This window comes from Sander vitreus, chromosome 2 (genome assembly GCF_031162955.1).
Source record: "Sander vitreus isolate 19-12246 chromosome 2, sanVit1, whole genome shotgun sequence".
Classification (NCBI taxonomy): domain Eukaryota; kingdom Metazoa; phylum Chordata; class Actinopteri; order Perciformes; family Percidae; genus Sander; species Sander vitreus.
In genome coordinates this window covers 34,522,720-34,635,008 of record NC_135856.1, presented here as the reverse complement: position 1 = coordinate 34,635,008, position 112,289 = coordinate 34,522,720, and the positions used below count along the sequence as shown (strand labels likewise).

The window sequence follows — 112,289 nt, the reverse complement described above, 5'->3', positions numbered from 1 at the left end:
AGGCTATTTTGCAGAGGCACGTGGCTCCGTGCGGTGCATAGTGCCGCCCAAGACGATTGTGATTGGTTTAAAGAAATGCCAAAAAACCAGAGCAGAGCAGCAGAATGCTGTGTGGACTAGCCAGACCTTCCTTCGCAGCGCTGTGGAGGAGGGTCTGGCTATGCAAAACTAGATTTATATCTGTCAGTCTTTAGACAGTTTTTACTCACAGCATTAAAAAAATTATGAGGCAGCATTAACCTCCTTGATTTAATTTTGTTAATTTACAAGCACAAACTAAAAATGAAGTGCAAGCAAAATGACACATTGTAATAAACATAATTGTCTTAGAAACAAGCAGACAGTATAAAATAAACTATAATAATAACTGAGCAGGTAACGTTAGCCTGTCAGTGTGCTAAACCAAGGCATGAATGTAAATATACTGTGTAAATTAATGTGTCTAAACAGAGTGGGCAGGTGGTGGGGGCAATTGTTGTGTGTGTGTGAATATAACGGGATGCCTCATCTGCTGTGATATAGTTCAGTATTTCTCAAAGAGTGTCCTCATGGTTGTCCGTGGGTAGAAACATATCATGTTTTTAATTTAAAATTCAAACAGTGTTTCAGACACTTTGTGGCTCGTGGTGACTGCTCTGTGCGCGTGCTGCTGTTTTATACGCACAGGCGCCACTCTTTGCCTCTCCCTATGTTTTGTTTCACGCTCGCAGCTGCCTGTACAACTCTCCATTGTTGAATTGGTGCGCAAATAATAATATCTGTGCATGCCAAATTATACAATTTGCTCGTGAGGGTGTTTTATCACGCTCGGGAGATATGACATAAACCTGATGCCATAGGTTTGTATATATGTCATTCATGGCAACATTTTATTTTTTATGGCTGTTGACAGTATTTTCTACATTTTTGGAGTGATAAAAAGAAATATCCAAAATCCCCTCTGTAGGATCCTTTGACTCCAACTGTCAACAAAATGAAATAAGAAGTTTGAACCTGGTTTATCCAAAGTTCAGATTTCTGTTCTAGAAATGTATGCATTAGCGCATATTTAACAAGATAATGCCTAATTTGCATATTTAAACATCAAATTTCAGGAAACTTGTAATACAACAAATATTTTTCTTAATGTCAGTAATCCACTGGGGAAGTTTCGCGGCTGTTAGTTTATCCCCCCCCCCCCATTCACCTGCAGTATCTGCCCTTGCTCCATTCATCTTTCAGCTAAGGAAGAAATAATGTGAAAGGAAGCTTAAGCATTCTGACAAAAGTCACCTCTCTATTGGACTATGTTTATATGTATATGTTAATGCAATAGTAGGCCTATAGTTGTGTAGTTGTTATTGGACAAGAGGTTTTGTGTATCGTGCATCATCCTATTTTATTATTCTTATATCCTATATATGAATTATGTCACTCTGCGCCACCTTAGGGGCAAACTGAGAGTTGAGAGCTGGCAGCCTTCAAGCAGGCCTGTTGTGTGATATCAGGTCAAATCAATAGTTCGCCTATATAAAAATGATACCGAATAGTATTTTATGTGTTAGTCCTCCAGAAGGCTATGCATTTATCATGATAACATATACGGCCTACTGCTAGTCTAATTTTGCTTGGTTGTCGGCTGCTCTCGGTTCTTCCTCGTGCCTCATCGGTATTCCTGGGCAACCCTCGGCGCGCGCCCCCAGTCTAGCAGCAGCAGCAGCAGCAGCAGCGGCCGCGGCACGCGCATCTTCGGGGAGAGGAAAGGGCATCTGCAGAGCTCGAGACGCTTCTGAGGAAGAGCGGGAATGACGCCATGAGCTCGCGCCGTGTGTGATGGAGGAAACGTTTTGGTAGTTGGCGCTGCCGTGGCTGATGTGGCGTCGCGTGAGGAGCCTCAACACCACCATGAAGCTGCTGTTTGTGCTCACGCTCTTGTGGCGCGAGGCGCTGTGCGGATCTCCGAGCGTCCAAATCGGTAGGGTTGTCTTTTCTGTCGTCACCCCTCCGTTCTCATGTTCACCTCTCCCATTCAAGCTAACAGTGAGAATGGTCTGTCTAAACCATTCTCACTGTTAGCTTGTCTCCTTCAACCATTCATCGCTCCCTGTCTTCCTCCCACTAAAGCGGGCCTGTTTCACTCTGTCCGCTTTCACTAACATGAGGCCTCCTGACGGCACGGCACGGCACGGCTACTGCAGTGTTCTAATTATGTCAACATTTTCATCTTTTATATTATGTAGGCCTATGTGCTTATTTGCGCGTGCATCTAACCACCAGTGCAGCGTGTGGTGCATGTGCGCGCGCACGCATATGTGCACGTCTGTATGTCTTTAAGGTGTTACCTGGCACACAGTCAGGTAGGCTACATCCAAAAGAAATACAATCCAGCACTTCAGACGTTTCCTCCATTCCCTTGCCTATATACAGCGCCCCCTGAGACAATCAGAGTGGAATTTTCAGCCACATGCTATCTATCATATATTTAAATATGAATGGGATAGAAGTAGACATACAGTTAACCTACTTAAAGGAGCAGTGTGTAGGATTTAGGCAGAAATGGAATATAATCAGGGTGCCATATATGAAAAAAGAGGGGGGGGTTAATTCTTGCAAAACATGCAAGAATTAACCTGACATCGTCATACTCAGATTCTAGTCAGAATGTGAGTCTGAAACCGCTCCAATGGGCTGTGATTATGGGACGTGTTTCAACCAAACCAGGAAGAAAAAATTCCTCTGCACTCATTGGATAGACATACAACCAATCAGAGCAACAGAACTCAACTCAACTGTTAACAGATGAGACCGTGTTTCGTCTCCATAGCAACCACTCACAATGCACTTCCGTCCTAACTCCCGACTTTTAGACTTTTTTTAAGCTGGATATATCATTTGCTCATTGTGTAAATATGAATGTGGATAACGTTAGTGATAGTGAGATGATTGCTACAGTTGCATTTCTAGAGATGAATCGGCGAAAACACGTTTTATTTCTCTGATTCGCGGCTTTGTTCTAGTGCCGCTGGGCGCTCCCTCTCTTCAGTCTCTCCACTTGGGTTTAGGGAAAGAACACTGGGAAAGGCTTTAGTAACATTAAAAAACTACAAAACACGACGGTGACCAACGTCACACGCTTAAGAAAACAAATGGTTGGGTTTAGGAAAAGAACATTGGGGAATGCATTATTAAAAGCAGTTGATAAATGCCACACGTGGGACACGATCCCAGCTCTCCTGGGTGAAAGTCCTGTGTTTTACCCATCTAGGGTAGAACCACTGCTTTCGGGCGTGGAGCTCTCAGCCTCCCGCTGGATCTGGGGATGGATGGATGGATGGGATGGATGGATGGGATGGATGGGATGGATGGGATGGATGGATGGATGGATGGATGGATGGCTTTATTAATCCCGTCGTTTGTGGTGTACTTCTAGTCTCAGTCTAAATAAAAAGGTTGAGGATTGATCCTATAATCATTTGGATGATGTTTCATTTATGTTAAATATTACTTTGAATGATTTTAACTACTACTAATTTCATTTCACATTCATTAAAGAAGGGCTTCGATTGTATGCATTATTATTCATCATTTATATAAATCTGGGAGGATGGTGAAAACAATTTGTTATGGACTGGGACCCACTCAGTTTCCCCAGGACTCACTTAAATGACCAGCTGAGGGTCCCGGGGACTCAGTACATTGAAAACCTATCAACATCACTGCTCTCTGTGATGCAACTGTATCCATAGATAGTACTGCTGCTGTTGTTGTGCTTGACCAGCTGGGTGATTTCATATGTCCAGGTGAAGTGATCACAGATGTGGACGCCCAGGAATTTAAAGCTGCTGACCCTATCCACCTCAGATTCACATATGTGTGTTGATAGTGTGTTGAGCATGGGGCCAAGGTAGAGCTGGGCAATATATCGATATTATATCAATATCATGATATGACACTAGATATCGTCTTAGATTTTGGATATCATAATATCGTATTATGGCTTAAGTGTTGTCTTTTCCTGGTTTTAAAGGCTGCATTACAGTAAAATGATGTCATTTTCTGAATTTTCTGTTGTAACTGTTCTATTATTTGCCTTTACCCATTTAGTCATTAAATCCACATTACTGATGATTATTTATCAAAAATCTCAACACTACAATATCGTTGCAGTATCGATATCGAGGTATTTGGTCAAAAATATCGTGATATTTGATTTTCTCCATATCGCCCAGCCCTAGGCCAAGGACACATCCTTGTGGGATGCCAGTGTTCATCGAGACATTGTTTGAGGTTAGATTTCCAATCCTGTTAGAGAGGAACAAGGGGGAGTTCCAGGTAAACTTGTGAAAGCCATAAATGTAGATGTAACTTTACAGTGAAGCCAGAGGCTACTGTGGTCGAGCCGTCAGTGTGTACCATGGTGTGTGTGTGCATGGAGATGAGGTGCTTGCTTTTTTTCTTCAGCATTTAGCGGCAGACTAAAACCCTTGTAGGTGTGTACAGTAGGGGGGTCGTGAATGAACAGTAACGTTACCTAAGTGAAACAGCGTGTAGTACCTTTTCAGCAACAGTTTGCTTTATTTGCAATCGTTTCTGAAAAGCATCATATATCTTACAATTACATTCCAGGATATACAACCCAGTCTCACGGCAGATCGTGAAATGCTCACGTAATTTAATCTATTGATTCATGTACACAGGCGTTTTTTTTTAAACTAATGTATTTCAACTAGTGCTGTCAGTTAAACGCGTTATTAACGGCGTTAACGCAAACCTCCTGTATGACACGGAGAAAGCAGCCCAACTGGAACTGCTGCAATGTGCAGCAAACGCTGTCTCATTAACCGGTGATCACTCGATGTCAGTGAGTAATCAAAATTATTTAGAAGTTACTGCACACTATATTGACTATGTATATCAGCATACGGTTTTAGGACTATGTTGTTTGTATAGTTTTTTTGACCGTTTTTGTCATTTGGGACATTGTCCACCCCCTTTTCTGTCCAGGAGAATTATTACATTCCTTATTAGAAAAACGTAAAGGCAATAATGACAGATTCACACATTTTTCTTTTGTTTACAGTAAATAAATAATAAACTATTACCAATCTTAAAGTCAAGTTCATAAAGTAACTTTCTTTGCATTCATTTGATTCCCAATTAAGATACACTGGTAAGAATGGCTTTCCATTGTTAATATGTACTTAAAAGCAGTTCTGAAATGCAAAATAATAGAATTTTATTCATGTGATAAAACATGCAATTAATCGTGATTAACTATAGAAATTTGGCGATTAATCGCGATTAAAAAAATGTATCATTTGACAGCCCTAATTTCAACGGGAAGCGTCTTCCGTGATCACAGCATGGTTCTTTCTGCCAGTCGGGCTGCAGCAGAGAAGCTGTAGCTATATAGCTTTGCAATTATTGGTATTTTTAGCCCTATAATCACTGTTTTAATCAACATTTATTCACCAGATCTGTGGTTTATATGCATTTCTTTTAATGTTATTATTTCGGTCTTATTGCCAGGGAAGCTGGATTGCGTTGTTGTTTATTGATATTTTTAAAACTATAACGCTACATCTATCAACATTTATTTAGATGTTATCATGGTATTCATTTCTTTATTTTAATAATATTATTTCAGTCTTATTACCGGTGAAATATTACAGTTAGTAGAGGTCCTGGGTAAGATATGTATGTGCTTCATTTAGCAGAGAATATCTCAACTGTTATAGACTAATATGACCCCATTGAACAACGTGGGATGTGTGCCAAAATCTCTACCCAGGACGAAAGTCCTAAAAATGACCACCACCAAAATAAAATAAAATATGTAAATGAGGCAATATCTCATTAAAAATGCGTACACATAAATGATATATTGCCTAATTTGCATATTTTAAGACAAAGTGTAATACAAAAAGTATTTCTCTTAATATGAAGATTAAACTGGTAGACATGAATGAGGGTATCTATAAAGGGAAGAAAAAGTCCCATTCACCTGTAGTGTGATAATAGTGTCACATGTTGTGGTCATTTTTAGGACTTTCGTCCTGGGTAGAGATTTTGGCACACATCCCACGTTGTTCAATGGGGTCATGTTAGTCTATAACAGTTGAGATATTATCTGCTAAATGAAGCACATACATATCTTACCCAGGACCTAGACTAAGTATGCTGTAAGACAGAACATTACGATATGGGCCGAGCTGGGCGCATTCAAAGCCGATATCCCACAATGCAATGCAGGCATTCATATCAGAGAATCGGACAGCGATCACCGGGTCTTTAACGACAGTATCGCTTCAATGTACATATTTAATCACTGGTTTTGTCACCAGCAACTCAGTTGCTCAGTTTTGTTCCAGTAATTTATGCACCGTAATAATGTTTAAAAAAATCAGCGGAATACTCCGGAAGTGACGTAGTAATTACTGCTCGGAGGATAGGAAAGATAAAAATAACAATATACATAATATTGATGTTTTTGTCTAAAGTTGTATTTGATGATTTAAACATTAAAGATAACAATAATAATAAAATACAGTTTCATGTATTTGTCTCGTACTGTTTGCTCGGTCGGCTGGCAGGCGGTGGCAGACAGAGTCGAACAAGTCCACCCAGTATACTTGGAAGTATACTAGCTTTGTAACGCGTCTCTAGTGGGAGTTGTAATTTTAAAAATGTATTGGTATATTTCTGATAAGTAGAAGTTGGCAGTGTAGAAGTTTGGACACACCCTGGTGTCATCAGAATTTAAAAATCTAATCGTTAAATAGGTGAAAATAGCTTATTACCATATTTGACAGTGCTTAAAGTGGGTAAACTTTGATGACCAAATCTACATGACAGCTGAGGTCCAGAGCTTTCTATAACAGCTGGTCCTATGTGCGTAGCACCTTCTCTTGCTAAATGACAAACCTTCAAACATGTACTGGGTTCAAGGTTCAGAGGTCAATTTTTCAAAGCAGGAGTAGGATCGACTGATATGGATTTTTTAGTGCCGATGCTGATACCAATTTTACCGGCCGATAAATCTGTCGATCACTAAGCAGGAGTAATGTATCCTCTTTAGACTGACATTTGTTACTCTCCAGGTTGAGACCTTTCCAAGGATGTGTTTGCTATAGTCCTACGACAAAGTTTTAATTTTTACTCATCATGGAGACCACTTTACAGGAGATAGCCTCCTTTATTGTCCCCAGAGGGATATTTCCCTTGAGTTCAAACACTTAACATATTGTTTTATCATACAGCTGACATAAATAACGAATAGTCCCTAAGACTGTTCGTTATTTGTTTCAGGAGCCACCGGAGGAGTTTTGGGATCTTTAATCAAAAAAGACCTGACCCTCCCTTCACCAGCAATACATTTTTGATGACCCTCCAAAATCATATAGGAAAAAGGGGTGACCCTCCCCAACAATGTATTGATGCATTCTGTATTGGTTTGCACTTGGCAAAGATATACAGATAACCATTGTTTTTTTACAGCCATGACTTACGTGATCAAATCTCTGCATTCTCATCTTACGCATTACACTCCACTGTTATGGTGTGGTGGCGATTTCAGTAAATTTACTCACTAACATAGTTGTGGAAACAGATAAGCATGGAAACTAAATGCACACTTCCGGCATTACTGCATTACTTCAAATACTAAGTTACTCATCTAGTAAACTAGTATTCGCATGAAATAAAACAATAAAACATTGAGACCATTCAACAAAGGACACTGGGAAATAAATTCAACACTGGTTGCTATGGACTCGTCACTAGGCTTCCTCAGTCATTGTATATTTTAGCATAGGTAAGCTTGCCGAAGCTGAACATTATCCAAAAAGTGTCAATTTGGGGACTTGCATGCTACCACTCCTTCCTTCTCAAATGCCTTGAAAAGGCTGTCGTTTGCACAATTTCACAAATAATCACCGGGACCGAAAGGATATTTGAATCGGGTATGGCTGCAGCCTGGAGACATCCCGTCTCATGCATGCCCTCCGGGCTGGTGCAGTCAGCTTCGACTTTTCAAATTAAAAGCTTGCGTCTGGCATGTTTTCGTACGGTGTTTTGGATGTTTTTGAACTAAACAGTACGGCAATCATGCTACTGAATAAAATTATTTTTTCAGCAGATGTCTTAGTTACAACACGATGGAGCTAGCAAAGCAATTTTGTGTTTATATATGCGAGCGGGATTTATTCAGTTTGGGAAATCCCACGGTCTCTAAAGCTACAGCTCAAATTGTCTGGCTGACTAAACAGGGAGGGACCCATCTGCTAGCAATAGGGGCCGAGACTGAGAGAGCTACATGGAGCTACATGGATAAATATGCACCAAACAAGCCACTTTGAAATTTTACTGTTCTCATGAATACAAAAGTTGGGTGTCCCTCCCCCCTAGACTAAAAAAAATTGGATGACCCTCCCATCAACAAAGAATAAAAAGACATAACCCTCCCCTATTTTCCTCCGGTGGTCCATTCTATAAATATCGAACGGTCCCTTACAATACAAAACAACATAAACAAAGTGAAATGTAGCCAGACTGAAGCACATCACACAGCCACAATCTATTGCTCATCTTTCACAAACAGTGACAAGAGCAACCTATACACAACCCTATATTTAATTGAGGTAGGTCCAAATTAGGCCTATAATTTAGAAATATTTAGTTTACATTGGGGTATTCTATATCTTCTGCCAGAGGATAAGAGCTCATACTTGGCATGGAGAATAAAGACAGATCAGACCATATTCTCTGTGCTTGCCTGGAGAGACTGGTTTCTATTCCTCTCCACAACCTTCATGACAGTTACCTGACAAGCAAGCTTTAAATGAGACATTTTTAGATATCCATGCTTTCTGACATATGAATATGCTCTGTAATGCAGCCTTGTATAACATAAACCCTCTGATTCACCGTGAGTCTGCTCTAAATGATAACACACACTTTCAACACGGGCCTTCCAGTCAAAGGTGTTGTCAATATGAACACCAAGGTGCCTATAGGAGCAGAGCCGATTGATTGGTTCATCATTTATGACCTCTTATAACCTCTGACCCATGTCACGACCCTTTCCTCAGTTTGTGAAATGTTGAATGAGATTGATGGCATGGCACACAGGTCTCTGCAGAATATGCAAAAGTACTTATGTCTGTGTGCAGTAGGCTGAGGTAGAAGTGTGCCAAAAATGCCAAAACACATGTTGTATATGTACTCATACCCATACAAAGCTATATACATCTTACTCTGTGAACAAAAACCTCGGCAACAATCTGCTTATCCTTTTAATTTCCTGAAAATGTTTTCTTAAAATAGTCCCTTCTTAATTTTGAAAAGGTAGTCTCAGTAAAGGCTACAAAGGTTAGGATGGCTACAAGCTGTAAACACGGTGATTGATTATGAGGATCATCTTCTGAATATAATAATTAATGTTAGGCCTACCATAAGTAGTTATCATCATGTCAAAACAGATGCAAATTTGTCAAACAAGCCATTAGGCTGTATTTCTCAACACTCAACTGTAGGTTTTTTATAAAGCATTTTTCTGTGACAAGGCAAATTAAAGTGCTAAACATAAAACACTTTTCTTTCATTATTGGTATTTTTATTGTATAAATTCTCTTTCACAGACGCCGAGTGGTTATTACTACGTCACTTCCGGAGGATTCCGCTGATGTTTTTTAAACATTACGGTGCATCATTTACTGGAACAACACTGAGCAACATGTTGTTGCTGGTGACAAAACCACTGATTAAATATGTACATTGAAGCGATACTGTCGTTAAAGACCCGCTGATCGCTGTCCGATTCTCTGATATGAATGCCTATGTGGGATATCGGCTTTGAATGCGCCCAGCTCGTCCCATATCGTAGTGTTCTGTCTTACAGCATACTGTAATATTTACCCGGTAATAAGACCGAAATAATATTATTAAAATACAGAAATGAATACCATGATAACCTCTAAATAAATGTTGATAGATGTAGCATTATAGTTTTTAAAATATCAGTAAACAACAAGGCAATCCAGCTTCCCTGGTAATAAGACCGAAATAAGCAGCGCACTGCCGTGAGTCTATGAACAAGGCAACTGTCTGTGGTCTGTCACGTCTGTTACAACAGACTCGGTAGTAAACATGCTTACCAGCTGTCAGATTCGAGGTTTTGTGTTTTTAGCTGAGCTAGACCAGAGAATATTTGGTTAAAACCGATCGTGATGAACCGTGATAATGTTTTGCCCTCATTGTTCTCTGTGAGGTATGCAGGAAGTGACGTAATGTATTGTTTCATGTGGAGAGAGCACTGTGACACACTCCATTTAAAAAATACGAGCTTATTCTTTTAAAGACGTTGCCTGTCAGCAAGTTTATGTTCTGCTTGTTCAATAGGTGTTTAATAAATTGCTCGTACTGTCTCCCTTACTGGCAGATTTTTTATTACTCATGGATAACGAGCGAGTCATCATCAACTCGAGTAAAATATAATATGTATTGTGTGTTCGTCCCTTTCCTGTTTGAACATAAGAATGCCCATGTGCACAATGCTGAGTCCATAAAGAAATGTTTTTTCAAGTTTGGTGGGAAAAATTCCACTGGCCATCCCAGAGTCCTGACTTCAACCCCATCCAACATGTTGGGATGAACTGAAATGCCGACTGCGAGCCAGACCTTATAACTTAGACCTCACTAATGCTCTTGTGGCTGAATGGGAACCAATCTCTGCAGCCAGGTTCCAAAATCTGAAGGAAAGCCTGAAACCAGAAGAGCAGAGTCTGTTGTAGCAGCAAACCGATGTTGCAATCACAATAAAGCTGTCAAAAATGGCTGCTGTGTTCAGCTGTTCATAGACTTTTGGCCATGTATGTGATGTGTTACATAAAACATTATTAATAGTTTTCAGAATATATACCTCTTTTGTTGCAAAAGAGTAAAGAAGTATTAGGGATGGAACTGTAAAAATCGGAACTGTTCGGTTCATTTTAGCCTCGCAGATTTCAGTTAAAAAGGCTTGTGCAGAAAGAAAAAAACTTTAAATAGTTATTGAGGGGAAAAGCCTTGTGTCATAGTGAAACCTCAGTCTGCACAGATGAGGTGTGGAGTGCAGCTGTCAGTCAGTCTCAGTCTGCTGTACGAGAGCATTACAGATGTACTGTTACCTGACTACTACGAGACACAGTGGTGGATAAAGTGGCTACTGTGTGAAAGCCCTGCGCAACACGTGTAGCTTTAGGCTAGTGGCAATACTTCCAGTATGATGGCACATTTACAGAGACATCATGTCAGTGTGTCCGTTGACAGACAAGGAGGAGATAGTCGGGAAGGAAACAGCAACTCTTCTCCCCACAGCGTTTAAATAGCCTCTCCATGCAGATTCAGACAGGACAATCCAATCCAGAACTAAAGCATTGGGCGGATTTATATTTATAGGATTTTTTTTAGCAGTGGGGACAGGTCTGTCTGAACAACAACCCCCCCCCCCAGAAAAATGTTTAGTGATTACCTGACAATATATTTACTATCATTACATCTATGACTACATCTATAGACTATTCCCAATTTATATTATATTACACGGACTCACTTTAAATTCACGCACCGTTTTAATGTTTCCAGATATTTGATATCAGGACGATGAGTTGACAGAACTGACAAGGTTGAACGTTGTTCAATTAGAACGGACCCACTGCGATGACGTTTTTGGTGGAGCTGTTCATCTAATAGTCGACTCGGGAGAAAGCAAACGTTTTGACAATAAACTACATTAACACAACAGTATGTGGAGTTAAACTGCACGAGCCCAATAACCTCTGAATAGTTCTACTTGTTGTTAAATTGCAATGTGAGCAGCAGCCAGAATTATGTCGGCAAGATAATTTAAAAGGCAACCACGACTACACTGTGTGTCTGCCCTATTTCTGATGCTGTGGAGGCAGACATTTTGCCATGGCGGGCCGCCACTACAAAATCAACATAGAGGAACACTGGGGTGGTTTATTATGAAGGAAGTAGGGCTGCACGATTAATCTAATCGCAATCACGATGTCTGTGCGATTACATAACAGTTTAGCATTTTAAGTAAACAAAAAGGTGTACTGTGTGCATGACACTCCAGTCTCTTTGTGTACTGCAGTCTCCACATTGTAACAGCCTTCACTTTACTGACAGTATTAACAACAGATAAAGCCAGTGTGTCTTAAAGCTACATTGTGTAAGATTTTTTCCCATCTAGCGGTGAAATTGTATATGACAACCAACTGAATATTACTTTCTAGCCCCTCCCATTCCGAGCGCATTTTAACTTCTACGGTGGCGTATTATTCCAAGAAGTACGACTTTGTCTGTGAGTGTGTTCCTTCCAGTGTAATAATAGTTTTACATTATTTTGGTACCATTTCATTGCTAACATCAACTATCAGGTTCCCAAACATATGCAAGCTAATGTTAGTAAAGTATCAGTGCTATTGTTATTCTATATATTGTACAAGATTAATAGTGTAAGGCAATGTTTACAGCGTAGGAGAGAAGCAACGGAGGTTTGTGTTTTTAATATATTTCTCTGAGCAGTATGAAACTGTAATTAGTAGTCCATCGTTTACACACAGCTGTTCTAGCTGTAGCTAGTCTGTGTTACAACTGCATGACATGAGTTGTCTGCCAGGGAAATCACGACACATATCATTACACTTATGTTACAAGGTAAACAATCCTTTTTCATCGTTGACGCGAGGAAAAGTATCCTAGACGTTCAGACATTCAGTGTAAGAGTACAGCTTGTTTGCTAAGAGTCGGGATAGATACCAACCTTTCGTGAACTTGTGAATTTCGCCAGCCGTCTTCTCTCCTTTGTGGAGACAGACTCTGTGTGCACCGTGGGCTCGATGGTGTTTTAAGCCTCCAACGTTGCCTTCCAGGCAACTAGCCCTCACCTTAACATAGGTAAACATAACCATTGCCACGCTGCCTGGAAGGCGACGTTGGGGGCTAAAAACACCAAACACCGCACGGTGGGAGGAGCTGTGTGTGTGTGTGTGTGTGTGTGTGTGTGTGTGTGTGTGTGTGTGTGTGTGTGTGTGTGTGTGTGTGTGTGTGTGTGTGCGTGCGTGCGAGACACAAGTGACAGAGAGACGGAGGAGAGCAGGGAAAGGAAATGCAGCCGAACGTGTTTTAAATAGCGTTTAAAAAAATAAATTAATAACGAAACGCAATGTGCGGCGGCCGGTGTTGATAGTGCGGTGCACCGCCACACATTAGTCTATGTGTGGTAAACACTGCGCTCGTATGTATTCTGAATGATTCTGAATGGCAGATTATATGCGTACGAGAATACTTTGATTAGTTGGTGGAAGTAATTACACATGAGGGGTTTTTGCTAAGAATCAACTCAAAAAATTACACAGTAGAGCTTTAAGTAAATTGGTGTTTTATTGTTCACTGTTATCTCACTTTACATCCTCTTTGCTGTCTCTTTTTCCTCTTGCTTTTCCCTCACACAGTTGCTACGCTAAGTCTGTCTCCCTCCTTGCTCGACCAATCACTCACTGACATCACGCACTCAATGCAGCTGCCATTTTCATTCTTTGTCCTTTTTTCCACGAGCATCTGATCACATGTTGGAGTTCAGCATAGCATATCATAACTGGAGTACCTCTTTGTAGAAAAAAAATCCATTTTCATTTATAGTTTTGCTGTCATAGCCTTGTTTCAGTCTTTGAATCCATTGGAGGTGGTGAAGGTGCTTTCCTCCAATTTACAGTCATCATTTTATCACTTTTTTCTTTTCCAATGAAATTCCTTCCATAGATTACAGATGATACCTTTATGACAGTTCATACGTTTCGTCCCACTTCCTGTCCTCAATGATCACATTTAGTTCTAGCTCCCTTTGTGTTATCTGACATGTTGGCTGTTGACATCCTGCACTGTAAAATCCGATTAGTTAACCTTACTTAAAAAAAGCATGCAAACCGATTGCACTTAAAAAACTAAGTACAGTGGAATAGGTATTGCGTGTTGTATTAACAAATCCCTGTTTAGTATAGTATACTTACTCTTGAGTTTAAGTAACTAAAAACAATTTGTGCGGTGTACTTGACAATTTACTTTAGATGTACTCCTGACTTAGTATAGACTACTCAGAATTTCAAACAACTAAGTAATGTAATGTGAACTTTACTTTGTGTGTACTCTAAACACAATTATTTAAGTTGGGCTAACTAATGTGACAATTTCTGCAACTTAGAATTTCTCATTTTTAGTTACTTGAAGAGTGATTCTGATTTACTTGTTAAAACAATGCAAACCGATTGCCTTGAAAAGACCAAGTAACGGTTACTTGTGTGAATTAAGTACTTCAAACATTCATTTAAAAAAAAAAAAATTTCATTTTGGTTTTTATTGATTTTTCACATTTTGTACACGTACACCCCATATATCAATATGCAATGGCAATACAAAAAACAAACAAACTAGAAAACAAAAACAAAATACAGTCCTGTTGGGAGTTGCATTCCTTCTTGTTCATTCATTAGTTCTCTCAGTTTTGTCCTCTGTAACTAATGTTCTTTCAATAGTTTTTGTCGCTGTTCAAGGAAAGAATGTCCATTTCAGCCATTTGTTCTCCATCTGTGTTTCTTGCAATCTTAAGCGATGTGTCAATTTTTCCATTACATAGATTTCCTCTATTATCTCCATCCATTGTTCCTGAGTCGGAGGATCCACTCTACCCCATTTCCTTGTGATAGCTTTTTTACCAGCTATTATCAGTAATTCTACCAGGTACCTATCCCCTGCATGTACATTTTCCTCTGTGAGATTAAACAAATAGAGTACCTTACAACACAGGAATCTCATATCCCAACACCTCTTGTAAAGTTTTATGTACCGTCCTCCAAAACAGTTGTACCTTATCACATTTCCAAAATGCATGCGCACGATCTGAGCTTGATGCTCCACATTCTCTCCAGCATGATAGATTCACACTCAAATATTTACTCTTGACCTTGGGCCTGATAAAGAATCTGACCAAATTTTTCCAAGAGAACTCCCTCCATATCCGCGAATTGGTGGATGTTTGATGCATTTTCCACATATTTAGCCAATCTTTGTCCGAGATTTCTATGTTGAACTCAGACTCCCACTTTTCTTTTATATAATTAGTTGTATTCTTGTTTATTGTCAATTTTTGGTACAGTACTGATATCATTCTAATTTTAGTGTCCTTGTAAATACTAATTATTGTTTGTATCACACCATTCACTTGCGTGGAGGGATTCACCTTGATTTCTTTCCTGCAATAATCTCTTAGTTGTAAGTACCTATAGAATTCATGTTTACCCAGATCATATTTGACTCATGTTCTGAAAACTCTCTAGCCCCCCCATCTTTCTCTAGAGTGCACCATGCCATAATTCCCTTAATTCCCCACTGTTTGAATCCCTTGTCATAACTGACAGGTTTGAAATTACTGTCAGATGCAACCCACTTTAACAAATGTATGTCCTTATTTATCCCATGATTTTTGATTATTCTATACCATAATTCCAGAGTGAACAATGTAATTGAGTCGATTTTATTTTTAATTTAAGTTTCTTTATCTCCGATCACATTCTGAATTGGGTATCCTCCAAACTCCTTCTCCATTTCTTTCCACTTTGCTGTGTAATCTGGTTTACACCAGCAGAGTAAATATCTCAGCTGGGCTGCAAAGTAGTATTCTTTCAGTCTTGGTAGACCCATTCCCCCTCTGTCTTTTGGCAGCTGGAGAATTTCAAACTTAATTCTAGGTTTTTTACCTGCCCAGATAAACCTTGATATTATTTTGTTCCAGGTCACAAACTGGGTTTGAGGGACCTCTACTGGTAGAGAGTGAAATAAATAGAGGAGCCTAGGTAGCACATTCATTTTGATTATTTCAATTCTCGAGTTAAAATCTAGCAGCACAGTAGCCCATCTTCTAATGTCTTTTTGTATCTCTTGACTTATTTTGTCATAATTTTCTTTATATAGTTTAGACAATCCTTTAGTGATGGAGACCCCCAGATATTTTCTTTTCTTTAGGTTCCAATCAAGATGATATGAATCCATCATCAGCAAAAAGTCCTATTTTGTGTTCTGTTCCGTTCACCATTACTCCCTCCAGTTCTTTGTTCTGACAAACTGCTTGCGCCAACGGTTCTACGAAAAGAGCGAACAAAGTGGGTGACAGGCAACAACCTTGTCTGGTAGACCTTTGCAAGTTGATTCTATCAGTCAGACTTCCATTTATTTTAATTTTGGCGGTGGGCTGTTGATATAGAGTCTTTATGGATTGTACTGATTCACTGTTAAATCCAAATCGTTCTAGCACTTGATACAAAAATCTTCAATTCACACAGTCGAATGCTTTCGCCGCGTCGATGCTTACTAATATAATGCTTTGTTTTTTCTGTTGTGCTTCGTCTACGATATGCAAAGTTATTCTGATATTGTCCTGCGTTGGCCTTCCGCTTATAAATCCAGTTTGATCTTCCTCTATAATTTCTGTTATGAAAGTATTCAATCGTTTTGAAATTATTGTTGTGTATATTTTATAGTCCACGTTTAGCAACGAGATTGGTCTGTAATTTCCACAGTGCTCTTTGTCTCTTCCTTGTTTGTGGATGACTGTAATGATTGCTTCAGTTCAGGATGGAGGTATTTTATTGTTTTGGAGTGTCCAATTAAAAGAAGCCAAGAGTAGTGGTGTGAGCTCATCTTTAAACATTTTATACCACTCTACGGGGTATCCATCACTGCCCGGAGATTTATTATTTTTTAATGTACTTATTGCATCATTTACCTCTTCCATTGTAATATCAGCCGTTAGCCTATCATTTTGAATATTACCGATCGATGGCAGGTCCAATGAATTTAGAAACACTCTCATTTCCTCTTCATCCGCAGAGTCTGGCTGTGTACAGTGGGGCAAAAAAGTATTTAGTCAGCCACCAATTGTGCAAGTTCTCCCACTTAAAAAGATGAGAGAGGCCTGTAATTTTCATCATAGGTACACTTCAACTATGAGAGACAAAATGAGAAAAAAAATCCAGAAAATAACATTGTAGGATTTTTAATGAATTTATTTGCAAATTATGGTGGAAAATAAGTATTTGGTCAATAACAAAAGTTGATCTCAATACTTTGTTATATACCCTTTGTTGGCAATGACAGAGGTCAAACGTTTTCTGTAAGTCTTCACAAGGTTTTCACACACTGTTGCTGGTATTTTGGCCCATTCCTCCATGCAGATCTCCTCTAGAGCAGTGATGTTTTGGGGCTGTCGCTGGGCAACACAGACTTTCAACTCCCTCCAAAGATTTTCTATGGGGTTGAGATCTGGAGACTGGTCCCCCCGTGTGGTTCTGGGATTTTTGCTCACCGTTCTTGTGATCATTTTGACCCCACGGGGTGAGATCTTGCGTGGAGCCCCGGATCGAGGGAGATTATTAGTGGTCTTGTATGTCTTCCATTTTCTTATAATTGTTCCCACAGTTGATTTCTTCACACCAAGCTGCTTACCTATTGCACATTCAGTCTTCCCAGCCTGGTGCAGGTCTACAATTTTGTTTCTGGTGTCCTTTGACAGCTCTTTGGTCTTGGCCATAGTGGAGTTTGGAGTGTGACTGTTTGAGGTTGTGGACAGGTGTCTTTTATACTGATAACAAGTACAAACAGGTGCCATTAATACAGGTAATGAGTGGAGGACAGAGGAGCCTCTTAAAGAAGAAGTTACAGGTATGTGAGAGCCAGAAATCTTGCTTGTTTGTAGGTGACCAAATACTTATTTTCCTGAGGAATTTGCAAATAAATTCATTAAAAATCCTACAATGTGATTTTCTGGATTTTTTTTTCTCATTTTGTCTCTCATAGTTGAAGTGTACCTATGATGAAAATTACAGGCCTCTCTCATCTTTTTAAGTGGGAGAACTTGCACAATTGGTGGCTGACTAAATACTTTTTTGCCCCACTGTATATCAGCCACTGGGTTCATCAGCAAGTTACATTTGGAGGCTGCAGGTATATTGTCATTGATACATGTGTGAGATCGGTTGCCATAGTCATTATTGTACACTAACTGGATGTCACTTGTACTTATCAGCAGGTTGATTCTGTCAGCAGTTTGGTCTTTAAACTTTATTGTTATTACAAAAGTAAAGCAGTTGTTCAGGATTATGTTAAATAAAAGGTCAGGGTTGGAATTTTCTTTCCACAAATGACAAATTTATGTCCTTTTATAAAGCCAAATACATTGGCTGCCAATTATTACTGGAAGAACAATTTTGGTACCGATGTATATGGGCAGATCGGCAAACATTCAGTCCAACAGAGTCCGTTGTTCACACCCCTTGTTGTTGCTTTCACTCTGTACTTTTGAAGAATGTTTTTATTTTTATATTTTATGGCAGTGTAATAAGCGTGTGTGCGCGTTCTGTGAGAAGAGATATTCTGTGGTTGGCGCTAATACCTTGACATTGATCATTTTAGTCTGAATGTTGTCTTCAAGTGGTACTGATCACTTATAATAATGACTATGAATCTCCTCGAAACCAATTAGTATCTCTATCAGCTGTCTAAGGTGCAGATTCGACTGTGTTTTCCCACTAAACATCTCTGTACCAGATACACTCATAAAATCAAGTATATTTCCCAAAAATTCATACTCCTATAAATAATCCGGTAAAAAAAAGTTAACAATAAAATTACTTGTCAGCCAAGTCAAGAATTCAAAATAGTGAAATCCTGTGCCAAAATTTGATTGATTGAAATAACAAGGTTTATCTTAGCCAAGCACACCATAATAATAAAATACAATCAGAATAAAATTACAAATGTCAAGGTGATGCATACTTTTTACCAGATTCAAAGTTTTCAGTTTTAAGACTTTGATTTTAACATTGTAAACTAAATAACAATGGTTGAGGTTCAAGGAATAAACCTGTTTCAACTATAATGTGGTTGTGTGTTAAATATTTCTATTTTATGATACTTTATACTTCTTCTCTGGTACATATATGTGACAAGTGTATAGTGAGTTGGCAGAACAGAGTTAACATATAGGTGAGCGTTTGGTGTTTGAGATGGTTATTCTTCAGAATAATGATGGTTCAGATGGTTATTCTTCAGAATAACCATCTCAATGTGTAATTGATTACTGTAAATGGAATAAGGTAAAATGAATGTTTGAGAGAGGACTTCCGGGAACATGGCGGAGAGTATAGACGCCTAGTTAACGAGCTCTCCCAAGGCGGTTTAAAAAATTCACAAATAAATGTAACTCGACAGATGAAAGCAAGACATGTGTGGAAGAAACAAACGAGGAAGCCGGAAAAACATTGAAAAGCCAAACAAAGCTGAAAAACAACTCGTAATGGAAGAAATCTCCGAGAGCGTTGCTAGCGCTACTAGAGCAGCTAGCGCTGCTAGAGCTAGCGAACACGAGGAAGGTGCAGCGAAGAAAACTGATGGCCAAGGCCTGGCAGAGACGCTCCGGGCTGGACTCGCCACAATCAGTAACGACATAAGAGAGCTTAAACAAGAGTTATGACAAGAGCTAATTACACTCAAATGCGAACTGAAACAAGAGGTGAAGGAAGAAATCAGTAGCCTCCGACAGGAAATTGACCGCAAGCTAAACGAGACAAAAAACGAACTACAGACACAAAAGACTGACATAGCGGAGCTGGAAGAGTGGACAGCGGACGCGAAGGATGCACTGGAGATGTGGGAGCAGACAAACCGGTTGAGAGAGAAAGTGACGGATCTTGAAGGGAGAGCAAGGAGAAACAATATCCGAATTTTTGGCATACCATAGGACACGGAAGGGAACTCCGCTGCCAAATACCTGGAACAACTGCTAAAAGCTGAACTCCAGCTGCCTGAGGGGACTAATCTTCAGATCCAAAGAGCACACAGAGCCCTCGCCCCAAAACCGGGACCGGGTGCCGCTCCCAGGTCAATCGTGGCCAACTTCCTACAGTTTGAGATGAAAGAAACGGTCTTGAAGAAGGCATGGTAGAAGAAGTTACAGGTGGGCGGAAAACAAGTTTTCTTTGACCATGATTAACCCACTGAAATCGTTCAGAAATGGAAGACATATGTGGGCATCAAGAAAGTGTTACAGGAAAAAGGCATACTTTTCCAGACACCGCTCACAAAAATTCGGATTCACTGGAACAACGGTGTGAGGACGTATGGGAGTGCCAGAGAAGCTGCACAAGACATGGAGGAAAGAGGCTACACTGTGGTTATGCCAGGCAAAGACACCGAACATGCGGCGGGCGGGAGGGCGCCAGGAGTATCGGAGCGGCAGCGAGTGACGGTTGCAACGCACCGAGCGAGACAAAAACTACAAGGTTTTCAATGGAGATCTTAAAGAGGCTTTGATGGGAAAAAAGCAAAAAGTGGACTTGAGACAATACAGGAATGGACAAAGACAAACAACACAATTAGACAGAAGAAAAGAGATGATGAAAGGGCTTAAGCGCAGCAAACACTATCTGTAGATTATTGAATGGGACTTTGTCCACATCTTGGATTAAAGTGACTGATTCAGAAAAAAGGATCCACAGTGGGATTGTCTGATCAGGTTTCCTTTTCTTTATTTATATTTAAAGTTAATAAGAACCGACTGGGAGTGGTCAGGTTATTTGAGTTGGACTTATCTAGACACTATGGAGCACCGTGAGTCGGGCTCAGTTTTAGGTCTAGGAAGGGGCCCTTTCTTAGAGATGAGGACCTCCCCTTCACCCACCAACGGGGATTTGGGGAGGAAGGAGCGACCCCCCCACCTTTTGAAGTTGTCTTTCCGGATTTCTATTATGTTAACAACTGTTTATGAGTGTGTAGTTCAGAACTGTTTGGGAGTGCACTTTCTGGGAGTAGTATATCACAATGTCAAAATAATGTCGCTGAATGGTTTGAACATACCAAAAAAAAGAGAGGGTTATGACAAAACTGAAGAAGGAAAAAGCACAAATTATATTTTTACAGGAGACCCATTTAACACAGTCAGAACATGATACACTGAAAAGATATGGCTACAGGAATCTATATTACAGTTCATACAAAGGGGGATACAGAAGAGGGGTCGTAACTTTAATATCAAACATGATTCAATTTGATTGTGAGAAGGAGCTCAAAGATGGGGAGGGGAGATATGTTATAGTAAAGGGTAGATTAGAAAATGAACCAATAACATTGGTAAATATATATGCACCCCCGGAGAGCGATACAAAATTCTTCAAAGCCTTGTTTGATGTCATAGCTGTTGAAGCAGAGGGAATCTTAACTTGTGGGGGGGATTTGAATGTTATTATGAATCATAATATGGACACAACGAGCCTCAAAAGGAATAAAGGGCAGTTAACGAAATTAGTGAACATATCACTGGAGGAGATGGTAGACATATGGAGAAACCTACATCCTCTGGATAATGATTTTACACATTATTCAGCTGCACATAAAGTTCATTCACGGATAGATTACTTCCTGGTGTATCAGAGTGACAGCTTCAGAGTGAAGGAATGTGAGATCGGGGCTGCAGATGTGTCAGACCACAACCCTCTCTACCTGAAAATTAACATAAACAACAGGAAAAGACACACAGTATGGAGACTCAATGTAGGAATTTTGAATAATGAACAAAGAAGAGAAAGTAAAAGCAGAAATAAAAAGATATATTGAGGAAAATAACAATGGAGAGGTGGATCCGACAATATTGTGGGATGCCATGAAGGCTGTCATTAGGGGAAAACTGATAGCTGAAGCAGCACACGTAAAAAGAGTTAAATTGGAGGCATACAAAAAATATACAGATAATCTGAGGGAATCGGAACAGGAATATCAGAATACAAATGATACAAAAACTTATCAACAGATCAAGATATTGAAAACAAAGACAAATGACTTTCTATTGGAAGAAGTTGAAAAAAATAAGTTTCTCAAACATAACTACTATGAAGCAGGCTCGAAGGCTACTAAATTGCTAGCGAAACGAATACAAAAACAACAAGTGCTAAGCAACATATGTAAAATCAGAGATCCAAATACAAATGAGTATATAATACAACCCAGAGGCGATAGAGGAAATATTCTGGAGATACTATGAGGAACTATATACAGTGGGGCAAAAAAGTATTTAGTTAGCCACCAACTGTGCAAGTTCTCCCGCTTAAAAAGATGAGAGAGGCCTGTAATTTTCATCATAGGTACACTTCAACTATGAGAGACAAAATGAGAAGAAAAAAAATCCCGAAAATCATATTGTAGGATTTTTAATGAATTTATTTGCAAATTCCTTGGGAAAATAAGTATTTGGTCACCTACAAACAAGCAAGATTTCTGGCTCTCACAGACCTGTAACTTCTTCTTTAAGAGGCTCCTCTGTCCTCCACTCGTTACCTGTATTAATGGCACCTGTTTGAACTTGTTATCAGTATAAAAGACACCTGTCCACAACCTCAAACAGTCACACTCCAAACTCCACTATGGCCAAGACCAAAGAGCTGTCAAAGGACACCAGAAACAAAATTGTAGACCTGCACCAGGCTGGGAAGACTGAATGTGCAATAGGTAAGCAGCTTGGTGTGAAGAAATCAACTGTGGGAACAATTATAAGAAAATGGAAGACATACAAGACCACTAATAATCTCCCTCGATCCAGGGCTCCACGCAAGATCTCACCCCATGGGGTCAAAATGATCACAAGAACGGTGAGCAAAAATCCCAGAACCACACGGGGGGACCTAGTGAATGACCTGCAGAGAGCTGGGACCAAAGTAACAAAGGCTACCATCAGTAACACACTACGCCGCCAGGGACTCAAATCCTGCAGTGCCAGACGTGTCCCCCTGCTTAAGCCAGTACATGTCCAGGCTCGTCTGGAGTTTGCTAGAGAGCATTTGGATGATCCAGAAGAGGATTGGGAGAATGTCATATGGTCAGATGAAACCAAATAGAACTTTTTGGTAAAAACTCAACTCGTCGTGTTTGGAGGGGAAAAAATGCTGAGTTGCATCCAAAGAACACCATACCTACTATGAAGCATGGGGGTGGAAACATCATGCTTTGGGGCTGTTTTTCTGCAACGGGACCAGGACGACAGATCCGTGTAAAGGAAAGAATGAATGGGGCCATGTATCGTGAGATTTTTGAGTGAAAACCTCCTTCCATCAGCAAGGGCATTGAAGATGAAACGTGGCTGGGTCTTTCAGCATGACAATGATCCCAAACACATCGCCCGGGCAACGAAGGAGTGGCTTCGTAAGAAGCATTTCAAGGTCCTGGAGTGGCCTAGCCAGTCTCCAGATCTCAACCCCATAGACAATCTTTGGAGGGAGTTGAAAGTCCGTGTTGCCCAGCGACAGCCCCAAAACATCACTGCTCTAGAGGAGATCTGCATGGAGGAATGGGCCAAAATACCAGCAACTGTGTGTGAAAACCTTGTGAAGACTTACAGAAAACGTTTGACCTCTGTCATTGCCAACAAAGGGTAGATAACAAAGTATTGAGATCAACTTTTGTTATTGACCAAATACTTATTTTCCACCATAATTTGCAAATAAATTAAAAATCCTACAATGTGATTTTCTGGATTTTTTTTCTCATTTTGTCTCTCATAGTTGAAGTGTACCTATGATGAAAATTACAGGCCTCTCTCATCTTTTTAAGTGGGAGAACTTGCACAATTGGTGGCTGACTAAATACTTTTTTGCCCCACTGTATATCAGCCACTGGGTTCATCAGCAAGTTACATTTGGAGGCTGCAGGTATATTGTCATTGATACATGTGTGAGATCGGTTGCCATAGTCATTATTGTACACTAACTGGATGTCACTTGTACTTATCAGCAGGTTGATTCTGTCAGCAGTTTGGTCTTTAAACTTTATTGTTATTACAAAAGTAAAGCAGTTGTTCAGGATTATGTTAAATAAAAGGTCAGGGTTGGAATTTTCTTTCCACAAATGAAAAATGTATGTCCTTTTATCAGCAGGAAACCGATGGAGTGCCTTCTCCAGGTAGGGAATGAGTCCTTACCCCAAGTGAAGGAGTTCAAGTACCTTGGGGTCTTGTTCGCGAGTGAGGGGACAATGGAGCGGGGAGATTGGTCGGAGAATCGGCACAGCAGGTGCGGTATTACATTCAATTTATCGCACTCGTTGATGACGAAAGAGAGCTGAGCCAGAAGGCAAAGCTCTCAATCTACCGGTCAGTTTTTGTTCCTACCCTCACCTATGGTCATGAAGGCTGGGTCATGACCGAAAGAACAAGATCCAGGGTACAAGCGGCCGAAATGGGTTTCCTCAGGAGGGTAGCTGGCGTCTCCCTTAGAGATAGGGTGAGAAGCTCAGTTATCCGTGAGGAGCTCGGAGTAGAGCCGCTGCTCCGTTTGCGTCGAAAGGAGCCAGTTGAGGTGGTTCGGGCATCTGGTAAGGATGCCCCCTGGGCGCCTCCCCTAGGGAGGTGTTCCAGGCACGTCCCAGCTGGGAGGAGGCCTCGGGGAGACCCAGGACTAGGTGGAGGGATTATATCTCTAACCTGGCCTGGGAACGCTCGGATCCCCCAGTCGGAGCTGGTTAATGTGGCCCGGGAAAGGGAAGTTTGGGGGTCCCCTGCTGGAGCTGCTACCCCGCGACCCGACCCCGGATAAGCGGATGAAGATGGATGGATGGATGGATGTCCTTTTATAAAGCCAAATACATTGGCTGCCAATTATTACTGGAAGAACAATTTTGGTACCGATGCATATGGGCAGATCGGCAAACATTCAGTCCAACAGAGTCCGTTGTTCACACCCCTTGTTGTTGCTTTCACTCTGTACTTTTGAAGAATGTTTTTATTTTTATATTTTATGGCAGTGTAATAAGCGTGTGTGCGCGTTCTGGTTCTGTGAGAAGAGATATTCTGTGGTTGGCGCTAATACCTTGACATTGATCATTTTAGTCTGAATGTTGTCTTCAAGTGGTACTGATCACTTTATAATAATGACTATGAATCTCCTCGAAACCAATTAGTATCTCTATCAGCTGTCTAAGGTGCAGATTCGACTGTGTTTTCCCGCTAAACATCTCTGTACCGGATACACTCATAAAATCAAGAGAACTTGCACAATTGGTGGCTGACTAAATATTTTTTTGCCCCACTGTAAAACAATATGAAAGGAGTGCCTTTATTTGGTTAACAATTAAAAGCAACTGGACCCACTTTTATAAACAAATAAGATTGTATGCCAAATGTCACTCTTGATTTTTACCATTCTAACTCAACAGGAAATTTTTAAGAGTTTGAAGTTTGGGTGGGAGTTGGTTCTCTCCCAGGCGAAGCATCACTCATTGAATGAAGTTAAATGTGTTTTTCATGGCTTTAGGGTAGTCCAAGTGTCGTGCCTAGGACAACCCAAACAAGAGGCAAAGTGCTTGAGGTAGGTTCTGGAGATTGTCCATTACAATACCTCCTTCAAGAACGATGGCAGTAGACACTGTGTAAAGATGGAGAGGATTTGGAGAGAGAGGCACATCTTCACTGATGACAGTCAGCAACCCAACAAATACCTGGGCCCAGGCCTCATCACTGTCAGAATCCTGTATACAACCAAACACAAACATTACAACAGGTAAATGTTGATTGGCATTATGAATTGTCATCAAGTCATCTGTCCTGCCAACACTTCCCTCCAGCCTGTTTTTATTAAGTTTTCACTTTACACCCAGCTTACAGACATCCACTAAATAACATGAATGAAATTAAGCTCTGATGTCTGTCCATATATAAAATGTATTCAGATGTTATTGCTGTTACAGCTAGTACATGTGAGGGAGGGAAATGTTCTACCTCTTGTGCAGAACGCACAATTGCAGCATGGAAAATGGGCTTAGCATTGTTGCACTCAGCAGTGCAACCCTGTGACATGGACTACAAATGGAGTTGGTTGAATGGCTGCTTCATCGTTTGTTTAGGGTTTTTGTTGTTTTATCTCTTTTTTATCACCCTGCTGGCATACACTGAACTGTCACAGTTAGCATGCAGCCGATCTTTGTTCTGAACTCAGTGATATACAGTATGTGCTCTTTTAAGATATGAGAACTTACAAAGGAGGTGTTGTAGAAGTTACTGGGGTCACCACCAAGCAGAACAGGGATGCCTTGGAGAACAAGGGTACGCACCGCTGTCACATCTGGTTTCTAGAAGTGGATAGAACAAATAAAGTTCAAGATTAGGCAACATTCAAAAGTTACACTTCAAACCCATTTTTGAAAAGCGCATATGAAAAAGGTGTCACCATGTATGCTTAACAGTGCAGAGAACAGTTGCCAATTGGAGTAGTTATTTGAAGATCTAATCCACAGCAAAACCTAAGTCTGTAGTCGACTGACCCTTGAGTCAATTTACTGCACAATCTCGCCAGTTTCTTTCCAACACTTCCTTTCTTCGCTGGACTTGAAGATTGTGACAAAGCGTGTTGTGTAGCGGTCAACAGCACCAAAAAAGCAATTCTCCAGGTTTGTCGTGGCTATCCTGTTGAACTCAGCAAACACCTACAAGACAGAAAAAAATGTGAGTGAGTAGACTGGCTTGAGCCAGTGTGAACATTTTGGAAAACCTTTGGTTACCAGTCCTAAAACCTAAATGCACACTTTATCATAGGAGAATACAAAAAAAGCATAGCAATATCAGTACGTACTTGTCTCTCTGTAAAAAGAGCTGGCCAGCACTCCTTCAGGGTTTTCACTGGAGGTTCAGCCCCCACAATCTCACGTCTCCGCAGTGGGAAGGTCTGGTCCATCTTAGATGCAATGACAGTTCCACTGGGGTTCTGTTTTTTCATTTCTTCAACCAGGAGCTTTCTTTCAACCTCTAGTCTATCTTCATTCTGCCCCTCAGGGAGTCTGGTAAGTAATTGACCTCAAACCGTTTTGGTCTTTTGAGGCCTTTTGATGCCATTTCTGGGGCGCCTTTTTTCCCACGATTTATAGCAACTTCTGTATGTAACGCTTTAGTGTCACATACACATTGCCTTTCACTCAATAGGAAGATAAGGGGGAAACCTTAAGTGGAAATTATAGGTGTAAGTTGTAAGTGTGTGTGTATCTGTATATAATATCCTACAAAATATTGTCTACTTTATCTCACCTCCAGTGTACTGAGGCTCACTGACAAAGCAGCTGTGAAGAGCCATCAAGGCAGTTGCCACAAGCACTTCTGTAAAAGACAAATAATGTCTTAGTTAAAAGAAAGTTCCACTTAAAGTGATGTGATTTGTAGATTAAAGACACATATGTGCATACTTTACAAGCATTACAGGAGAATGCTTGTTTTCCAATATAAATATAAGTCCTTATAGATATATCCTCTTATATGAATATTTGAAGATTCAGATTGAGTCATAAAAACAATTCGAAATATTAATAGTATAAACAATCCTGACTTAAGTATAATTACAGCAATATTAGCAACTGCATTTACATAAAGAAATAACGGGAGAGCCGGGACGTTGAAACACTTTTCAGATATACGTCATTTTAAAAGAAAACGTTACAGACAAAAATAATTTGTTGTTGTCATCAACAACTCGTGTGTCTTCTATCAATACCAGGTGCTATCTTGTGTCTGATGGAAGAAACACATCGATATACATTTTAATTGTTAATGTTTTTCTTGTTTTTATTTAAAATGCTTGACAGGGTCCTTCTTAATATGCAATTGCAAACATAAATGTCCTTTTTCTCAATAAAAAATTATAACTTTTGCCAACCGTCATCATGTATTCTCCACGTTTTTGGCTTTGCAATCGATTAAAACAGAAACTAGCGGTAAAGTAACTCCTAATTGTCCGACCAATGTGGCTGCAAACTGTGTGTAGCTTACAAATTGCCTTGTTTTGTGTTTTCTCTACACACTTGATGCGGCAAATTTAATTTGTAACTTGGAATTTCTGTGTTGTTAATACCCAACATTCGACCAAAATACATCCACTGTGTCAACTCAGGGAAAACAAAAAATTACTGTAGCTAGCTAGATTTAAAATGTGAGCGTTTTCACTTTAAGTTAAAATGGATTTTCAGGTGAATCCTGAGATGGTGGTGGAAAGCCACCAAAAACATGCCTGAACATGTGCTCTGCCTGTTAGCTTGTTAATGTTTAGCTAACATATGATAGCTTATGTTGAGGCAGTAGACAGAAACACAAATTCACTCACAAATATTAACCTAACTTGCTTGAAAACTTACCTTATTATTCCACAAGCGATGAAATCTCCAGCAAATGTGTCGGCACAGTCCGATTGGCACCACTATGGTCCTGAGCAGGAGACTGAACTTGGTGGCTTCTACTGCGCATGCTCCCACCCAGCCCTGATTGCTCTTCGGATGAGTTCCAAATAGTCGCTCTAAGCAAGTTAAGATAACTTTAAACAAAGTTATATTCACTCAAAACAATAAGTAAATAGCTTTTTTCACCATGCAATTAACCGTTACTTTGTAAAACCAATTAAGAAGCACATATTATTGATACCTAACTACAGCTAACTCATTTATGCAAGTTATGACAGCTATTGGAATTCACAGTGTGTAAATGTGTGAAATGGGATTAATAGTTGGCAAATGTTTTTCAATCACCATTACAAAGTATTGTTTCAACCTTATCCCACTCTATATGGCTTTGGATGTATGCCTTATTTAAAAGTATCGAAACAGATCCTTCGAGGCTAGTGCGAACTGGTTTTTGTTATTCGGAAAAATATTTTTATTCACTGCCCTCAAAGAGCTGGCTGATCATGCTCAGGCCATTACGTCCCCACCGTTTGAATCCACTGTCCCACAATGATGGGAGGAAGTCTATGTTGCCAGCAACTGGCATAGCTCGTGATAGAGAAAGCACTCATACCCGCAAAGTGTCTAATCCATATATTCTTTATTTTAAGCTTTTTCCAGACATTTAAGAAAAGTAGGATTGACAAACCAATCCCCTGTACTAAATTATGTTCTGTTTGGACCCAATCTGTCTCTTGGTAATTATACTGTAGATCCATAGCGTCACAGCAGTAAGCTGAGTTGCCCAATAATAAGGTTTCAGATTCGAGAGAGGGAGATGTCCCCTGTCCAACACTTTTAGTCTTTCTCTAGGTCTTTTATTTTGCCAAACAAACTTGGATATACGTTTATCTAACCAGTCCCTCCAGGATTTCGAGGCCTTTTTTATAGATTGTTGCGGCCCAAAATGCCTGATTTTGCGTGAGCTTTTGTAAAAAATTGCGATAAAAGTTGCGATGTCTTTTGTATGTTTGTTGCGGGAAGACAGTGAAAGTTGCAAAAAAAGTTGCGATTTTATTTTTTGTATAGTTTATTTTAAAAATAAAAAGGAAACTTGTTTTGGGGACAATAAAATTACTCTAGGCTGAGTTTTCCTAGTAACCTTACCAAAAAGGCTCAGGATGCTGCAAATGTTGGTATAATATGTAAATGGAAAGACAAAAAATAATCATTTATTTTTGAATCAAATACGAACATATCTGTCAGTGGCTTGTTGATCTTTACATTGTTAATTTCCTAACCTGGCCTGGAACACACATTCGGTTTGATAAAGTACTTATTGGACTTTAACTTACAATAACGAGAGTAACTGTCCTCAATTTAGGTCATTGTGTTGTCTCATCTCTGGTTTTTCCTGCATCCACCGTGTGTGATTGTGTGTGTGTGCGCGTCCGTAGCGGGGGGAACTGTATGAGCAGCAGCCCCGCCCACTGCAGAGAGCCGACAGGATTGAAACAGCAGCCGCTGACTTTAGAGTGAAAAAACATTACAGCGTACATTCATGTTAAAATGTATACAGGTTGGCAGGGCGGTCATTTGGCAGTCGCTGTCATTTTGTTGGTAAATGTGACATGTTCGAGTTTCGTCTTCATATCGCAAACAAGCTCTCTCTCACTCCTGCTTGGCCAGTGGCACTCAGAGTCACATTATACTGACGTAAACTCTGGCACGTGGGACTGCTGGGATTGGTTGAATTCGCGGGAAACTCCGGTTATTTGTCAAATTTGCGGAAAAGTTGCGGTGATTGGTCAAAATTGCGAGTCACACCAAAGTCGCAGTGATTGGTTGGATTGGCGTGATCGCGTCATTGCGAAATCCTGGAGGGATTGTCTAACAGAGTAAAAGTAGACATGGACACCCATACAGGCAAGGACTGAAATAAATACAAAAGCCTAGGCAGCACATTTATTTCCACTGCTTCTATTCTACAAAGTTGGGAAATTGGGAGAACATCCCATCTTGTCTTCTTAACAATTTGTTGTAGTTTGATTTAAATAGTTGTGTGGGGCTAGGTGTGAGTGTATCTAAATCGCTGCTGAGTGTCAAAAGAACACTATGTCATTCAGTTGTGAGGGCCATGTTCCAGATAGCATCATTGCCTCAGATTTCCCCTCAGTAACTTTGAAAACCTACAGTAGTCTTTTAATAACGATTTGACAATGAAAACATTTAACATTTTTGCCAGTTAATAATTTAAAGCATGTTGAAATTGGCACTTCCGCCGCTCTGTACCAAATTGTTCCCAACTGAACTGAAAACCGTGACCGCAAAACCATGATAAGAACCCAACACTGGAGTCACTTGGCAACCGCCAAAATCCTGTGATGTTCCTGTACCAAGTTAGAAATGGGTCATCAATATTTTATACTTCACTCTGCGTGGGAAAGGAAAACACTAGACACACATTTGGATAAGTTGGTGGATGGAGACTGTAAACCCTGCAGAGAGAGCAGTGGCTCGGCACTATAACCTGAAGTGGATTATAAAATCAGTCAGAGGTGTAGACTGTGTAGGTGCTCCATGGTTGATTGCATTACTTTGTCACTTGTTTAAATAGCTTCAAATGTACTGCTCTGAGCATGAGTGTATGTGTGTGTTATGTGCCTGGCTGTATATATGTTTGTCATGTCAGTCCTCTTTTTTTATTTTAATAGTTGTTGCCATGATTTTATAAATCATGTTATAATGTTAAACATACATGTGACACAGTAAATCCTTAGGATGAAGTGTATACCTATGTACCTATAGGCTAGTTAGCCTTTATCATTAATGTTTTTTTCACAAATAGGCAAATATTTTGATAATAATTTGTTGGATTCATGTTAAGACATTTTCATTTTAATAAAACTTTAAACAAAATTAACAATAATTTGGTGGCCCCATTGCAGTAACTCGGAGGACCTGTTGAAGATTTCTGGTGGTAAAGAAGGTGGTTGTTTGACTGATGAACTGATTTCATATTGAATGGTGATGGTGTGACGGTCTTTGCACAGGCTTTATATGAAGATTATAATGTTTTGGGAACCCACAGTGAAATGGTTCAAATATGAAATAAGTTATTGTTATTGCATTTTAAATAAATCATTTAAATGTAACCATATGACCTTAGCAATAAACAAGCCTAATCTATAATTTTTTGTTTAATTTTTGTTATTTAAGATGCAATACTATTTCAGTTGCACTTTTGATAAGAGGACACATCTGTTGATTTGCACAGTTTAAATAAATAAAGGAATATTTTTCACTCAGTTGATTCTGTTCATAGCGTGAACTTAAAATCCAATCGTGAGTTGAGTGTATCGTTACATCCCTAGTCAACATTGACTGAGCCACACTGGAATGTGATCTGATCTGATAATTATGCCCTCTTGGTTGCTGGACTGTTTGTAAATGCAATCCACCATTTTTTTGACCAAATTCATTTTTGACCCAATTTTGGCGTAGTGAACATTATTCTACCATTACCATATTATGGTTGAAATACAGAGTTATTCACTTTCAGTGAACTAAAACACCCTGACCCCAGTAATGTTTCTACTGTCCCCGACTCTATAAAAAGATTGACAGCAGGCCACGAAAGAAGTAGGAGCCCATGTGACGTCCTGACTACGTTAATGGTCGATTATTAATAGTGGCCTTGTTTCTGATGACAGAAGCTCAGCGAGCATGTTAAGACTTGTCAGTCACAGAAGCTAATAGTTGTGCCTCAGTGCGAGCGGCCATACTCGCCCTACTCAGTGCCAAAGATCGTGTGTGTGTGTGTGTGTGTGTGTGTGTGGAAATATGACCTCATTCTGCCAGCTCCACCACAAGGGTTTCAGCTGAGCTGAGGTAGAATTATTTTAATTGATATTGATTTTTTTTGTTCTTCTGCAATGTACGTTAATAATGATTGAAAGAATTGTGAACCATCTCCCTGTTAACACATGCTGGTATGCTCTCACTGATAACATTCACTATAAATGTTCAAAACAAACTAATCTGAAATAATGGTTGTAAAAAAAAAGGTTAGAGAACTAAACCTTTTTGTCCTGGGACGCAGTGGGACTGTGGATGCAGCAGGAAGTCTCTTTGGTCATCTAGTGCAGAGTGAACCCTGGAGGCCTGTCATAGTATACTGCAACCCAAAAGAGCGAAGGTTTGTTGTCGACAGTAACGGTTGCCCTGTTGCCCTTGGCAACCAGATTGAGTCAATTGGCAACCGTTTCGTGGTCTTTGCCCCCTTTGGCATCCACCTGTTCATATTTGTGTTTTTTTTTTATATATATAAAAACAAATCAAAACTTACAAAACTGGAAAATCTTATTTTAAAAGAAATCAATTTTATTTTTGATTTTAAATTAATTTTATTTGGTTGTCTTCGTAAGGTTTAAACACTTTGTGCGCAACAGAACATTTCAGCTGTTGTGCGACCACTTTCCACACACATGCGTTTGCCATGCAAAGATACAGGCAACGCAATTTTCTGTTCACGTTAAAAGCCCGGTATCACAGCAGGTAGCTACCGTTAGCTACAGTAGTAACTGGATTAAACACAGTTAAAATGCTAACAGCTAAACGGTGTAAAAGTGTGACTGTATTTACCTGTAGAGGATTCCAACAGCGGGATGTACGACAGTCTGCCGCTAAAGCTATGAGCTAAAAGACTCAAACTAGCACTATGGTCACTGCTGTTGTCTGAAAAACAACACAGATGTTGCGTTAACTTAAAACTGGTAAACCCCGCGGGGCATTCAAAGTTATTGTAAAATACCCTTTTCTCATCTGTTTTTGTCTTTTAACAGCAATTTACTGGTAAAAGAAGTAATTATTGTTAAAAGTTATTACATTTTTAATAATCATTTAAATTCCCTCCTTTTTTGTGCTGATCCAGAAATTGATCCGATCCGTTACTCAACAATCCCAAAGCAAAAGCTTTCCGTCTTGCCTGTGAATCACACAATCCTACAGTGTGTGCGCAGCTGGTGTAGCCAGTTAAAGCGTACATTCGCACATACACTCTGCACATACTCTCCGCACATACTCTCCGCTAATACTCTTTCAATGTAGCCAAAGTTTTATTTATTCAGCAACACCACCACCCGCAGAAACTGTGGTTTTCATCCGTAGCCTACACCCATACCGCTCGCATCAGGTGTTAAAACCAACTGTACCAAAACACAGAATTGGACTGCTTTTTAACGTGACTACGTTGTGTTTTTAACCAGTAATGAAACTGTCTAAATTCAATACTGATGCAATACTGATCAGACAGCAGTCGGAGCTCCGGCAGAAGGACAGCTCCGGGTCAGTCAGCTGCAGCTACTCGCTGCGTCGCCGGTCCCCGGGGCAGTATGATCACCTGGAGAGTCCGGTACAGCCTGACTCTGCAAACGGAGATCCAATTAGTGCTAGCTTCACAGCAGAGCGTTCAGATCCAGTCAAATCTCGCCACCTGTGTGCGTAAAATATAGTGGCTGTTGATAAGAGGGAGGTTGGCTGCTGACAATCAGACACTTTGGCGCTCGTGACTTTCCTTTGGCGCTGGCTAAAACCTGTTTGAGGGGTGCCAAAACTTGCAGGAAAAACCCTGTCTTTGCAAAAAATAATGTCATTGAGTGACCAACAATTATGAAGTATTATGATACCTGGCCTGTAAGTCATTATACAATGCTCTATAATTTGTTATGATTATTGTTTTGAAGCATTATGAATATTTATGAGCACTTATACAGAGCAGTTTATTAACGCATTCTAAGTATGTTTATAATGCATTATAGACATGGAAAGTGAAGTGTTACTCTAGCCGTAACTTCCTACTGCACATTGTTTATGTTGTGTGCCTCCAGTAAAGTGCATTGCCTTCTAGGACTACAACTACCATTGTACACTAATTGGGGATTCCAGAGGCATATTCATGGTATCCACCTTGCTCATAGATGCCACCTAGTGGTTGTTGAAGTTGTTAAAATAAAATAAAAATGCTGCACAGGGCCGTTACTGATTCTGGGGCAGAGTGGCAAAAGAAAATGAGAGATAACTGATATTGCTTAATGAATGTCTACAATGTATTTAGAGTTTGTAATCCTGTTTTTAGAATATATATTGTATACATGTCCAGTCTTTCTGACTATGGGCCTGTCTGTGTGTCTGTTTCAGGTGGTTTATTCCCCAGGGGTGCAGATCAGGAGTACAGTGCATTCAGAGTTGGCATGTTTCAGTTTGGGATGGCAGATTTCAGACTTACTCCACACATAGATAACCTGGAGGTGGCCAACAGCTTTGCTGTCACTAACTGCTGTAAGTATCGCTTTTCATATCTTTTTCTGAATACAGTTTGATAAACAGATGTCATTATTGTAGCAGATAATTCCTATATGCTTTTATGTTTCTGAGACATTACATGTATACAGAACAGAGCCCGACCAGTGTAAGGTGTTTTTGAGGCTACTATCAATATCCATATTTGATCTGATGTTATTGTATATTTTCTTATATGTTTTTGTTTTGTCCATCCGTAGCCCCTTGATAAAACACATTCTTCCAGCCACACTGCTGGTGCAGGAGGATGAGACGGTAACATACCATACTGGGCCCCATGCAGCCTACTATTCTGGGATGATGAGATTAGAGGGGCACAATTTGTAACCAGGCAAATTTGATTAGTTATCATCATTTGCTGTTTTTTTTATGGATAAGACCGAATGAGTCACGGAGGACTCAGACACATCACGCAAATAGAAACGGATGAATTGGTAAGGTGATGCCCAAGATGCCGCTGCGCAGATGTCAGCCACTGTGTTCCCTCTGATGAGGGCTGTGGATGCGGATAATGCTCTCGTGGAGTGTGCCCTAAAGTGGGCTCCACTCCCTCTGCACTGTAGGCTTGACTGAGGGCATCATAGCCAGTGAGACACACTTTGTGAGTGCTCTTTGTAAAGAACAGCTGCTCTGGCCGTCTGATGTCTGCCGTGCATAAACATTTGCTTCTTCTGCTTTGTTGCTATGAAGCTGAGATAAAAAACATTGTAGGGAAAAGATTCTCGACCGAAAAGAGTTTATTATGACTTTGGTGTAACTGATGGATTTGGCTATAAGGCCGCTGCGCTCCCGTCCTCTCTAATAGAAAGGCAGGATGGTGAGACCGACAACGCGCATAAGTCACTCACTATCTTAGCCAACGTCAAGGCCGGGCAGAGCGATTGCCGTCTGTTCTTATTACTACATACCTGTCTAACAGTATCGGAGCAAAGTGTTTCAGCACTTTCAGTACTGTGAGCAGCTCCAGGCAATTTATGTGGAGGGATGGAGGGCTTGTCCATTTCCCTCCCACAATCTGGGACCCGCACATCCCTCCCCAGCTGAAGAGAGACGCATCCATGTACACTGTTACGTGTGACGTAACCCGCCCAAGGGAAACCCCTGACGTCAGAGTGCGGGAGGTTTTCCAGTAGGCCAGGTATAAATGTAGAGAGGGAGGGATGGTCAGCATGTGCCTCTTGTACCGTATTGGGTCGAGGCGCAGGCGACTAAACCATCTCTGAATTTTCCTCATGTGGAGTAGGGATGTCACAAGAACCGATACTTCGGTACCAACTGGGTACCAAAACGTCCTTCTAAAGCGGGTGTCACGGTGCCGTTGCTGTGACTGAGGTGATGTTCTCCAGGAAGTACAGTAAGTGCAGGGCTCCATAGTAGGGGTGCAAGATATATCGACTCAATATCGTTATCGCGATATCACGTTGTGCGATATCACGTTGCGCGATATTATACTGAAAGTCTCGCGATAATTATGCGATATTTTGTTTTATTTATGAAGCGTTTCATCCCGCCCGACATGTACCCAAAGAGTATAGAAGTAACAAGAGGCGAAACTCAATAGAACGTTGTGTTGCATTCAGTCCAAGATGGCGGAGCTGCACTCAATAGAATGTTCCATTGCAAGCTGCAGCACGACGTTCTATTGGGTTTCGCCTCTTGTTACGTCTATACTCTTTGATGCACCTCTCGAAAAATACACATCACTTGGTAGCGTTGGATTTCCCCAGACTCATTTCCTGATTCACCTTCTCCATAAACAACATGAAATCAAGGAGAGGGTTAACTTTTCCTGCTCCACATTTCCCACCGTGGTCAGAAAGAACAGGGGTGACACTTTGTTTCTCTCACTATAACTCTAGAGTCGCTCTACCACACACTCCCCACACACACACACATGCCGGCTCGACGCACACACCAGCACACAAGTATAAACATCAGCTGCGTGGAGCCTCCGCAGAACCATAAATCAGTGAAGAAATAGACAGAGACAACAAAACGAAGCGAAAGAAAAGAAAGGACCTAAAGAGAGAGCGAAGGGAGCCAGTGGAGCAAAAAGAACACAAAAGTAAGAAAATGAGTGTTGCTCAGGGAGACGACGAAATAACAGAGATTGAAGAGGAAACTTTAGTGGCCAAAAGTAATGCCTCCTCGGTAGCTTGGAAATACTTTGGCTTTAAGCCAACAGATGTTGCATTGCATTGTTTTTTATACTGTAGTTTATATACAACCAGTACAACATGTCCTGTTCTATAGACATGCTCTTTATTTATTTTATACTGTACAACCAGTAAAACATGTCCTGTTCTGTAGACACATGTTGGACCAGTCCAATATGACCGTCAGTTGAAATAAACCTTGTGTTGTAAGAAAACTTGTTTGTTGTTTGCGTTTTCCCATAACTTTTACACATTTAAAATTTTACATATGTTTTAAAAATATCGAAATGAATATCTATATCGCAATATTCATTATCGATATCGCAATATTCATTATCAATATCGCAATATTAAATTTTTTCAATATCGTGCACCCCTACTCCGTAGTCTTCTCCTTCGTCAAACTCCATTGCTCCCAACGGGAAGGAGGGAGAGCCTCTATCTAGGCTATCATTGTGGTTTGCCCAGCTCCCATCGCTGTCATCTTCCACCCAAAGAGCCAAGAAGGTGTAGGCCCACCACTTCAGTTCCTTAGACGGTAGGCGGCCACAGAACTGGCAGGCGGCCTGTGGAGTGAGTGCTAGCTGAAATTTGAAAAGGTGAAACAACTCATTTTCACCTTTATATTTTAAAGTTCACAAATTCACGTTACAAACGTAAAAAAATGAAATGTATCAAATTCAGATGCAAAATACAAATTATAAAACTCAGTGTTAACATCTGGGAACCGAAGGAAAAGCAATCAATTCTTCTTTCTTATACGAGAAATCAACTGTGTAGAGTTTGAATATATATAATATAATTGCACATGCTCCGACATTGTCGGACTTGAGAAGCTTCACAAACTGACACGGCAGCCAGCTAGTGGCTCCTGTGATCGCTCGCTGGCCACTCGTCCTGTGATGCTTACAGACCCCACTACCACCTGGAGCTCTCTCAAGAGACTCGGGGACAGGATGCGTTTATATCCTTGATCGCTTGTTTAAATACCACAACACAAATATAAATTATAAGATTAATGTGAATCTGTGGTTATCTGCCTTATCGGAGTTAAAAAGCTTCACAAGCCATTGTGGGCGTAATGAGCTCCCTGGTCGGCTGTCACACACACACACACACACACACACACACACACACACACACACACACACACACACACACACACACACACACACACACACACACACACACACACACACACACACACACACACACACACACACACACACACACACACCGGCCACAGAGCTGGCAGAGGAGAGGGAAAGAGCAGCGTCTGACATGGTAGAGTTATAGTACGTTTCTCTTTAACATACTTTTATTTAACGAGGGGAGACTATTATATAAAACACTGCTTGCCAACATTTGCTCAAACTTTTTAATTTAAGTGAACAAAACAGTTAGTTTTAGTCAGTGTAAAACTAATGTTAGATTCCTGTTGTGAGTCAGGTCTGATAATGACTCTGAATGTATACACACTGGTCTGTCCTACAGATGTACATGAGTTTTATGTTGAAATATTTTTTGTTATATAGATGTGCAACTTATACATGCCCAGAGACAACAGATGGGAATTGGCATTGTAATATCTGGTGCAATAAATCGTTTGTACACTACCCCTGATTTAAATAAGCCAATAAATGAATGAAAATTATAAGCTTTGGTGTCTCCCCTTAAGTATAAATAACATGCTGAAGCTTAATAACATATGCCATTATTTATTATTTACAAGTATGTTAAAGAGAGACAGATCTCTCTGCCCTTTCAGACGCTGCTTTCCGTCTCCTCTGACTGCTGCTCTGAATCTAGAATTGATTGCTTTTCCTTGGGTTCCCAGATGTTAACACTGAATTATACATTGCATTTTGCAGCTGAATTTGTCCTATTGAATTTGAGCAAGTTGAAAATATATTAGTTATTATTTTATATATTGTATTTTGCAAATCCGATGAAACCGATGCACTTCCATAGGGGCAGTGTAGTCATGTTATGTTTCAAATTCAGTTGCAGAGCAAAGAGTAGAAGCAATGGGAATGAGGACTCCATGCATGCAGTTTACTCTGCCTTTATCAGAGCCTGATGTAATGACGGCCTGAGGCTCAAAACTCTGCTATTTAAGTACAGAGTATTGTGATAGCAGTGAATGCATGTAGTCTTATTTTTCTTCTGTCTTCACTCTTGTTTTGCACGTGCTACAAATATATACTGTATATAGGACGTGCAGGTACTGTGACTCCCTCATTACCTCCACAAAGACAAAAATGCCTGTCGTAATTAATTGGGATGATGTTTGGAGGAACAGTTATAATCAGGATATCCTGCCGTTAGAGGTTCAAATTTTTGATAGATTTTTTGAACGAAATAACATTTTGTACAGCAGTTACATTAAAATGAGCTGCTAATTTTGTACTTTGCTGCTTTAATGAAGCTACAGACAAGGGACTGTATTTTGGTATCCATGCATGTCGCGGTGCAGCTTTGTATTGGCATTTTCCTGAGATTTGTTTCATCGACTGAGCCAGTTTGGGATGTTAGTGACTCGCTGTACTGCAATCTTAGTGCCAAGAATGAGTGGGTCTCGTAAGGTCCACTGCCCACCTGCGTGGAGCATGTCAACAGTTCAGCGCATGTTCAATAATTATATGTTCTGTATAATTGTACTTCACCAATAGGCCTCACGATACAATATCATCACAATGCTGTCAGTGTGTGATTTTAAACATATTTCAATATTCTGCGATATATTGCAATTTATTACCTTTTTTCAAACTTCAAATTTTTCCCAATTTCAAATGATGTCCCCAAAAGGAAACGTTGTCAACATCTGTTTTATCTAAAAAGATACATTTCTCTGTTTGTTCATCTCACTTCAATTTTATTGCTGCAAAATGTGATTGTCAAGCAGACAAACTGACCAACACATATATAATAATAGATCCATGTGTATCGATGCAGTATTGCCACGGAAAATGTTGCTATACTATGCTGTATCGATTTTTTCCCCCCGCCCCTACTCACTGCCATTGATGAAGGCACCTCCTCTATTTTATTTATGTTTTGCTAGTCTTGCCACTTTTATTCTACATTTTTCAACCAGAAACCCTAGCGAGACAGAAGAAAGATAAATGAGTGATTCTTACAAGCATAACTGTCACAAACCGGCTCAATGCATGTGACAAAAGAGGGGAGACCAAACAAGTTAAAATGCCAATAAAGTGTTTATTGTAAAGTAAACAAACTACTATTAACAAAAGAATCAAAACAGGTGTGGAATCAATGTTATCAGTAGTGTGTGCGGTGTGTGTGTGTGAGTGAAAGATGTGTGAGCAAGTGACAACTGCAACAAAAGAGATAAACCAAACCCAAACCAGGGGCCTGTTTCACAAAACCAAGATAAGGGCTTTACCCGGGATTTCCCCGTTATCCTGGATGAATGTAGCCTTGACTTGGTTTCACGAAAGCGGAGGCACATAAATCACCATGGAGATTTATTCTGTGCAGCTAGCCTGCTCCCGACCAGGCTAACAGCCAGGATTTATTTAATCCTGGAGCCTTTTCTGATCACCCAGCAGTGGTTTTACCCTATTGTTATCAGCCAGGATTAAAATACAACAGGTGCATATTGCTGTTCATTTAAGTACTGTTATTATTTAAAGTTGTGACCATTGTTTTTTTAAAATAATTATTCATGTGACATTGTTACTGTGATATTGCTGTATGAAGACTGCTGTTCATATTGTTAGAAGTTTGATGAATATATTATGGCAGTTGTTGAGATAATTAGAAAAGGCTGATACAATTTCAAATGTGTTTTAAATGAAGTCTGTTACTAAGGGCAATACGTACAATGCTGTACATTTCTATAGCTGACCAATGCACCTTCAATTATTTTAGTTGATTAATTTTCTTTTAATTCTTTAACAATAACGATCATGTTTGTTCCGCTTCCATGTGCATTGTATTTGGCATTCTTAGCACACAAACAAACAAATGTGTTGTCCAGTAAACTAGGACAATAATTTGGGAGGATTGTACAATTTAAAGAACATATCCTAATTGTACAATCCTCCCAAATTATAGTCTTAGTTTACTGGACCAGTAACTATCTAGTGTTGTAGGCTACTGTACATTCATGTAACAGGGAGAGGACACACCTATGGTTATATACCTTATATTTTGCTGGGGGGGAAATAACTGATGAATATACTCTGTTCCATTCATGTTGACAGTGTGCATGGAGTTTATCACTTACTTATCTTTATAGTTTCTAGATTTTAGAGTCCCAATTTCTTCAGTGTCTTTATTTTCTATGTCCACAAGGGAGCAAGGCATATAATATGTAGAGAAGGAAACTCGTCCTCTATAAAAAAAAATAAATAAAAAAAACGCGAGAAAAAGCGTGGCATGAATGATAGTCTAAAAATATGAACTACTGCTCTTAACTGAAACCATTCAATGAGTCACTGTCATTTGCCAAAATGAACAGTTGTACACTTTGCATTAAAAGCAAGCAGTGGAAGTTAATATGAATTAGGAAATTTATATTTTAGTGTGTAGTTTAACAGAGTGAAAGAGATATTTACGCATCATACTCTAGCGTTGTAGAAAATTTATCTTCATGGTAAATTTCCTGAGTAACATTATCTTCTGCTTACTTTTAAGGCAAAGAGTACAACTGTTGATTTGTGCAAATGATTAGTAGCCTAATCCTTGACTGGAATGATTATGACGGTTTCAATTCAGAGCAGTGGTCAGTTAATGTATATATTTACGCATTCAGTCGGTCCGTGATCATCTGCTAAGCTTTCTCTCGCTGTTTCATTACAGCGGCCGTGTTTCTTTTCTTTTTATACAAATAATGTGTTTCACGTCGTCATACTTCCACAAGAAGCTGCTGCTCACTCTGTATAAAGTATGTACAATGCGTATTCTCCATTTTGGCATCAATAAATCTGTGATCGACCTCGCGGTCTTTTGAGGAAAGCCGTGGACGCGCATCTATCTGAATTACTTCAGCCTGGCTCAACCTAGTCGCTCCTCCTCAGCCTGGCTTGGCCTTCGTGAAACGCACCAAGCCAGGATGGACAGATTAGACTAGGTCAAGCCTCACTTTATCAGTTATCCTGGATTTATATATTCTGCTTTTGTGAAACAGGTCCCCGGAGATGTGGAGCCTAGGAGAAGGAGAATGCAGAGCGAGAACAATCAGACTTGTATACTTGTATATGACTTGTATAAAGCCTTGGTTGAGGCCTACCCAGGTGTCCACCAATCAACTAACGAACCCTCCAAACTGCCATCTCAGCCAATAAAGCCAAAGAAGCCAACAGCAGGCCGAAAAGGGAGGGGTTGTAACAATAACACATCCACAACAGCTAGTAGCCAATACTGTTGACCTTTTTCTTTGCTTTGGTGACACCCTTTACAGTCACCTGAAGGCTGCAGGTGGAGTGATGCTGTGCATAGTCAAGCCACAATTGCACACAGCAGATCCTCTGATTAAACATCTGTGCTTATGTACACCATCCTTTGTTTTTAATTATTGAAAAGTTTCCACTGCAGTTGAAATCAGTGTTGGAGACTGACACATTGAACAGTTCACATGGTCGTGTACAGACGAGGCCATCTATATTGTCCCGTGCCCCTATGCTGGGACCCAGGCAGGTCAGTAACTGATCCCCGGTGAGACCGTGCCCTGGCCTTGGCTGTAATGAAAACCTCTGCGATGATGTAGTGAACGTGAGGCCGACTGGTATGCTATCAGGGTTGTAGGGTTTTACAAAACACTTTCAGTTTAGTAAAACCCTCATAATGTTTTTATGCTCACAGAGAAGGAAGTAGTGAGACAGCTGAATGAGACATGTCTGTAGTTACTGATTATACCAATTTATTCTGTCCATGAAAGCTGTGTTATTCAACACAACTGCATGAAAATGAAAGCTATAGAGCCCAACTTTTCAGTTATAACAGCAAGTGCTGCATCTCAACAAACGAAAGAAATCCTTTGTAATCCTTTTCCCTTAAACCCTACTCAGATAGACAGACAGACAGACAGATAGATAGATAGATAGATAGATAGATAGATATTGTCCCATGAGAGATTTGTTTTCATAGTCTGTTTCATGCACATGGTAATATACACGAACAAAAAAATCAACAGATAAAGGCAGGTATATACTGTAGACTCATAGAAACAAGCACATTTACGACAACGACACCGGATCTATACAAAGTCACCGAGATAGTTAGGTTTTACTATTGGATCTAACAATGAAATTAGCCAAATACCCAGGAGCATGTTTAACCAAACACAGTAACACAGCTACCTTCATGCTTATTACACTTCCTCATGGAACCTGAAACATAACACCCTCACACACACTACATGTCTGTCTTTATAGGATACTGAGAAAAAAAATACAAAGTCGGGTCAATTCACAAACTGTCATCTATCGTTCAGTCTAACTAAACACTATGAGGAAAAACAATTCATTTCACAGACATAAAGCTAGGCTATATGCTAGCGCTAGATGCTATATGCTTAATTAACGTTACTCACCCTCGTAATTGTGGACATAACTTGATAAGTACAACTTTCTCCCGTTTGCTGCTGGGTGCAGGTGAAGTCCACAATTCTGCACACATCCTTAAAATATAAGTGCATCTAACAAAAATACGTTAAAACAATTTTATTGATTTAAAAATGGTTTACCAGCGTCTATGATCAGAACTGCATCCATGGCAATGGTCTGTTATACAGAAATAACAGTCTGCAGAATGCAGTGATTGACAAATCACAATCAAGTATTCAACAAGGCTGTGTAATAATGTCAGCCTAAACCTTTAAGTTGTTTTTTACCCCAAGATGGCTGCAGCAGAAATGCAAAATCCTAGAATACGTAATCCCTGGGGCACTCTCTGATCATTGATGAGAGAGAGAGAGAGAGAGAGAGAGTGAGGGAGGTGGTCTGGGCCACATGTGGCCACATTCTTTATGCAGTGTGTACATGTGTGAGCCGAACTACGTACTCATTTAAAATATTTATCATGTCACAGAAACCACTGCGAGTGAATGATGTGTTTAAGATGTTATTATCATACTGTCTGTGTTTTTGTTCGGGTGTTGCCTGTTCTTTTATCCTCGGCTGTCTGGAGATCTGTGCCCTGCAGAGGCAGCCGCCAGTATTCAATAACCTTATTTTTAGTTCGGCCTGCTGGATTTGTTTGTTTGCTTGTGTTTTATATCAGAATTATAATCACAAAAAAATATTTATTTGTGTTATGTATGTAGAGCTTACATAAACATAGTAAAAGGAAATAAACAATAAATACAAAACAAATATGTACAATATGACTGTTTAAACAATAAGAGAAAAATAGCTGAATGGTTTAGTGCAAGATGTGGAAAAAATTTTAAGGAATGTGCTAAAGATCAGCATATAGAGTCCAGGATGTACGAATAGTGATTCACTGTTTGGCAAAAAATATAGAAAAAAAGTCCTTTCAGTGGTTGGCCGATTAAGTGAAATAAAATTTAAGTTTTTGATGACACAATCAAATAGCAACCAGCGTAGAGTGAGACGTGCGCACGCTTTATAAATGCAGCAAACATGTCGGCAGTGTGGAAACATTGTTAAAACTGTCAAAAAACCATGAAGCCAGGGTGTCTTAAGAAGCTTGGTGTTTTATTGTTCACTGTTAACTCACTTTACATCATCTTTGCGGTCTCTTTTTCCTCTCGCTTTTCCCTCACACAGTCACTACGCTAAGTTTCTCTCACTCCCCGCTCGCTCCCCCTGCTACACACTCACTGAGGTCACTCACTTAATAGAGCAAAGAGATGGAGTGTTTTCATGGTTGAGTCATATTCATATATCAGGAGGTCTGCTCACAGCATGACCTTTTTCTGAGCAGAGAAGATACATATATACATTAATGCAGTATATAATGCACATGTGTAATATCCCAAGGAGATGGAACAAGACTTTTTATTTCTAGCGTAAGAAGGTCATTGAAGTAGGACAACTAATTATAGCTGGAGATAAAGCACTTCTTCTGTGAACCCCCTTTAAATAAAATGCCCAAGTTCTTACATCACAGCAGGTGTTCGCTCCCTTTGATTAGATATATCTAATATGCTGGGGGCCACGCTGCTTTGCATGCAGGGCCCCCAACCCTCTCGGGCTTGGACCCCTGAAAATGTTTGCGCCATTCTACTGCATAAGCAAAAATGTGCCTGAAGCTTACCATACCCTAGAAGACTTTAAACAGACTAAAGTGTGACACTATCTCACATCTAAAGAAAATCATCTCACATCTAACGTTAGCATGCTACCGCTAGCGTTAGTTGCTAACTTGAGGGAAAGTTTGCAGATTTTCTGTCCTGCAGTGCATGCAGATGAATGTCTCCAGTACCCGGAGGTCTGTGTTTATGTGCCAGTAAAACTCCTGTTGGACGACTCGCTTCAGAAGGGTTGAACGTCAGCAACTTTCCCTCTTTAGCGTTTAGCTTAGCGCGGCGCCATAGCAACCATAAGCAAGACTAAGAATAAGCAAGTTTGCTGCTTCCTGTTCCATTGGTTGCTGACAATGTTCACGTGATTTAACTTCACTACCAAGACTTAAAACCTAGGATAACATCAAACAGGTTTGATTTTGTCGGAACGTCAAGATAAGAGACAGACTGGGACTGAGTTTTATGACTTTACACCAAACGATGGAGACGACAGGAGTGCCCCGACTCTAGCAAGACTCTCAGGGTTTCATTCAGATATTGGAAATTAGTCTGAGACAGAGGTATCGCTTGAAAAGTTGTTTGGTGTAAGGTCGGCATGTAAAATGCATCAAAGACTGTGAAAAGAGTGTGTGTGTGTGTGTGTGTGTGTGTGTGTGTGTGCGTGTGTGCGTGTGTGCGTGCTATGTTTAGTGGTGGTGTGAGGAGGGCAGTGTGTGGCACTACACTACTACACACACAAGCTCAAGGAACGGAAAACAACAGCATACCTCTCCATTATTATGCAGATGACACACAGATTGATACACACATCATCAGCAGATGATTATGGTCGCAAACAGGCACTGAGATAGTGCTATCTGATGTTTGAGCTTTAACATTCAACAAGTGTTGTGCACTCAACGCGCAACCTGTTCCAACACCGTTCTATACTCTGATTGTACAACTGCCTGCATTTATTTAGACATTCATTTACAGTTAATTAAAACATATTTTAATAGGTATTTGACCTTAATATTGATCATTATCTTCAGCTGTATAATCTGCCTAATCATCAGCTGTATACAAGCCTTAATGTTATTACAACTGGCTAAATGTTCTTTTTTTTATAGTAGTTTACTTAAATGTTTCTCTCTCTGTCTCCTAGTTTGTTCCCAGTTCTCTCGAGGTGTCTACGCCATTTTTGGCTTCTACGACAAGAAGTCGGTAAACACCATCACATCCTTCTGCGAGACACTCCACGTCTCCTTCATCACGCCGTCTTTCCCCGCAGAAGGGATGAATCAGTTTGTTCTCCAGATGAGGCCAGACATCAAGGGGCCGCTGGTTTCATTAGTGGAGTACTACAAATGGGAAAAGTTTGCCTATCTCTACGATAGTGATAGAGGTAACGGAAGTTTCATTGTTTATCACATAAAGCATAGTGATTTTAGTGCTGCTGCTTACTGTAACTTCTAACACAACTGCAATTACAGGATCCTTTGATTTGGTGGAACTGACTGATTTTAGAGTCTCTGGTAGACAAGCAATGTCAAACATATTTTGTCAATTTCTTTGTATACTGTATATACGCCAATACCAATATATCTGTGATCTAGCATATTATCATTCTATCATTTTGATATAAGCAGATATATTGGCCATGCTTTTGTTTATATTCTCCTTACAGGCAAGTCTAGATGTATTGGGTTTTGTGTGGGCCATCTTAAGTTTCTAATTTGATTTCATTCTTATATGGTTTGGGCATCACAGTGTGATGATGTGCCTTGATTTGTCAGGTATTTGCTCAGTCAGCCAATGAATTGAATTCATTATTACTTATCTACCATATCCCAATATACATTACTGTGACATAGAATTCAGAAACTGACAAGGAAAAGATGTTGGCATTATAAGTGACAGGTTGTGGAATATCCACCTCCTGTCTTCTGGATATCTGTTGACTTCATGACCTCCAGTATTTGAAGCAAGTAGCTGGTGAAAAATGTGGTGTACACATACAGCTGCAGTGCAATCATTTACTCCTGTACACTACAGTCAAATATTTTTAATATTCTAAATCAACTAATCACGTGTGTGTGTGTGTGTGTGTGTGTGTGTGTGTGTGTGTGTGTGTGTGTGTGTGTGTGTGTGTGTGTGTGTGTGTGTGTGTGTGTGTGTGTGTGTGTGTGTGTGTGTGTGCATGTGTGTGCAGGTCTTTCTACTCTTCAGGTAATACTGGACACTGCAGCAGAGAAGAAATGGGTTGTCACAGCGATAAATGTAGGAAACCTGAAAGATGAGAGGAAGGATGAAGCGTACCGCTCCCTGTTTCAGGTACTGATCTTCTGTTCATACCCAGCACTGCACACTGTTCAAGTTTCAAGTTTGATTTGTCATTTCCACACACAAAGTATCTGGAAACAAAATGTGGTTTCCCACGGTCGCAGGTGCTAACACAAACATATACACATACACAAATGCAGAGTGGGTGTTGAGACACCGGGTACGGTGGTCTGATGCTCCTCTCTCTGTCCTCGTGGAGCCACTGAAGAACAGTGGAGGGGGGTCAGCCGGCGTTCTCCTGAAATCAACAATGCAATACAATACAATGCAAATATGCAAATGCAATACTGGCTCTGATTTCAGAAGACAACTTTTTCATCATGTGAGATCTTGGTAATAGCTCATTTTAGGTTTTGTGGAAATGTATTTGGTAGTAGCTTAGGGAAATATAGCTTAAGGTTATTCACTTGTTACAAGAACCTGCACATGGTCCTTACATACTAAACTGCAGACAGAAGTGGTTAGTGAGCAGCTGTTGATTTCTAGAGGAAATTTACTACCCAATGTAATTTATTTATTATAATTTATAAAATGGGAATGGGAATTCATTATTGGAAAAGTTTAGTCAGCATGTTTAGGTGACCTGCCCTAACCTGACGAGACAGATGTTTGTTACACAAAACATCTGAGAAGCCATCATTAAAAACTGTTTAGGAAAGGACACACACTTTCAACAAATAACCTGGCAGCTGATTGGCTGAACCATCTGTCTATCACATCCACCATTGTTGTTTTTAATGCGGCCGTCACGCACACCTGAACCCTTAGACTGTATAGAAAGAACTTAAACCCGCTATAGCTACTGATTGGTTCGCTCGCTGCTGTTGATACACAAACACATTACTTGAAGCCTGACAAGAACGATTTTCGTGTGATATTTCATCCTGCGTTTCTCGCTTGCAACTGTTGTGCTCTGAGGAAACAAACATCTACGGTTTGTTAGAAAATAATTATTTGAATAAATTAATTGGGCATAAACCAATTGAAAAGTCCCCATTTTCTATATAATCAATACCAGATTACATTGTCCTTTCCAGGAACCTTTTTTTAAGAAATGACAGCTACATGTCACTTCCTGTTTTATAAAATGATGACGATACTATGGCATCGGTTATAAAGCGTTACCAGTATGTTGTGCGGTGTGTGTGAAGGATTTTTTCAGTCATTGGCTTATGGGATTTTGGGGAGGTCTACATTGGTGCATTAACCTACCAATTCAAGTGACGAAAATAGCACAGAAACCCGGGTACAGCTTCCACAGTTTGTCACTGACCTGGCCTATGCTGGATGACTCAGTCTGTGCTGCATCTCTCCTCCCACAACCTGTCAAATGCCAAACTGGTGCAGGCGAGGAAGAAACCTCACTGCGCCTCAGGAAAATACCACTGGATGTTTTCAGAGCTACGTTTCACACTGCCGGCCTGCACAACATTACGGACTGTGATGTGGAATACTTATGTGTTTTTTAGGACCTGGAAATCCGTAAGGAGCGACGCATCATCCTGGACTGTGAACAAGACAAAGTCAAAGACATCATGGAACAGGTTGATTCCAGTCTTTTCACTACTACTATTATTATTATTATTATTATAAGTAGATATCTATCCATCAACATAAAGCTTCTTCTACCCTTTCAACATGCTACAGATCCATCCTCTGCAGTATATTATATCTCTGTCAAATACATTACCATTTCCAGACGTCTTCTTAGATCATCTGGCACAAATTGCATTTTAAATTTTTTTGCTTTCTGTATATTTGGTCAACTTAGTTTTTGTTATAACTGTCTTTTTAAATACCTGTTTGCAATGACACACTGGCCATCTGGAGCAACGGGAGTTTTCCCAGTGGGCCGCTTGATAATTGGGGCAGTTTCAACACAAAATATACATGGTTTTAAAAAGACAAGCCCCTGCTTGAGTAGAAATAACCAAGTGCTGTGCCAGAAAGGCAGGGTTTTGAAGTCTGTAAAAAAGCAGAGAGAGCATCCCCCTAAATCTTTGCCTAAATAGTTGACAAAGAATGAGTCTCTCTGAGAATCGCTCAACATGCTGTTGCCAACTCAACAGCATGTTATTGGCTCATATATTTACCACATTAATGCCTGATATAGGCACTAAGCGTTGTTCAGCAGGTTTGTTTTTTCCCCTAGCTTTTACTTTGATAATTGCTGCCAACAAATGCCACCACAAATACTCTAGCCCCCCATGTTATCCAACAGTTATTAAAAACACTGCTATTTGTTTGTGCTATGTTTGTGCCGTAAAAAATATTGTTTGTGCTGTTAAGGGTTTTAAGTAATTAAAGTGCCCATATTATAAAAAAATCTTTTCTTTTTCTGGGATTTGGGGTGTTATTTTATGTCTCTGGTGCTTCTACACGCATACAAACTTGGAAAAAAAAACATCCATGCTGTTTTGAATGAGATATGGGTTTCTGAATGTATCCTGCCATCAGTCTCCAGGTGAGCTGTTCAAAATCTGCAGGGTTTTCTACGTCACTGGCCGAAACGAGGGGGCTAACCGCTAGCATGCTAGTGGTTAGCCCCCTCGTTCTCAATGGCAAAACACTGCTACAACACACACGAGTTCACCATAATCTACAAAAGAACTACTTACATGTCCCTGTTCTGCAGGGACGGTCTGCTGTTCTGTTCAGTATTCCACGCAAAGTTGGAAGTGCGCCCTTGTTTAGAAGAAGTCTCCTGGCTAATCCTGCCTTGTACTAACTGAAGTTAGAGAAACAGCTGGCTAGCTGATGTGACCCTTACCTAGCTACTGTGCATGTGCGAATCCCAACAAAGATGGTACAGAAGTGAGATGTCTCACTCTGTAGCTAAAACAGAGACCTGAACACACAGGGTGAAAAGAGGAGCTGCAGCAATGTGCAGTACAACAAAAATATAGTGTTTTTTGAAAATTAAACCATGTAAACCTATTCTGGTACAACCTCAAAAAAATGTTGTGATTGTTGCTGGCAAAAATCCTTGATTATGTGGCATGTTTTCTTAAAAAATGCGATGGAATATGCGGGATATTTATGCAATTTTATGCAAAATACGTTTGTGCTGATTTGTGCCGTTAAAAGAAACATTTGTGCTACTTCGGTTTTTACATTATCAGGTGTTATTTGTTACACGGCTACTATTTGCGCTGCAAAGGCTTCTGACACCAGCCATCACTCCCATGAACGTGACATTTTAAAATGCTTAACATGAAAAAGCTTAACGTGGTTTAATGTACCTAAACAACGATCAATCATCACCAAATTTCTTTCTCATATTGCTCCTCATAACCACTGAAAACTGTCAAAAAATGTAACCCAAATCCAATTATTATGGACGTTATCTGACATTAAGCGTTTCTGCTTTATTAAGGCTATTGCAAGGAAAAAGCTTAACGTGAAAAAGCTTAACGTGGTTTAATGTACCTAAACAACGTTGATCATTGATCGTTGTTTAGGTACATTGTTTAGGTACATTAAACCACGTTAAGCTTTTTCACATTAAGCGTTTTAGAATGTCCCGTTCATGGGAGTAATGGCTGGTGTCAGAAGCCTTTGCAGTGCAAATAGTAGCCGTGTAACAAATAAAGCCTGATAACGTAAAAACCGAAGTAACACAAAAGTTTCTTTTAACGGCACAAACGTAGCACAAACAATTGAGACCATTTTGGGGAGATTTGGACATTAATGGGGGGCTGGGTGACGTCACTGGTCAGAAAATGTACAGCACAAACAATAATTTTTACGGCACAAACCGGCACAAACGTAGCACAAATGAATAGCAGTGTTTTTGATAATTTTTGGATGACATGGGGGGGCCAGCTTCACGCAGGTAAATACTCCCTTCACCATTATTCAGTATTGCAAAACAGAAACAGAAATATGACATTAGCTGGCCGTAGTTGCTGTCCAATAAAAACCCACGTACACAACATTTGTGATTTCAAATATTTCTGACTGACTGAAAGTGAACAATCAAGTGTTCCTTTATGGGTTGAGAATGTTGTCGTACTTCTTCAACTAAATAAACCATTTAAAATCCCATTGAATGATCCTTTGTAATTATAAGCTGAAAACGTTTTTTAAGCTTGTGAAAAGTAGACCTTTTGGTGATACATGGTTTTCACAGGACAACAGCGATAGACTGGCAAATGTTACAAATTGAGTAATGCATTTCATTTTCATGACAGTTTTTATAGTATTATAGTATTGAGCTTGTTCTCTTTTTTTCCCACCAGGTGATCACTATAGGCAGACATGTGAAAGGATACCACTATATCATCGCTAACTTGGTAAATCCCCGTCAGTCTCTGGTCCAACCTGACCAAACGCTGCTATGTTTGGCTGAGAAATCAAGATAGGTAGTGTGTGTGTGTGTATATATATACTGTATATATACTGTATATATGTACAGCAGAGCAAGTAGTCACATGTGCAGGTAATCTGGTAGGCAGCAGGTTCAGGCAGCTAACAGGGAAACAGATGTACACATTGATAACAGGCTGGCAGAAACAGCTGCAACAATAAGGCTCAGATGCAACAAAGATGACCTAGCAATGGGTAATTGCTGGCTGACTGGTGTATAGTCGGGCAGTGGTCCCTAAGTGGGTCACGGTCCTAAATTCTATTCAGATTTGATTGTGAGCACATGGGTACATTCATCAGAAAAGTTACTCAAACCTGTTGCCAATTTCAGTTACATGCTTTTTTTTAAGATCCATTCTGTTTCACATGAAGAACATGCAGTGGCTAGGTTATCATAGTCTGGCAATGCCAGACCTTCCTCCACAGCGCTGTGGAGGAAGGTCTGGCTAGTCCACACAGCATTCCGGGATGGGAGAAAAACGTGCTCTGGTTTATTGTCGTTTCTTAAAAGCCAATCACAATCGTCATGGACATCGCTGGACACACACAATGCCTCTGCAAAATAAGGAACTTGTTTTGCTGGAACATGTACGTTCAAAAGTTGTTTTAGTCATGCAGGAGAAAACTCAGATTGGACAGATAGTCTAGCTAGCTGTGTGGATTTACCCTGCAGAGATCTGAGGAGCAGTTAACCATAGTCAAAGGTTATCATGACTCAGCAGGCTTGGACTGGCTGAGCTTTAGTAGCCAGATTAGCGGATAATAGTTTAGCAAGCCATAGCCACGTTAAGTAGAGTGAGATAGAAAAGAAGCCTGCATATTTACTATTTCATCTATTCACAAGCCTGTTTGTTGGTTGTTCTGCAGCTGATCTGCCTTCAGTAGGACGACTCAAACTTGTGGCTCAAACTGCCACTGATAGCACGAGCACTGTTCTGTGTTAATAACAACCTCTGAAAAAGGTGGAATTTATAATAAATAATAGAAAAGTGGTGTTAACGTCACTATTTTTCACTAGTATGTACTTTAAAACACCAGTAGAGCCCTGCTACAGCTATATGTAGGGTTTCAGTTACAGACACGTGATATGTTCTTTAATAAAATGTGTCTGCATCACATGGCATGCATGGACTGAGGCTCCATCAGATCCTCTCAGAGAATAAAATATGCGTAGAGTGTAAATGCATCAACTAAAATAAATTTTCTGTTGTTGTTGTTCCAGGGTTTTGTAGATGGTGACCTCTCTAAAATCCAGTATGGAGGTGCAAACGTGTCTGGGTTTCAGATAGTAGATTTTGATGATCCTGTGGTGGCAAAGTTTGACCAACAATGGGAGGCCCTGGAAGAGAAGGAGTATCCTGGAGCTGATGCACGTATCAGAGTAAGATTGTAAATTAACATCTGGGATGATGAATCCAATCATTGAGATTTTGTGTACTGACTACATTTGTATGTGGCTATGTGTATATCTATATGTTGCTATGTGTACTGACTGTGGAAACAAATATCCCTCGTGATAATCTAAATTGTAAAGATGTTGTTCCAGAAGAGAAAGAGGCTGTGTGAGAAGAATTCAGATTACCTGGAGCTATTCCAAGGATCACAGTAATATAATCATGCTAATATTGGGTTCAATAATCTAACTCAACTCTCCATGTGGTATGGCTACATAATTTTTTATTGCAAAGCACTTGGTAATGTTTGATATAAAATGCTATACCTTTTAGACATGATATGAACTTTTATGGGCTTGCAACGACCAACACAAGCAGCACTTTGACCGTTTGGTATTTTCCTGATTTTAACAATTCTCTTTGCCCATGTGTAAAATATTTTGATGACCAGTGCAGTGTGCACTATGCACAGGTGGGAGGAGGGGCTTAAACACATGGAAGGTTCATTCAAATTAAGCAGCGCAAAACCAGTTGTTGGTACTTTATTGGAAACTCAGAGTGCTGAGGAAGCCATGTCTCAGAACCACGCCTATTTCTGGCACAACATAACTTTGTGTCATTAAAGTGACAACCCACTTTGATGATTTTATCAACAAGAACAAACAAAATACGAGGAGCAATAATAGAATTGATGCTTAAAATGCAACACTCTTCAACCAGCAGATGGTTTATATTGGAATCAAAAATTAATGTTTAATGGGATTAAAGCAGGAATGTTGGTAAATCAGTCTTTTCTATTATGTCAGTCTGGACAGACATGACTGTTGTGCAGAGGCATGCAACCACAAAGCAGTAATTCTAGCTGTAATAATGAGCTGCCAGAGAGAAAGATGCAGTTCAGCAGGTCATGGTACCCATAGTGGATGGTGGCTTTCAGAATGGAATCACAGGTCCTCATACTCCCACGCAGCAGGTATCCGGTTATTGAGGTGTTAATGTTTTTTGTCAATATTTCTGTGACTTTCAGTATACCTCTGCCCTCACCTATGATGCTGTGCACGTGATGACGGAGGCGTTCCGCTTTCTTCACAAGCAGAGAATAGACATGAGTCGTCGCGGCAACAGTGGGGACTGTCTGGCCAATCCAGCGGTTCCCTGGGCACAGGGGGTGGAGATTGAACGTGCCCTCAAACAGGTGAGCATGGATTAAACTATCCTCAATGAGAAGAGAGATGGACTGACCCAGGTCCATAACAGTTGATCAGAGTTAGGGGTTAGCCTTGGTGGGATGCTGAAAACTGAGACTGTGTTGAAAACTCTTCTGTGTCTAAGCGGGCTCCGGCAAACAATGCAGGGTCATCCAACAAAAAACCTGGCTCAATTTTTGCTGCAATGCAATTCAGCAGCATCTGGCAAGGCACTGTGGTGACCTGCATATTTCTGGTAGATTAATTAGTATTGTGAACAAAGTACCACAAAAGATGGAATGATTGGAGCTAAATTGTAAAATCGTGTGTGTGCGTGCGTGCGTGCGTGCGTGTGTGTGTGCGTGTGTGTGTGTAGGTGCGTGTAGATGGTTTAACAGGGAACATTCAGTTTGACCAGTACGGGAAGAGAATCAACTACTCAGTGACAGTCATGGAGTTGAAGAACAATGGACCTGTTAAGGTAACAAAAGAATCAATTTGCCGTCATGAATATTAATATAGCATGTAGCTATGTGATATGTAACTATCTGTGTGTGTGTGTGTGTGTGTGTGTGTGTGTGTGTGTGTGTGTGTGTGTGTGTGTGTGTGTGTGTTTGTTTTTAGATTGGCTATTGGAATGAGGTGGATAAAATGGTGGTGACAAAGTCCGACCTTTACCCCAACGACACCATGGGAATGGAAAACAAGACCGTCATCGTCACAACTATACTGGTAATAAACAAATGAATGGCACTCAATGTGAATGTGCAGGCAATAGAAACACAGCCAATATTGTAACAGTCACATTGAAAATAAGCCACTTGGCTCAATTTTATTTGGAGGCACAAAGGCCACATGCCAGGGCATCAAGGCCATAGGTTAAAACACATTTTGGTTTCACTTAAGACAAATCCATTCCTAGAAGCATTAATGCCTTTGTAATAAACAGTGTAACACTTCCAGAGAAATAAAAACAATTTTTATTAAAAGAATAGTGTATTTGTAATTCATATCATTAGAAACAGTTAGCATCACATCACATACCATCAGTATAATCATTGAAGCCTCAGGGCACTAAGATGAACCAGTAATATTGGGTGACAGTGTTTCCCATAGGTTGACTGCTTTGGGGCGCATCTAGATTGCTTAGTCTCTTGGGACTGGCTGAATGGCCAATGATAGTGGAGCTCAGACATCAATATATTATTAATTATAGAATGTTGTGTTTGGTGTGGACCCCAAGAAGAATAGCTGCTGCTTCAGCTACAGCTAATGGGGATCCTAATAAATGGAATGAAATTGACCAATCTAGGTTTGCATAGGGACGCAGATGAGGACGTAAAGAAAAACTGTAACATCACACAGGGATGGTAACATTACTGTTACGATTCACTCCTAGTTTGGACCCTAAAAGCAGATTCAGACTCGGGCACAATGGATTGGAGTTTGTAGTTTTACTTTATCTCAGTACTTGCAAGTGAAGTGAGTAAAACAAGGTGGTGAGGTGGCAATCCTGGTGGAAGCAGATGGCATCTGGTGATGGGGAATTTGTGGCAGGCAATGGCAGAGGATCAGCAGGAGGCAGGTGCTGGAGACGGAAGAGACACAGGTGAGGTTATTTTCAGCAGAGACACAACAACGGGTCAAAATCAGATTCTTCACTGGAGTTTTAAGCCTGAAGAGTTACCACGTAGAGAGCGGAAACCGGAAATCTGGCAATGAGTGAGTGGAGAGCCGGGTTTCTTATACTGAGCTTGATGGTAAATGGAAGTCAGGTGTGCCTGGTAATGCTCATGAGCAAATACACACACACAGGGGAGGAGACACAGGGAAAGACAGACTGGGAAACAAACAGGAAACACAGGGGAATCCAGAGGTCACAGACCGGGCTGTGACAATTACGCAGCATATACATTGGGATCAGAGTGGATTGTATGAACAACTCTGAATGATGGTAGAGCGATGCTCCGGGGAGTACGACTCTAAGACAGCCTGAACACTGAACTGCAGCCCGCAGAGGTAAACACGTTACAAAGTGCTAGTCTCCCCATTCTAAACCTCTGCATCTCCCCCTGGCCAACATGGTTGGTATCCTAGACGTGCAAGAGTTTCCTCCACTGGAAGGACGTTCCCACCTTGCACAATCTCCTCTGCCTACAACCCCTCCCGGTTCTCAGAGGACCAAGCGCCAACATTTCTGATATTTTAGAACAATTACGAGGTATTCTTTTGACCTACCCTCATGTCCAAATAGTAATTGTTCATGTTGGCACCAATGACACCTCGCTCAAGCAGTCGGGACAATTTTACCCGTTTATAACTTACTCAAAGACTGTGAGAAGCATGTTTTTTATCCCTGGTCCCTTCCCATCTTTTAACAGAGGCATGGAGAGATTCAGCCGCTTGCTTAGCCTCCACACCTGGCTTCAGTCAGCCTGCATTACAGAACTTTGTGTAAACGTATTGACAAGTTTAAGTTGTTCTCGGGGTGAAACTTCTTTCCCAGCTTTGAGGGCACACAAGCACTGTCAGCAAACATTCTTCACACTATCAACACTGCCCAGTACAGTAGCACCTGTTCCCATAGCTCCCAGCCAACCCACCCGACATCTACCTACCCCATCAGTTGTAAATCTCAACAACCTATATGCATCCCTGCATCCAGTGACTGTACGGATCAAAGCAAGACAGTAAATCTGCGATTGGCACTTACAAATATCAGGTCCCTCTTAAATAAAACCTTTCTGATTAATGATCAGAGCACCAGTTTGACTGCCTATTTTTAACTGAAACCTTGCTAAACACAGAAGCATTTGCTGCTCTAATTGAAACTGCCCAGCAAAGTTCTATGTTCTCCTACTTCATTAGACAAGTCAGGAGGGGCAGCCACCATATGTATCGATGCTTTGAGATCAAGGGATAGTTCTTTAGATATTTTTAGTTCCTTTAGGTATCATGCTGTCATACTGAAATGTCAGCTAGCCATTCCTGTAGTTATTATTTATAGACCACCGAAGCATTGCCCTAATCTCTTGTCTGATTACTCTGAGATGCTATCTATTATCAGCTTTAAATTCAAAATTCAAATCAATTCAAATTATGAAAATATCATCATTATTGGTTACTTAAATCTACACATTGACGGGGTGCCCTGGTAGCTCACCTGGTGTAGCTCACCTCACCCATGTGCTAAGGCTTAGTCCCTACCACAGCGGCCTGGTTTGAGTCCAGCCCGTGGCCCTTTGCTGCATGTCATCCCCCCTCTCTCTCCCCCTTTCCTGTCTTCAGCTGTCCTAAATAAAGTAAAGGCCTAAAATGCCCCAAAAATAATCTTAAAAAAATAAATTCACACATTGACAATAACAAAGATAAGAAGGTTATTGACTTTTTACATCTATTGGAAGACCTGATAACAATGTGTGTGTGTGTGTGTGTGTGTGTGTGCGTGCGCAGGAAGCCCCCTACGTGATGATGAAGAAGAATTCTGAGCTATTTCAAGACAATGACCGTTATGAAGGTATGTTTATATACTGTATTGATTGAGTGTGTGTGTGTGTGTGTGTATGTGTGTGTTTGATTCTTTAACCAAGCATGATTAGAATACATGTGTCATGTATTTAGAGTAATAACTTCATGCCTTTTTATCATAAAAGCATGACAGAAATATTGACAGAAACCTTATAATTTACAATGTTCCAAATGTGTCCACTGACAAATAATATATGATTGCTGATGTAGTCTTATTGTTTATCTTAGTTTGCCACAAATCTTGAAATTTGGCAAATTCTTGTAAACTCAGCTGCTGGCGGAAAGAAACCAGCCTCTCCTCTCTTCCAGGGGTGCCACATTTCGAGATAGGTGGCAAACTAAGAGAAAGAGTTAGACTACATACAGCGTGGTGGATGAGACACTGCATGCAGACAGAGCAGATTGAAATATCGCTTGAATATCCATGCCAAGTATTGGCTTTTTACTCATGAAGGTTTTATTGTACTTACAGTAATGAGTTAGTTCATCTTCACACTGGGTCGTTGATAATCCTCTCTGTACCGTTTCCAGTTAGGTACATGTGCTGCGTGTTGAACACACTATACCTCTCTGCTCTGCTGTGTGTGTGGAGCGGAAATCGGCGTTCAGAATCCCGTCTATCTTCCAAAATACAACGATGGAATCCAAATGAATTATGCTCAAAGCTGCATGGCATTTTCACTGGTTTACCTGGGCATAGTCCAGTGGCGACTTAAACTAAGCAAATACGTGGGGCTGGGTTTGCATTCTCCCTGTGGAATGTTACCCGCTGTGACTGAGAAATGTGAAAAGTTTTATGTTTTATCTTATTCACGTAATTTTAGAAAATTGCATATTACACCCCGGCGCAGCTCTCGACCCCAGAGTGTTAAAGCTACAGAAATGGGTTTGTCCCAGACCTATATACAGGGCTCTCCATAAATAACACACAGTGGTACTGCCACCTTCTAATGAAGCATGATTATACAGCTTTTTCAGATTTTCATACAATATACATAATATGTTGGTAATATACTGTACTTTTTGAAAATTGTTGCATGTCACCATATATGTCACCATTAAACCCAGGAAGTCTTGGGTGGGTAACTACTGATTATTGGAACGTGCAATATTGAAAATATTCCACATTTTAGTCTGTATTTGGAGACGCTTGTCTAACACTGCTGATCTTTGTCCTTTGTGCATGTGTTTTTTGTTTGTTTTCTCTGACTGATGCTAGGTTACTGCGTTGACCTGGCCGCAGAAATTGCAAAGCACTGTGGTATACGCTACCAGCTAAGGATTGTGGGAGATGGCAAATACGGAGCAAGAGATGCAGAAACCAAGATCTGGAATGGCATGGTTGGAGAGCTGGTGTATGGGGTAAGATTTAGAGACACAAACAATAATATAATATGTTTACTGAAATTCAGTTTTAGTAGCAGTGAGGGATGTCTAAGTTCCTCCATTGGCTGATGTAATTAACAAGAGAGATTCCACTCCAGCTGACATCATTAACCAAATTAGGACCAGTTTGGATGTTGGGGACCCAGTCCCTTGTTGGTCTGAAATCTGAGTGGCTAGGCTGGCTTGATTATATGACATATAAACAAGTGATGACAGCTTTAATAGGAAGGTGGTTAGGTGGATTAGATTGCTTATCATATGTTTAATATGTAGATGTTTGGGTAAGATGAGTTATGTCTGTGGTTAGTTAATCTTGGGAAATAGGTGCTGAATAATGTAATAGGAAGGTGGTTCGATGATAGTGATAAATACACTCTGTGGATGGTTGATCAGGTAATCAAAGTGATTAGTTGAATATAGATGCATAGGTCAATTGGGAAAGTGCCGTGGGTGGTATTAAATGCACTGTTTGGGTGGTAGTATTGAGTTGGGTGAATGAAGTGGCTAGGTCTTTAAAAACAAAGATGGCTGATGAAACTGGATTAGATAGATGGTCGTATGTGGAAGTGATTTATTTGGGTAAGATGGCTGATGACTAGTCAGTGAGCTGAATGATCGGTGTAAGGGAATAGGTCAATTTGCTAAGTGGCATTGGTGGTAACGGCTCAAAAGCCAGGAAACGTTCTGTGCCTGAAATGTGTTTGGGGGTTAGGAGAAAGAATGGAGGGAAGGGAGCTTCACAAAATAAAAAGTGAGTCCCCGGGACCCCCAGGTGGTCGTTTGATGTGGTCCCAGGGAAATTGAGTGGGTCCCCAATAAGATTTGTTTTTTGACAAATTGTGGTGTAACTTGTGTTTGATGCAATATGGTTATATTTATGGTTATATTCTTGTATGTTGAAAATGTATCTGAAAACAAAAATAATCCCAAATCTGAAAACTTTATTTATGTCTAATCTTGAGTTGAGTATAGAGAGCACCAAAATCATCTCCCCATTATCAAGTCAATGAAATAGTGATAAGGAAATGAATTGAGTCAAACTGGCTCAATCTGGCTCTTTGCACTGGATATGCAAAAGACCTGTTCACTAAGCCCCGGTGACTGTACAAAGCTTACAGCAGTGTTCAGGGGGGGACACATTTTAAGAAGGCTAATACTGAGTGAGGAGAAAGAATGAAGAATGCAGACATCACCGGCATGGTCCGGTGACGTCATTCACGTGCATATTAAGTAGCCATAAGGTTAATGCTCCAGCGGGAAGGGGCTGGTTTGTCTCCAGCAGCAGCTAAGTTTACAGAAATGTGTCAAAATTTCAAGATTAGTTGCAAACTAATAAACAGTTAGATTACAAACCGGAAGCTTTTGTTTTAGCTTGTTTGTAAAACATCACTATTTTCAGAGTAACGTGTAAAACAGCGTGGTGGACGAGAGCAGCATACGTTAGTTAGCCTACCTTTTGTTGGGTTTGTTCCGTGGAATGGATGAGTAGACTGGATGTTTTCTACAGAGATGATGTAGCAGCATGTTTGCAGCCTAATCTCTTGCCTGTCTCTTCTCTTAACCCCTCACTATTTTCGCTGTCTTCCTTCATTTTGTAATCTATGCCGTCAGTCTTGTGTCCAGCATCAGCCCGTTGTGCGCTAGTAATAATCTTCCGTGCAGAAACACAGTGAACCGTTAGTTACATTGATTAAACGAAGCTTCGAGGGAAATCATTTTGCATCGAGGATTTTTAGTAATCGAATTATTCAAGTTACTTGAAGAATTGTTTCAGCCCTACTCAGCAGTGTACTTCAGTGCAGAACTGGAGTAAATATCCAGTTACTTTCATCTCTGACAGAAGTTTGGTCAAATGTAGTCTCGCATAACCAGACCTTCCTCCACAGCGCTGTGGAGGAAGGTCTGGCTAGTCCACACAGCATTCCTGGATGGGAGAAAAACGTGCTCAGGTTTATTGGCATTTCTTTAAACCAATCACAATAGTCTTGGGCGGCGCTAAGCTCCGGACGGAGCCATGGTGCCTCTGCAAAATAGTCTCGGGAAGGAACTTGTTTTGGTGGAATGTGTATGTTCAAAAGTTGTTTTAGTCGTGCAACAGAAAACTCAGATTGGACAGATAGTCTAGCTAGCTGTATGGATTTACCCTGCAGAGATCTGAGGAGCAGTTAACCATAGTCCTCATAAATCCACCGAAGTTTAGAAAGTGTTGACGTTCACTCACTAAATGAGTGAAATCGGGCGGAATTTCCGACGGCAATGGAGCAATCTCAGAATTGGAACGTTGTTGATATAGACTAGGTCAAATGTAAACACAGATGTAAAGTAACTCCAAACTCAAAGTACTATTACATCCAAACTGTACTCAGCTGAAGTACCTCAGCATATTTATTTACTGTAAACTCACTGTTTAACACTTTGTGTTTCTCCTGCTGTGTGTTTAGCTGCGTTAGCTGTTAGCTCTACATTGTGACCAGATAATTGACCCACGATATCAGCTGCAGTGACATTACTTCGCGCATGGAAACGTTTACAAGCAGCCTCTCTAATCATTAACATCAATCGTTAAAGAAAACACTCACATCAATACAATACATGATTTAAAAAGCAACGTAGCCTACAGTGGTAGGACAGTATGTGTCCATGAGGATCATCGATGAAATAATTCTTTTAGAGTTCGTTAAAAAGTCTTAAATCTTAAAATCAAAACTTAAGGCCTTAAAAAGACTTAGAAGTATTGTCTTTAGGTCTTAAATAATTTCTTCATTGTCATGGTCTTCATTTTCCTACGCCCATGTAATGCTACCTCTAATGCTAATTGAAATGTTCCCCCAGCACTTTAGAATGTTTTTTTTTATTCTGTGGTGTTTGCTAGTGCAAATATAATTCGCTGCATACAGTATACAAACTTAGCACAAAAAGTAAGGAAATTTGTGATTATTTCTCTGTGGTAACAATGCTTTTTGGCAATAAATCTTATATAGTTGGAAAGCCTGTTTAGTTCCCTTTCAAATGGTGCCCCATTTGTAAGGAACATGCATTTGTGGGATGAGCAGCAGCACCACTATGTGGGTTGCGCCCATGAAAAGTTTGCCAAATCTTCTCTGCCAATGCCAAACAGCTTATTCTGCCATTGACTCGTTTGGTGTTTGTTGGATTGGATGATTGAAGTTTGAGGAAACAAGACATATTGGCAATTTAACAATTTCACAATCATTTCACAAACAGGAGCCTCAGTAGCGTGTGGAAGAACCACATACAGCCACAACAGCCTGGCACCTCCTCCTCATGCTGGTCACCAGCCTGGTCACACACTGCTGTGGGATGGCATCCCATTCTTCAATCAGCATTTGTCACAAGTCAGCCGACGTGGTTGTGTTGGTCACTCTGGCACGAAGAGCACGCCCAAGCTGATCCCACAAGTGTTCAATGGGGTTGAGGTCAGGACTGCTGGCAGGCGATTCCATCCTCTCCACTCCCACATTCTGGAGGTAGTCTCTGATAAACCCCGCCCTGTGTGGGCGAGCGTTGTCGTCTTGAGTTCGGTCCCAGACTGTGGCAATATGGGATTGCCACTGGTTGCAGAATCTCATCTCTATATCTCTCTGCATTGAGATTGCCTCCAATGATGACAAGCCTCGTTTTTCCAGTGAGGGAGATGCCGCCCCACACCATCACACTGCCTCCACCAAAAGGTGTTAGCAATCAGCATAGCGTTCTCCGCATCTTCTCCACAGTCTGACCCTACGATCCAACTGCCGTAGGCAAAAATCATCCAATCCACCAAACACCAAATGAGTCAATGGCAGAATAAGCTGTTTGGCATTGGCAGAGAAGATGTGGCAAATTTTTCATGGGCTCAACACATATACTCAGCGCTGCTGCTCATCCCACAAATGCATGTTCCTTACAAATGGGGCACCATTTGAAAGGGAACTAAACAGGCTTTCCAGCGGTTTAAGATTTATTGCCAAAAAGCATTGTTACCACAGAGAAATAATCTACCAAACACAAATGTCCTAAGTTTAGTATATACACAAACCACAAAATACAGCGTATATAACATGTCATATTTAATTGACGTTGCATTAAATGAGAGATCCGAAGCAAAGATGTCTAGCTTTGTTAAATGCCTGTTGCTTCGACTCCTCCGTCTGAATCTTCTGTGGGCGGGACTAAGACATGAGGGGGGAAGGGGAGGAATCGGGGATGCACAAACTGGGAGTTGGGAAAGGCCCCGGTGAGCCAGATGACCGTTGTTCCAGACAGGAGGAGAAGTGTCACACCATAAAAAACAAGTTTCATAGTAAGATTGTCTTGTATGTTTCTTTTTCCTCTTTCCAACGACTAACTCAAGTCCATGCACAGATCCCACTGTCAAACACTCTCTTTGTGTCTTTGTCTCCCCAACAGAAAGCAGATATCGCAGTCGCCCCTCTGACCATCACTCTTGTCCGTGAAGAGGTGATAGATTTCTCCAAACCCTTCATGTCTTTGGGAATCTCCATCATGATCAAGAAGCCGCAGAAATCCAAACCAGGAGTCTTCTCCTTTCTGGACCCACTGGCCTATGAAATCTGGATGTGCATTGTCTTTGCCTATATAGGAGTCAGTGTTGTTCTCTTTTTGGTAAGTCTGTGTATGTTGTCTAGCTTTGTTATGTGCATGAATGTTCTGCCTGGAATGTTCTTACTGAGTGTAGTTAAAGCTTTAAAGCTTTAGTGCATAACTTAGCGCATTGCCAAATGAGTTGCTACAAAGCTAATTAAGACTATCAGCTCCAAACAACTCTCTCTGTATTTCTCAGTATGGCTATGTTCAGAAGATCGTGGCATCCGGTGACATTCCTGTGCAGAAACTCTAGTGAAGATAATTACCTCTTTCATGTCCATGGAGGGGGGGGTTTTATCATGTGGACGTGCCAACAGTTTTGTTGTCATTACTCTTAGAATTCCTCATGGGGGAGACAGAAACAACACACTATAGCTTTAATAATAAGATTCAGATCCTAGTAATGCACATAGCGTGTGTGAAGACAGCTGCATTGCTTACAGTTGAAGTGTATTTGTTCCATCACGTCAATTAACCAAATCCTGTGAAACTGTTGCTGAGCTGTTTAGACAGCCTGTAAGTCTGGTCCTACATCCATCCAAACCCAAATTCCCATTAGCCTCAGCTGTGCTTTGTTTCGTGCTAGTTAGCAAAATGCTCAGGATCAGCATGTTAGCATTATCATTGTGAGCATGTAAGCATTTAACTCAAGTCCAGCCACATAGATCTGCTAGTGTGGCTGTAGATTTTTAAACACAAACTGTTGAGGTGCATGTCTTGTTTTGGCAGTAATGAGAGCCCATCATACAATCACTGAAGTTATGGGCATAAAACCAAGGGAAATAGAGGTTGCGGTTTATTGTATATAGAGTTTAAGGTTAGCAATTATGTGGCCTTTGTAGACAAACAGCCCTGATGATTAAAATAGAGATCAAATCTGTTGTGTCAGATGTGCGGGAGACAGACGGCTGCAGCCTTTATTTTTGTCTATCTGTTAACTTGTGAGCTTAGCAGCTGTTGTGATCTGGATAGTGAGATGCAGCTGAAGGTTCCAGAAAAAGCTCTTAAGTGGACTTTGATTCATTTGTTTCCAACATCATGAATGAAATTCCACTATCAACTTACAATTATTTAAATTAAAATATGTCAGATTCTATAATGTCAAAGAGGAGGAAACAGAGTTTTACAAGAAATGTATGATGTGCAATAAGCAGGTTTTGTGGTTTCAATTTTAAGCCTTGTGCCACATTTACATTATACCAGATGGTCCTGAGATAAATAGGTGTAGCCTGGTCATAAATAATGGAAGAGGACACAAACTACATTTTGGGGTCTTTATTCGCTTACAACTTTAATTATCAACCCTTAAGGCCCTATTTTAACGATCTAAGCACACGCCGTGAAGCACATGGCGCAGGTGCGTTTAACGCGTGTCCAAATCCACTTTTGCTAGTTTGATGGCGGAAAAAAGGGTCCTTGCACCAGGCGCATGGTTCAAAAGGGTTGTACTTAGTGTCTTCATTAATTCATAGGTGTGTTTTGGGCGTAACATGCAATAAACCAATGAGAGTGTCATCTCCCATTCCCATTAAAAGCCAGGCGTGTTTGTACCTTGGCCCATTGCTATTATGATGGCGGATTTGCATCGTAATATTTTTATTTGTAATCTTTTGCATGTTTGTGTGGTGCTGCACTTCCCTGTGTGTGTAAGAAGCATAGTGTGCGCGCTGTGCATAAGCCTAGGCGCATTTTACTAATTTGCTGTTAAAATAACAATGAAATGCTGCGTTATTGACTTTAGACCAGGTTTTTGTTGGTCACTGGCGCGATCACTTCCCGCTGTCTCAAGATAGCAATACGCCAAGAATTCACCTGAACACACCTCCCTGTAAGACCAGCCATGGGCGCAAAGAGGGGCATAGGTGCATTTGCTATTTAAACGACGCGGGCGCTGGACAGGAAATTGACAACTGCGTCGGTCTTAAATAGGGTTGCACGATATTGATAAAATGTGATATTGCGATATCAATTATGAATACTGCGATATCGATATTAATTTAGATATTTTTAAACATGTAAAATTACATAAGTTACGGGAAAACGCATCAAACTACATTCATAACAAATTAAACAAGTTTTCTTACAACACAAGGTTTATTTCAACGGACTGTCATATTGGACTGGTACAACATAAATAAATAAATAACGACCATGTCTACAGAACAGGACATGTTTCACTGTTTGTACAGTATAAAATAGGGCTGTCAATCGATTAAAAAATTTAATCTAATTAATTACATACTCTGTGATTAATTAATCGAAATTAATCGGATACATAATTAACGGTGCCTGAACCGATACTTTTTAAGAAAGTAACAAAAGAAAAGAAAAAAAAAGGGTACTAAACAACAGTTGGTGACATTAAAGAACGGCTTGTATATTGCTAAGGCCATATGGTCAAAATTAAATGATTTAATAATAATGTATAACAATACCAATAACTTATTTCACTAGTAAATTGATGTTGAACGACAAAAACAACAACCAGATAGGAAAAGGACATTTACAATAACTTCAAATGCACCACGAGGCTGTAGTTTACCAGTTTCATTGAGCGCACCGGCTGTGTTGTTTTTTAGTTTTTTTTTCCACCAGCTGTGTTGTTTCTCTGACGGCAGCTGCAGATTGTTACATCCCGGTGTTGAATCCTCTACAGTAAAACACAGTCAAACTTTACACCGTTTAGCGTTAGCTGTCAGCATTTTAACCATGTTTAATCCAGCTACTAGCTAGCGGTAGGCTAACGTTAGCTGCTGTTGAGTATTGTGTAAACTAGCATCACATGCAGTGGGGTTTGTGTTTCCTGTAACGTCTGTTTCAGAGCAGCAGAGAGAAGCGCAGACATATCAGTGGCACCAGATTTTCGTCTGTATGCAAACGTCAATATGGAATAGATTAATCTGCGTTAATTTTTTTAACGCGTTATTTTTTCTCAGATTAATTAATCAAAATTAACGTGTTATTTTGACAGCCCTAGTTTAAAATAAATAAATAAAGAGAACAGGACACAACTTTTCTTTCGCTTCTCTTATTCATTCCGTTTTGTTGTCTTTATCTTTTTCTTCACTTACACTGTCACTCTGTTGAAATATGCACACACGTCACGTGGCATGCTCCATAGGTTTGTCACATAGTGGACCCGTGCGCTGCCGTGCACTAACGTGCAAGTGGCACGGTAACTGGCCAATGAAACATTATTGCTAGATCATTATAGTGTTTTAAGCGAGCTCTAAATCGAACACAACTAAGCCACACAGCCAACGGACGGGACGCAGCGCTCCACAGAATAAACAAAATATTGCATACTTATTGCGATACTTTTGATATATTGCGATAACGATATTAAGTCGATATATCTTGCACCCCTCGATATAATATTGCGCAACGTGATATTGCGATAATGATATTGAGTTGATATATATTGCAGCCCTAGTCTTAAACTAGCAAAGACACTTGCGTCGGGCTCATAGACAGTATATAAGAATGGACCAACAGATCCCGTTGCTCTGGACGGAGACCAGTGAAGGCCATTAGAAGCACTTTTCCGGTGATGGCTGAGTGTTACTGCACAGCCTCTAACTGAGAGAGACGACGTAAATGTGCCGTGAGCAACATGTCTGAAAGTTGTAAGTCTTCTGGTAGCTGTGCCAAGAGAAATCTCAATCATTCCGAATATTGCAGCGACGGAGAGCATAGGTATATGTAAGGAGATAACATAGGCACAGGCTAATTATTGCTAACTAAAATGCTAGTTAACATTAGTAATTACACTAAAACAGCTAATGTGAGACGAAACTGCCTGCGCGCTTCTCCTGTACTGTACGGTAATTCCTCTACTATGCGACAGTAAGTCGCGTGGTTATGACACAATCGTTAGCCTATTTTTACAAAAAAACGTAGCCATAACGTGAGGTATAAGGTAATGGAGCCGTTTATACATTGTCGTGTTTCTTTAGAAATAAACAATGGACAAATAGAGTCTTTAAACGCTTCAGATGTAAAGTTATTCACTGTCAAAGTGACGTCAAAATGAATGGCAGTCAATGGAATGCTAATGAGAGGTGATGGCTTATTAGCATCAAAATGGCACCATAGGAGGTTCGCGGTCCGAGGAGAAGCTTACCCCCTTGGTCGGGCTTTGCGCTGCGCTGCACTGGGTGCAAGATAGGGCCCTTAACCTCACAAACCAATTGGTGCTGTATGAACCAAAACAGGTACTGTGAACCGTGTTATAACTGACAGCTGCACTGAGATGACGTTGAAGTAATGTTTGTGTAGACACAACAATCTAGACAGCTACAAAGTTTCACACACTTGTAGAAATCTGTCCAGTTTCCTACTACATAGTTCTTTTTAAGGAACATAAGACAGCAGTACACTTTCCTAAGCACATAGACAACAGTAGTAGTCTCTCTAAGGCCATTACTCCAGAGTAAAATACATCACTGTAATGGATAATGTACAAGCTAAAGCATTTGTTTACAACTTGTACAAAGATAAAACTCTTCAATTCAAAGGAAATCCTGAAACCCAAACATAACTCATGTGGCATGCCTGCAGACATAATCTGTTGCAGTCAACCCCCTCTGTATTAGGCAGAACGGACACACAATTCAATGAAAGTACTAAAACATATCTGACCTTTAATGTGATTCTGTTTATCTGTATAATGTCAAACTATTCCCCACTAACACCGTCCCACTATTCACTGCCGAATACTGCACGGTGGAGCATCTCTCACACTACACACTTGCACACTCGTGTTACAAATCTGCACACCATCTCTCATCAGTCTTCCCAGCTCAGTAATACCCTTCTTCAATTTCACAAAAGAAAGTTGGCCACTAAAATACTTCATAGGCAAACAGATATAACACATTATAACACATTATCTGTCTCTGTTAACCATATCTACCTGGTTCCATACGGTTGGACAATGTGTCCAGGAACTTTGTCACAGCAGCTAGTTTTGAAAAAGCAGCAATCTCACACCTGGCTTGCTTCAGAAACCATGTGTGACTGCCACACTGCCTGCAGTGATTCCACAACTTGTGACCTTTCATGCTTCCTGTACATTTCATTTTTTCTTTTTTTAAGATAATTTTTTGGGCTTTTCTGCCTTTAATGGACAGGACAGCTAGGTGAGAAAGGGGAGAGAGATAGAGGGAGAAGACATGCAGGAAATCGTCACAGGTCGGACTCGAATCCTGGACCTCTGCGTCGTTAATGCAAAATATTGCTTGTGTGCATTCCCCCGTATGAAAATCAACCCCTATCTGCCAAAGTCAGGGCGTGTGTTTTCATGTAGGGACAGTGCAACAGGGAAAATCAAAGAAATGAATCATAATATTATCTTGCAGGTATCCAGATTCAGCCCCTATGAGTGGACTCTAGAAGAACCAGAGGACGGAGCGTTGCCGCTGACAACCGAATCCACCAATGAGTTTGGGATCTTTAACTCCCTTTGGTTCTCTTTGGGGGCTTTCATGCGGCAGGGTTGTGACATCTCACCAAGGTTGGTATGCAGTTAAACCATGACTCTTCACATTCCTTTAGTGTAAATGAATTAATTTCTGATATATTCTGTTAAACATCTGTTATTGGACTGCACTATACTGAAAGGCTTTGCTAATAATTTGTCAACTCTAATTCATATATGTGTGAGAGATGGGTACCTGTGTGGCCTAGTGGTGGAAGTAACAACAACAACAAAGTAAATATTGGACCCATTCTTTACGAGCCACATATCTCCAGAACATTCTGAAACCAAAACTCTTGCCAGATCTGGCAACACAGAGAAGCTAACGTTCACCAACGCGCTAACAAAACTAATCTCTGTGATGCTAAATATGTCTTTTAGCTGTGTAAGTATCTAACGTTAGCAAAATAAAATATTAATAAATTATACAAATATAACTTTTCCTCTATCCACACAATGTTCACTGCACTTTCAAATGAGGACACACCCCTTTAGGAGACAGGAAGTGAGAACCGTTTCATACCTTTGGCGCTGCTTGAATTGAGCTATCTTTAGTATAAAGGATCTTTGGTACTACTGATCTCTGTATTCACCATCCTCCAAACTCAACCATGAATTTCTGAGTGCTCGAGTTATGAGAGTGTAATGACAGCATACTCTGGTCTGTTTGTGTGGATAAAGGGATTGTTGTTGTCTAAAGGTTTATGACCTAAACATGTTTGTGTGTGGGTGTGTGTGTGGGTGTGTGTGTGGGTGTGTGTGTGTGTGTGTGTGCAGGTCTCTGTCAGGTCGTATAGTTGGGGGGGTGTGGTGGTTCTTCACTTTGATCATCATCTCATCATACACTGCTAACCTGGCTGCCTTCCTGACGGTGGAGAGGATGGTTTCTCCCATCGAGAGCGCTGAAGACCTGGCCAAACAGACAGAGATAGCATATGGAACCCTGGACTCTGGATCCACCAAGGAGTTCTTCAGGGTAAGGACCTACCAGGGGAAAGAGAAAAAGTGTTGAGGGGCGTGACGGGCATTCCTGCTAATGGTTTACACTATTCCACTGATCAGAAGTTGGTGGCGGTCTGGGCAGGAAAAGAAATGATGGAACATTGATTTAAATAAAGCAAGTTTAGAAATATTCTAAAAGTTTTTATTATAAATGTTTTATAAGGAGAAACATTTACCATGTTTATTAGGTCACAATGGTACACTTTTGTTTTCAAGGAAACTCCACAGTATACCCTGAAGTACCCTGTGCTTAATAGTATTACAGTGTACTTAAGGTACCCAGGTTGTACAAACCAAGTTGTAGTATGTCATCTTTGTCTGTGTCTCTGTTTTTAGCGCTCTAAAATCGCCTTGTTTGACAAGATGTGGCAGTACATGAAATCAGCAGAGCCTTCCGTCTTCGTCAAGAAAACGTCAGAGGGCGTCCTGCGTGTCAGGAAGTCCAAAGGGAAGTACGCCTACCTGCTGGAATCCACGATGAACGAGTACATCGAGCAGAGGAAACCTTGCGACACAATGAAAGTGGGAGGAAACCTGGACTCCAAAGGCTATGGCATCGCCACACCCAAAGGATCTCCATTAAGGTGGGTGGATCAGTATAACAATGCTAGCCAACCTGCACTGCCATGTACCATTCACACTACTAACCTGCTGCCTAGTGATTGTCCCTCTCCCCATTCACAGCCTATTTCTCCACACTCAAAACTTTGAAAGAGACATTTTTAATAGTCCACTTACAGTTGAGAGTGGATTTAGAATCTCCCTCACTCAGTGCTCTGAAGCCTTAACATAATGATCAGAATACACTTGCTGACCACCTGCTATATAAAGCAGTCAGGTGGTGTCAGCCAGTGTGTGAGCTGTGGCTGTGTTCATGTGCTGCCCTGCTCAGGAAACCAAAGCACCATGGGGAGCAGTGTAGCCTGGTCCCAAGCAGCAGTGCAAACTAGCTGTTGCAGTATGCGAGTGTGATGAATGGGGCATGGCGGCTTACTCGTTGTTATAATAATCCACCTACCCTGATGATATCATCTCAGTGGTTTGTATTTTTACCATGGTTACCACCTCTGACCAGCGGCTGGTGGTGGTTGCCGTGACAACTGGGAGAGGGCTGTTTAAGTTTAAAAATGTCAGGTCTTAAAGAAATACTTCATCCCAAACATTCTAAGCATGTGTTGTATGGAGTGTAACATTTGTATTATGTAGTGTCTTAATATTATCAATGTGAAATATTCTCAGCTATCCGCTGCTGTATCCATTTCCATTAAAACTGATTCTTTTTTAGTTAGAATATTTAACAATTATGATGAGCTTGCTCTTTAAGACCTGGATAAAGGGATTGCTGTTGTCTAAAGGTTTATGACCTAAACATGTTTGTGTGTGTGTGTGTGTGTGTGTGTGTGTGTGTGTGTGTGTGTGTGTGTGTGTGTGTGTGTGTGCGTGCGTGTGTGTGTCTGTGTGTGTGTCTACATTATTAGAAATGTGCTGTCTCCTTCCAAAAGAACTATTGGACATGTTATATTTCTATATTATAGGTAATACTGTATATTTATGCAGAAAAGATTTCAGTCATTCATCCAAATCCCTGAGAACGTTTGGTTTAGTCCAGTTTGACACCCAGAGATTTGGTTTCTTCTGTCTCTCAGCATTCAAAGTAGCAAGTTTGTAACAGGTTTGATAGCAATTATGCTCTTTGGAATGTTATTGTTCGGCAACACTGTAACTATAGCTTCTTAGGAAGGTTCAGACAGTGTTTAATTGATACATTTCTTATTAATTCCATTTAACTGTAATTCTTTATCTTTATCACAGCACCTAAAGGAAGAGGTGTTTGATTAGGCTAGCCCTGGAAAGTGCCGGTGGCTGTAGCTAAGGACTCTTGCATTTGCTGAAGTCCATCTGATGAAGGACAGCCGAGCTGTGACTGCAGCCAGAGCCACTGCCTGACACCACAGCGCCAGTTAGCACACCCTTTGCTGTGGCTGTAGCTGTAGCCGTGGCTGGAGCTGTGTCTGTAGCTGTGACTGTAGCTGTGGCTATAGCTGTAGCTGTAGCTGTAGCTGTGGCTGTGGCTGTAGCCATAGCTGTAGCTGTGTCTGTAGCTGCAACCCAGTCTCACGGTAGTTCGTGTAAATGTCACGTTATTTTTCATCTATTGATACGTGTTCACGGGGACGTTTTTCTCGTTTTTTACGTGATGGCCAGCACGAAATACCCTACGGGGAAAGGATGCCCCATATGCTGGGAGGCGGCCGCCGGGGGACAGCCACTGGGGACGCGCGACAATAACGGGACGGGGCGCCTCACACGCCGGGAGACGGCCGCTGGGGACGCGCGACAGTAACGGGAGGGTTGTGATTAGGAAGACTACGGGAAACAAAACGCCACACACGGGAGGCGATCCCTGCTCGCCCGGGTGGAAGTCCTGTGTTGTTTGACCAATCTCCCTACGTGGATTTTCGGCTATTTATACTACTCCCTACCATTTTCGTGCTGTGACCACGAAATATGCTTCCCATTGAAATACGTTACTTCACATTTTCTGCTGGCCACCATGTAAAAAACAAGAAAAACGTCCCCGTGAATACGTATCAATAGATTAAAAATAACGTGACATTTACACAAACTGCCGTGAGACCGGGCTGGTAGCTGTGGCTGTAGCTGTGGCTGTAGCCATGACTGGAACATTGGATTTAAAATCAACATTTGACTATGAAGATAAAGTTACATCCACATCAGATAAACAGCTAAGGGATTTACCCCCTTAATACATAATTCCTTAATTTTAGGAGCAAAATGTATCGGACAAATTAACATAGCCTACATTAGAATAAAATCATTGGAATTAATATATTTAGCTTAATGTATGCAGTCAATAGCAGCTTGAATCCTATGAACCATAAACATCTGCAGATGCTTGGTATCTTTCCTGGTGATGCTCTACAAGGCCTGTACTGGCAGTTTCTTGTTTTGAGACCAGCTGACTGAAAAATATTCCCTCTTTATTTTGGTATTGGTTTGCATAGTCCCAAAATGTATCTGCTGTATGTTAAAAGAGCTACATATGAAGAAGAAACGTGTGTGTGTGTGTGTGTGTGTGTGTGTGTGTGTGTGTGTGTGTGTGTGTGTGTGGCATGCTACTCACTGAGTTTGTTTCTCACTTTAGTGTCTTTTCAGCCCACTACAGATGGTTGTATGGTTCTGTTTGCCCTGCCTTCTCTTCCCTCTGTCTCTTTGTGTTGCTGTCTCTATCAGTCGGCTCTGAAAGTTAACTTTCTTCTGCAGAATGTTTTCATTGACGATTGCAGTTACGTGTATTTGTTGAATTTGCAGTTAAAGCTTCATTAAGCGATTTCTAAACACCACAGGGCAGTAGTAACTCGTAGTAATTAGTTTTATATACTCCAGTGTATCGACTAAATAAGTTTATATCTGATCTTAAACCTGAACATCACAAAGGAGTCCTCTTTTCTAATGTGCTGAGACAGTAGTTAGCTGCTGGGCCCCTATTGAGCCTGTGTTCCTCCCCTTCTCAGTGCAATGTGTAGCCTACTGTTTTCCACTGCTGGAATGCTACACAGATTTTCAAACATAAAGTTATTAAAGCAGCACCCACCTAAAGGTCCTTATTGTGAATCAATGCTTTGCACACAACTAACCTTTTGGGGGATCGTGTGGGTCTGGGTAATGCAGTCTCCTCTCCAATGTTAATCCAATCTTTACTTGCATTCTGGACCTGTTCCATGGAGATATGAGTTAATGTGATTTGACACAAATCTTTGTTTTCACTTTTACAAAGCTGGCAGTGATCAGAAACTGTTGTCCTAGAAATATGTTATTGAAGTCAAACCTGTAAAAGTGCAGCTTTTTTTCAGAAGAATTAGAAGTTAGCTGGATGACAATTAACAGGATTTGTTTTCGCTAGCTAACATGATGTAATGCTGGATTAGGTTAACAATTGAACAACTGGGCCCAAACTTCAAGCTGTGACAGTCACTTCATTTTTGGCGTTGTTAGGTAACAATTCCATAATAATCTTACAGCATATTGTAATTCAAGTGGAGCGGACATTTGCACGTTTGTGGGGTTAGCCGTTAGCCTAGCACGAATACTGTCTCGTTTGACCTATTTATGTTTTTCTCTCACACAGTCTTTCGGCGGCTCCTTGTTCGGATGGCAGCATTAGGGCGCATGTAGACTAAAGAAATCAATCAGGTGACTCGCCACAGGGTTGTGCGAGGGTGGGGCCGCTGCATTTTTGCTGGCTCCCCCCTGTGGTCCCCACCGCCGCAGCCTAAACACCACCCCCACTCAAAATGAATGGGCAGACGTTTCTGATGGACCGTCTGAGGACCCCCTAAGTGTGTAAACCCTACCTCAGCCCGCTACAATGACCAGAGGCCGAAGCCACGGCACCTACTGCTGCCATCCAAACATGGACATGCCGGAGGCAGTGTGAAGGGAAACGTTAACGCGGCAGACCAGCCAATAGTTCATGAAGTTCATGTTTATGTAGCTAACTAGTGCCTTGAATCACAGTATGTCATCTCACAGGGCTTTACAAAGAAAAAAGGACATCATTCTCATAGAATTGCCGCTATATAATGGCATGCCATCGGAATGAAATGAATGATTAGTATTGTCCCATCAGATGAGCCAGTGCATGCCTGTGCTTGTCTGATGGGAGGGGCTTGACGGAGAGGGGAGAGGAAGAGGTTTCACTCTACTGTAAAGTCTGGCGTTTTTTTGCATTCAGCCTCCGGCAGTTTTAAGCCATCAACTCCAGAGACAAATATCAGGATCTCTTCTGCTTTCCCAATGTTCACTCACTTTACCAGCTATTTGTTGAAGTTGGCTTTTCAGCACTTTTTTATCCAATCAGATCACTTGATCACTTGTCAGTGAAGAGAGTTCAGTTGGGCGCGGTCATTGTGGGGGGTGGGGGCTCAGTGCGAACTACCAGGCTTCAACCAAATGGACTTGTAAACCAAAGTTCTAAGTTAAGAAAAGTTGAAAGAGCTAGAGAGTTGGGTGCTGACTCTGAGGTCAGCAACTCAAGCTACCCTTCTATATTACTTGACTCATCTTTAATCATATCGCTTAATGGAGCTTTAAGTCTAACCCTAATAGATTTACTGTGGGACTGCTGTTGTTGTACTATAGCATGGTAGAACCAGAGACATATATTTGTTTTATTTCTACAACCTTTAATCAGGAAATCTTTTGATTCAGAACTTATAATTCAACCAGAATACTGGTTGAATTTTTCAAAAATTACCTTCACTTTTTAAATGTCTCTGCTCCTAGCATGATCTTACTGTTGTCATTGAATGTCTTTTTTCCCCTTGTTCCCACTATTGTAGTCAAAGTAGATGTTTAATGGTATAATGTCAATGGTGGGTTCAGTTCAGAAAAAAAATACACTCACAACCCTTTGGCATGTGAAAAACATTAACATTTTGAAAATATAAAGATATAGTAATAACAAATGTGTTAGTGATATTATACAGTATTTGCAACTAATCAAATCTGAGTGAACTGAGCCCATACCAAGTCATTTGTCACATTGGTACACTACATAATATAGAGAATGTTTTAGATGCCTTTCAAATATTAGCCATCATTTATCACTACGTAATACTTGAGGTTTGCTACTGACAAGCTTGATTCAACAAGTACAAAATACCACACCCCCATTAGCACCAATTTCACCGCCTTTTCATCATTACATTTTTACTATTGTGTAAAAAGTTCTTCCTGCTGGGTTGTCTCTACTCCTTTTCAATAGTTAATCATTAAATGTAGGCTCTTTAAAATATATTAAAAAAAAAACACTGGACTGGTTGTAGATTAATTAGACAGTTTACCCAAAATGAAGGCTGAATGAATTTGAATTTGAAGCCTAAAATAATTCAAGCATTTTTAGAAATGATGCTGTGTTCATGCTATGTGGAATGATTACATTAAGTACAAAGATAACCCAACGTTATTTTTCTAACTTACTTGGGTGTTTTACTATGGGATATATACATGTACTCCTGGACTGCACTCTCGAAGCCTCAAGGTCTGTTGTAAAATGTGCATTTGTCGTAAAGGGGACAAAATCTGTCTTGGGCTGCAGGCACACCTTAGAGATCCTCAGTGCAAACTATAAGAAAGATGGGCTTATGGACAAAGCATGCAAGTCACTCACACGCTTAGCTGTGGTAAAAGCAAAGAACCATCTTAATGGAGAGAAACTTCATCCCTATAACAGCTATGGGCTTAAATGGGTAATGAAAGAAGGGAGTGTTCTGCCCACATGACAATCTGACATACTGTAATTGTGTAAAATGCCTTTCCTCTCTCCACCAAGTCTAGCAGGAAACCCAGCCAAGTCAACCACCAAGCACTGATACAGAATGGAATGCTTAGACTCACTCAGCACTCCTCAATATTCACCACCTACCACTGTACCACCACTATGCAGTCTGGGTGAAGGTGGCAGACTTTCCCCTGTGCCTGGGACAGAAGATTATAGTGAGCGGATAGAGGCCATGGTTCACCAGCCAGAAGCTATATTATTTCTGCTCCCAAATGCTTGGCCACCAAGGGACTATCAGGATTAGTGACCAACCCTGGGGAGGGAAGACAGAGCAGCATGTTGAGGTGAGCTAAATCATTTACATTCAGAGCTGCATTTACCCCTGACAGGGAAACAGTGCATACTGAGTGTTTTCCTATAAGGCAATGACGTATCTCCACAGCGTGAGGGTTGAAGGTCTACTTCCCATACAGGGGGCTCCCTCTGGAGAGTAGATCTGTGCGCCTGTTCAAAATACATATGCTGCTCCAGATAATTATTATATTATTTTCTGGGCTTCTTGTGTAGGAGTGAGTGCCACCCTGGTAGTTGATGTAAGCTACTACAGTGGAGTTTTTCAGTGCTAAAAACACTGCCTCAGAGACCAAATGTCATTCACTGCTCTGCCCAAGAGATGGTGGGTCCCTCCATTGATGGAGAGCCACAATGCAAGACAATATTATTTTTACCCTGCACCCAAGGTGATCACAAGGGCACAGTTGTAATACTGCTACCCAACATCGAAAATCCCTCATTTTGAGAAGCCCCAAAGATACTACAGATATCACTGAAGCCATGAGGCGGAGAAGTTGCAGGCAGAGTCTTACCAATACAACTTTCCCCAGCTGACAAATGGAGGGTGACACTGTATAAGATGCTATATAATGGCATGCCATTGGAATGAAATGAATGATTAGTATTGTCCCATCAGATGAGCCAGTGCATGCCCGTGCTCGTCTGATGGGAGGGGCTTGACGGAGAGGGGAGAGGAATATATTTATAGGAATATTTTGCACATTGCACAGGGTTCTAACCAGCTCTCTGTCCAGTTTATTTGGATCCAAGAGTCCTAAGTTGATTTATCACCATATCAGAATCCCTGTCTGCCTGTTCCTGTGATTGTGACCATATGAGATAGTATATGTACGAAGATATTCTGAATTTCCTGTGTGAACGAAATGTGAAAAGATCAAATCAATTGCAACAACAGAGAACTTTGTGTTAACATTCTGGAGGAACAGTTTCCAGCTGCCACAGCAGCACAGGCATGTTTACAAGGACATGGAGTCTCAGTATTGAGCTGCTGGTCAGTCTGTTGTTGAGCCTCCTGTGTTCTAGCATCCTTCACCTCTCCCACAAAAGGTTTAGGTTTTTAGGTTTAGCAAGTCTTGGGTATCTGAGGGGCTCAAAGGATGTATTTTCAGGGCATGGCCGCAGTCCTGCAATACGCTCAAAATGAGGTCTTAACCACACAGCTTTCATCCCAAAGCACATGGTGAGGTGACCCTGAGTCCGACTTTTGGCCCATCTCCTCTAGGATTCATGCTGGTACCCAAATAGCAGTGTTACAGCATTCCGAGAGCACACTTACTGTGCTTCACATCTGTACATCCTTTGAGGAGGAAGCTGAGATGGAACAGCGGTCAGGGTGAAGGTGAGCTACTGAAGGCTTAACTGCTGGAGTTTGGCCAGCCTCAGCTCACCCATCCTGTGGATTTCCAGCTTTGAGTAGCCCTTGATGAAAAGCTTACTCCTGAAAGAACTTCAGAATTTCTTTCACACTTATTGAGCACAATCAGGGAACTACAATCAGAGACCAAGCCCAGTTGCGACTAAAGACTTTGCGACAAGACAGGTTGAAACTTGCAACTTCTTGCAACGCGGCAGTCTACAACGTTCTAAAACCTGCCAGTTCACATTAATGCGAGGAGACGGTGTATCATCTCTTTGTACTTTCTTTCAAACTTCCAACTTTTAAGGCTTTTTTGTAGCTAAATGCTAGGGCGCATGCTTGGCCGTAATGTAGAGTGTGCACCCGCGCATACACTTTGCTTCTCTCATCTCATTTCCATGAATCATGGATGTGTTGATGACATAAATCAGGAAATATTAGAGGACTTGAGATGTGATGTTGAACTGCATGTGCCAATGCCACTTAACCCAAATGCCCCAGCAGCAGCACGGGAGAGGAGAGACAGAAGAGTTGCATCGTCTATAGGTAATCTCGGTCTAATGTTAGACTTAATTGCAAAAATATCAACATGCATTCATAACCTCGTGATTCAGTGAAAGTGAAACATCGGAAAGTATGTTTTTATGACATTTCTTTATTTACATTTTGTCAAAAAGAAAAATCAATAGCAAACGTCGGTCTCCTCGGCTGTGAACCACTCCTGGCGTGCGCCCATGGATGTATTAAGAGCGTGCGCCTAGCAAATCCGCCATTATAATAGCAATCCACCATGGAACAAGCGTGCCTGCTTTTAAAGGGAATGTGAGATAACGCTCTGATTGGTTTATTGCATGTTACGCCCAAACCACACCTATGAGTAATGTAGCTACTAGTAATGTAGACCAACCCATTTTTGGGCGCAAGAGTCATTTATCCCCCCGGTATAATAGCAACAGTGCCTGAGATCCGCCCACAAAGCTACTTGCGTTTGGCGTTTGATACTTGCGTTTCAGATCGTTAAAATAGGGCCCAGTGTGTCAAAGCAGTCTACCAGGCAATTCCCATAGTAAAAACACTAAATGAAGTTAGAAAAATAACACTTTAGTCTACGAACTTGTGGCATTCTTACTTTTTCCCAGGTATTGAACCTGGAGTGAGACTGGCTAAGTTACAAAAGCCTGGATGCTCAACCACCCAACCAATGATCAATCATCACTAGTTATTTATATACAGTTCGACTGGCAGTAGGATGCCCAAACACCAAACTACTAAAATTAACTGACTTTCTTCAAAACAGATTTCGTACTGTTGAATAGCTGGTTGTAATGTTTGAAGTTTTGCCAACCATTCTAAATACATTTGATATAAGTCTAAGGTGACCATAAAATGTATGCATTACATGCATAATTAATATTTAAAAAATGTTAATTAAGTGAACCATAAAAAGTTATTTCTTATATCAGTATGTAAATGAATCCTGGTCAGAGTAACCAAGAAGAACCATTCCTTAGCTTGATTTTGCTCTTATGCTTAACAATTTATTTGCCCATAATCCATCTGCCTTACCAAAGTATACATGAATCCGTCCCTTTGCTCTGCTGAAATGACAGATCCAGTTACTTCTGGTCTAATCATGCAATCATCTACCATAATAACACAGATGTAAACGTACCCATTAAAACGAAATGCACTAATGCTCGCCAGTGGCTCGAATCACCCCACAGGGGATTTCTCAGTGAACGTTATCAGGCTCAAAGTAATGGTGTTCATGTAGATGTGGTCGCCAAATAACAGCACTGAAGCTGGCTTAGAGGAGGATTATTACTGGTGTCAGCGATGCAGGCAAATATTTCGATTGTGATGGGATGGGTGAGTTGCATAACAGAAATTATCTCAGGACACTTACAGATAGAGTAGGTCTAGACCACACTCTATAATTTACAAAGAACCAACAATTCCCCCCAACTGCAACTGCAGTCAGTGGAGCAAGAAAAAAAATACTTTTAACAGGCAGAAACCTAGGACAGAACCTGGCTCTTTGTGGGCTGCCATCTGACGCTTCTGGTTAGGAGAGAGAGAGAGAGAGAGAGAGAGAGAGAAATGTGACTCATTATTTTAGCAGTGGGTATAATGAAATGACATGATGAACATTGGCAAATTATATAATATTATATATTATAATAAGGATATATCATGATCAAAGATAACTTCGAGATTCCTTATGGTGGTTCTGGAGGCCAGGGCAACACCATCCAGAGTAGCTATATCTTTAGAAATCTAAAGTGTATCTTTAGTGAGCAGCGGAGGTTTTTGGGGCCAAGTGCAATGACTTCAGTTTTTTTTTAACAGCAGGAAATTGTAGGTCACCCAGGATGTTATGTCCTTAATACATGCTTAAAGTTTAACTAACTGACTGGTATCATCTGGCTCGATCAACAGATATAATTGTGTATCATCTGCATAACAGTGAAAGTTAATAGTGTTTCCTAAAGGAAAGGAATATTGCCTAGAGTAAGCATATATAAGGTGAATAGAATTGGTCAAAGCACCAATGAGAGTCTCATACAAAAATGACATGGCTGTTAACCAGACAACAGGCTTTGGCAGGTAACTTACAACATTTACATTGTAAGATATAATCTGCAGTTGGCAACTTCTGACATTTCAACCAGCAAAAACAATGGTCAATGCAAGCTAACAATGTGAAGCTGATTCATGGATGTTTTGTATAGTGTTCTTTGCTAATAGCAAAGGGCGAGGAGAGAGAAATAATTTGACAAGAGATTTGTAATCAATCAACAACCCATCAGAACCCAACCATATCTTTATGGTTCTATAAAGACATTGTCAAATGATTCTGACTTAGACATATTACTCAACATTCATTCTATTTCCATGGTTATTCCACAGGTTGAGTTTAGCGGCTAAGACATGCTAATCCTATCTAATACTGATGAGTTTGCTGTTTAGAAAAGAGAAGCATTCCAGCTGTGTATATTCTATTAATGCTAATTAAGGATATACTGTTAATGCTGCTAACGTGCATAGCAGCAGGAGGACTGACAATGACAACCACTGAACTGCTAACAGCCACTGTGTTCATGTAGAAATGCTGTGAACCTGGCGGTGTTAAAGTTGAACGAGCAGGGGCTGCTGGACAAACTGAAAAACAAGTGGTGGTATGACAAGGGAGAATGCGGCAGCGGAGGAGGGGAAAGCAAGGTTAATACACACACACACACACACACACACACACACACACACACACACACACACGCATATGCACACATTAACATGAAGGTAACACTGGGTTATCAGGTGTAAAAGAAGCAGCACAGTTATAACGCCACATGTGAAGGTAACAATGTTCTGTAGCTGTAGCCTTTTACACAAATATATGAACACACAAATACTCATAAATGTTACATATAATTAAGATGCTAGATTTGGCAGTTGCTGACAGACAGCCCCAACAGGTAGCGTTGTAGTCTGTGCTGCTTCTTCCATCGATGTGTTGCACCCTGTTTGGTTGAGGTCAGGGTTAGGGCAGGCTTCAATGGCAAGGTCAGGGTCAGGTGACCTCAAACCAGATGGCAGCAACAGTGCAGGAGAAGGGCTGTTGATACAAAGTTTGTGCAACCTGGACAAACTCTGTTTATCTATGGCTCTGCCCTGGAGCAATACTACTGCTGAAAAAAGCAGAAAGGCTTTTCACTGCAGCGTCTCTCATTCTCTGTCTCTGGGGCTAAACAGAGGGGCCCTGCCCATACACACTTTGTCTAATTGATCACAGTTTTACTAAAAGGTCTTAAAAAGAACTTACATATTTGAAACTGAACTACGGTTAATCACACATTTCAGCATGGTCTTTTAATGTTAAATAATGTGGCAAAATATTGTAAAGCCAAGCTTTAAGGTTGTATCATTCACAACAGATGACATTGCTGCAAATAACAAACATTAGTGGGCCCTGTATTGGTTGATAGACCAGAGAGTGAGAATAGCTGCCCCACTAATAACATAAGATAACATTGATAATGATGTTATTTATGTTATTCCCATTAAAGAGTGCCAGTAAACCTTGCCGTATTGAAACTGAATGAGCAAGGGACCCTAGACAAGATGAAAAACAAGTGGTGGTACGATAAAGGAGAGTGTGGCTTCAAGGACTCCACCAATAAGGTCAGTTGTATATGTCTGTGGATCAAACACACTGTATGTTCACACAATTCAACATGCACAGTAAACTTAGTTCTATATCAGCAAAGGAAAGCATAGATGCACTTAAAGATTACAGTAGTTCCATTTGTCTATATGTGTAAGCCTAAAAAAAAAGGTTAATACAGGTTAGTTCCCTCTCAATGTAATGTCCAGGACACCCCCATGTTAAAGCATAGTGGTTAAACTGTCAAACTGTAAAAAAAAGTATAATGCTGATAAAAAGAATAACAAGTGATGCCCTGAATTAAGAGTGGACCTTTTTAAGACAAAGGCACAGTGCAATAGCAGTTGAGCTCACTTTAGTGTTTGTTTTGTCTGTTTTAACACTTAAAGTCTGTCTGTCCCTCTGTCTGTCTGAACTTACACACATTACGTTTTCAAGGAAATGCCTGCAAAGTAAGATATGGAAATGGAGATTTAACAATAATCACACATTGTGCACACAGAAAATGGTTTAGGCATGGGGACTCTGCTCTGCCAAAGGCTGCACCCAGACTCTTCAGAGGGGCCTGGCCTCTTTGAGGTTTTATACGGATCACAACCTTGAACAGCCCGCAGACCTTCCAGGAGGCGACATGCTCATGTTTACGGGATGATGCATCTGTATTGTACATATTAGGTTTAGATTTGTGTAGATCTGTTGATGTATTCTCCTTACATTTCCCATGACTCCTAGGACCCCAAACTTAAGACAATCTTTAAATGCCCAGTGACATGAGCAACAGTTATATTTATATAAATCAGTTTGTAGCTTTCACATGCAGTTCAACTTTGGTGAACTTTGCCTTGCCATGACCAATTGCAAATGGCCAGCGACACTTTAGCCAACTATCCCCACAAGTAGTTTATTATGACACTAAGCTTCCAGCACTACTTATTTCAGAAACACTCGCAAATAATAGAAGAGCAGTGACTGAACTGTACAAGAAGAAAAATTTGAATAGATTAATTGACGAAGTTACACCCAATTAAGTGATAACTAGGAAAGCTAAGGTGGTTTGACAATCCTATTATAGATATTTATTATAGGAAGTTAATGGATCCCCCCGTGTTAGCATAATATTATGCATAGATGGCATTTGGTAAAGGTTGATGGGAGGAAGGTGGCGGCTATGTGGTCTATATGCAGTCCCCCGTGGGTTAAGGGTCCATCAGGCAGGTCTTCTGGCAGCAAAGTGCTCCATGGTACCTTAAAGCTATCAGCAGGTGGCTTAACCTTAGTGTTCAGCCGAGGTTCTCATTCAGACAGAACTGTGCTGGTATGCACATAGGGCCACTTACCCGCTTTCAGGTCTTTCAGTCGCATCTCACGGTCTTCTTCCGCAAAAGGAAGTGGCTCAGATGTCATCATCACATAAGTGGGAAACGTCAACCTTATTTCCACACTTAGGTCACATGATGTCAACTAAACGAGCTCTATTCATGAATGAAGACTCAGATGCAATTGAAAGGTCAGTAAGTAAATGGACCTCTGAGACCTTTGAGTTTTTCGCCACAGTTTTTCTCTGATTTAAGATATTTATAGTCATTCATGTTAGTGTTCGAATTACACTGGCTTTCGGGTGGGGTATCTTCTTGCCCTGGGCTAGGGCTAAAAAAGCATAGCCTACATCCAGCATATAACTGCCTACATCACTGAAATACAGCCTTTAATTAGATTTCAAAGGTAAACTTACTCCATGATCAGTGTTTTGGAGGTGCTATTATCAACAAAGTAACTAAGTAAAGTATTCACTGTTTGATGAAAGAGAGTTTATAGGATAAGGAGAGGATATAGGAGAGGATCTTCGGCTTTAATGCACAGCAGAAATTATGAGAGAGAGGCAGCTGAACTGAATGCACTCAGTTGCCAATAACACTGCTCGGACCGGTGGTTGAAAATCACCTAACTGAAACAAAATCCACACATTGGCGTACAAAACAGCATATTAAAGCAGCCCATGACCCCATCGTACACAGTACCTGCACATGCAGATCAATCATGTTACGCCATTATTGACAGAAAATTAAGTCAGACACACTGCCCAGGCCAGAGTTGTTAAGACCTTTAAAAATACAGAGAACAGGACATTTTGTATATCATTCATCTCAGCATCAGAATAGATCAGTTTTTCAAGACCCCTTAAAAACTTGAAATGTTGCTGGGTTGAGCTCAGTCCTGATTCATTTATATCAGCAGTCATTCAGGTGACGTAAGGGAAAGCCTCTAATAAGCAAGTAGTGTGAGCACAGAAGTAGGAAACCATAGACACTGTGACTCTGACTCAGCAGCTGTATTGCAAAGAATAGGCTGCCATGTTAAGATCCCTCTACCAATGTTAAAATGCATTCATTGTGTTAAGTGTGCGCTGGAAGCTAACTCAGCATGTATGAAAGTAGTGAAGCCCTGGCCATTATGTTACTATTTTAATGGCCATATTTTAATGTTAACATACTGTAGGCTGCAAGCTGTGACTAGCTCCTGAGCACAGTGTTAGAGCCATAGGCTGTAAAAAATAATGGACGAAGCATCCGGGTCTGAAAATTGAAGCCAATGCTGAAGCTGCTTTAAAGTTGCTAGCTTTAACTGTGCTAGCTTTAGCTGTGCTAGCTTTAGCTGGTAACTTTAAGGAAAGTCTGCAGACTTTCTGTACTGTTGTACACGCAGATAAATGGCTCCAGTACCCGGAGGTCTGCGTTTAACCGCCGGTAAAACTCCGCTGGATGACTCGCATTAGAAGGGTTTCCCTCTTTAGCATTTAGCTTAACTCAGTGCTCTTGCAACCATAAACAACACTGTCTTGGCTGTGTCATCCTCCCCAGCCCACCCTCTCATCCAAAAATTGTCATGTCTGGTTTCAAAAACAAGATGGCGACGTCCAAATTGCCAAACTCAAGGCTTCAAAACGGCAGTCCACAAACCAATGGGGGACGTCACTGCTGCTATGTCCACTATTTTTACAGTCTATGATTAGAGCACTGATACTGTATATCTGCTTTTATCACGCACACATGCTAACCAAGGTAACCATGTGTATCCTGCAAAGACTGCCAGCTAGCAAACCTGGATGCAAATGAAGCAGGTTCCCACAATATTTAAAGAATCATTACATTTGGCTGATGAAATGAAAATCTCGTTTTTGCTGATCCCCAGGGGTTTAAATTTTCACCTTGCTGTAGTGATGTTCAGGCGTTCTCCAGGACTCTGTGCACTGCTGGGTGTGGTTACAGGTGCAATAAAGCACACTTCTGACCACACCCACATCCATCGGTGACGCTGGCTGTGGTCAAGGTTGAGTATTTAATCAAATTAACATTTGACACATATGACCTACGATGATGTAGGGCAACCCTGCCTGTGTAAGCCCACAATATCATCAAAGATGTCCCTACGGAAACTTCTTGCCAAGATTCAAGTTATTACCCCCATTGGTCAATTTTCAAAACATTCTGGGGACATGTTTTAACAGCATAATAAAACAAAATGTTTGGATAAACTGTCATTGATTTATGGCCAAAATTGCGCAATGCACATGTTCGGAACTGGTAGCGACCCCTAATGAGCAATTTAAAAATAGTTTTACATACATGGTTCAACATTGTTATGAAACACATCCTCTGGGTTTTGTAAAGATTGGACAAACATCTCTGGATCATCGTCTAATTTGTGTTCTGCCACCCTGTATTTGCTTTTGGAGCACCCCCTAGTAGTAGATTTGAATGAAGTATGTTTCAGGTACTTATGTGGACATATTCTGCAAGTTTTGTGATAATTGGCCAAGCGGTTGTTGACTTGGTCTATTTATGTCCTGAGCCACACCCTTTTAAACTCATTGGTCAATTTTTGAAAACGAAATAAGATATCAACAAGCTTTTTGCAACTTTCGATAAGCCATTTATTTTGCAATGGCACCATTGCTGCATCCGGGGCTTAGCCCTGTCCAGGAAGGTTGTGATTGGTTTAGAGAAATACAAACAAGCGAACGTGTTTCTTTCCCTATCGCAGAATGGATACGCATTGTAGCCAGACCATACTCCACTCGGGCTGTGGAGGTCTGGTGAGTCTGTGAGCCTATACAATTACGAATACAAGTTGAAAAATTCAAATAGGGGAGGATTTGCATTCCGATGGCTTGTATCGGACCAGAGTTGCCGCATGCACCTTGTGAAGACCCGTGGGGCTAGGGAAAGACCAAATGGAAGCACCTTGAACTGATAGCCCAGCCCTTTGAATGTGATGCTCAGGTACTGCCTGTGATGTGGCACCATCATAACAATATAACGTGTCCTTCAAATCAATGGATGTGAACCAACTTTGCCGTGTCACAGCTTGAAGCACATCTGCTGTACTTAGAAACGTAGAAATTCGTTTCATGTTGGGTGACATAATGAGGGAGGCAATAGATGGCTCCACAGCTGGCATCTGGTCCATTCTGTAACTGCTAAAATTCTGTAGTGAAGCCAAGGACCAAGGTGTGGTGTGAAAGGGATTTGGGGTCTGGCAGGATTTAAATGGCTCCTTAATGTATGGCTTAGAGGGCGGCAACAGAAAGAGTAGCTTGCGGCGGGACCTGCCAAAAGAATGCACTAGCCTGAGTTCGTGGAGCCCTATCTAACCTTATGCATGCCAGTGCTATGCAAGGAGCAAGTTGTCTACTACTATGGGTAAAAAAACAGGGTTTAAAAAATTTACTTACTTTAAAGCTCACAAACGAAGAATACATACCCTTTTAGCCAAGCTTCAGAGCTGGCGAAGGCACCTGCATTAGCTCTGATCTGGAGTCTCGCATTGCCAGATCTATCTCCACAGCACTGGGTAAGCACAGGAGTATGGTTATAAATAAGCTACACAGTTTATCTATTCTGGGATACGGAAACCGCTCTGGCTTGTTCGTATTGTGTTCAACCAATCACAATCGTCCTGGGCGGCACTAAGCCCTGAATGCAGCGACAGTGCCCTTGCAAAATAGATAGCGGGAGAGGAGGGACTCTCATGTACCAGATGTCAGGCTTTATCCCAAGCAATGTACATTTGTTGCACTAGACTAGACTATCTATAACTTTAGGTGCTGAGCCTCCTGGCGAAAACACTGGTCACTCAGTGAGTATATTTGCGATTTTCCTTGGAGGAAACCATAGCTCTTATCATGCGGTTACAGGGCTACTAGCAAAGCTAGTAGCAAGCTTTTAGTTTTAACTGCATTCACTGATTAGCTGCAAGAAGATACAAAGCACATCTTTGATGATGACATGGGCTTCTGTAGGCAGGGCTGCCGTACATCATCCCAGGTCACATGTGACTCTGTTGATATTAAATTCTTGACCTGTGCAAGCACCAGATGGATAACATCCAGTGTTAAGCACTGCCTCTGGCAGTTAGGAAGAATGCATCTAAAGTTTCCATGGTTTCTATCGTTTATTATAACTTGTATTCACCAAAGTAAGTGCCGAGTCATGTATACACAGTGACATCACTAAAATTAAGTCAGACATGCATAAATACAGTACATACAAGGGTACACATAAGACTTACACACAAACTAATAAAGGTCAAGAATGGTTTAAGTGGCAGGTTTAGTCTAGTTGTCTGTGACTCTGTGCTGTCCTAATCTAAAGCTGTATTTATGAAGAGTTTACTGTGTGCACATGACAGGTTAGTTCAGTTTAATGCTGCCAAATAAGGAAAAAATGAAATTGTTCAGTGTGTCAGTCATTAAAGTAAGCTGTTAACATACAAACCCCACTAACAGTTTTCTCTGGGTGGCTGCCCTCTTTTTTGCCTTTGTGTGTGTTAGGAGAAGACCAGCGCCCTGTCTCTCAGTAACGTAGCAGGAGTCTTCTACATATTGGTTGGAGGTCTGGGTCTGGCCATGATGGTAGCGCTGGTAGAGTTCTGCTACAAGAGCCGTGCTGAGGCCAAAAAAATGAAGGTATATTTTCAAATGCCAGTTTAACTTTCTGTCTTAAATCTGCTACATGTCACTAAAAATGCTGTCTGAATTTGTGAGATGAGTTACGTTAGAAAACAAATGCCTTCCAGTCAGAAACCAGAAAAGCTAAATCCTTTGTGGTTAATGTGATGTGTATTGTAGCATTTTCATGTGTGAAATTCATACCACATAGAAGTGAAATCAATGTAATGTAAGTAAGGTAACACTCAGTTGCTTGTTTATTAGGTACAACTTTATGGTATTTTTTTAAGTTGTAGTGTGTGGTGTTGTTGAATTTTATTGCATCTTACTTTATACTAAAATGTGTTTCTAATTTTTAATCTATTTAGATCAATTAGGAGGTATACAAAATCATAGAAACACCCATCAATATAACAAAATGAAATTCAACAGCAGCACAAACTTCAGCCTCCAAAATGACCATGAAGTTCAATCAACAGATCTCTTAAACTAAAATTTAACATTAAAACCTTCATGAAGGTAGGATTGTCGGGGTTGGGGACAGAACTCAGGCACAGACTGGAGTTGGTGCAAAATAATCTGTTACTAACTGTACTAAAGTAGGCTGGTGAAATCACATACTGGTGGTAAGCAACAATCCAGCAGGGAGGGGAAAGTCAGACTCGTCTTTAAAGGCAGGTGATGAAGCTGATGAATGGCAGGTGCGCTGATTTGGAATGGGTGTCAGGTGTGGGGAGAATCAACCGGGGGGGCGTGTCCACACACTGTGGAAAATGAAGGTGAACACAGAAACACAAACAGAAAACCAAAACACACCAACCACACTGCAGGCATTACAAAAGTGAGGAAATAAAACAAAACACATTCACACACACACCAGACTGTCACAGAGAGGAAGTCATGGCAGGCGGGGGGCGTGACAGTCCCCCCCCCTCTGACGAGCGCCTCCTGGCACTCCACCTGGCTTCTCTGGGTTTGAGCATGGAAATCCCTCACCAGGGTAGCATCCAAAATCTGTTGCCTGGTTACCCAGCTCCTTTCCTCAGGACTGTAACCCTCCCAGTCAATGAGGTATTGAACACCCCTACCTCGGCTGCAGGAGTCGAGAATCCGATGAACCGTGTACGCAGGATGGTCGTCAATCATCCGAGGGGGAGGAGGTGCAGGAGGGGGAGGCAGTAATGGGCTGATCTTAACCAGTTTGATCCGGGAAACATGAAACGATGGGTTCACCCTGAGAGTGCGGGGCAACTTGACGCAAACAACAACAGGGTTAATAATTCTCTCAATCACAAAGGGACCAACGAACCTTGGAGACAACTTCCTGGAGTCAGTCTTCAGTGGAAGATCCTTTGAAGAGAGCTACACCTTGTCCCCAACAGAGTAGGATGGAGCAGGAACGCGGCGATGATTCGCATGACGCTGGTAGTGGTAAGAATTCTTCAACAGAGTTGCCCGGGCCCGATGCCAGGTCCGATGACACCTGCAGATGTAGAACTAGACAGAAGGCACAGAGATCTCCTTCTCCTGGGACCGAAACAGTGGAGGTTGAAACCCGTAAACACATTGAAAAGGGGACAGACCTGTGGCTTATGTGGGCAGAGTGTTGTGGGCGTACTGCACCCAGGGGAGTTGAGATGACCAGGTGGTAGGGTTGGTTGAGACCATACAGCAGAGAGCAACTTCCAGCTTCTGGTTTGCTCATTCCGCTTGACCGTTGGACTGAGGGTGAATCCCAGAGGTCAGGCTCACGGTGGCACCAGTAGCTCAGCAGAAGGAATCCCAAACAGCAGAGATGAACTGGGGTCCTCTATCCGAAACAATGTACACTGGGAGTCCATATATCAGGTAAATCTCCTGTAGCAACAATTCGGCTGTCTCCTTGGCAGAGGGTAGTTTAGGCAGAGGCAGGAAATGGGCAAACTGTGCCTCTAGCTCACCCAGTAAGAGCGTTCGCCCCATGTTGGCTGAGTCCTGCAGCGGCGCAGGGTTCAAAACCGACCTGCTGCCCTTTGCTGCGTGTCATCCCCCGTCTCTCTCCACCTTTCATATCTTTCCACTTTCAAAATGAAGGGAAAAGCCCCAAAAAAATATTAGAAAAAAAAAAAAAGGAAAGGAGCAAACTTACTAAACCGATCCACAACGGTCAGAATGGTGGTCAGCCCAGTCACAAAATCCAGGGAAAGGTGAGACCAAGGGTGATGAGGAATCGGCAGCGGTCACAGGAGGCCAGAACTGGGCTGGCCCGACATCTTATTCTGGGCACAGGCAGAGACAAACGACTTAACATCTGCCTCCATCGTCAGCCACCAGAACCGTCTCTGGAGGAATGCGAGGGAGCGAGCCACTCCCGGATGACAGGTAAGTTTAGAGGAATGCCCCCACAGTAGCACAGATGTTCTGTGAGAATGAGGAACAAACAGGCGTCCTGGTGGACTGTTACCTGGACCTGGTTCCTGTTGCAGTGCCTCATTAACCTCCTTTTCAATTCTCCAAGAAACTGCTCCAATAACACAGGTACAAGGTACAATGGTGTCTGGAGCAGAGGAACCACTCTCTTCTTTGACAAACAGGCGGGAAAGGGAGTCTGGCTTGACGTTCCGTGAACCGGGTCTGTAGGTTAGAGCAAAGTTGAAACAACCAAAAAACAGGGCCCACCTGGCCTGACGAGAGTTGAGGCGTCTTGTAGAGCAGATGTACTCGAGATTCTTATGATCAGTCCACACTAGAAAAGGCTGTTCTGCTTCCTCCAGCCAGTGTCTCCATTCCTCAAGAGCCAGTTTCACAGCCAGCAGCTCCTGGTTACCGACATCATAGTATCTCTCTGCGGGGGATAAATGGTGAGAAAGAAAGGCACAAGGGTGAAGTTTATTGTCAGTTGGGTTCCGTTGGGAAAGAACTGCTCCAACTCCCACATCTGAGGCGTCAAACTCTACCACGAACTGTAGGCTAGTGTCAGGTTGGGTGAGGATGGTTCACGCATCAGCACTGCGGCGGAAGGTGGAGGTCCCAGCGCTGAAGGAGCGGCTTGAGAGACAGCCTGAATCTCCGTCATACGTGTGGTTAGCTGGTTAAGTCCACCCATGATCTCCTGGAGAGCCTTGCTGTGCTGCTCCAGGATTGCTCCCTGTGTGGAAACAGCATGACACACCGGCTCCAGATCCGCTGAGTCCATACTGGCCGGATTGCTCTTTCAGGGTTGGGGACAGAACTCAGGAGTGGAGTTGGTGCAAAATAATCTGTTTATTTTAGATAGTGAGGGTGAGCTGGCAGTGGGGAATGCTGGGTCCGAAGCTGGCTGGGCTGGCAGTAGAGATGTTGGATCCGACGATGGCTGAGCAGGCAGTGGGGGTGCTGGTTCCGAAGTAAGCTGGGGTGGCGGAGGTGGTGCTGGGTCCAAGGATGGTTGGGCTGGCAGACGATTCAGAAGGTGAGTTATTTCTGGAACACGGAACAGACAGATTAGAAACACGACATGAAACTAGACTGGTGAAAATCGTAGGCTGGTGAAATCGCATACTGGTGGTAAGCAACAATCCGGCAGGGAGAGGAAAGTCAGACTCGTCTTTAAAGGCAGATGATGAAGCTGATGAATGGCAGGTCTGCTGATTTGGAATGGGTGTCAGGTGTGAATCAACCAGGGGGGGGGCATGTCCACACACTGTGTAAAATGAAGGTGAACACAGAAACACAAACAGAAAACCAAAACACACTAACCACACTGCAGGCATAACAAAAGTGAGGAAATAAAACCAAACACATTCACACACACACCAGACTGTCACAGAGAGGAAGTCACGGCAGGCGGGGGCAAGGATTTATTACAGGGTTGCTGGAATAGAATATATTAGTTATAGCTAACTAGCTAGCTCATACCAGACGCAAGATGTCAATAGTGCATAAGTGCTACAGAAGCATCAATGCTCACTTGATTTCAACATCATTTGTTAAGTCACTGTCGTCAGTATATATCAAGACAGATTTTTTCATCTTCTCCCTTGCTCTGTGTCTGCTTCAAAGCATTTACAAACTACTTTCTCCAGCCATCCAAGGATTCTGCTCAAAGACCTTTGGACCCATTCACAGTCAGTGCTGTGAGTGGTTTTGGTCTTGTGGTGTTGTCTGTTTCTGGTGGTCATTCAGTCTCTTGTTTAGGGTTCTTCCTATTTCACTGATGTAGTGATCCCCACAGGGGCCTGTTTTCAGGGTGTACCAGAAATGTTAAGGTGTTGAATGGTTTGTAAAAGACACTGTCGAATTGAGTGATTCAGTGTTTTCATATTTGCCGATATGAACTTTAAAAATTCAACATTAACTGTTTTTTTGGCCATCTGGAAACTGAGGAAACATTGACATATCCTCAACCTTTAAAGTTGATACGCTTGTTCGCAAATAATTACTTCTTTACACATCCTGCAGTTACAGAGCAACATTATCATTCATTTGGAATCAGAATCAGATATCATTGCATTTGTAGTGGTTGTGTAGTGGTCCGCTACACAATCAAGTTTGCACTTGCGAGGAATTTTCCTTGGTGTATTAGGTGCATACAGTAAACAATAAACATTAAAAAGGGAATAATCAATGGAAGATATATACATATATATATACAGTGTAAATATATTGCAATAAAAGGAAGGAAAAAGTAATGTTAACAAATATGTGCAACATAACTGTACAAAGTACTGTAAGAAGGCTGTACGGTTTGTTCAGGTTGTACAAGGGGATGTGAGAAGTTCACAGTATAAATGATATGTGCAATGGTCAGGGATAATATTCCAGGATGTGCATTAATGTAACGTGGTGACTGAAGGTGGGGGGGGTTGACAGACTGTTAGATTCTGTCTGGGGGGGTCTCGGGCCTTGTTGAAGATGCCCACTGCAGTCGGGAAGAAACTGTTCTTGTGGAGTGAGAGTTAGGGGAGAGGGAGGGGAGAGGTTCAAAAGGTTTGTCATCACATTACCTCTAGACTCACAAAAAAAGCCTTTGGAGACATCCCCTAAACCACGGTTCTTCGACGTTTTTTAAATCATGGACCCCTTAACTGAAAGAGATGGAGCAGGGACCCCCTACTACTAATTTGCATGTTAAACTGGGCCTACAATAAAGTGTAGGGCGGCCTAAAGCCTTTAGACATACCTTTATAGTGCATAGAATAAGCTATTAAAATAATAACTGTCAGCATGATTTTATAAATTATCTTTTAATATTAAACATACATGTGGCACAGTGAATCGTTAGGATAAACTGTATCTGTGGGTGGCTATCTCAGTGACTACCTTACCTATAGGCCAGTAAGCAGTGAGGATTTATGTTTGCTAATATGTTGGATTCATGTTAAGTCATTTTACATTTTGAAAAAACTTTCAAATATTAACAATAATTTGGAGGCCCCCCTGCAGTGACTCTGAGGACCCCCTAGGGGTCACGGACTCCCTGTTGAAGATCTAAACCCAACAGTAAGTCAGACATAAGACATACATTTACTGTGCCATTATTTTATATTTTTTACCATTTCAAGGGGTTGTACTTTAACTTTACTTTTATAGATTTAACCCGATTCAGTTCAGAATTGGTCAGTACAAGCTAAAGACCTTAGCAAAGCTAAAATTGCTAAGCTTTTCATTTTTTTGCCATACAGTGTGGATGTGGCAAGGCAGCGAATTTCCAATGTTGCACTGCCAAACACAAAGCGGTTTGTAACTAGACTGTTCATGGTCCAATCTGCCCCAAACTTCTAATGCTTGATAAGAGTCATGGCCTGTGGACATCTACAAACAATATAGAGTTATAGTCATAGCGCCACCTACTAGCAACATGAAGTTACAGTCATACTTTAATGTCCTCTTCCTAGCAGCTTGACCAGATCCACCTCAAAAGTGTTCAGGAAAGCCATATTTTAAATTTTTTTGTTGAACAGCGAATTGTCATCGACGCGGACATGGTGCATGAAACAGGAAGTTGTTGTATCTTGAGTGTATATTGTCCAATCTGCCCTAAATTTCTCATGCTGAGGACATCTACATGCCAACATTGACTCGTAGTCATAGAGCCACCTACTGGCAACAGGAAGTCAGATATATAACAAACATCATCCAATTTACATGAAATGTACAATGTGTGGTCTACAATTGATATTGAGCAACAGAATGTTGGTCTCATGCTGCCCCCTATACTTCAGCCATGCCCCTGTACTTCAGCCACACCCCTTTCATAACTCATGAACGGTTTGTCGTAGACTCTTGTGTGAGGCATAATGCAGTCAGCAGAAAGTTCCTTTTATATTATTGCTGGTTTGCCCCGCCCCCTATGTTTGAACCCCGCCTCCTTTCATAAAAAATGTACTGTGTGATATAGACTCTTGTGTGACGCATCATTGTAAACCATTTCATGACCGACTTATGGTTATGTATTTATTGTTTATCTGCATGAATACTAAACCACATTAGTTGTATAGCTGTGTTTTCCTTTTCCTTTTAATTCAAAACATGATTAAATTAGCAACACAAATTAAACATCCTCTAAAAAGCTTACAAGACACTTTTCATAACTTCAGTACTTGAAGATTACTAACAGGTTTTAACCAGGAACAGAAAACAGAAGGTTGCTGTAGTATGACGCTGACGTATACATGATGCTGGCCATGTGTCCCGTTATTAGCTACACACTTTATTATTATTCTTCATTGAAGTTAATTTAAGGTTGTTAATGTTCACACCCTCATGGGAATATTCAGAATACAGAACTTCGGTCTTATGAAGAAAAAAACGCTTTTTATTGGCTTGATGAGCCATGAGTTCTGGTTGATATGTAAAGGAAAGGGAACATATATCCTTAAGACAATCAGATCCTGTTCTGAGGAAACTATACACAATGCATTCTATGTCTCTCCGTCAGGAAACACTCCACTTGAACACTCCACTCACTTAGTCTAATTGATTATTAGCTTAAATTGTTCAATTTATCATTTGCGTCATCATCTCTTGAGAGAGATGCACAGCAACCACAATAATAATATTAACAACTATAATAATACTAATAGAAATTTGACTAATAATAAAGAAGTGGACATAATACTGTATATTGATATGAATAGTAGCAATATTAATGGCAATAATGCCAGTAATGATAACAGAACTACGAAAAAAATAAATTAAATAATAGTAATAATAATAGAAATCTGCGAGATGATGACTCCAGGGAAGATGGAGAGAGAGAGAGAGAGAGAGAGAGAGAGAGAGAGGAGCTCAGTGTGTCATAGGAAGTCCTCCAGCAGTCTAAAACTATAGCAGCATAACTAAGAGCTGGTCCAAGGCAAACCTGAGCCCGCCCTAACTATCAGCTTTATCAAAGAGGAAAATTTGAAGCTTATTCTTAAATGTGGAGACAGTGTCTGCCTCCCAAACCCATACTGGGAGCTGGTACAAGTAATTCTGCATTCTGGGAGCTTAGTGCTCTAGTGGGGTAGTAAGGTACTATGAGCTCTTTAAGATATGATGGTGCCTGACCATTAAGAGCTTTGTAGGTCAGGAGAAGGATTTTAAATTCAATCCTGGATTTTACAGGAAGCCAATGCAGAGAAGCTAATACAGGAGAAATACAGTCAGGTACATAAATATTGGGACATCGACACAATTCTAATCTTTTTGGCTCTATACACCACCACAATGGAGTTGAAATGAAACGAACAAGATGTGCTTTAACTGCAGACTTTCAGCTTTAATTTGAGGGTTTTACATCCAAATCAGGTGAACGGTGTAGGAATTACAACAGTTTGTATATGTGCCTCCCACTTTTTAAGGGACCAAAAGTAATGGGACAGATTAACAATCATAAATCAAACTTTCACTTTTTAATACTTGGTTGCAAATCCTTTGCATTCAATTACAGCCTGAAGTCTGGAACACATAGACATCACCAGACGCTGGGTTTCATCCCTGGTGATGCTCTGCCAGGCCTCTACTGCAACTGTCTTCAGTTCCTGCTTGTTCTTGGGGCATTTTCCCTTCAGTTTTGTCTTCAGCAAGTGAAATGCATGCTCAATCGGATTCAGGTCAGGTGATTGACTTGGCCATTGCATAACATTCCACTTCTTTCCCTTAAAAAACTCTTTGGTTGCTTTCGCAGTATGCTTCGGGTCATTGTCCATCTGCACTGTGAAGCGCCGTCCAATGAATTCTGAAGCATTTGGCTGAATATGAGCAGATAATATTGCCCGAAACACTTCAGAATTCATCCTGCTGCTTTTGTTAGCAGTCACATCATCAATAAATACAAGAGAACCAGTTCCATTGGCAGCCATACATGCCCACCCCATGACACTGCCACCACCATACTTGACCACACTGATGAGGTGGTATGCTTTGGATCATGAGCAGTTCCTTTCCTTCTCCATACTCTTCTCTTCCCATCACTCTGGTACAAGTTGATCTTTGTCTCATCTGTCCATAGGATGTTGTTCCAGAAATGTGAAGGCTTTTTTAGATGTTGTTTGGCAAACTCTAATCTGGCCTTCCTGTTTTTGAGGCTCACCAATGGTTTACATCTTGTAGTGAACCCTCTGTATTCACTCTGGTGAAGTCTTCTCTTGATTGTTGACTTTGACACACATACACCTACCTCCTGGAGAGTGTTCTTGATCTGGCCAACTGTTGTGAAGGGTGTTTTCTTCACCATGGAAAGTATTCTTCGGTCATCCACCACAGTTGTTTTCCGTGGTCTTCCGGGTCTTTTGGTGTTGCTGAGCTCACCGGTGCGTTCTTTCTTTTTAAGAATGTTCCAAACAGTTGATTTGGCCACACCTAATGTTTTTGCTATCTCTCTGATGGGTTTGTTTAGATTTTTCAGCCTAATGATGGCTTGCTTCACTGATAGTGACAGCTCTTTGGATTTCATATTGAGAGTTGACAGCAACAGATTCCAAATGCAAATAGCACACTTGAAATGAACTCTAGACCTTTTATCTGCTCCTTGTAAATGGGATAATGAGGGAATAACACACACCTGGCCATGGAACAGCTGAGCAACCAATTGTCCCATTACTTTTGGTCCCTTAGAAAGTGGGAGGCACATATACAAACTGTTGTAATTCCTACACCGTTCACCTGATTTGGATGTAAATACCCTCAAATTAAAGCTGAAAGTCTGCAGTTAAAGCACATCTTGTTCGTTTCATTTCAACTCCATTGTGGTGGTGTATAGAGCCAAAAAGATTAGAATTGTGTCGATGTCCCAATATTTATGGGCCTGACTGTATGATCTCTTTTCTTAGTTCTTGTCAGCAGACGCGCTGCAGCATTCTGGATCAGCTGGAGAGTCTTAAGGGACTTATTTGAGTAACCTGATAATAAGGAATTACAGTAGTCCAGCCTTGAAGTAACAAATGCATTTGCTACTTTTTTGTTTTGAGACAGGATGTGCCTACTTTTTGTGATGTTACGCAGGTGATAATATGCTTTCCTTGAAGTTTGTTTTAAGTGGGCAATAAAGGATATATCCTGATCAAAAATAACTCTGAGATTCCTTATGGTGGCGCTGGAGCCAAGGCAATGCTATCGAGAGGAACTATGTCTTAAGATAATGAGCTGCGGAAGTGTTTGGGGCCAAGTGCAATGACTTCAGTTTTGTCTGAGTTTAACAGACAGTTATCATTCTGTCACAATGTAATTATCGTCTTTTTTATTATTTTCAGTATATTTGAGCCCTGGAGTACACACACACATGCTGTTGCTATTTACTGTATAAAAAGAGTAACGAGATTTTTCATGTGTAGACAGACCATGAAAGGCTATTCTCTCTCTCTCTCTCTCTCTCTCTCTCTCTCTCTCTCTCTCTCTCTCTCTCGTAATGCACACCCGTATTGCTTTTGCAGTTATCTATTATTGGTGCTATCAATATTCAAACTATTGTTGTCATATGAATGAGTAATGATATCAGTCACACAGCAAAAGACTTATTGTTAATCAGTATAGTAATAACAATGACTTTATTTTTGTTATGAAGGTGGCAGCCAACACCTTGTCGTCCCCCCAGCACACAGGAAACTACACACACACTTTGTCTTCTCCTCAACATGCCCCCAACTTCAACCTGCTGTCCCCCAGCCACCAGCCAAACTACGCCACGTATAAAGAGGGCTACAACGTTTACGGCATTGAGAGTGTCAAGATCTAACTCGGGTAGGAGAGTGATGATTGATGGCTAAAACCTTCCTCACCTCACAGTCATAGACAATGTTTAGACAAAGAACTTTGGTAACACTTTACTTGAAGGTATCTACATAAGAGTGACATGACACTGTCATGACACAATCATGAAACATGAACCCTAACCCTAACTCTAATCCTAACCATAACTTGTCATGACAAAAACCGAATGAAGTGTTATGTCATAAACGTTTATGACTTGTTTATAATGTTTATAACACGTTCATGACAGTGTCATGTCACTCTTATGTAGATACCTTCAAGTAAAGTGTAACCACAACTTTTAATTGGCATTCATTCATACCATACCATCCAACAGCTGCATTCACATTATGGTGGTGCATAACAGCTTCAATGGCAAACTGCATTTTCATTGGACCTCAATGATGGAGGACTTGTGGAAAACTTTTTTAACTTTTTATCCTTCATGTTTCACTTTACCTGTGTTTGATAGTTGTTAAGCTACCATCAATGGAACTCAAAATTCCCTGTGTCGTCCAGCGGCTCAAATGCTCCTTTTTTTTGTTGGCTGTTAAGGAACTGTTTAGTTTTAATGGCAGCGACTATTAGCTATAAAATAAATGGCAAAATCATTAGTAAATGAAAATACCATTTCTTTTAAACCGAGGTACAGAGGCCTCTAGCACCCAACATTTGCACTTAAACATACAATATGTAATTTTCTGCCTCTAGGGGTCTCTCAATCGAAACACAGACTTATTGATGACATCGTGAAGTTGGGTGGGATCATGGGAGTTGTTGTCTTCACTGCTAAACTATGACCAAAGAAAATGTATCTGTTTATTGACAAGTGAATGTATAAGCTTTATTTACATTTTGTTGAGTACAGTTATTCATGTCATGTTTTTCATATGAGATAGAAAATATGTTTTTATATATTATAAAATATTTAGATTTTATTTGTGGTTGGTAGTTAACCGATTAGCGAGTAAGCAAGCTAACATTAGCCAGCTAAAAGCACACTATCACAATGCATTTCACATGTCAGCGTCCCCTCTTGCTGGGAGACTACCGTTACTTCGCCGGTGGGGGCTGGGGAGGGTCAGTTATACTCAAAATAACTATGAGCGTGTTGAACGTTGATGTAACCTGATAACGTTACCATATGTTTTAGCCACCAAGCATTAGCATTAGCCATATGCATTGAAATTTCATATCAATATATACATACATTAATTTTCAATAAGACAGCATACTTTCATTTTTTATTTTTATTTTACATTGTTACATTATGCATCAAAATGATTAAATCATCACTTTTGGGGAAAGAATGACCCACCTGGAAAATGGTATTACAATATAAGTCAGGACATTGTATTACATTATTGGTAAAGTTATTACATTATTGGGTTTAAATTATTTTATTTTTTATTACATTTCAGGAAATTATTACATTCAACTTAATCAGCTGGGCCCAGCTTTTCAAAAAATTTAATCTGGATCTTATTGATCCGGATTTGGAAATCCCATGGTTTGCTATCCAGGATCACCTGATCCATCTTACTTTTATGCCAGTTTTTATAGGAACATTGGTTGGATCACTGTGATCCAAATACCAAATTTCAGGATTACCAAATCCTGTTTACCAGAGCCTTAAATGGAACCAACAGTGTAGCCTACTGGCTTAGCAAAGAACAACAGGTAGACAAAATACTGGTGGCCACAAATAGCCATTGTTTGTTTTAATTTTAAGAAACAGAAACACTGTAATAAACAGAAACATTTTACATTCCTTATTTTGTTATAATGTTAAATAACAAAACAAAAGCAATACTATCCAATAGTCAAAAATCATTAGATGTGACATGCTTCATATATGCTTCAAATATGAAGAAATGTTTGTTTTCCCTCTTTTGCCTCTTTTGCTTTTGAAAAACCCATTTCCAAGATTTGATCCAATCCATGATCCAAAATCCCACTGGATTATTTTAGAAAAACTGGGCCCTGGTCACCACAGCTATTTTTGAGATCCCACAATTATTTGACATGTCTGCTTTTATTTGAGATTATGAACGAAAATGGTTACGTACAGCTTGAAAAGTGAGACCCATCATTTAAAACAGAAACAAATAAGTCTAGTACTGCAATGACTACAAACATTTTATGGGACGGTTACGTTCTACTTTTTTTAAAATGACAGACACGTGTTAGCCCAGTCCTTATGTTTTCCTTTTCCTCCAAAAAACGCCTAGCCTTGTACAGTCCAAAGAAAATAATGTGACACACACAACAGTGAGACAAAAAAGTTGCCATTGAGGCTTGCTGGCATTGCTGAGTATTATGATTGCATGTGAATGCAGTTGTTCTTGATAAAGAAAAGTAACATGGAGACAATAATAATCTAGATTAACACCACATTGAAGGTAGCTGGTCAAAACTGTGTATGGCTGTGATACTCTATTCCTTTGTTCACTCATTACCCAACAGCTTACTCACCTCCTCTATCCTTTTTTTACCTCACCTGAAATATCTTCTTAACCACTACTCCTACCCTCTCTGCACTCATCTGTTCTCCTCTTCTTACTTTCCTCTCATCTCTTCCACTCTCTTTCCTGGTTCTTACCCACCTCCACTTTTCCCTTTTTACTTTTTTCCTTCCCTGATTCTAGCCAATCATCCTCTTTAATGGACTGACTCATTGGCCAATCACTCCCATCTGTCTTAATGTCAGCTTTTCAATTGGCAGCCCCATGGTTTAATTTTAAAGATGGGATGGTTTGGACTGGTAGCATCATCAAACACTGGACATGTTGGTAGAACAAATGAAAGTGTAACACCACTGTATAACAGTGATAAATAGCCCTGTTCCCTTTGAGTTGATTAACTCGTTACAACACATACAGTGTGGGATATCACAGCCTGCATGGCCTGTTTGAAGACGCTCTATTCACACCTTAGAGGCAGATGACCTGTGGTGATGTGTGTTAGGCTCAAGCTGCACATTTATACTTGAGTCACTGCAGTCATAGCTCACTTCTTATGCTACGCTGGTTCAGGTTTCATTACATCAATGATGCTTTCTTACATCCATTTCAAATGGATGTAGCCTAGGCCCAGAGGTCGAGGTCATCAGGGGGTTTCCAACCTTCACAGAGTTTTTAGACCCTGACCACAACACTCTCCAGTTGGTGGGTCGGCAGTGGTGGCCAATTCACTGCCCATCTCCTCCAGGCTTCCAGCTAGTGTCTTCTCTCTTATGCCAAAGCCAACAAGAGACTCTTCCCCAAGCCTTTGAGCAGCTGTCTTCCTTTCGAGGCACCTCACTCCTACTTTTGTCAACAGAATCCATACGTATTGGGCTGGGAATCTGCGACATCCCACCTCTACAGTAAACAACCATCGTCCATCCTTTTTCTCGGCTGTCCTGGACCAGTTGTTGATACTTGGTCTTCTTACTCTCTGCTGCTTCTTCACAGCCCTATTCCCATGGAACTATTAGTTCCACCAAGATGATTTTCTTTCCTCCTAGGGACCCAATAATGACATCTGGTCTCAAGAGTGTGGACGGTACTGCTTCTGGAAACTGCAGTTTTCTCCCTAAGTCGACTCTCATCTCCCACCCCTGGCTTGTTTGCAAAAGGTTTTGTTTGGCTTCACACCGGGACACAGTTCTCTGTCCCTCTTTGATGAAGGTGATGTTGTTCAGCAGTGATTTTGTTTTGGCTGGATGCTTCTTTCTCCTTTGCTGCTCAAGGATGTCTGCTTGCGTTTTCAACACCCTGTCATGACGCCTGTCTGTACCTTCCCTGGGCCAAAGCAGTTTTGCACCCAGACAAGATGTGCGCCATGGTTCCTCTCTCCGCACAACTTAAAGAGAGGGTCCTCCCTCACACCCCACATGTGAATGTTAACTGGTGATGGTAGTGTGTCATAAACTGCTCTGAGCAAGAAGGAAATTCGAAATGGCTCCAGCCTCCACAGTTCAGCCCATATGATGTTTCTCCTAGGGAGATCTCACCTTGTCCAGGCACCTTGAGCTCCTTGTTCTATGGCTTTGGCTCTTCTTCCCTCGTCCTCAAGACTCCAGACTTCTTCATGGACATGGTTTTCTTCTCCCTAGGGTTAGGCTTTGACCACTGCTGAAGGTGAGAGGTTCCAAGTCCCAATGCAATAATTATTTCCAATTATGTCTCTGGTCTTAAGAGAGCATTTTGCCTGGCTGACTGCAGTGCTGGCGGCCCACTTCCGCCCATATATTGTTTTTATTCCTGCTTCCCTAACAAGTGGATCTTGGAAGTCTCTGTATGTCAAGGAGAGTCTGCATTTGCGACTTTGTACTCCACCACAGAAGACAAGGGAAGATGTAGCTGGCCCAATCTTATGTATGAACCTATAAATGTAAATTTTGGGGGCATCCCAAGCCACATGCGAAGGTACTTTCTGACCCTTCTCTCCACTCCCTCGACTGTTGTCATAGGCACTTCATACACAGTAAGGGGCCACATAATTCTTGGAAGCAGGCCTTTTTGGTAGATCCAGCACTTAAATTTTCCAGGCAAGCCGCACTTATTGATTTTTCATAGCCATTCTTCCACTTGCTTCTCCATATGGGATATGCCATTTTTATCAGTCAGAGTGTCGCCGTACCATTTACCAAGGCACTTGATCAGATTGTCTTGTATTATTGGGATCTCCTCCCCTTGAACAAGTAGCTTGATTTCTTAGGCTTGAATGTCATCTTCTAGGACCCATTTTGCCTGCACGTCAGTTGATGTGGTCACAGTAAGGCCATCCATGAATCCCCTGATTACCAGCTGTTGACTTCTTGTGATGGTCTTTGGTCCTTTGGATTCATTGCTGGCTGGTGTAATAATTAGGTTCATCCCCATGATGAACAAAATGGGAGAGATGGTGCACACCGTTATGATGCCTTTCTCTACAAGCTGCCACTCTATTGTAAAACTGATAGTTTGAAAGCGTGATTTGATGTCTCCAAAGTAACTGGTGATGAGACCCTGGATGTGCTTTGGGATGTGGTAATGGTCCATCACTACTTAATTTAAATTATGGGGGATGGACCTATATGCGTAAGCTCATTCAAGCCAGACCACAGTAAGGTTCCCTTTCCTTTACTTAGCTTCCCGGATGAGTAGGCTGAGGGCGCCCGTGTGCTTCAAGAACCCTGAGAACCCTTCAATACCACCCTTCTGGATTGATGTATTTACATATGCATTTTCAAAGCACCCTTCTGCTCTCTGCCAGCTTGCTGAAACGGAGCCCTTAGACCAAACTCTCAGAATAAGCTTCCAAAGCCTTCTGAGAAATTTGGGGCACTTCTTATATACCTTGTATGGTATTCTGGAACCTGGAGCAGATGATGATCTTAAGTGCTTGACGACCTCCTGGACCTCCCTCCAGGATGGGGCTTTGTTGGGCCCTTTGCTCATGCTACAAACTTTGAGAGTTCATTGACCCTAACATCCCCTAACACAATTAGGGGATGTTGGGGTCAGTGCACTTCTACAGGGTACAATTCCTTCTTTTTGGACCCAAATGCACTTATTGTCCAAGGTTTTAGGTCCTAAATTGAGTTGTTGGCAATTTCCCAATGGTCTTTCAGTTCAGAGAGAACAGTTGTAATAGGGTATTAGTTACAGTTTCAGTTATGACAACCGTGTCTGTGTCAACAACACAGTTTGGGGACAAGGCTGAGAAAGAAAGCAAAATGATGGTTCTCCCTTTAGAGGTGGACAAAGGTAATTTTGTTGTTTTAAAGAAAGGAGGGAGCCCCACTTTAGACCTGCGAGTTTCTCTCTGGTGAGACAGTGCAGGTTGCACATGTTGTTGGTGGCTCAGATGTGGGATCGATTCGGCAGTGTCTGTTCACGTCCAGGGAAAATTCCCTGTTTTTACACATAATGCCTTAGTTCTGAAATTAAGTGCAGTGTGTTATGTGACTATATATTCGTCTGTTTTGACAATGCAGGGATGGGCAAACCCCTGTCCAAGCATTGGCTTTCCCTGGCTTGTATTAGCAAAGGTCTTCCATTGTCTCACGGTGTGAGGGCACACCAACAAGGGCAACATCAAGGGAATGCTAAAAGTCGTATCAGTGAGTGATATTTGTGTTGAAACCAATTGTTCTCAATTGGGTTAGTTCTGTTTTGCTTTTTAGATGACAGGGTTATTTATTATGCTTGGTCTACAATGCACATGTGTTAAAGATGTACCTCCTCTGTGGCTTCTCTGGGGGGCAAGAATATTTATTTTATGTGTTGTACCAAGTGAAATAACTGAAAAGGAATGCAATGATGAATATAATGATTCCTGAAGGAGAGGAATGAGGTCCATAGGCCACACAAAGATGTGATATCCTATACTATATGTATTATTATTGTTTTATCTCCTTCAAGGAACAGAAGCTGTAGTCATAACATTTTTATTTCTAAAGGAAACTAATTCAGTGCAACAAAAGCACATTCAAGCACAAGATGATGTAGCAGCATCAGTCACCATAGCAATGGATCTTAACAAGGAGATAATGTGAGAACTTTCTTTCCTCCAAACCAGAACGCATAAATCAATGTTCCTTTCTCGATGATTTCATTTGCCTCCAATGTCTCTCTACACTCCTGGCCATACTGCAACATGCAAACATAACCCGATACATTGCTTTTACACACATTATCCATTCATTTGTTACATAATGCTACAGTATGTCTTGCTGCATTTAGTGACTTATAGGCTAAAACAATTTACAAAGGCAACATGTATTTATTATTTAAATAATTGTGAAGAATGAAAATGATCTCTGCAATGACCACATTACAAAGAGCTGAAAAATGAGTGTGTGATGTTAAAAGATACTCTGTCATGTTTAGGGCTGGGTATCGTTCAAACATTTTTATTGCTTGTATTGTATTGAGACCAATACCGTGACTTTGATACCGGTTACTAAACGTTACTTTTTTAGGTACCAATTTTATAAAACAAAAAGAAATGACAACATTACACATTACGGCAAAAATCTTTTTATTTTTCAGCTCCTACTTTGTGTGCCGTCTCTGTGTAACAAAGTTTTTCCTGCGTGTCTCTATGACATGTAACGTTAGTCAGCCAATCACAGACATCTTGGTAGAAGCATGCTGCATGCTGATTGGCTCACAGATGCTGATTTACTCCTTAGGTATTGAAATTGTGTTTTGAATGATGAGGCATTTTTTGATACTCAATACTGCAATACGGAAATTCGGTCTGTGCCTAAAAAGTATTGAATTCGGTACCCAGTCCTAGTCATGGTGTATTTAATTTTATATTGCAAAAACGATACATTGAGCTAGTGTACATTTCATAGGAAAGATAGAAATGTTTGAATGTTCATATAACCAGACAGGTATGTTTTGTTTGTCTTGTTTATTACATTGATGCAAAAATCCTTTAAAATGCAATATTTCCATACACTACACTGATAGACCACAGAATTTCATCCAATAATTAAGGCCCGAGCGCCGACAGCGGCGAAGGCCCTATTGAAACTGAAGGAATTCTTTTCTGCAAATGAATCACCTTTTTGAGGGGCTTAACATACTCAAATACTCACCAAAATTGGCGGTCGCATCAAGCCTGGTGAAAATTTACGTATTTTAAGGGTTCCGGTAATAGGATCACAAAAATGGCTCGCTAGCGCCCCCTAAAAAACAGCCTCTGCAGTATGTTATATGTAGACTCACGAAATCTGGTATGCATATGTATCATGTCAAGACGTACAAAAAAGCTCATTGGAGTAATACCCTAAACCCAACAGGAAATCTGCCATTTTGAATTGAAAGTTGGTTTTGGCCATTTCCACGTCGTACTTTAACGAGCTGCTCCTAGAGATTTCATCCGATCGACTTCAAATTTGGTCTGTGCTATCTTAAGACGTTAAAGATGAAAAGTTACTAAAAGAAAAACTTTTCGTCATAGGGCCTGGCCATGGCGGGGCAGCCATTTTGTGCGTTTCGCCAACGAAACAGGAAGTGGGTGTAACTCAAATGTACATTGCCCAATCAGCTAAAAAAATGTCAGGATTAGAAGAGTCCGACCCTGAGGACATCTAGAGACAGATATTTACTCAAAGTCATAGCGCCCCCTAGTGGCAACAGGAAGTAGACTTAAAAGTCAAGGTGCTATACGAACTCCTCCTAGAGATTTCATCCGATCAACTTCAAATTAGGTGTTTGCTATCTCAAGACCTCAACGATGAAAAGTTATTAAAATAAAGACTTTTTGTTGAACGGTGTGGGCGTGGCGTGGTGGCCATTTTGAGCGTTTAGCGATGAACGAGAAAGCTGTTCTAACTCGATTGTACATTTTCCAATCTGGACGAAATTTGTCAAGATTGACAAGAGTCCAGGCCTGAGGACATCTACAGGCCAATATTGACTTTTGGTCATAGCGCCCCCTGCTGGCAACAGGAAATCAGCCTTAAATGACAAACATCATTCGATTACATGAACTTAGAATGTGTGGTCTACATGTGATATTTAGCCAGCCCCTATACTCTAGCCATGCCCATGTACTCAGGCCACGCCCCCTTCCATAACTTGTGAACCATTTAAGGTAGAATCTTGTGTGAGGTATCATTGAACTCAGCAAAGAGTTCCTTTTTCATTGGTGACGGTTTGCCCCTATACTTGGTACATTTGCAATACACTATCTTAAACGCTGCACACTCCACCGTGCGTGCTGTGTCCGACGGTTGCGCAAATGCAGGATCGCATGAAGCGGCGTCCACCAGTAACCCCGACGTGCAAGGAGGTGCGAGGGCCCGTCCAACACTGCTTGCAGCTTTAATTACCAGATTATTTTCAGTTTCACCTCTGTGTCTTTCCTGGCTGCCTACTAATGCTAGCTTTCTATTTATATGTATGAAGCAGCAAAAAAGTTAAAGCATGATGTGTTTGAGTTAATTTGCCTGACTTGACATGGCACATCCAGCGGTGACTATTGCACATGCGCACATCACAATGTCGATGCTGAAAAGATACATCGTGCAGCCCTACGACAAATGTGTTTTCACACTAAAAACTATGAAACTTGATTACGGGATGAGTCTTATAGTGCTGATTGAAAATCCAGGAAGATGGAATTAAACATTCACTCAAACCTGATGACACCGCACCGTGTTTCAGACATACCATGTAAGTCTGAACCACGCAGGTCACAGCAACACTGTATCAGAATAAATAAATAAATTTGGAAATCTGGTGGCAACAATCCAGTAATCAAATACTGAAATAAAGACTTTGGCCGGTGCAGGTAAGGTCTGAACAATACTAAAAACCAAAGTCTGCAGTGTACTGACAGACTGCTTTGTGTGATAACTTTCAGGATGCTCACGTTTCATGCTATATTCTCAAAGGTCATCAAAAGGAGTTACCTTTCTATTCTACAGTACGGTCTTGTGCCACATTAGCCCAAGGTTGATAATGATTTTAAAGGACAGTTCAACATTTAAGAAACATGCTCCTCTTGAAACCACAAATTGACATTTTCACATTTTTTCCTGACACAAGATTGATATCAATCTTCTCATGTCACTCTCATAAAGAAAACAAATGAGCATATTTCCCAAAACAATGAACCATTCCTTCAAGTTTCATTTTTTGTCAGAGCATGGTTAACATGTCTTTTCCTTGTACAGATGAAATTCACAGATGCAATGCGCTCCAAAGCTCGTCTATCCATCACAGGATCGACTGGTGAGAATGGTCGTGTCCCGGTGGCTTACCTCCGTCCAGGATTACCCATGAGCCTCAGCATGACTGATCTCTCCTGACCACACCTGAGCCAGTGCCTTACAGCCAATCAACACACATCCTCCCTCCCCCTCTGAAAGTGAGTGGAAATGCTTGTCATTTCCTTCGGTGACCAATTACCACTCACCGTGGGTGATCTGCCCTGATTTGCATCCCGGAGTTTAGCCAATCATATCTCTCTGAGGATCTCTAAGACTGGACATATGTTGTCCTCCCTCCACTTGGCTGTCAGGCTTTAGCAAAGACCTGCCTAGTGAATCACTCGACCATCAGCGATAACGATTGCTGCTCATTTACAATTCATGAAAAACAATCAAGCACAGTGGACAGTTTTCTAAACAAACACACATCATTGTTTTGTAGATTTTTGCCATGGAGGCTATAGAAAGTAAGGACAACAGTGATGCTGACGTTAACGCAATAACAACATTAATCAGGGATGGGATCAGGAATTGTGGGTATAAAAGCAGAATCTTGGTTTAAATGAGTGAATAAGTGCTATGAACAAAAACTGACATCCTGAAAAATCGCATCCATGAAATAATAGTAATTGTAATAGCAAATAATGATGTTATTGTTCTTAATTGTTTTCCTTATTGCTAGCTGAGAATCCCTAATAAGTTTACCTAACCCAAGAGATGCATGGACTGACACACATATACACACACACACACAGACACACACACTATACGCAGGGATGGGCAAAAACGAGTCAAAATGTATGTTGATACAAAATAATCAACTTATTTGAAAGCCCTTTATGTAGGATTTGAGCATTTCTGACTTTGACACAGTGGTCACATCAAAAAACATCACCATATGCAACCTGTGGATGCTGACAATAACAACACATCGACTGCACCAGTTTGACTCTTTTTTCTACAAAAACACGTAAGCCATCACAAACGTTTGAAAGACACTATGAACACATAGCAATCCTTTACCTTTTTATGATAAATCACTCGTTCTGTATATGGACTGAATTATCAAACAAAAACTCAAACATTAACTTTACGAGTATTCAGATACAAATGTACTACTTTATTTGATAAGTTAGCATTTGGTTAATGGTGTTACTACTGTGCTTACGATATTAACAGCATCCTATTAATGTTTTGTGGTGTTTATACTTAAGTATTACTGTAAATGACTGACTCACTAGTCTACATGTGGTCGTTTATGCTTAACACTCTTCTACCATATGATAGTCACATGGCAGAAGGATATTATAGCACTTATAGGTCGCGTGAAGTCAGTTTTTATTATCCAGTGTTAACAGCATTACATTGAAAGCTCTAGTGCGTAACTTTTTGATATTAATGAACATCCGTTACATTCAAGTAATTGCCAAATGAGTTGCTACAAAGCTAATTAAGACTCAGCTCATGAAGATCAGCTCCACATAACTTTCTATATTTCTTACTATGATTATGTTCAGAAGATTGTGTCATCTGGTGACTTTCCTGCGCAGAAACTCGAGTGAAGATAATGACCTCTTCTGAAGAGTCCATCATGTTTTTTTAATCCTCCGTGTCCTCCTTGGCTGTGTGGAGGAGGTGTGGTGTGGATCACGATCGATCACGGAAGGCTTGTATCATGTGGACACACCAACAGTTTTGTTGTCATTACTTAGAATTCCTCATGGGGGAGACAGAAACTACGCACTATAGCTTTAATGGATTTATTTGGTACGATATTACCTAGGGTCAGTCTAGGGTCAGACAATGGACCTGGAATAAGTCCCCATCAGTGAACACAAGGTGTGTACAGGGGCGTCGGCTCTGTGGTAGAATTGAGTGTGCAACAACTTGTCTGCTTGAGCCGTGCAGTGAAAGTGTGATGACAGCAGCAGTTAGTCCTCCATCAGTGTCTACATTGGCTGTGAAGATTAGCATAAGGAAAATAGATTTGAAGCTAGAAATTAAGCTGCAAGTGTGGACTGTTGTATTTATTATTAATTGTAAAGGTATCTGTTACATCAGGCGTGCATGAGACTGACGTCTGACACATGCTACAAAGGCATCTGTTGTAGTCAGTGTTTTAAACAGCTGGCTGCCAGCCTAAATATCAGTTATTGTTCTGTCATTCACAATATGCAGAAAGTGTCCAAATATTTGGACTGGGGCAATGAGGAGGAGGGGAAGAGCGAGGGGACAGAAAGTGTGGATAAGTGGCAAGCTGGTCCCAGAAAAATACACAGCATGGCTAATGTCAGGAAGTTTATACTGTCTTTAGATTTGCTAATATCAGTACATTTCACATTGCAGTTGACGTTAAATATGCTTCTCACGTATCTTTTAGGAAAATGAGTGTGTTTGGCCTGCAGCCAGCAGTATGCTTTATTAAGAATGTTACAGCACTGCTCATCATGCAACACACATTGATATTGAATGCACGCAGTGCACCTTAATGTGTTGAACAGGCTCAGCACAGAGAAAAATCGTAACACAGAAAGAAGAAATGCAACTGATGTAATGCATATAGTGTCAGGCTGAGGCTGTCCCTGGTTAGGCTTTTACATGAGCTGAGCGAATGGGTGAATGTTATGCAGAATGGAAACTGTATTTCATGAGGTTGAGAATGAAGACAAGACAGGACTACTCCTGTAAGTCACTAGTCTGGCTCCAAAAACACACAATCCTCCAGTCAGATAATCTAACCCAGTAGTGTTACTACATACTGTATGAGCCTTCCTGACTGCTGAATGCCATCACTCTCTATCTATGCCCCTGGTCTGTAGCACAGGCCTTCTGTAGTCTCTTCAATAACCATCATCAGACAGTGGTCTGAGAGCTGTGGCGTTTTTGATCCTCCTGTTTGAGCCTCGTCAACATTTCTTCGTTTCATATGGCCTCTGCAGCTCTATTTGATCATTATATATACAGTATACAGCAGCTGGCACTTTGCAGTTAAAGTGCTGTTTTATGCACCCTAGAAATCGTCGTTTTAAGTTTTCTCTTTTTACAAAATGAAAAATTTAAATTTCATCTTGCAGTAGAGTTAGCTGACTTTATTCAAACCAATACCACTGTTGATCGCCCATTCTCTCTGGTATGCTGTTAAGGCTCTATAATGAACCAATCTAATATATTTAATTTAAATTAAACACATAATCAGGAAATCCAGGCCTTAGAGTCCCAGTTAGCTTCAGGAAAACTTGACCTTATGGGAAAATGCCCTATCCTCATTAAATAACGAGAGGATCAGAAAGAAGATAAATGAACACACTCAGAATTTCTTAGTGAGAGATCCAGACAACATGTCTACCCTTAAAGCGTCCATCCAAGACATTTCTTTCTATATCTCAAGAACAAATGGAACAATTGGATCACATATTTCAGAAATGAATTTGTAGTCAGAAAACATATACAACTGTTTTCACATGCTGATGAGGACTAAATTGGCGGAGTGCTGATATACCGTAAATCTAGTAGTTGAGATCCATGTTGCCATGGTGCCCAGCCCTGTCTATAGGTCAGTCCACACAGACACACAGAACATCAGCACACACGGACTGATCACTCATCATACACACTTCTGCCCTAACATTTGCAAGTGCACATGCACATAGTATTGCCATACGAGTTCTGAAGCCAACTGGATGATGTGCCAAACAGACTGAAAACCAATCAGAGCTCTCCATGCTCAGCCAATGGCAGCTGCTGATTCTGAAACCTGAGCCAATAGGAGCTCTCACGGCTGTGAGGCTGACGAGAAACTGTGAAAAAAGACTTTCCTTTTAATAAATACACTGCATCGAGGACGGCCACGAAGACGGAGAGAGGACGAAGACAGGACGGCAACGTTTGCATGTCACTTTGAGTTTTTTCTTTCAGATGAACTTGTCCGCCTGGCTGCATTTAGTGTTTATAATGATAGTAATAAGAATAATATTAACAATATTAATTACAGTAATAA

At 40.9% G+C, this 112,289-nt stretch overlaps 1 protein-coding gene and 1 pseudogene across 5 annotated transcripts; one reads left to right on the top strand and one right to left on the bottom strand.

The window, feature by feature from the left end:
* Positions 1 to 1,743: 1,743 nt before the first annotated feature.
* Positions 1,744 to 108,391, top strand: LOC144530634 (glutamate receptor 2-like). Of its 5 annotated transcripts, none has more exons than XM_078270301.1 (19): positions 1,744 to 1,954; positions 34,450 to 34,590; positions 46,148 to 46,387; positions 47,195 to 47,316; positions 48,795 to 48,869; positions 51,567 to 51,620; positions 52,916 to 53,074; positions 54,115 to 54,282; positions 54,651 to 54,755; positions 54,899 to 55,006; positions 57,728 to 57,791; positions 59,022 to 59,164; positions 63,599 to 63,814; positions 69,157 to 69,311; positions 70,053 to 70,251; positions 70,614 to 70,861; positions 82,360 to 82,474; positions 88,288 to 88,422; positions 108,257 to 108,391. In XM_078270301.1, exons 1-19 carry the CDS (start codon positions 1,852 to 1,854, stop codon positions 108,389 to 108,391), a joined length of 2,685 nt encoding a protein of 894 aa, XP_078126427.1. In that variant the 5' UTR covers positions 1,744 to 1,851. The 5 variants fall into 5 exon arrangements, with proteins under 5 accessions (XP_078126427.1, XP_078126419.1, XP_078126410.1 ...); XM_078270293.1 differs by lacking the exon at positions 82,360 to 82,474 and adding an exon at positions 81,400 to 81,514; XM_078270284.1 differs by lacking the exons at positions 82,360 to 82,474; positions 108,257 to 108,391 and adding exons at positions 81,400 to 81,514; positions 98,408 to 98,578.
* LOC144530752 (uncharacterized) lies at positions 95,737 to 98,171 on the bottom strand (annotated as a pseudogene).
* Positions 108,392 to 112,289: the final 3,898 nt, after the last annotated feature.

What these genes read in the sequence shown, in the direction of transcription:
- LOC144530634 (XM_078270284.1), top strand. Translation starts at nt 1,852, where the DNA reads ATGTGGCGTCGCGTGAGGAGCCTCAACACCACCATGAAGCTGCTGTTT. An exon ending in TCTCTACGATAGTGATAGAG is followed by an intron (nt 46,388 to 47,194) that starts GTAACGGAAGTT and finishes ATGTGTGTGCAG; the next exon opens with GTCTTTCTACTCTTCAGGTA. An exon ending in TTGGAGAGCTGGTGTATGGG is followed by an intron (nt 59,165 to 63,598) that starts GTAAGATTTAGA and finishes TCTCCCCAACAG; the next exon opens with AAAGCAGATATCGCAGTCGC.